The sequence below is a fragment of the Bos javanicus genome, chromosome 3 (assembly GCF_032452875.1).
Source record: "Bos javanicus breed banteng chromosome 3, ARS-OSU_banteng_1.0, whole genome shotgun sequence".
NCBI classification, from domain to species: Eukaryota; Metazoa; Chordata; class Mammalia; order Artiodactyla; family Bovidae; genus Bos; species Bos javanicus.
This window is the reverse complement of record NC_083870.1, coordinates 117651444-117783403: the sequence shown is the minus strand read 5'-3', so window position 1 is coordinate 117783403 and position 131960 is coordinate 117651444. Positions and strand designations below refer to the sequence as shown.

At 56.3% G+C, this 131960-nt stretch overlaps 5 protein-coding genes across 14 annotated transcripts; 1 reads left to right on the top strand and 4 right to left on the bottom strand.

The window, feature by feature from the left end:
• The first annotated feature begins 13161 nt into the window (after positions 1-13161).
• Positions 13162-37494, top strand: ILKAP (ILK associated serine/threonine phosphatase). Of its 2 annotated transcripts, XM_061412805.1 has the most exons (12): positions 13173-13307; positions 20344-20409; positions 20873-20929; positions 23812-23931; positions 25190-25316; positions 26364-26470; positions 26811-26904; positions 27190-27277; positions 28592-28713; positions 35100-35219; positions 36678-36759; positions 37237-37494. In XM_061412805.1, the coding sequence occupies exons 1-12, from the start codon at positions 13253-13255 to the stop codon at positions 37375-37377; spliced, it is 1179 nt and encodes a 392-aa protein (XP_061268789.1). In that variant the 5' UTR covers positions 13173-13252; the 3' UTR covers positions 37378-37494. The 2 variants fall into 2 exon arrangements, with proteins under 2 accessions (XP_061268790.1, XP_061268789.1); XM_061412806.1 differs by lacking the exon at positions 20344-20409 and having other exon boundaries at positions 13162-13307.
• A 1269-nt stretch (positions 37495-38763) lies between these two features.
• On the bottom strand, positions 38764-48736 carry ERFE (erythroferrone). Its single transcript, XM_061412807.1, has 8 exons — positions 48461-48736; positions 45975-46100; positions 44850-44952; positions 43074-43321; positions 42887-42995; positions 42699-42789; positions 41623-41701; positions 38764-40453 (listed from the first exon to the last, which is right to left on the bottom strand). Exons 1-8 carry the CDS (start codon positions 48629-48631, stop codon positions 40355-40357), a joined length of 1026 nt encoding a protein of 341 aa, XP_061268791.1. The 5' UTR covers positions 48632-48736; the 3' UTR covers positions 38764-40354.
• A 4714-nt stretch (positions 48737-53450) lies between these two features.
• Positions 53451-66510, bottom strand: KLHL30 (kelch like family member 30). Its single transcript, XM_061412804.1, has 8 exons — positions 66387-66510; positions 63772-64588; positions 62316-62451; positions 60400-60486; positions 59697-59852; positions 57934-58122; positions 56828-56973; positions 53451-55533 (listed from the first exon to the last, which is right to left on the bottom strand). Exons 2-8 carry the CDS (start codon positions 64543-64545, stop codon positions 55282-55284), a joined length of 1740 nt encoding a protein of 579 aa, XP_061268788.1. The 5' UTR covers positions 64546-64588; positions 66387-66510; the 3' UTR covers positions 53451-55281.
• A 6720-nt stretch (positions 66511-73230) lies between these two features.
• Positions 73231-97196, bottom strand: ESPNL (espin like). Of its 7 annotated transcripts, XR_009735561.1 has the most exons (11): positions 95992-97196; positions 94663-94853; positions 93008-93194; positions 90526-90708; positions 86520-86651; positions 85875-85946; positions 80177-80291; positions 79110-79222; positions 78235-78432; positions 73763-75800; positions 73231-73627 (listed from the first exon to the last, which is right to left on the bottom strand). XR_009735561.1 is itself a non-coding variant. In XM_061412790.1 (10 exons), the coding sequence occupies exons 1-10, from the start codon at positions 96283-96285 to the stop codon at positions 74211-74213; spliced, it is 3075 nt and encodes a 1024-aa protein (XP_061268774.1). In that variant the 5' UTR covers positions 96286-97196; the 3' UTR covers positions 73231-74210. The 7 variants fall into 7 exon arrangements, 6 of the variants coding, with proteins under 6 accessions (XP_061268774.1, XP_061268775.1, XP_061268776.1 ...); XM_061412790.1 differs by having other exon boundaries at positions 73231-75800; XM_061412791.1 differs by having other exon boundaries at positions 73231-75800; positions 79110-79219.
• A 679-nt stretch (positions 97197-97875) lies between these two features.
• Positions 97876-128068, bottom strand: SCLY (selenocysteine lyase). 3 transcript variants are annotated; one of them, XM_061412798.1, is made up of 12 exons: positions 127729-127891; positions 124548-124663; positions 119900-120000; positions 115014-115194; positions 111466-111593; positions 111121-111285; positions 109934-110040; positions 103525-103561; positions 100822-100905; positions 100218-100317; positions 98904-98979; positions 97876-98221 (listed from the first exon to the last, which is right to left on the bottom strand). In XM_061412798.1, exons 1-12 carry the CDS (start codon positions 127791-127793, stop codon positions 98068-98070), a joined length of 1314 nt encoding a protein of 437 aa, XP_061268782.1. In that variant the 5' UTR covers positions 127794-127891; the 3' UTR covers positions 97876-98067. The 3 variants fall into 3 exon arrangements, with proteins under 3 accessions (XP_061268782.1, XP_061268783.1, XP_061268781.1); XM_061412799.1 differs by having other exon boundaries at positions 124548-124660; positions 127729-127878; XM_061412797.1 differs by lacking the exon at positions 124548-124663 and having other exon boundaries at positions 127729-128068.
• Between the last annotated feature and the right edge of the window lie 3892 nt (positions 128069-131960).

The window sequence follows — 131960 nt, the reverse complement described above, 5'->3', positions numbered from 1 at the left end:
TACTCAAACTCATGTCCATCACGTCTGTGATGCTATCCAATCATCTCATCCTCTGTTTTCCCCTTCTCCTCCTGCCTTCAATCTTTCCCAGCATCAGGGTCTTTTCAAAAATGAGTCAGTTCTTCCCATCATGTGGCCAAAGTATTGGAGTTTCAGCTTTAGCATCCGTCCTTCCAATGAATATTCAGAACTGATTTCCTTTTGGATGGACTGGTTGGATCTCCTTGCAGCCCAAGGGACTCTCAAGAGTCTTTTCCAACACCACAGTCCAAAAGCATCAATTCTTGGTGCTCAGTTTTCTTTATAGTCCAACTCTCACATCCATACACGACTACTGGAAAAACCACAGCTTTGACTAGACAGACCTTTGTTGGCAAAGTAATGTCTCTGCTTTTTAATATGCTGTCTAGGTTGGTCATAACTTTTCTTCCAAGGAGCAAGCACTTTTTATTTCATGGCTGCAGTCACCATCTGTAGTGATTATGGAGCCCCTAAATATAGTCTCTCACTGTTTCCACTGTTTTCCCATCTATTTGCCATGAAGTGATGGGACCAAATGCCATGATCTTAGTTTTCTGAATGTTGTTTTAAGCCAACGTCTTCACTTTCCTCTTTCATTTTCATCAGGAGGCTCTTTAGTTCTTTTTCACTTTCTGCCATAAGGGTGGTGTCATCTGCATATCTGAGGTTATTGATATTTCTCCCAGCAATCTTGATTCCAGCTTGTGTTTCATCCAGCCCAACATTTTGCATTATGTACTCTGCATATAAGTTAAATAAGTAGGGTGACAATATACAACCTTCATGTACTCCTTTCCTGATCTGGAGCCAATCTGTTGTTCCAGGTCCAGTGCTAACTGTTGCTTCTTGATCTGTATACAGATTTCTTAGGAGGCAGGTCAGGTGGTCTGGTATTCCCATCTCTTTAAGAATTTTCCACCACAGTTTGTTGTGATCTACACAGTCAAGGCTATGGTTTTTCCAGTGGTCATGTATCAGTGTGAGAGATGGACTATAAAGAAAGCTTGAGTGCCAAAGAATTGATGCTTTTGAACTGTGGTGTTGGAGACGACTCTTGAGAGTCCCTTGGACTGCAAAGAGATGCAACCAGTTCATCCTAAAGGAGATCAGTTGTGGGTGTTCATTGGAGGGACTGTTGTTGAAGCTGAAACTCCAATACTTTGGCCACCTGATGTGAAGAGCTGACTCATTTGAAAAGACCCTGATGCTGGGAAAGATTGAAGGCAGGAGGAGAAGAGGACGACAGAGGATGGGATGGCTGGATGGCATTACCGACTTGATGAATGTGGGTCTGGGTGAACTCCGGGGGTTGGTGATGGACAGGGGGGCCTGGCATGCTGTGGATCATGGGGTCGCAAAGAGTCGGACGCAACTGAGCAACTGAACTGAACTGACACAGTCAAGGGCTTTGGCGTAGTCAATAAAGCAGAAGTAGATGGTTTTCTGGAGCTCTCTTTTTTGATGATCCAACGGAAGTTGGCAATTTGACCTCTGGTTCCTCTGCCTTTTCTAAATCCAGTTTGAACATCTGGTAGTTCTCAGTTCACGTACTGTTGAAGCCTGGCTTGGAGAATTTTGAGCATTACTTTGCTAGCATGTGAGATGAGTGCAATTGTGCAGTAGTCTGAACATTCTTTGGCATTGCCTTTCTTTGGGAATACACAAAACACAATAGAGAAAAGGTGGAAACAATGCATGTCCCTCAGTAGATGAATGTTAAAATGTGGTATGTTTATACAATAGGATACTATTTAGTAAAAAAAAAAAATGAAATTCTAATACATTCTACAACAAGGATGAATCTTAGAAACATTTTGCTAGGTGAAATAAGCCAAACATGAAAGAACTAATGATCTATGATTCCATTTATGTGAGCACCTAGAGTAGGCAGATCCACAGAAACAGCAGAACTGGGTTACCAGGGCTCGGGGGAGGGAGGGATAAGGAGCAGTCATTTAACGGGCACAGGGTTTCTGTTTGGGATGAAAAAGTTCTGGAAATATATGGCGATGGTGGCACAGTATTGTGAGTGTGCTAAACGCCACTGACTTGTGCACTTAAAAATGGTGAAACCATGCTTCCCTGGCAGCCAGTGGTTAGGACCACGCACTCCCACTGCAGGGGTCCCGAGTTCAGTCCCACATGCCACATGATGTGGCAAAAAAGAAAGAAAGAAAATGGCTGAAATGGTAAATCTTCTATTATGTATGGTGGTGGTTGGTGGTTTAGTTGCTCAGTCGTGTCCAAGTCTTGAAATCCCATGGACTGTAGCCCACCAGGCTCCTCTGTCCATGGGATTCTCCAGGCGAGAATACTGGAGTGATTTGCCATTTCCTTCTCCTGGGGATCTTCCTGACTTGGGATCAAACCCAGGTCTCCTGCATTACAGGCAGATTCTTTACTGACTGAGCTACAAAGGAAGCTCCTTAAGCTCTGTTATGTATCAGTTCAGTTCAGTAGCTCAGTCGTGTCCGACTCTTTGAGACCCATGGACTGCAGCACGCCAGGCCTCCCCGTCCATCACCAACTTCTGGAGTTTACCCAAACTCATGTCCATTGAGTCAGTGATGCCATCCAACCATCTCATCCTCTGTCGTCCCCTTCTCCTCCCACGTTCAATCTTTTCCAGCATCAGGGTCTTTTCAAATGAGTCAGTTCTTTGCATCAGGAGGCCAACATATTGGAGTTTCAGCTTCGGCATCGGTTTTTCCAATGCATATTCAGGACAGGCTTCCTTTGGGATGGACCGGTTGGATCTCCTTGCAGTCCAAGGGACTGTCAACAGTCTTCCTCAACACCACAGTTCAGAAGCATCAGTTCTTTGGCGTAATGACCTACATGGGAAAAGAATCTTAAAAAGGGGATGTATGTACATGTATGACTGATGCACTTTGCTATACAACAGAAACTAATACAGTAAATCAATTATACTCCAATGATTGTTTTTCAAAAACCCACAGAAATTAATTACTCAAAATAGCATAAAATTATGTACCCAATGGAGATAAAGTAGTAAAGACTTTTTTATATAAGAAGTAAATAATGATGAGCTTTTTTTTTTTAGCTATTTCTCATAGTATTAAGTGAATAGAGGATGAAAGTTTCATGGTAAATCTATTTTTCTAGTTAAAAAATTTCAGAAAATGTTTGACCAAGTCTCATTTATGGAAAGTCAAATTATATTCACAAATATAAAATTGCTATTGTTCACCTAAATGCCCACGATGAGGGTCTTGCAATTGGAAGACTTAGAGCCAGGAGAGCAATGGACTGAGTCATGTTTTCAAAGATTTCTCTCCTTTTCTGGGAAATCAGGAGGGCAAGGAGTCTAAGAGAAGACAATCTCATTCATCCAGGGAAGAAATAGCAGGGCTTGGTGTGTGCCATCACGGTGGCAGAAATGGGATGTCCAAGCTTCCCAAGGACAGGCAAGACCTCCCACTGCACTGGACACGGGTGTGAAAGAAGGTGGGAATGGAGGACGACACCTGGGTTTCCACAGGATCCTCTGGGTGGGTGGTGAGATGCAAAGATTGGAGAGGACACGTTTTGGGAAAAGAGCAGGAGTTGTATTTGGAACGTGTTTAATCCGAGATGTCTGTTAGCCGTCCAGGCGGGGATGGTGAGCAGATGGCTGGGGGTGTATGTTGTATGCATGTATGCAGAGTTCCAAGAAGAGGTCAGGACAAGAGTCCTGCGTGGACAGGTCATCAGAATATTGGGGTCTTTAAAGCCACAGAACGAATGAAGATGACTTCTGAAGACAGGAAACTGAAGCGAAGAGAGGGCCAGGCCCTTGGGCACCCCAACATTCAGATCAAGAGAAGACAATAAGTTGAATCTGAAAAAAGGGGGTCTCAGAGTGGGCCACATTTCCTGTCTAATGCAGAGTGGTGGGATTACAAGGCCTCCGGGGCTCTTTCTGGCCTAATAGGGTTTTGTAGTTCTGAATGGCTACAGATTGAAGATGGCGCAGGGGTCGGGGAAAGCAGGTAGGTAAAGGCAGGAGAGGCTGCACACACCCATCACCTTGTGGGAGGCTGAGGTTTTGCTAATGGTAAAAATGTCTAGGATTCCATAGAGCTTCACTCACCCTCTTGGCATTGAGGACCCTTATGAAGTGATCCCAAGTTAACTGTCCCACCTGCCAACCCAAGTCCTCTCTACCCCTTGTGGAGGCCTAGCTGCCCTACACCCATGCCTTCCAGCTCTGCCCTTTGCCCACAGGGAATTTATTTTGGCATCTCAACATCACAGCCGGTTTTCAAAGAAGACTTTCCACTCTGACTAGTGGATACAGGAACTACTTCTGGCCCTGTGTGAACTGCAAGAATTCAGCAATAATAATTGCACAACTGTTATTCAGGCTTGTTTTGTGCACTGTGAGAAAGGACTGGAAAAGCAAACAAAACAAGACAAATAACTGTTCTGTCTTCTGTGGCAATGCGGAAAGGTAACAGCAGCTTTTCCTTCCTGGTTGTTCCTTCTTCAGCCTTAGGTCAATTTTTCACACACCTGCTATTTGGCTCTCACCTGAAGACTCGAGGGACACCTTGTGCGCCCTGTCCATTGCCAATATGACTTTGCTCACAAAGCTGTTGAGAGGCCAGTGCCTGGTCCCAGATAGGCACGTGGTGTTCTCAGTTCTCTGCCCCCCTCCCACTTTGCTTTGGCTGTATTGTGTGCCAGGCACGTGGGACCTTAGTTCCTTGACCAGGAACGGAACCCACATCCGCTTTTTAATTAATGAATTAATTTGGTTGCATCGGGTCTTAAGTCTCAGTGTACAGGATCTTCACCACACCATCTTTCATTGGGGCACACGGCCACTCTAGTTGCAGTGTGTGGGCTTAGTTACCCAACCAGGGATTGCAAGGTGGAGTCTTATTAGGCACTGGATGACCAGGGAGGTCCTTCTCCCCCTTTCTTAAAGGACACGTTTCACAATAAAAATAGCACTGCCAATTAAATTTGCACAGTGTGAGAGATTTTCTGACACTTACTCAAATTTCCCCAAACCAGAGTCGCTATAAAATTCCTTTCCCCATTGCCACAGAAAACAGGAGTTATTTGTCATTTTCTTCCTTTTCCAGTCCTTGCTCACAGTGCACAAAACAAGGCTGAATAACCAGGTTGTTCAGCTATCGGTGTGGCCTCCTGTGGGCCCCAAACCGGCAGTTTATGACGACCTCTTCATTTGTGCTTGGCCTGGTCCTGCTTGCTTCAGACCTGTCACTCAGGCGCAGCTGGAACTTCCAGTATTTTTCCTGGAAATCTTCTATGCCAGAACCATGAAGTTCACTGGGCACAGTTTCCTATTTCCTACACTATTGCAGGCAACAGTTTGCTAAGCTTTCCATCAGTGTCTAGTGGTAATTGTCCTCCATCTTCCAGCGGCATTTTCTCACTCTGAGCATCATCCACAGCCTGCGGCCCATCAGGGCTCCGCCAAGAGTCTTCTCAGCTCCTTCCAGGTGCCTGCTGCCCAGTCCCAGGACGGTACTGTACATTTTGAGTTTTTGGTGTATGAAGACCCCACTCTGGGTACAGAATTGCTCTTCATGCTACTACTGTTATGTAACAAGTCACCTCCAAACTTAGCAGCTTAAAAAACTTATTTTGCTGGAGAGGGTGTGGAGAAAAGGAACCTTCCTACACTGTTGTTGGAGGTGTAAATTGGTGCAGCCACTATGGAAAACAGAATGGAAGTTCCTTTAAAAACTAAAGACAGAACTACCATATGATCCAGCATTCCCACTCCTGGGCATATATCTGGAAAATATGAAAACTCTAATTAAAAAAGATACTAACCACCATGAGGTACCATTTCACGCCAATCGGAATGGCTGTGATCCAAAAGTCTACAAGCAATAAATGCTGGAGAGGGTGTGGAGAAAAGGGAACCCTCTTACACTGTTGGTGGGAATGCAAACTAGTACAGCCACTATGGAGAACAGTGTGGAGATTCCTTAAAAAACTGGAAACAGAACTGCCTTATGATCCAGCAATTGGATCTGCCTTTGGCAGATTGCCATAAGCAATCTGCCTTATGATCCAGCAATTCCACTGCTGGGCATACACACTGAGAAAACCAGAATTGAAAGAGACACGTGTACCCCAGTGTTCATTACAGCACTGTTTATAATAGCCAGGACATGGAAGCAACCTAGATGTCCATCAGCAGATGAATGGATAAGAAAGCTGTGGTACATATACACAATGGAGTATTACTCAGCCATTAAAAAGAATGCATTTGAATCAGTTCTAATGAGGTGGATGAAACTGGAGCCTATTATACAGAGTGAAGTAAGCCAGAAAGAAAAACACTAACACATATATATGGAATTTAGAAAGGTGGTAACAATAACCCTGTATACGAGACAGCAAAAGAGACACTGATGTATAGAACAGTCTTTTGGACTCTGTGGGAGAGGGAGAGGGTGGGATGATTTGGGAGAATGGCATTGAAATATGTATAATATCATATATGAAACGAATCACCATTCCAGGTTCGATGCACGATACTGGATGCTTGGGGCTGGTGCACTGGGACAACCCAGAGGAATGGTATGGGGAGGGATGAGGGAGGAGGCTTCAGGATGGGGAACACATGTATACCTGTGGCAGATTCATTTTGATATATGGCAAAACCAATACAATATTGTAAAGTTAAATAAAATAAAATTTAAAAAAGAAAAAAAATGTAAAAAAAAAAAGAATAAAATAGAAATCTATTAAACACAAAATAAACACACACACACACACACACAAAAGTAAAGAAAAAAAAAGGAATCATTTGCAAGGTGTTTTATTCATCCAGTTAAAAAGAGGGTGAAGATTTGGCTTCAGAGAATAAGAGACAGGTTCCAGCATTATTCAGGAGGAAGCATGGATGGGAATATTAACTCCATTAGAAGGTGAGCTCAATAAAATCTCTGTAGATTTTGAAAAAAAAAAGATACATGCATCCCAGCATTCACAACAGCACTATTTATAATAGCTGAGATATGGAAACAACCCAAGTGCTCATCAGTAGACGATCTGCTTAAAAAGATGTGGTATATATACATGGTGGAATATTACTCAGCCGTATAAAGAATGACATATTGCCATTTGCAGACGGACTCAGAGAGTATTCTACTCGGTGCGTGCGTGTGTGCTGAGTCGCTTCAGTCCTGTCTGACTGTGACCCCATGGACTGTAGCCCACCAGGCTCCTCTGTCCATGGGATTCTCCAGGCAAGAACACTGGAGTGGCTGGTCATGCCCTCCTCCAGGGGATCTTCCCAGCCCAGGGATGGGGCTCGCATCTCCTGTGTCTCCTGCACTGGCAGGCGGGTTCTCTACCACTAGCGACACTTGACCCATTACACTCAGTGAATTAACTCAAATGACTTACTTTCTTAGTGAAGAAAGACAAATGTTAAATGATATCACTTATATGTAGAGCCTAAAAAATAATCCATGTGAATCTATATACAAAACAGACTCACAGATGTGGAAAACAAACATGGTCACCAAAGGGGAGAGGAAGGGGGAGGGATAAATTAGTAGTATGGGATTGGTTTGTATCTACAAACTACTATACATAAGATAGATAAGCAACATGGATTTACTGCATAACAGGGAGTTAACTGAGTGTCTTGTAATAAACTATAATGGAAATTAATCTGAAAACTCTCTCTATATATGTTCAAACTACCACACAACTGCATTCATTTCACATGCTAGCAAGGTAATGCTCAAAATTCTTGAAGCTAGGCTTCAACAATACGTGAACTGCAAACTTCCCGATGTACAAGCTGAATTTAGAAAAGGCAGAGGAACCAGAGATCAAATTGCCAACAGCTACTGGATCATAGAAAGAGCAAAGGAATTCCAGAAAAACATCTACTTCTGCATTGACTACACTAAAGCCTTTGGCTGTGTGGATCACAACAAACTGGAAAATTCTTCAAGAGATGGGAATACCAGACCACTTTACCTGCCTCCTGAGAAACCTGTATGCAGATGAAGAAGCAACAGTTAGAACACGACATGGAAAAATGGATGGGTTCCAAACTGGGAAAGGAGTACATCAGGGCTGTATATTGTCACCCTGATTATTTAACTTATTTGCAAAGTATATCACGTGAAATGCCGGGCTGGATGAAGCTCAAGATGGAATCAACACTGCCAGGAGAAATGTCAATAACCTCAGATATGCAGATGACACCACCCTTATGGGAGAAAGCTAAGAGGAACTAAAGAGCCTCTTGATGAAGGTGAAAGAGGAGAGTGAAAAAGCTGGCTTAAAACTCAACATTCAAAAAACGAAGATCGTGGCATAAGGTCCCATCCCTTCATGGCAAATAGTTGGGGAAAAAATGGAAACAGTAACAGATTTTATTTTCTTGGGCTACAAAATCACTGCAGATGGTGACTGCAGCCGTGAAATTAAAAGATGCTTGCTCCTTGGAAGAAAAGCTATGACAAACCTAGACAGCATATTAAAAAATAGAGACATCACTTGGCCAACAAAATTCTGTAGTCAAAGCTATGGTTTTTCCAGTAGTTATGTACAGATGTGAGAGTTGGACCATAAAGAAAGCTGAGTGTCAAAGGATTGATGCTTTCGAACTGTGGCGCTGGAAAAGACTCTTGAGAGTCCCTTGGACAGCAAGGAGATCCAACCAGACAATCCTAAAAGAAATCAATCCTGAATACTCATTGGAAGGACTGATGCTGAAGCTGGAGCTCCAGTACTTTGGCCACCTGATGCGAAGAGCTGAATCATTTGAAAAGACCCTGATGCTGGGAAAGATGGAGGGCAGGAGGAGAAGGGGGCAACAGAGGATGAGATGGTTGGATGGCATCATGGACTCCAATGGACATGAGTTTGAGCAAACTCTGGGAGATACTGAAGGACAGGGAAGCCTGGCGTGCTGCAGTCCATGGGGTCGCAAAGAGACACAGCTGAGTCACCACCAACACGTCTATGTATGTACATATATATATATATGAAACTCAATCACTCAGCAAAGTGAGACTGATGCGTTATGGTCGAATCAACTATACTTCACTTTTAAAAAAGAAACCTTATTTAGCTTGTGATTTTGTGGGTCAGAATTCATGAAGGGCTTAGCCAGGCAGTCCTTGCTCAGGGTCTCTCATAAGGTTATAGTCAGATGTTGGCTGGGGCTCAGAATCCTAGTGTGAGGGTCCCCTGGAATGGATGTCCAAGATGACTCACTGAACTGGGCTGGCACTCACTGATGGCTGTTGGCCATGCCAGCTCATCAGGGGCGTCGTTGAATGCAGTGCTTATGTGTGTGGCTTTTCCAGCCAAGCAGCCTCAGAGTAGCTGGACTTCTTACTTGGTGACTGACTTCCCCAAGAGCAAGCATTTCAGAGAAGCAGGCAGAAGTTGTGTGGTCTTTTATGACCTAAACTTGGAAAACATGTCATGTGCATCGTCCACTCTCTCTGTTGGTCAAAGTAGGCACAGCTCACCCAGCTTGGAGGGGAGGAGGCTCAGAGCCTGCCTCTTGATGGCAGCAGTGGCAGAATCCTATTTAGAGGAGCACAGGGAACAGGAACAAACTCTGGAAAATAGCATCTGCTGCTCAGGCAGCTGAACATGTCCAGGACATCAGGCACCTTTCTTATTGCTAGACAGTTTAAGGTCTCAAAATCAGAAATTAACCATCTTTTTCCAAGAGCAAAACTGAACTTAGTTTGGGTCGTCCTGAGTGAGGCACAGGAGGCAGCACTTTTGGCTCCAAAATTCCCAACGTTCTGGAGGTAGGAAGGCTTGTATCCTAAACCCCGAGCATCAAAAACGGACATACTGGACTTCCCTAGTCGGCCACTGGCTAAGACTCTGTGATCCCATTGCAGGGGACCTGGTTTGCATCCCTGGTCAGGGAACTAGATTCCACGTGCTGCAACTAAAGACACTTCGTGCTGCAAAGGAAGATCGAAGATCCCGGGTGCCACAACTAAGACCCACGGCAGTCAAATAAATAAAATGTTCCTTAAAAAATAAATAAATAAATTACACTCCTTTAAAAAATAGACACGCTTATCCATCCATTCATTTGTCCATTTGATCATTCATTCATCTAGCCAGTGTATCTACTGTTTGCCAGGTGCTGGGGGTACAGTAATGTGCAAAACTAAGCATAGTTCCTGACCCCTACAGCTTACATTCTGATGGAAGATGCAGTCACTAAGGACAAAAGGACATAAATAACTGTAAAACTGCAACCATGACAAAACCCACTGAGGAGAGGTGTCAAGTGGGCGTTGTACTTAGGACACTCAAGAAAGGTTTTCCTGAGTAACTGATGACCAAAGTTTGAGGAATACATCAGATTTCCCAGAAGCAGCGGGGACAGAAGAAGATTCCAAGCCAAAGGACCCACATGAGAAAATGTGCTGGGACAAGACAGAGAAAGATGAGTTCAGGAAAGGCCTGAAGCGGAAGCCAAAAAGGAGGCTGTCATTTGGTGACACAGACTTGCTGGGCATGGGGGTCAGGGGATAAAGCTGGTAGGACTTGGTGATGGAGGGTGTATTTGTTATCCACTGCTGTGTAACAGTGGAGGAGGCAATGGCACCCCACTCCAGTACTCTTGCCTGGAAAATCCCTTGGACAGAGGAGCCTGGAAGGCTGCAGTCCATGGGGTCGCTGAGGGTCGGACACGACTGAGCGACTTCACTTTCACTTTTCACTTTCATGCATTGGAGAAGGAAATGGCAACCCACTCCAGTGTTCTTGCCTGGAGAATCCCAGGGACAGTGGAGCCCGGTGGGCTGCCATCTATGGGGTTGCACAGAGTTGGACACAACTGAAGTGACTTAGCAGCAGCAGCAGCAGCAGCTGTGTAACAAATTACCACAAATTTAGTAGCTTAAAACCACATCCACTTGTTATTGCAGTTTTCATGGGTCAGGAGTCCTCTGCAAGGCTGCAACTGAGGTGTTGGCCTGGACTGGAGTCTCATCTGAGGCTTGACTGGAAGGACCCATTTCCACGCTTATGTAGCTGTTCGCAGCACTCATTTCTTCACGTGCTCTTGGATTGAAGGCCTCCCTCCATTCCTTGCTGTGGCCCTCTTCATACTGCAGTTCACAATTTCAACTGAGACATGTGGAGCATGAGTGACTTTTGAGACATCCCTGAGATATCATGTGAATGATACATGAACATGTGGATCTAGAGCTGGTAGGAAACACAAATGAACAAACCACCTTTAGATAAATGGAAATTCAAGCCACGTGTGGATGAGATTTGCTGAAGGAGGGAGTGTGGGGTGAGGAGGACCCAGGATCAAGTATTAAAGAATTCCCTCAATGAATAACCAGGCAGAAGAAGTGGGCCTGCAAAGCAGACAGGGAACGCTTTCAGAGTGACGTGTCCCACAAACCAAATGGAAAGAGAGGCTGACGTGTCAATACTGCTGGGATTCATGTACGCTGAGGGCTAAAAAACCCAGTTCCCTTTAGCATCACAGTGGGAATTCACTGATGAGCTGAGCAGGAGAAGTGACAAAGAGAAGCAAGGTTGGGGTGGGCCGAAAGTGGAAGAGAGGTGAAGAAATGGGGCTTTGTTATTCCTTTAGAGCGCGCCTGCAGGGAGGAGGCAGTTCATCTGCCAAAGGGAGAGGAAAGAGCCTGAGGGTTTCAGACAGTAGTGTAGATGTGCAGCATGAAGGCTTGCTGGGCCAACAATGTCCTTAGCCAGAGATCACCAGAAATCAGTAATCTGTAGTCCACGGAGCTGAGTTTGTGCTTCATCCCAGCGAGGGAGACCATCACCACGGGAAACCGCAGTAAAGGGATGTAGATATATCTCTGGACCGTAAAGGCAAAATGCCAAAGAATTGATGCCTTTGAACTGTGGTGCTGGATAAGACTCCTGAAAAACCCCTGGACAGCAAGATCAAAACAGTCAATCTTAAGGGAGGTCAACCCTGAATATTCACTGGAAGGACTGCTGCTGAAGCTCCAGTATTTTGGTCATCTGATGTGAAAAGCCAACTCATTGGAAAAGACCCTGATGCTGGCAAAGATTGAGGGCAGGAGGAGAAGAGGGCGTCACAGGATGTGATGGCTGGAGGGCATCACCAATGCAAGGAACGTGAACTTGGGCAGACCCCAGGATATGGTGAGGGACAGGGAGGCTGGTGTGCTGCAGTCCATGGGGTCGCAGTGGGACACAACTGGGCGACTGCAGAGCAACTACTGATATTTACAACATTTCAGTTGTGTTAGTTGATGTGGGGGAAACGTTTAAGGAAGCCAGTCCACTCTGGATGGGATGTCAGGAAAAGGAAGCAATTCCTTGACCAGATGTCTTCACAGATTGCATCACAAAGACAAGACTAGAGAAAAGTTAAACCTGTAACTGGTAAAGAATGAGCAGTCACTCTGATTGGCCGAGACAGAAGGAAGTTTGGTCATTTTCGTGGCTTGAACAATGTTCTTCTGTCTGTGTTCAGACAAGTATGGAGGGGCCTCGTTTTTGCCGTGGATCTAAAACATCAGAGCCTGATGTCTAACGTTTCATGGAACTCTGCATATTCAGTAGAACACCGAGGCCAGCTGTGAGTGCCAGGCCAGCTCCCCGATGTCACCGCCATGGACGCTCGTTTTACCCTCTTCCCCACGTGTCCGGATGGGAGCAGACAAGTCCAGAGATGCCTCCTCTCCACCCTGCATCTCAAGGGCTCGCTCCAGCAGGATTCTGCTTCTCAACCTCAAATTGGCCAGGGATGGCAGGACGGAACGGACGTGAAAACCCCATAAAGTCTTCTGGGTCACCAGGGCTCACTACAGCTGCCCTTGAGCGCAGACTTGTCTCTCTGGAAGGGGCCTTCTCGGAATCCAACGCGTATGCCCAGAGAAAACTGGAGGAGGCCAGGACAGGCGTGCGCGGGGAACATGGCGCTATCAGCCTCACGTCAGCAAGCCAACCGGGTTACCAGCTCCCTCTCGCGGCGGAAGCTAGACCCAGTGCGCTTGCGCGCCGTCGCCCCGCCCCCGCACAGCCCCGCCCGCGCGCAGGTCTCTGGGGCGGCAGGGCCACGCCGTGCGCCGATTGGTGGCGTTCCGGGCCCGCCCTCGGGTGATTGACGGCTCCCGGGCCGCCGCCGCTGCCGCCGCCGCTGCCCCCGCCGCCGCAGGGTGTGGAGCCCGCCGCCGGTCGCGGGCTGCGCGTGTGCCGCAGCCGCCGCCCAGCCTCCGTCATGGACCTGTTCGGGGACCTGCCGGAGCCCGAGCGCTCGCCGCGGCCGGCTGCTGGTAAGCGGGCGGCCGCCGGGCTGGTGAGGGCCAAGGAGGGCGGGCGGGCGCGCGGGAGGGCGAGCGCGGCCTGCACCGGCGCGGGGAGCCGGGCCTCCGCCATGTTCGCTGCGCAGGAGGAAAGGCCGCGCGCGGCCCGGCGCCCTTTGTGCGCGGCCGCTTTCCCTCACGGGAGCCCCGCGCCGCCGGCCTGCGTCCGGACCGGCCGCCTGGGGAGCTGGTAGTCCCGGGCGCGCTCCCGGTTCAGCGTTTTCCTCGCTTTGTGTTCCGTGTGTACCCCGGCGACTGAGATGGTCCCCGGCTCGGTTGCTCGTGATTCTGAGGCCCAGAAGAGAGGATTCGTTCTCTCTGCAGCCTCCGATCTTGTGTCATGACTCGGAGTAGTTTTTTGTTGTTGTTGTTCCCTCTGGGCCCCGGGAAGTCCCCTCTCCCCAAAGGGAAGACCATTCGCCCGGTCCGCTCCCCACCCCGGCTGCCCCCTGACCTCGGCCGCCGTGCGCGTCCCGGAGGCCGGGGATCGGAGCTCCACGGGGTAGCCGTGCGGGGACCACCACGCCTGGTCCTCTGTCCGGCGGGTTACAGCGGCGCCCAGGCTGAATTTGGCAAGACTTATTCACGTTTTCAGGTGCAAGACATTCAGCTGGATGCTGTGCTTTAGGACTCCCCCCCCCACCCCCGCCCCAGTCTAACTCGGTGGCAGAAAACGTGAAAAACTTCAGAACACTTTTCAGATTCCAGGCCCAGCTCAGCCCCACTCAGCTTGCAAGCCCGGAAGGTGGGGCCCGGCCTCTGTGTTACGAAATCCGCAGCGGATTTTGTTGGACAGCCCGGGAGGGGGTCTGGAGACCCTGGTTCGGCAACTGCTGTTGTCCTAGGGGCATACGAAGGTGACTGACACCCAGCGTTTGCTTGCTTTCAGAGAAGCCGAATTCTGAATGCGAGTGGTTGACATCGAAAAGGGACAAAGTTAATGACTGGGAAATGCTGAATGTCCCGGAAAAGGGATGTTTGTGGTCCGTGAACGGAGAAGTTGGGTGGGAGGTGGTGCTGGACTCGGGCCTCCAAAGATGGATAGACGTGTAATTTGCAGAGATTCTAGGCGAGGGAACAGTGTGCTTGCTCTTTGGGGAACGTTTGGCTCTCGGGTTTGCCTGCGCATCCAACGTGGAGGAGTTGCGACTTGAGACTCGGATCCATGAAGAAGGCTCCCAAGAAGGGGTGGTTCTGCCCCGTAGGGCCTGGGTTCTGGCATGTGACGTGTGGACGCCAGGCCAGTCTTAGGAGGCCGTCAGTCACAAGAACGGCGCTGCTAGTTTTCTCGGCAGAACATCTCATTTTGTAGATTGTTCCCTAGATTTCTTTTCTAGATTGTTCTCGTTGTGGGTGAAAACGCTGGCTTGTGTATGCAGTCTTTTTGACTCTGTTGGTGAAGGATAGCTTCTGTCTGAATATATTCGGGGCAGAGTTTGCGTTTGCAGATGCGCCTGTAAGCCTGTCATTTTCTTTAATCGCCATCACTTTCTACCCGAAATTAATTTGGGTCCACTCAGGCGGAACGGACCCCTGAATGATACAAAACTTGACGAGTCTTTAAGTTGGTCCCTGGAAGGACATATCCAACCCTGGCTGAGACGACAGGGTGGCAGAGGTGCTGTGTGCTATTTAAACCCGGGTTCCCTCAAGAGTGGATCACGACCTGCCTCCTGCCTGTGAGGAGGGTGCTGGCACTGCCGCAGGTTCTCCTTGACCGAGTGTGTTTTCTGTAATAGCTTTAAAAGCAAAGAAGGCATGCTTTCTGAATTTGTTGATGACAGAACACTGACAGGGATAAGTACTAAAGTGAGTACAAAATCAGAACCCAAAGTTATCTTGACAGGCATTTCGTGAAAACCAGTAAGATTAAACTTAACAGGTTAAAAAAAAAAACTCATTTGAACAAGAACAGAAACTTATTTCACGGTTTTGTAAAAGTACTTTGATTTTTGAGAATTTAACTCAAATGTCATACTTTTTGTTTCTGAAAAATTGTTGATAACATTGAATCTAGAGTGAATGAGAGGAAAATTAAGTTGGCTTCTTAAAGTAGATGGAGCGAGGAGGCTGGATTGCCACCGTCATAGCCCTCAAAGGATGTGCAGGTGTCACAGATTTCTGAGCTAACGCAGGAACGATAAAAGACCTAGTCATTTTCACAGACCCTAGAAGAGTTGTTTGGGGCATGTACTCAGACTGGTTTCAAATCCGAATTCTGCTCTTACTGTCTTCTGTGGCTGTTCCTGCATCTGAAAAATTAGTGTTGCCTCCTACTGTTACCCACGGGTTAGAGAGAGTACTGTGTGTAGGGGGAGCAGAGGCTCTGTGCCCAGTACTGATAGGTGCTGGTGCTTTGTAGATGTTACTCTGTGAGCTAACTTTCACAGCTGTTCCAAAGAGGGGGAAATGCACTCTTAAATGGATTCTGTGAAAATGCCAAGTGTCCAAAGGGAAGAAGTGTCCACTCCTCTGATCATGTCCAGTGTGTTTTATTTAGTGTTTTGATTTTTGCTTTGAACATCACATCTCATGTTCCTATACCAAGCCTCTTACTTTTTGTGATCTGAAGAAAAATATGAAAAGAATACAGTAAATGTTTTCACATTTTGTGCTGAATTAAGGGTTTTCATCCCAACCCTTAACAGATTTTGCTTGCTGAGTACAATCAAGTTTCTAATGTATAGTATACATACTTATTTAAAGACGACGTGTATTTATTCATATCAGATGGAAATGGAATTTCTTTGCTTGTTGTTCAGTCTCTAAGTCATGTCACACTCTGCAGTATCATAGTCATTAAAGTGCTGATTGATGTCTTTGAAGATTGACAGCTTATATTTGGTAGTCTGAACAAGTTAAAGGTGTCTTGGTTTAACGTCATCTGTGTAGTAATCTGGTTTCAGTTTTATAGGGTGGCTCTTTCACTACACCAGTACGCTTTAAAACTGATGGCCTGCTGTTGATGACTAAATAAATACTTGCTTTGCAAGGCATCCTCAAAATATTTCTTTTTTTTTTTTTAATATTTCTTTTTATGAATTTGTTGAGCTAAATATAAAATAAAGGCTAAGGTATTAGAAAAAACTTGAACTAATGGTAAGACCTCAGGGTTAGTAAGAAAAAACTCAAGTCATAAAAAATTAAAATGGATTTAGCTATGTAAAAATAAAAAAGTTTTTGGAGCCAAAGTAGCACAAAGGCAAAAGCCAAATTGAGAGAAAATAGTTGCGGTACCGTTACTAAAGGTTACTACCCCCCTCGTAAGGGAAAAGCTCAGACAAAGTAACAGGAAAAAGAGGTGACCCATTAGAAAAATGGTCAAAGGATGTATCCTGACAGTTTACAGGAGAAACGCAGGCGACCCATCGCTGGGAACTGGTGCGCAGCTTCCTCAGTCACTGGGAAGGACAGCAGGTCACTGGTGTACTGTGGTTCTCACTCGTCAGATTTAGAAATTGGGGTGATGATAATGAGATTTAGAGAAATGGACATTTTCATAAAGTATGTTGAGAGTGAAAGTTACCACAACTTTTTTGGGAACACATTTCGGCATTTGTCAAATTTCTTTGTTTTCTTTCTGACCAGCAGTCTGGCAGATAAAATGAGGTTATAAGTCTTGGGTTGTCATTATGGCATTATTTGTCATGTAATAAACCAGAATCACCCCACATGCCCATCAGTAAAGGACCTGGACAAGCGAGTGGCAGTGCTTCCTGTATATTGTAGGATAGTGGGCGACTGCTGGAAAGAATCCTGAGACCCAGTGTGCATGAACAATGATATATGTAGAGTATCGTATATAGTGGTGGCAGTGGCTCATGGTAAAGAATCTGCCTGCAGTGCAGGAGCCGCAGGAAACACAGGTTCGATCCCTGGGTTGACATGATCCCCTGGAGCAGAAAATGGCAACCCACTCCAATATTCTTGCCTGGAGAATCCCATGGACAGAGGAGCCTGGCGGGCTACAGTCCATGGGGTCGCAAAGAGTTGGACACCACTAAAGTGACCTAGCAGCAGCATCATTGTATATAGTGTACTTCTACCTTTTAAAAATGAACATCTACAATTCAATACATGAGCATAAAGGGAAATGGAAGGTATACACTAAGGTGTTATTCTGGTGGGGATAGGCGGGGAAGTGGGCCTTTTTCTAATACATCCGTGGTATTTGGAAAACATACACAGTTGTCCGTCACTCTCTGCAGGGTATCGAGTCTGAAGCCCTCTTCAGATCCCAAGATCTGAGGATGCTTAAGTCACTTATATAAAATGGTGTGGTACAGCTGGCCCTTTGTATCCACGGGTGGCCCTTTGTATCCACAGGTCAACTGTATCGCATTTATAGTTAAAAAGGAAATTCAGGTACAAAAAGCAATTTAGGCAAAATATTTAAGCTTTCTGTTGCTATAAGTAGCAACTTTTTGCTAACCTGAATATGATCAGCCTGAATATTTTTGTCAGCATGATATGTAACTTTCAGTAGACTTAGCTTCAGAATGTAAATAACTTAAAAAAAAAATCTAGATGAGATTAACTGTCATGGAAAACCTGTTTTCTGTCTTGTTTCTTTCTTTATGAGAGTTCTTGTATTTAGAACTCAGGGACTACTTCTGAAGTTAAGGTCAAGGTCACACATGGTCCAATGATTGCAGCCCCAGATACTTTGAATTACTATTTATCCAACACAGAATGTAAGGTTCTGGCTAGCCAGAAGTTCCCTTTATAGCATCTGTGATGTACAGATTGTTTTTAAAGATACAAACTATTCTAACTTTGATCCTTATGATGATGCAAAAAGGTACTCCAGAGATCTTATAGAGCCTTAGGATTATCTTTGGGGGGTTGTATAAAGGTTAAATGATCCTTGTGAAGTTCCAGTAACAGCGAGGAGGCAGTATGTAACACCTCCCCAAGAGCATGTGCTGGGAAAGCAGGCTGCCTGCATTTCAACCTCCGCTTCTCACTGGCTCGTCTCTTGGACAGTTACTTAAGCAGGTGCATCAGTTTCCTCATCAGTAAGTAACCATAATAATAGTACCCACTTCATAAGGTTATTGTAAGAATTCAATCCATGAAAATATGTAGAGCACTAGAGTAGTTCCTGACAGGCAGTGAATGCTTATTATCATTTGCATAAGCCATTCTCAGTTGTGGCCAACAAAACTCTGAGCTGATCTCACTGTGTTTAATTGCAGTACCACTCAGAATATTCTAGAGTGACAGAGAGCAGTTGAGGTTCACTCTGTTCAGCAGGGAAAGAGAGGCTGTTCTTTGGGGCTGGTAGTAGGTTTGAGGCACTCTCTTAACTAATTCAACAAAGGAGAGCGGCCGGGCTAGTGCTGAGCTGGAAACTCTCTTATGAGGAATGCTTGCCAGGACCAAAAATGTATTACCTGGGTAAAAGAGGACTCCCCGCCCCGCCGCGCGCCCCATTGGACACTGGATTTGGAAAGACCTGATATAGAGAGGTAGTTTAATTCAGAAATTAAAATGTGGCCCCGCATAAGTGGAAGGGTTGGTTGCTCTTCAGGTCGGCTCCTCCCTGCAATGTCCCTCTGTCCCAAGATGCCTGGTGCTCTGACCCCACTGAATATAGTCCTACTGTTCTGGGTCATCCTGTTCAGTTTGGAGTCTGTTAGAATATGATAGATATGTTGATGCTTAGACTAGTACGGTTTGAGTTCCTCTTGGAAGTGGCCTGCTGAAATATTAGTGATTCTTGTAGGAGGAATAGTACAGTGAGTAAGTGGTTGTTCTAAATGCCCTTTAATGTTCTAATGCTGTTTTTGGAATCTTCCCATAGAGTATGTCACTTGTGAGAAAAGTGAAACTACTTGTAATTACTTAATGTCTTTATGATAATCCTAAGGGAGAAAATGGTAATTTAATGAAATAGCCATTTCCTATTTGTGTTACAGGTATAAAGCAAAAGAGTTACTTTTTGTTAAATTAGGAATTTATCAGGCATTTAATGTACTTCTGACCTAAAGACTCCTGAAGAAATTTCTTTCCTTGGAGTTTAAATTTTACTTAAAATTTTTAGTTTTTAAAAAAGTAGAGTTGATACCCAGCTCGTTTCTAGGCAGAAAGACAATATGGATGAAACTTTCGGGGCACACATGTTGAGTTGGTTTTTAAATGGGTGCATTTCCGCACTTGAGCTCTGAGGAGCAAGATCAGTGTGTTCAGTCTCAGAGGACGTGGACATCCACGCCTTCGTCTTTAGCCCGTTGTTTCCCCCACATTCCTGTGGGCTGGTTCGTATATTTCATAACTTAAGTAGAAATTTTGAAGAAAGCTGGAGAAGGAATAATGATTAAATTTTATGTGGAAAGGGATAATTGAGTATAAAACATTAAGACAAGTACTTTTGTTAGGTAAATCTTTAGGTTTTTAAATAGAAAGATTTCTTAGCTTTTTCCTGAGTTTATCTTGGAGTATCTAAAATTCCTCATTTTCTTCATAGATATTTATTGAATTGGGCTCTGTGCTGGAGATACCAGGTTAAGACAGATTCGGGCCTCTCACCATCTCCCTGCTTATGTGTTTAAAATTCTACTTGGTAATTAGTTCAGAATGTTATTGAAATAGGATTTTTTAAGATCGGTAGATCTTTGAAGAGTCCCTTTATCGAGGTACCCAGATAGAATTATTGTTTTGCTCTAGAATCAGTTTTTTCTTCTCAGGATTCACTCTTAAAGAAAGGTTTTTTAAAATGTGTTCCTTTCAGTACTGAAATTAGCAAGAAAAATACTTGTTTTCCTCAAAACACTCAGTAGCCCTTAAAATTCCTGTTGGATTGTCCTTCATTGCTTGTATATTGACTGTAACTGTTGGAAAAAATGTCCATATTAAATGACTGTTGAGAAAGTATTTTGGGAAACAGTTACTCTGTCCAGTAGAGAGGAGAAGATTTGAATTTACTAGCTGACTTATCTCAGAAGATTCGAGCCCCACCTGGCCAGTGTCCACGTGCTTTCTAAGCAGGTGTTCCGTGTTCTAGGGAAAGAAGCTCAGAAAGCATCTCTGCCCTTTGACCGTCTCCCTCCGGCCAGCAGTACTGACTCAGGTACAGTCTCCAGGCTCTCCCAGGTGTGTGTCAACATGTCATCCTGGGATTGTAGTTGTCTCAATCTTTTTCCCTTTCCCCCATTTTCAACACACAGATGTTTTAGGTGTTGGACTGTCTTAAGTTTTGAATCCATGGCATCAGGTAAGGCAGAAAAATCCACTAGTTGCTAGCCCTGAGGAGCTGCGTGAAGATGTTGAGCGGTGTTCTTTGGTTCATCTGAGTGTCTGTTTTACTAGTGAAATAAGACTGGACTCTGAGGCAGGTCTTCCGTCTCCTTTGAGATGATGAGACTCAACAGTAGGCTCGGGACGCTGTGTGCACGGCATGCGTTGCCACTGGATGGACACGAGGGCTCTGAGTCTATGTCAGTGGCCTGTGTAGGCATCCTGGTGGGATGGGTTCTGAAACGTGAGCCCCATTCTGGCTTTGGGGGCTCACTCAGTGTTTTGCTGTGTTTCAGGCTCTGGGGGACCTTTGCTTTTTGACGATCTCCCGCCAGCCAGCAGTGGCGATTCAGGTAAGTGGTAGGGAAACTAGTCCAATGTGCCGATGGAAATAATATATGATGTTCTACTCTTACATAAAGTGTGCTTATTTATAGCTGTAAAAAGCCTTAGGATGACGAATCGTAATACTACGTAAGGTTTATTAAAACTAACAGATACCGGGAATGCCCTGGCGGCCCAGTGGTTAGGACTCATTGCCTTCATTGCTGGGGTCCAGGTTTGATCCCTGGCTGGCGAACGAGGTTCCTGCCAAAACGAATAAACAATCAAACTAAACTCAGTAGATACCCTCAGTTGGGAAGCAAAAATATACATAAATACTACATCACTTTTTGGTGATTATTTTCTACTCCTTAGAATTATAAGAATTCAGTCATTTACTTTGACCTTTGTTATTAATGTTCTTTTAAAAAAAAACACCTGAGTCTGTCGTTGTAGTTTTGCCTTGTTATGTCCCTGACAGATCCAGATGTATCCAGCAGAAAAGTATCTGAATATGTGAAGTACTTTTCGCTTTTCACACTGAAAAAATATTTTCAGTGTCCCTGATAAATTAGTCTTCTGTTTTATGCCACTTACAAAATAAAAAGAATGCTGATCCTTAACTGCAGTTGGAGTGGCACTGCTTTACCGACTGGTGCAGGCGGCGTGCAGGAGTTTGAATTCTTGAAGTTTAAGACCTTAGTCAGTCAGTTTCCAGTCAGAGCTTTTATGTGTGTTCTCAGCATTCTTTTTGTTGATTCCATTTTTGTCAAGCCTATTAACCGGGGCTTTGCTTGTTTCTCTAGATGTTTACCTTTTCCTTTTACGTCCCAGTGGGACAGAAGGGGGAAACAGAGCAGACTCCTGTAGGTTGTCATACATGATGAGTCTGTTATTCCACTGAGGACTTCTCACATGGAGCTCCCCCAGAGGGGATGGGGCAGGGCGCGGGGGGGCAGGGCGGATGCAGGCTGTCCTTTCATATGTGAGTATCTTCCAGTGTGAAAAGACCTTCCTTACATTGTCAGATAGAACACGCTGCTTTTTCAAGTATATTTTTCTGTATTATTAATTAATTACTGCTAAGTCATTGGAATTAGTCTAACCAAGTATGGATTAAATTCATATTGTTCCTATATTTGGACTTCCCAGGTGGCACTAGTGGTAAAGAACCCACCTGCCAATGCAGGAGATGTAAGAGATGTAGGTTCGATCCCTGGGTCGGGAAGATCCCCTGGAGGGGAGCATAGCAACCCACTCCAGTATTCTTGCCTGGAGAATCCCATGGACAGAGGAGCCTGGCGGGCTACCGTCCCTAGAATTGCAGAGTCAGACACGACTGAAGTGACTTAGCGCACACACATTTCTGTATTTAGAAAAAGTATCACAGTCATCTTTCACAAGAATTCTCAGATTTTCAGGCTATGTGTCCATACGAAAAAATCACAACATTCTCATCCAATTTACCCTTAAACCTTCCTAATAAAGACAGTACTCTCAGTTATAGTGAAAGTTAAACGTGTGTAGCTGGGGCTCCTAACAGATTTAAAGGCGGGGTCAGGGTAGTTATGTCTTAGTTATCCTCAGGGCAGAAGGTGATAAACTAATAGTAACTTAGAGGACTTCCAACAGCATTATTAACAGGGTTTGTGTTTTTTTTTGGATGTAAAATCCAATCTTGTATCCAATATTTAGGGTTTCCTGAGAAGACATACTCTTCTCAAGCAGGCAGGAGCCGTTTACAAAAGCGGACTGCGCTCTAGGCCATGAAGCCCTAGCACAGAGTCAGTACCATATGTAGACCGCTTTCTCCGATTACAGTGTGATTGACTTGGAAGGCAATAACAGTTTAAACAGTTTCTGTTTTCCAACTTAAAGGAAGATTTTTTTTCATACACATTTGGAAAACTGGAACACAAACAGTAAGTGGCAGGAGGCTAATGGAGAGACCATTGAGAGATCCATGAGTTGTCCCAGTTAACTTTCCTTACCATGTGGGGTAGGATGTGTGTGTTACACTGTTGCAGAAATCTGTCCTTTGCAAGTAACTGATTATTCTTGAGGGCAAGAATGTTTCCTTTTCCCCCTCAGTACTCAGAAAGGTCTGTCAAAGAGTAGTTGAATGAATAGTAAATGGTTGTATGCTTTTATGCCTACATGCAGAGAATACGTAGGGCCATTCATTGGACACTTGATGGACCAGGGACTGTGATGAAAGCTTTACATACGTTTTCCCCATCAGTTTTAAACAGCCTTCTGAGAGGACAGTTTTCTCCCTGTCCTGGATGAAGAAGCTGAGGCCTGCAGGTTAAGTAACTTGCCTTAAGGGCACGCCCCTTGTAAATGGCAGAACTGAGACTTAAAACTAGACTTGTTCCACAGTGCATACTCACTGCAGGTGCCCCTAGCTCTTAACTTTGAATAGACATCCATCCCTTTGCAAGTGGGAGTGGCTTTAGCAGTCCTGTTCTGCCTTTCAGGATACAGACGGTTCTTATAGCCTGATATTGGTCTCAGTTTAAGCCTTTGTTAGTGTTTTGGGGCTGGTTCAGGATGTTTTACTTTGCAGGTTTTGGAAAATGTATACGTAAGGGCTTGTGGATATAAAATACCATGTGTGTGACATAGCCCCAAAGTATGAATATGTGTTTTTACCACTGAGAAGCCTCTCACATAACCTCTCGAGGCCATCTGAGCAGGGCCTGGATTTTAATTTGTGGTCTCCCACTGTGGGCACCCAGGGTACTGCACCACCCCTCAGAGTCATGGCTATGACCACTGAGCATCCCTCTCTGCCAGGCCTCTCTCGAATGTCCTTTCATCTCCGAGGGCTGGGAGGGAGCCAGGTCTGCTCGGGACTTTTAACAGTCTATAGCTGTGTTTCTGTCTGGTTTTTACTTTATATTTCCAGGTTCTCTTGACACTTCGTTATCCGAGGAGGTAAAGAATGAAGGGAAAGGAGCAAAGAGAAAAGCCTCTGATGAAGAGAAGAATGGGAGTGAAGAGCTTGTGGAAAAGAAAGTTTGTAAAGGTTTTCAGACAGTTTGAAAACAAATGTATTAGACTTCATATTGTAAGACAACCCAGAGCAAAAACCAGCTTAGCTTTCCAATGATAACACTTCCTTTCTGAGTCTGTGTTTAAGAAGTGGATAGGGTTCCCTGTTTGTACACGGATTTCCGAGTTCACGCTGCTTCCTCACCCTTTGCTCTCCATGTGCTCCATCTCTTACTCACCTTCGGTCAGGTAGGAAGCCTGCCTTGGTCCTTCAGGGGTTAGAGACAGGTTTACTCGGCCTTGGTTAGCGTGTGGGCCCCCGTCTCTCTCTGACTACATGTCCTTGGCCTCCGCCTGTCTATTAGCACTTGGAATTCTGTGACGAGCTCGCAGGCAGCGCTCCAAGAGACGACCTGAGGCTGGAAAGAGCGATTGAAATTCGTCGTCAGCTTTGTAACGTGTCACAGTGCATGAGGAATGAGTGAGGAGTGTCAGCTGGAGAGAAAGCTGTGGGTTTTACTGACTGTGCCCGCCAGGCTGCTTTGTCGCGTGCCGTCAGTGACCTCCGGCGGAGGCTGGAGGCCCCGAGGAGGACGTGAAGATGCAGGCTTCAGCGTGGCTTGTCACTGCCTGGAGCCTGCAGAGCGCTGTGCCTGCCAGCGGGTGCCCTTCAGGAAGGGCATCTGTCACTGACGTGGCTCTCCGTGTCAGAAAATGAGCTCAAACCAGCCCTTAAAGAGAAATTTCTACACCTCCAGTGGACTCCTTTTTCCTTTTCCTTCTTCAGTTAAAGTAAAAGCAGCTGATCTTTCCATTTGTTCAGTCTTCCAGCCTCAAGCGTGGAAACATGTTTTCCAGTGTATCTAACAGGGCCCTTGGGGTAAACTGCTTACTTGCATTTCTCTAAACTAGAGATTTTTCTGTCCTCATGAAGTTACTGACAGACAAGATTTGCAAGGAGCTCCTTGCCGCGGTCCCAGCCTCACTTCTGTGGGGCGGCAGCGCGCTCCTTACTCTGGTGCTTTGAGCAAGTGCTCTCTTTGGAGGAGCCTCTCTGCACCGACTTGCCGTCGCCTGCTGTCTCCTCTCTGCTGCTCAGCCTTGCAGAGGCCGCCCCGTTCAGCAGTGCTCTGCTTTCTGTAGCAGACTTGCCACCTGGGAGATGCCTGGCAGGGCAGCTCTCAGACACTGCTGGGTAGAACAGCTGCAGGTCCCTCTCGCTTGCTCTGGGACTAGGGCGTCTGGAGAGAAGGGCGCAGTTTTGTATTGGCTTTTTGTTCTCTTTCCCGTAGCCTCTTCGGTGATCTTCAGCCTGAAAGGCTACGTGGCTGAGCGGAAGGGCGAGCGGGAAGAGATGCAGGATGCCCACGTCATCCTGAACGACATCACCGCGGAGTGCCAGCCCCCGTCCGCTCTCGTGTGAGTGTCCTGCCCCGGCAGCCCGCGTGGCGTGGGAGTCTGTTCTGATGCTGGTGTGGTAGTGAGGGCCCAGAGGAACCCAAAACAGCAGAAGGCAGACTGTGGAATTTTTCCTGCAGTTGCATAAAATGAAAGTGAAGGGAAAGGTATGGAGGAAAAGCCCTTGTCACCAAGAGCAGGAGTGTGCTTAGAGTTGCTTTTAGAGCCAGGAAAGGGGCTTTGGAGAAGCCCCAGCAGGCACATTTTTTGGGAACAGATTTAATTGGGGGACACCAAGCCATACCTAGTAGCTGCCACACTGTAAGATTCTGAGTTATAAACCACGTGTGAGAGGTATATATACACATATATCACATTATGTATGATGTTATATATTGAAATATATGTACACATAGAATATCAAGCAGCCATTAAAAAACAAAATTTGCCATTTGCACCAACATGGATGGGCCTCAAGAGCATGCTCAGCAAAATAAGTTTATTGTTTCATGGCTCATGATGTCCCACATTGAGAAGGGATTCTAGAAATGTTTGAGGACAAGAGCAGCTCTGCAGAGTAAATGTCATTTCTCACAAGCATATTTGTTCTTTGCTTCTTGAAACAGTTTTTAATGCTGTTTATCTGTGTGTGTGAGTTTCCGGCAACCCTGAAAGGGGACTAGGAACGGGGGTGGGGCGGGCTTTAAGGGTTTGGTGTCAGTCAGGGTTTGAGCAGCAGCTCCGAAACTCCCTGTTCTCTCACAGATGTTTTTGACGGTCGGTACTTTGTCTGTGTTTATCTGTGTATTAGTGTTTAAAACTAAATCTGCTGTAAGTAGAAAACTGAATCTGCTCTAAATAGAAAAGCGTTCTGAATATTAGTGAAAAATCAGAGTTAACAGGTCTTGATTTTTGAAGCAAGGGTGAGTTTTTAATTTTAAAATGTCATGGATGTTACTTCAGCATTGTCTTAGGTACTGTTACTGCTTGCTGTTCGGGTTAAAAGCTTTAATGGAGAGGAGTAATCTTTGCCTGAGGATCTTGCTGACTCTCAATTCATTATTCCAGCACCCGGGTTTCATACTTTGCTGTTTTTGATGGACATGGAGGAATTCGAGCCTCAAAATTCGCCGCACAGAATTTGCATCAGAACTTAATCAGGAAATTTCCTAAAGGTGAGGCTCAGAGCTCAATCGGTTCATGTTCACCTTGGGGTTGGCTCTTTGTGCTGATAAGTGAGACGTCACTGGCTTTAGTGAAGAATCCTTGATGACCGTAAGAGCCTGGTTTAGAGGAGGCCGTGCGGAGGGGAGCAGGGGCTGTGCGGCGGGCCCACCGTGGAGCTTGTTGTGTCTCTGGGTGATGGCGCCTCTTGTCTCTGCACTTGGGAGGATACTCAGGCCCCCACTTACAGTGGAGGAAGCACAGCTGGTTCTCGGCCGTAACAGAGCAGCGGTGGCCGGAGGGCCGTCTCCCTCCTTAAGACTTCGCTTTCTTTCCTGGCTGCTGCAACAGGAGATGGAATCAGCGTAGAGAAAACGGTGAAAAGGTGCCTTCTGGACACCTTCAAGCATACTGATGAAGAGTTCCTTAAGCAAGCCTCAAGCCAGTAAGTGTGACCACGTGAAGACCTGTGAGCGGAGGGTGTGTGTGGTTTTCCTAAATGCATTTCAGGCCTTCCAATACTGTGTAATGCGAACGCTTGTTATCTGAAAAACTCCTAGCACCAAGTAAGCGCTTACAGCTTAATGAAATCTGAATTAAAAAAAAAAACACATGTATCAAAGAAACCATCCATTCTAAAAGTATGACACTTCCCTTTCAGCTCTGGAAATTCAGTCTCAGAGCTGGCATGTTGGTGGTGACTGTGTCTCTGATGTGTCTCCCCTGTCAGGAAACCTGCCTGGAAAGATGGGTCCACTGCCACGTGTGTCCTGGCCGTAGACAATACTCTTTACATCGCCAACCTGGGGGACAGTCGGGTATGTGGCTGTGGTGCCGCCCACTGAGACCGCAGCGCATCCGAGGGGGCCAACTGTAGGCAGCACTGTCGAATAAGGTTACGGCCACGATGGTGGGGTTGCAGCCTTCATTCTTGGCGGGTGCTGCAAGGGGCTCTGTTGCAGTTAGAAGCTCTGGTTCAAGGAGTGGCTGCTAAACTGGAGGCTGTTCTGGGAAGACTTACACCCTGTCTGTACACAGGTACAGAGCTGCGAGTTGGAATTTAATTGGCCCTCAAGTAAAACTACTTATATTTAAACAAATATTTGTCTTCATTTCTTTGACCTCAGATAGTAATGAATGAAAAGTATTAACCCCTGCCTCTCCAAATTATGTAATTCCAAAATAATTCAAAAGCTGTGACTAGAAGAGTGCTCGGTGATGGGATGAATGTCCGCTGAGCCCAGGACTCAGAGCTGAGGGAGAAAACCCAGCTGCTTCCCACTGATGACGGCCTGTGTCGCGTCCCAGCTGTGGGGGCTGACTTGGACCTGGGGGGAGGGCTCCTTAGGGCCTCTGCAGTCCCTGCTGTCTCCCCCCTGCCGCCCACTCGCCAGCCAGCCTCCGTGCTTGTGCGGCAGTCACTGGACAGAGTGGCCTTCCCACCCTGTTGCTTTTAGGGTGACTTGGGATACGGGGCACTGGGAGCTGTGAGCGCCCCAGATGAAAGCCCTGCCCCAGTGGGGTCTGTGTTGGAGTGACCCTCCAGTGGGTCTCTCTGGTGGGACTGCCTCTTGTACATGGGCGTTCAGACCAGAGGACTTCAAGAACATGTGTACGAATTAGCCAAAAAGAGAGACTTTGGAGTCAGACCCAGTTTCAGTCCTGGCCCTGTTCTGTGACTCCAGGCGTGATGCTTGTCCTCTGGGCCTCAGGCTTCCCCCTCTGTAGAGCAAGAGGTTTGTCCGGAAGTGACCACTCAGTAATCACGGTAACGGGAACATTCGGACGTGTACTTGATCAGCCCACCGAGTGGGCCAGTGTAGACTCGGGGAACAGTGGCGCCTGAAGGGGCCTCGGTACTTTAAGGGACCTGCCTTCACGTCACAGGTGGGAAGACAGTGGCCTGGTGAGAGGAGCAGGGGGCTGTGGTCGCCTGGTGCTTCTCCCCCTTAGTGTTTGCGTGTGTGTGACTCCACTTTGCCACTTGAGGCTTTTGACACTGGATCCTCTGAACTCAAGTTTGTCAGCAGGAGGCTGAATCTGAAAGTCAGTTGTTGACCTTGCTCTTCCCCTGTTAGCATTAGGCACTGGGCTTGTTCGGTTTCACACCTGTTGTACTCTCATCTTCCCAGGCAATCCTTTGTCGTTACAATGAGGAGAGTCAAAAACACGCGGCCTTAAGCCTCAGCAAGGAGCATAATCCAACCCAGTATGAAGAACGAATGAGAATACAGAAGGCCGGAGGGAATGTCAGGTAACCAGAGGGTGGCAGGGGCTCTGGGAAGGGTGCCACTGTGGAGCGAGCCGAGAGGCCTCCACGGGTGGGGCCTTCTGCCTGTGCAGTCTTCAGCATGAGGAGACTGTCTGAGGTCTAACTTGGTGAACACGTGTCGTGGGGTTTCACGTGTGTCCAAGTGGGAGTAAACCATGTGTGTGCAGGAAACGTGCTTCCCTCCATCTGCAAAAGGAGGATTCCTGTCTCAAATTCAAGCTTACCATTTCCAGCATTTTCTATGGTCCTAGGAACTTTCCTAAAATTTATTATTTGTCACAACTGGATAAACTACACTTTGGGCAGTTTCTCCAGAGAGAACACCTAGAGTGGTTAAGCATGAGCTCTGGGCTTCTGGGGAGCAGCTTCTCAGGCCCAGGGGCCGTGCTAGCCTGGCTTGGCTTGCCGCGGTCGTTTCATCTCTCTTCACGTCTTTGGAGACGGTGCCAGCTCTAGTTTGTCATCTGCCACCTCTCAGGTAGTTAAGCAGGGCTAAGGACGCGGCATTAGGAACATCACCAGAGGTGTTTTCTGGTTCATCTTAGGTTTGAGCTGTTTAAGATTCCGTTGCCTGTTGGAAGAAGTGAGATGCCAGTGTGAGGCGGTGGTTGCTCATCCTTGGAGGTGTCGCTTCTCTTGTGTTGTTGACTTGGCCAGTTTCTGTTGTCGCTCCAGGCCGTTTCTGGCCAGTGGTGCAGGGAGGTCTCTGGAGAGGAGTCAGAATTCTTAGGGTTGGTTAAAAAACTCCAGGGTTAGTAAAAGGTGATTTTGGTCTGGGTTGTGGCTGTCTGCGTGAGCAAAGATGGAATTATAGCCTGGGTTCTGACCTTGGCCAGTGCCGTGACTGACTGAGCCTCCGTGACTGCTTGTGGGAGTTGATGCCCAAGAATGTGACCCCAGCGTTGGTGTTAGTAGCATCATCTTTTCTGTCCTTTCTTATAACTTTAAAATTCTGCTGTTGTCTGATCTCCTTGAAAAGATTTTGACATTAACATTCCTATGGCTGCAAGTAAGGCCAGCTGTATTGCCTTTACTTCCCGTTTCCCAGTCCCCATTTATTAAGAACTGTGTGGACTTACAGTGCACCCCTCAACTTGAAGAAGAGAGTGGGGGTGCTCAGAGACAGGAGGGGTGACTTGCTCCCGAGCCAGGGGCTGGGCCGTGGCCCATCTCCTGCGTGAGGCTGGGGCTGGCGTGCTTTTTCTTTTCGTCCATGCCCTCTCACTTTCATTAAGATTTTCAAACATGCAGAAAAAATTTTAAAATAGTAAGCATTTAAATATCTACTACCTAGATTCAGTAGTTAACGTTTTGCCATATTTGCTTTGTCTGTTTATGTGTGTGTGTGTGGCTGAACTATTTAAAAGTTAGTTGCAGACATAATATCTAAGAAAATAATCGTTCCTTAGTCTGTATTAGGTTACTTAACATTCCGTGTGTGGCCTCATCTCCCCAGTTGTCCCCAGAGTGTCTGTGTTGGAAACCAGGGTCTGGCCAGCACTGGACTTGCGTGTTTCCGTGAAGAGTCATCCCTGCTCTGGCTTGGATCGCGGCCCCGGTCAGCCCTTGTACAGGGTCACCAGCACCGTTTACAGTGCCTGTATGTTACGTCTTATAAAGCAGAATTTAGGTCTATGGGCTGCTTTAGATTCAGGTTACACGTCTTCAGTAAACGTGAAAACGTGTACTGACGGGATGCCAGGCACCTCTGACTGCCCCCGCGTCAGTAGCCGAGCGCGATCACCGCTGGAGATGCGGGCTCTGAGCTGGCCACCGTTGGCCGCAGACGGCTCCAGGGTGGAGGCGTGCTTCCGTGTGTGGCCTGCCGGCAGTCTGGGGAGGCCTACTTGGGCACCTTGGGACTGTTGCCGTCAGCCTCTCAGCTGACGATTTTAGTGGCCCTCGGCGACCTTGCATGAGTCAGCTTCTTCACGGGGCCAGCAAAGAGGACCATTGACTGGCTTCTTCTGCTCGTGGTAGCAGGCATCCTGTTAGGAAAGGCTTTCCTTCATCAACGGGGCGAACCAGTTTTTCCCTGAAAGCAAGGTATGTGTTGAATTCTTCCATCACCATTTGCAGAGTGGGAGCACCCACAGCTATGGAAACTCGTGGTTTTTCTTTCCCTTCTCTGCTGCTTCCGTCTCCCTTCCTTGCTCCAGGAGTCACTGCAGATGGGTTTCTGTATCCAGGGCGCTGACTGTAGCCATAGAGGCAGGGTGTTCTTGCTGCTCACGTGCCCTCTGTGGCCAGCGGGAGGGAGCACCTTCCACACGTCTGCTTGTCTTAAAACAGCTCCATGTGCTGGGGCTGCTGGGGTCAACTGCAGTGTCATCAGTTCACACCTGTTCCAGGACAGAACCAGGAAACACACACACACGTGTGCTCTCTGTAGCCTGTGAGTTTAGACTGCCGCTTCTCATGCAGATGGAGCATCTACAGGGTTTTCTCTTAACTTCTTGGACTCAGTAGTTGTAGTGTCTTCTTTTATCCTGAAGATCTTGGTTCCTAATAACATTGCATGTTTATTTGCCAGAATAGCTTTTTCACACTTGTAACATCAGCAGCATCGCTGTTACTGGGCGTGAGTTCCTGGTGGTTCTCTTCAGTCTGTGTCTCACTGAGGATGTGCCGAGTGTTGTATGTAAACATGGAGTAGTTATTTTCACTGTGGTTTTGTTACACTCTGGTTATCATGATCATTAGTTTCATTTTGTTTTCAATTTCAGGGCTCTTTTACCCTCTATTATGAAGCATTTACACGGTGAGATAGGAGCCCTGGTGCACTGTTGGCGGGAATGTGAAATGGCACCGCCATTGTGGAACACGGCATGGCAGTTCCTTACAAATTAAAAATAGATCTCCCACCACAACATTGTAAATCAGTACTTTAATAAAGAATAAAGATAAAAGTACATAGACCTGCCGTGTGAGCCAGCAGGCCCAGTCCTGGGTCTGTGTGCCCCAGAATTCAAAGCAGTGGATTTGAACCGATACGCACGTGCCCACGTGCACAGCATCATTTTCCACGGTGGCCACAGGTGGGAGCAACCCAAGCGTCCATCGTTAGATGAAGAGACAGACAAAACATGGCCCTCCGTAAAATGGAAGCACTGTGCAGCCTTGATAGGAAACCCTGTCACATGGACGAACCTTGAGGACAGTTTGCTAAGTGGAGTAAGCCAGACACAGAAGAGCAAACACTGCGTGATTCCATTTATATGAGTCCCCGAGTGGCCAGCGTCCTCCTCGGGACAGAAGGCAGGACGGGGTGGTGGGGCGGGGTGGGGAGGTTAGTGGTTGCAGAGTCCCGGTGGGGGATGGGAAGGCTTGGAGGTGAAGGTTGCACAACAGTGTGAGTGTCCCTGACGCCACTCAGCCGTTGGCTTCAACGTAAAAGTGAAGATGACAAACATGTTATAATTCTTACCATGATTTTAAAAGTGAGTAAGACCCACGTTTGCCTGGTTAGCTGTCTAAAATACAAAGCAGAGGCTTGCTTTCACGTCTTGCTCTCTTCACCCTCATGGCCTGAATCTTTCCAGCGTGTCTTCCGTGTGTTCATTTCCCTCCTTGTTACACTGAAGGCAGTGGAGTGTGCGCGCGTTACACTGCTTCAGGAGAACTCCCGGAGAAGGTGAGGACGGTGTGGTGTTTATTTTACGAGGAAGGGAAGCTTACACCTGTAGCATCTGCCTTCGGGTCTAGAGCGCTGTGTGTCTGGTGCGGTCTCTGATGACAGGGAGACAGTTCTGGAATCATAGGTGCAGTCCTGCCCTGTCGCACCCATCCTGCTGAAACTCCGGACCTTGGCATCTGCCATCCTGGGATGGTCAGAGGAAGATGGAGCTTCCACCTCCCAGCCTCAGCTTTGCGAGCCCGTCAAGACCACTGTGTCCCTGGGCCAGAGCAGCTGCAGTCAGAGCAGGGTTCAGCTTGTCCTGGCAGCCAGGGTGTTGGTCTCTGTGCCCCTCCCCCGCTGTGAAGGGGAAACCGGAACAAAACACCAGCAGAAGGCGCTGCGGTCAGGACACTGGTGACAGACTTGGCACTAGCGGGACAGCCGCTGTCTGACTGATGGGTGGACGGAAGGCAGGCAGGAAGGATGCTGCGTGGAGCACAAGCCACAAATGCTGGAGGGCAGGAGGCCAGGCCTGTGAGCGGCAGGTCCCCGGGGAAGGCAGGTTGGCTCAGGGGCTGGGACTTCAAAACCCAGTCCCTGCCCAGCACAGTGGGGGAAGAGTGGATTCTCGCGGATTGCCGGGGCGAGGCCGGCGCAGAGCGCCCAGAGTTCTGTGCTGCGTGGGGGAAGCTGGCTGTGTGTGGAGGGGCTGCCGAGGAGGCTTGGGGCCGGCGCAGTCCATGACCCAGGTGGCTGGTTCCGGGCAGCCCTTGCCGGGAGCAGTCCTGCTGGGCTTGCTGGGCACAGAGGGCAGGTGGTGTGGCTGTGCTCCTGTGACGCACAGCCTGCGTGGGCCCGGGCCTCTGCAGCTGGCTGGCGCCCGCACCACACATCCCATGCAGCCTGTTGCGCTGAGTGCAGGCAGAGCAGCAGCCCGCTGGGTTGGCTTCCGAAGCGTGAGTGGACTCTGTTGTCCTGGTGGTACCTGGGTCTTCGGCCCCGCCTCTGTGCACAGTCTTGTTGAAACAAGCTGGGTCTGTGACGGGAGGAGGCCGCGCGGGTACCCTGGCCCTCGGTCCCAAAGACGCACTCTGGACCGCGGGCTCCGAGCTGCCGCCTCTGGCACGCTGAGGGCTGAGGGTCCCCCATGCACTTCTTCACCCTCAGCTCAGCGCTGGCGCCCTTTGCTCCCTCTTGCCTTTTGTTCTGCTGTTCGTACCTGAGAAGATTGCTCAGCTGCTCACAGATACCAGCACAAGTCTTAGCTGCTGGTGGTTTGTCTGTGACCACCAGGAGGGTGACCCTGAGGGCCAGCGAAGGGCCGGGAGCCAGGCGGGATCCTGACTCCGAGAGCGGCCCCGGCCCAGGTGGGTGGTTCCGGCCCCTGCGCTGGTGGCTCAGCTTCCAGGGCGCGTCCCCGTTGGGAGCCCGTGGTGATGCGGCACCTCCGCGCACAGCTCTGCGGTTGGCTGAGCTCTCTGGCGCCCCTTGTCAAGTGTGTCGTCTCCTCTGGTCTCACTCCTGAGAGCCTGGGTGTTCGGGCGTTGTAGCTGCCCGAGTGGCAGAGCAAGTGGCCACCAGGATTGTCCTTGGGAGCGGCAGGCATGGGGCTGCTCTCCCTGCTGACAGGACCAGCTGTCCTAGGCCCTGCAGTCACCTTTCCCTCTCCTGGAAGCAGAATGAGCAAAGGTGTAATTCTGTCCAGAGTTCTCCTGTTTGTATTTAAGTCATTAAAGCATGTTCATACCCAAGGTAAAGAACACTTGCTTCTGAATCAGAGGATAGTCACTTTCAGGTATTTTCCAAATCTAATTAGAGTGAAATGCAAAATATCCCTCTATCCCAGCTGTTTGTAACCCTGGTGGCTTGAAAGTGAAAGAAAGTGAAAGTCGCTCAGTTGTGTCCAACTCCTTGCAACCCCATGGACTATACAGTCCACGGAATTCTCCAGGCCAGAATACTGGAGTGGGTAGCCTTTCCCTTCTCCAGGGGATCTTTCCAACCCAAGGATCGAACCCAGGTCTCCCACATTGCAGGCGGATTTTTTACCAGCTGAGCCACCAGGGAAGCCCAGGAATACTGGAGTGGGTAGCCTTTCCCTTCTCCAGGAGATCTTCCCAACCCAGGGATCGAACCCAGGTCTCCCACATTGCAGGCGGATTTTTTTTACCAGCTGAGCCAGCAGGGAAGCCCAGGAATACTGGAGTGGGTAGCCTTTCCCTTCTCCAGGAGATCTTTCCAACCCAGGGATCGAACCCAGGTCTCCCACATTGCAGGCGGATTCTTTACCAGCTGAGCCAGCAGGGAAGCCCAGGAATACTGGAGTGGGTAGCTATCCCTTCTCAAATCAAACCGGGGTCTCCTGCATTGCAGGCGGATTCTTTACCAACTGAGCTATCAGGGAAGCCCATGGTGGCTTTAAGGTAAAAACAAAACAGAGACAAAGCCAGGTCCACTCCCAGTCAGGCTTGACTCTGGGCTTTGGGCAGACCAGTGGGGCTAGGCCTGGCACAGCCACGAGCCAGGTTGAGGGGCGCTGGTGCCACCCGTGTGCGGGGCAGCAGGCCGGTAATGACCCGGGAGAGGGAGGCTCCGCCCAGTGGTGCGGTGCTGTGTGTCACTGGCAGCTGAGGGACGTGGATGCCACAAGTCGCGTCTCACCCTGTCCCACTCCTCTGCTTTTGAGGCCAGAGTCTGGGCCCTGGGAGCCTGGCCTCAGGTAGAGTCTGATGTGCCCCCCCCGCTGCAGGGACGGGCGTGTCCTGGGTGTGCTGGAGGTGTCCCGCTCCATCGGGGACGGGCAGTACAAGCGCTGCGGGGTCACTTCGGTGCCGGACATCAGACGCTGCCAGCTGACCCCCAACGACAGGTAGGCTTGGCGCGGGGCACGGGGTGGCCGCCTCCCTTGTTTCTCTGCTGACTTCTTCCAGTTCGCGTACTGAACCTGGGGTGGCGAGTGGGCGGCCGGCCATGTCTTAGGCATCATGCTGGGCCCTCCAGGTGCAGGGATAAATAAAATCCCATTCTGCTCTCGTGGGTCCAGTCTGACCACACGTGAACAGGCGTGTCCAGTCCCGTGTGTCTTAGGGGTGCCGGTGCTCCGGGAACCTTTGGCCTTGGCGGAAGGGAGACATGCATGTTGGAGAAAGCAGGGCTTTCCCGCAGGGAACAGACCCCAGGGTGGTGAAGTGGGATGGGGTGAAGGTGTGGCCAGCCGATGCCACAGGACGGCGCGGCGGGGTGTCAGGAAACGGTGGCAGGCACTCGAGGGCAGGTTGCAGAGGTCTGGGTTCTCTGCTGAGCAGTCTGGGTTTTAGCTCATAATGGGAGAATCGTGGGAGATTTTTAAGTGGAGCTGAAGTAGTTTGAAGAGAGATACCTCTTGTCCACCTGTTTCTGAGCTACTTGAGAATAAGGCCCTGTGCCTGGCGGGGAAGGACGGGGCCCATGGGGTCCAGGGGCGTGCGTCGAGGGTGTGGGCACTGAGGGGGCAGCGAGGGCCCGGGAGGCCAGTGCTGCTGGGGGCGCCTTTCCACACCCTCCGCGCCTGCCTCAGAGCACATTTCCACCCGCTCCTCCAGCTCCCCAGCTGACGCCTCAGGAGAGTCTTGTTGCCACATGAGAGCAGGCCCCGTGTTGTCCCTGCTGTGCAGCAGAGCAGAGCCCCCCTCCGGGGTCTTTCACCTCCGCGGAAGGGGCTGGCGGGCCCTCACGGGCCCCAGGCACAAACCACGTACCTGCAAATGCTCGCTGAGTGAGTGCCCAGTCAGAGGAGGAAAACCAGGATGCGGGTGTTAAAACGGGGAAAGAGACGAGCAGGAGAACTGGAACTGTCCCACCCTCTCCATCCCTGTCAGAGAGACTCCCCTTGGGAAGTCTGGGGGGACTTTGAAAGGGACGGAGGCCTCTTCTCCAGCAGTGAAAGTGGGTGGCTGTCCTCCCTTCACGTAGGCAGTGAGCACTTGACGTTCCTGAAGTCCAAGCATCCGTCCAGTTTGGGGAACGGATTGAGGCCTGCGGTGCCTGACGCTTACCGTGTATTTATCGTACCACCTGATAGATCTCCTCGGTGATCTTCCTGGAGTTTGTCTGAGAAGCTGGGATTGGGTTCATCCGTAGCTTAGGTGAACAGTGCAGTCTCAGCTCTGATGTGTACCGTCTCACTCAAGATATTTTTAAGTAGCTTTAACCTTGATCTTGTAGACGTTAAATTGGTTTTAAAATGTTTAGGTTTTGACTAGTTGGATAAATATATTTTACCTCCATTGCCAGGCTATTTTGTAAAGTTTGCTGCTAAAACCCATTTATGTTTTTCTCCATGTTGTAGGTTTATTTTGCTGGCCTGTGATGGCCTCTTCAAGGTCTTTACCCCAGAAGAAGCCGTGAACTTCATCTTGTCCTGCCTGGAGGTGAGCACTCTCAGAAGGAGTGGGTGCCTGTTGTTCCGGCTGCCCTTGGGCTTCAGAGAAGTCCTGGGCCCCCTTCCCGCCTTGTCCCTGTGCAGCCCCGGGCCCCTTCCCCCCGTGTCCCCGTGCAGCCCCGGGCCCCTTCGCCCCGTGTCCCCGTGCAGCCCCGGGCCCCTTCGCCCCGTGTCCCCGTGCAGCCCCGGGCCCCTTCGCCCCGTGTCCCCGTGCAGCCCCGGGCCCCTTCGCCCCGTGTCCCCGTGCAGCCCCAGGCCCCTTCCCACCGTGTCCCCGTGCAGTTCCAGGCCCCCTACCTCCCATGTCCCCAGAGGGGAGTGGGACCTCCATCCAGGGCACTCACCGCTCAGTTTCTCCCATGCCCCCGCCACGGGGACTGGGAGCAGTCATCCCTCGTGGGGGGGCATCTCAGGAGTGGTGGGGCGCGGGGTCCCTGTTCACCAGCACCCCTTTCCCACCCTGTAGGACGAGAAGATCCAAAGGCGGGAAGGGAAGCCCACTGTGGATGCCCGCTACGAAGCCGCCTGCAACAGGCTGGCCAACAAGGCGGTGCAGCGGGGCTCGGCGGACAACGTCACCGTGATGGTGGTGCGGATAGGGCTCTGAGGCGGGCGCGGCGGCGCGGCCTTGACTCCGAGGTTCGTTTTTTGTGTTGTGCACATTATGTGTTTCGTGTACTCCTGTGGGATGCTCATGGCTGTAAATAAAGGTGTTTTTTCTAGACTTCTAGTTATTACATTTGAGCCACACCTTGGCCTTCCGGGGTGGTATGTGCTCTTGAACGTGTTTCGGGTCTTTCTTGTGAAAAGCATTGCGGGCCTCTTGGACTGGCCAGTAGCCGTGGCCGTCAGCTGCTCACCGCGCGGGACTTTGTAGTTTAGGGCACCTTTCCCGTGCTGCCGCCCCCAATAACTGGCTGGGGAAGTGGCGTTTCACAGAAGGGAGTGTGAGGCGGTGACTGGCTTCGACAGGCCAGCGCCAGAACCCAGGGCTGCTGGAGGAGCTGGCTGCTTCCAGCTCTGCAGACGAAAATAAGGTGACAAAGTGTTAAGGCGGCGTGAGCCCAGGCTCAGCCAGGAGGTCAGGCTGATAGCTGAGCAGTGCCCCACTGGGCCCTCCAAAACACCCGAGTGCCGCTCATTTCCGGTCCTGTGATGCCAGACTGCTGCTGGATGCCCAGGTGTGGAACGCGCACGTCTCCAGGGCTGGGCAGTCCCACTGCGGCCCCGTGTGGCCTGAGGCCCGGCCTCCTGGCTCAGGGGCGCGCATACTGGGCTCTGGGCTGGGCTTAAGTCAGGCTTCACAGCAATACTTCTGTCCAAGATGCTAAAATCGTGTGATGAGCCTCCCCAGGAAAACAAACTCGAAAATTCTTTTCACGCCCTTCTTCACACAGAGAGCAGGACACTGGTATTGCTGGTAAAGCTCCGTAGTAAGACGGCTTTCAGGTCTTTCTGTGTGAGTGCTGGCCTCGGGATGATGTAAGACTCTGAAGACGGGCTTCTGAAGCTGCTCTGGCATCTCTGTGGGCCTCGCCCAGCCTGCACACAGGCCTTATCACTTTGTCAGCTCCGTTAGAGGGACTGGCCTCCCTGCTGCAAGTACCTCGGGAACGCTTCCAGCATACCCCTTCCCAGCGCGGACAGCCAGGCTCCCTCTTGGCGGAGGCAGTGTGCCATCACAGGAGGAGAGAGCCTCGGCGTCTCAGACATGGGAAACCGAGCAAGTTACTCAGCCAAACGTTTTCTTACAGCCGACAAGGCACCAGTCTGTGAGCACGTGTCCCTAATTCCCAGAGTGCCGCTTCCTGGAGCGGGGAGAGGCTTGGCGTGGGGCTTCCCTGGCCAAACCCACGCTCCCCCTCCAACCCCTGGAGAACGCCCCTTGTCCTCAGGAGCCCGGCCTAAAGGACTCCGATTCTGTATTTTTAAGGTCGGCCCTTTGCTTCTGTAACTTTGTATAACCACATAAAAAAAATACTCAAACAGGCAGTTTTTATACATAAATATATTCCACCTGACAACGTTACACAATAAATACTTCAATTAATTGCTGCATAACACACTTATATTGAGAAAAAGGACCGTGCGTCTCCCCAGGGTGAAAGCTTTTCTAAAGTATCTGTGCCTGCTGGGTACAGAGAAATGCAGGAGAGGGCGTGGCCGTGCCACCCTTATCTAGGAGCGGGGGTGGGCAGGCAGGACACCAGCCAGCTGGCGCTTCCTGGTAGGGTGGGGGCGAGTCCTACTGAGAACTGTGCCCAGCCCCCCAAAGGGCACCCAGCGGTCGGTCTGTGCACATGGTGCCTGGGGCTCCCGTTAGTCAGACTGTGGGGTGGAAGCTGAGGGCTCCTGGGGACCAGTCACCTGCTCACCCCAGGCCAGCTAGAAAGTCAAGGAGCAGGGTGACTGCAGTCGTCGCCCCTGCCTCTCCCAGGCCTGGAGGCACCCTTGCCAGACCATCTTGGCCCCCAGGAGCTCCTGTGGTACCGGTGTTCCTATGGCCTGTTTTCCATGCAGGAATGGGGGTGGGGTAACTTCTTCAGCAGGCCAAAGGGGCCCTGCATCAAGAAATGGCAGGAACTCTCAGACACCGTCTGTCCACGGGAACAGCCGCCATCCCCCCACCCCGAATCCCATCACCGCTGCAGCAGGCACTTGTTCCCCAGCCTGCCCACAACGCCCATCTGAACTTGGGGCCACAGTGCCACCCGAGTGGGGAAGACACTCTGAAGAGCCCAGAGCTGGATGGACCCAGCGGGGCTGGACCGTGGTGACTGGGCACCCAGAGCTGTCAGCCTGCGGGGCCACAGCTTCACCCATCCAGATGAGGGCAGAGGGCCTGGCCGCCCCTAATCTGCAGGGACATTCCAGCTCTCTCATCTGGCAGGTGGGCCCAAGCAGCGTGCCAGGGCCTCAAGGGGACAGGCAAGACTACCTCGTCTGGGAGGGGGTTTGCAACGGAGGGGATGGTGGGAAGGCCAGGTGAGCTCATGAGTGTGGACTCGCACACACACGTGAGAACAGCTCTGGACTCACTGTCCCCATCAGCCCCTATCCCATGTCCCTGGTGCCCAAGGCTGCTGTGCCCAGAGGCCACAAGGACAGGCTCGGGCCCTGTGGTCCCTGCAGGCCAAGCAGTGCCCTGAGGTCCATGGCAGCCAAAGGCGCAGCTGGGAGAGGGGCAGGTGGGCACCAGGCAGGCTGGGCGGCCTCTCCCCTCGGCATGCCCATGGGCAGCCCACGAGAGCCCTAGGGAAGATGGGAAAGGTGCGGCCGGACCTCAGCCACGGAGCAAGCTGCCCAGGAGGAGTCCAGGTCTACAGCAGAGGGGGAGGGAGGGGCACGGACAAAAACGCCCGCACCTGGGCATGCTGAAACCCCTCCCTGGAAAAGACGGCGTCCCGAGATCACCCGGAGTTCCGGGACCGCCAGTGTGCGTGTGGCCTCCGCTGGCTGCCTGTCGTGGCGTCTCTGGCTTCAGCTGCGGTGGCCAGGGTGGGCAGTCTGGTGGGCTCCCTCCTGCCCACGGCCTCTGCCACTCCGACAGTGCCCCCGGGGTTGTTCACACTCAGGCATGGCGCTCACACACCGAGGAGGACGGCGCTGAAGTGGGAGCCGCTGCGCACCGTGAGGGCGGAGCCACTGGCATTGTCCAAGAAGACAGAGGTGTACTGCCCGGCCTGCAGGGAGGCTCCGCGGTCAGCCCGGACGCTGCGGCCCACAGGCACGCCGACTGCTCACCCTGCCCCGCCAGCCCAGACACCTCACCATCAAACCCAGCACCTCCGACCCCTGTTCTCATGCCTTCTCCCCAGCTCCATCAGCCTCTTGGCTGGCGGGCTCCCTTAGCTCGTGCATGTGGGGGCGAGCCTCCAGTCGGGGCCAGAGTCAAGCTTTCTTTGCAAAACTCAGGCGAGAGAGCGCCCCTTCCACCACGGGCCTGGCCACTGAGCCCTCTGGTAGAGCCATCATGAGGCCAGTAGTAGGGCCTGGCTACTCCAGATGTAGTCCAGGCACCCCAGGGGCACGTCACCAGATATGAAGCGGGAGCTCCCAGAAACGCAGAAGCCGGGCACTCCATCTCAGGACCCCAGGCCCACCATGCCGCCTGAGGTCATCATGCAGGGACCAGACCTTTCAGCAAACAGCCACAGCGCCTGCAGCCACAGCCTGGCCCCCAGTTCTGGCGTTGCTGGCTGAGCCTGGGCGAGCTACTTAACCCTTCCGTGCCACAGTTCCCTGACCCGCTTCACATCACGGTGGGTTAATGAGTAATTTATGTGAAGCGCTCAGAACAGGCCTGGCCTACTTAGGACCGTTTGCATGTAAGCTGTTATTCAATACATCTGCAACTAGACTTTTGTTTCCAGGAAATCCTTTTCATCCATTTCTCGACCACCTGCCCTAAATCCCCACAGTCTAGAAAGAGACTGCTGCTCGGGGTTTTGTGTGGAAATAACCTCGTCTGCTTCCCGCAGTCTCAGTGGGCCAGCGGGCCGTGATGTCCTCCCTGGGACAGCTGACCTCTGTCACTGTCCTCCACCGCTCCCCTGCCCAACTGAGTTCTCTCTGAAGGGCCGGTTCAGGCCAGCCCTCAACATGGGAGGCCTGGGAGGTCAGAAAACAGACGGAGGAGCAGAGCAGAGGACATGTGTCGGGGGCAGGCCAGATGCGGGGAAGGGAGACCCAGTAACAGCTTGCTTCTGCCAGGACCAGCGAGAGTGCTCCGTGCTGCCCTGACCCTCATCAGGGCTTGGAGGCGGGGGGCACTGCACCCACAGCTCCCGAGCCCACCAGCACGTCTCCCTGCCAGCGGTGGTCCCCCCACGGTGGATCCTGCCCCACATACCTGCAGATAGAGAACGCCGTTGACCGAGATGGTAAAGAGCTCGCTGCTGCCCTCCAGCCCCACGACGGCCTCCAGGGAGCTGTGGCCAAAGGAGACAGAGGGGGCGCCTGAGACCCCGGCCCCAGACCCCGCACACCACCTGCAATGTGTCCCCCATCACCCAGCACCCGGCCAGGCACCACGGAAACGGCAGCCTTGGCCAGGCTTTTGGGGGGGGGGGGGTTGGGGATCTGGGCTGGGTCCCCAACAGGAGTGAGTACAGGACTGAAGCGCACAGGACGGAGTGTGTGCCACCAGGGCCGCAAGTCCAGGCTCTGACGGGGCAGCTGGAGGTGCGAGGCGAGCCGCTGGGAGTCTGGGTTCAGGCCAAGCCCTGCGCAGCTTCCCAAACTGGAGTGAGATGTGAACTTCACTCCTGCACGCCTTCTGCCACTACTGTGGCACACCTGCTCTCTGCCCGGGCTGTCTGGGCGCAGGGGTACAGAAAGGGCAGCCCAGCCCTTCTGAACCGACATCAACCGGAGGATGGATGGGTCGGCAGAGTGCCTGGGGAGGGGCCCTGCACAGACCGGGCAGGGGAGGCCTCTGAGGACGCGACGCTGGCATCTCGATCGCGGGATGGGCTGCTGCTGCTGAGCTCCTTCAGTTGTGTCCGACTCTGTGCGACCCCATAGACGGCAGCCCACCAGGCTCCCCCGTCCCTGGGATTCTCCAGGCAAGAACGCTGGAGTGGGTTGCCATTTCCTTCTCCAATGCATGAAAGTGAAAAGTGAAAGTGAAGTCGCTCAGTCCTGTCCGACCCTCAGCGACCCCATGGACTGCAGCCCACCAGGCTCCTCCGTCCATGGGATTTTCCAGGCAAGAGTACTGGAGTGGGGTGCCATTTCCTTCTCCTCAAGGGATGGTATAGTCAGCCCCTTTTGGGTTCAGGTGGGATGGAGGAGGTGGGGAGACCGGGGTGGCGGGTGCGGGCTGCGGAGGGTCGGTTTGAGGCAGCGGGCGGGCGCCAGGAGGCTGGAGGAACCTTGCCAGCAGGCGGGGGAAAGCCCCGAGGGAAGAGGCAGGCGCCCACTCACGCATGGTGCTGGCACCGGGACTCCAGGCAGATGAGCAGACGCAGGCGGTCCCGGGGGCGCAGAGGCCCCCGCCTCGGCGCCTCGGCCAGCGCTGCGGGGGAGGCGCGGGGGCAGTGATCACCGGGTGGCGGGGCGCGAGGGCGGCGGGGCGACCCCCACCCCTCCCCAAGCCCGGGTCCGGGCCTCACCCACGTGCAGCGTGGCGGCGAGCGCGTAGAAGCCGGCGACGGGCGCCGTGTATTGGCCGCTGGTCAGGTTCAGGCCTGGGCCGCGGCGGAAGGCGCCCTCGGCGTCGGGCTGCAGGCGCACAGACGGTCACCCCGGGCCCGCCGCGCCGCGCCCGCCCGGCCCCGGCCCGGCCCGGCCCGGACTCACCACGTAGTAGAGGCCGAGCTCGTGCAGCGCGCGCCGCTCCACCGACGCGTCCCGGCGCAGGCGGCAGTGGAAGGCGGCCTCGACGCGCTGCGCCCGCGGGCCGGGGGCCAGGGGCGCGGCCAGCAGCGCCAGCACGCCCGCGCCCCCCGCCGCCGCCTCCTCGTCGTCCTCCGGGCGCGCGGCCGGCACCGCGGCGGGAACGCGCGGGCCGGGCTCGGGCTCCGCGCACTCCCGCGTGCGCACCGCGCCTGGCACAGAGCGGGCGGTGGTCGCGCCGGGACCCCTACCCCCTCGCGGCCCGCCCCGCCGCGTCCCTCCCGGATACCTGCCCCAAAACTGGGCGCCGCTGAGATCGCGGGCACCATTACCGATGACCCCCGGAACCGCGAGCCGGGCGCCCGCGCTCGGGAATCCACGGGAGACCTGCTCTGGGCTGCATGGTCTTAGGAACCGGCTTCCCGATCCCGCGGCTGCTCGCGTTTCCTTTCACGCTTTGGCTACCGGGAAGCTCAGGGCTGGTGCACCCAGGACCCCGTTCTCCTGCTTCACCTGTTTATCCTACCGCTTCTCATCCCGGGGCTGCTGCTGCTTTTTCTCTGTTTACATTATTATTGAATCAGGAAATACAGTAGGATAAGCCAGACCCGTCATTTGGGGAAAGAAGCTGAGTGTAAAGAAATTATTGCAGAGAACGTGGAGGTTCTTCAGCCGCTGAAGCTGGTCTAGTTAAATGAAAGGTAGTTGTTAGTCACTCAAGTCGTCTCCGACTCTTGGCGACCCCGTGGACTGTAGCCCACCAGGCTCCTCTGTCCATGGGATTCTCCAGGCGAGAACACTGGAGTGGGTTGCCAAGCCCTCCTCCAGGGGATCTTCATGACCCAGGAATCGAACCTGGGTCTCCTGCATCGCAGACAGATTCTTTACCATCTGAGCCACCAAGGAAGCCCCAGTACATTAAATAGAAGTGCGAAAAGACTCAAGAGCTCTTCACAGTGAAATGAACTCTAGTCGGTACTCAGAGCCCACGCCTGGCAGCTGGCCGCAATGCAGGGATACCGCCCTGGGTGCTAGAGCCCCCTCAGCTCTGCTCTCACCCTCTGCGGCCTCCAGCCCCAGCCTGCTCCTCTCTGTGCTCCCGGGACTGTCCTCCCTGCCCCATGAGGGCAGCTTCCTCGGGCCTGCCCGTTGGGCTCTGCAGCCAGCAGCAGAGATATGTCAGGGGAAGAGGCGGGGTACAGGTGAGGGGAAGAAAGAGGCCTGAGATCTCCCTGGTGTCCCTGCAGGGCTCATTGGAACACTGTGCAAGCTTAAGGAGCTCTGACTTCTCCCTAACAGTCCCCACTTGGGGAACGCGGGCTTGGATCTCTCAGCTTTTGCAAGCTCAGAGGCCTCCCAGGTGGGGCATGGAGGCTGGTCCCCAGGCACCTACTGAACACAGAGGCCAAGTCCATCCTCCTCTGTGAAGCTGCCTCCTCACCCACTCCTCCCCGACCTCCACCTGGCCCCGACCCACACACAGCCCTGACCCTGGCCAGCACCAGAGCCATGGCCTCCCGGATACAGGTCGACAAGACCAAGGTCCAGCCGATCTTGGCTCCCCTGCCCCCGTTCTCCCCAGTGGGGTGTGTATCCCCACCCCGCCCTCCCCAGTGGGGTGTATACCCCCACCACGTTGTCCCCAGTGGGGTGTGTATCTCCGCCATGCCCTCCCCCATGGGGTGTGTATTCCCACCCCTCCCCAGTGGGGTGTGTATCTGTGTGGTACCCACCCCCTACCTTTCAGCAGCAGCTGGAACTCCTTCAGTAGGACCTCAGGTGGGGTGATGGGGCCTGGGGGACCCTGGGGGCCAGGAGGCCCCGGGGGTCCTGGTAGACCAAGCTGAAAGAGAAGGCTGACAGTGAGGACTTCTGAACAGGCAGGACGGGGCGGGGGGGGGGGCACCGTGGGCACCCCCTCGATGAGCTCTTGCCAGAAAGGCTGGTAACAGGGGAGCGGGGAGACTCCTGCTTTGACCCCTGAGGGAGGTCAGCCTCCAGTTCCCCTGAAGAGGCAGTGAAAGCTGCAGGCATAGGGCTGGGGTTGGCGGGCCGCTGGGGGCCAGGCTGGGAAGAAGGAGGCCACAGCCCAGCCCTGGGGCTGAGGGAGGCAGAGGAGGGCAGGGGGCACTCCAGGCCGCCTGTGAGTCTCAGGTATGTCACCACCCCAGTCGGCAAGTCCCCCTGTGCCTGGCCACCCCGAGGGGGGCGGTCCTCAAGGAGCCCTCACTGGACTGGGCTGGGACTCTGCTGGGAGGAGCCTGGGGAGCCCCCAGCTCAGCTTGGGGGTGATGGGTCAGGTCCCGGTGGCAGCCCAGCCAGTGGGCTGCCCCAGGCTCAGAGCCCAGCACACCATCGCTGGGGCGGCCCTGGGGAGCAGGGAGGCCAGGGCTCAGCAGGGCCGCACAGCGCTGCCTGGCGTGCCCCACCACAGGGGAATCGGCCCTCACTGGGGCCCAGGTCAGGGTCAGCCGTCAGAAGCAGGGCCCAGGCCCCGCCCAGGCTGAAGGACGGTGGGCACCAGTGGCTGCCCAGGCCCCCGCTGGCCCCTGGACTGTGTCACTCCGGCGCACCCGCAGGCCCCTCCTGCTCAGTCCCTGACTGCCCTGCAGCCCAGCACAGGCCTCCCAGGATACAGAGAGGGAAGAGAAAGCAGCGAGCCTGGCATTCTAGGGGTGCAGGTAAATGGCCGGAACAGGCACCCCGACCTCAGGGTCATACAGGCCCCGACTTGACACTTCTGTGCTCTCCGGCCTGAGGCGGAGGGTCTGTGCTCGTTGGGAGTGCTCAGGGTGGGGCCGGGGAAAGGCTCGTGGGCGGAGGCGCGCACACGCGTGCACACACCGCCTGGGCCCCAGTGCTCACCTTCGGCTTCTTGGCCTTGACCCTGCCGCCCCTCTTGCTGTTGATGCCCTTGTCACTCTGCCTGACGAAGAGCATCCAGGCGTCCCGGGGGTCGCTGAGGCCGTGCGCCCGCTCCACAGGGGGCTCCTGGAACACAGCCGCCAGTGGGTTGTTTTGCCTCCCAGACAGGGCTGCCGGCCAAGCAGACCGAATGCTTGGCAAGAGGTCGCTGCACAGGGCTGGCCTCCAGCCCCCTGGGCCCCCGTCACTGTCAACAGTGCTGGCCCCCAAGCCAGCACAGCCCCAGCCCCCGGCCCTTCCTCCCGGCCACGGAGGGCAATCCCTGGGGAACAGCCTCTCCTCAGCCTGGATCCTGCAGGGGAAGACCCTGGGCATGGGCGGAGGAAGGCGGGGTGCCGAGCTTCAGGGCAAGAGGAAGCTGGCACTGCCGGGCCCCTCCCGCCTCCCTCCAGGGGAGCTGCAGTGCGTGCGCCTCCCTGAGGATCGGACCACCGGCCTCCCTGGGGGCTCAGGCAGGGCCGCCAACGGCCAGCAGGCACCCCAACCAACCCCTGGGGAGTTCTCGGGAGGCCTATTTCCACCCTCAGTGCTGCGAGGCCTCCCTTCCCGGGCTGCTTCGGGCACCGCGGGTGGGGTGTCCCGCACTGAGATATGGTGACGCAACCCCTCCCTGTCCTTAGGGCTTGAGTCACATGCCCCGAGCTGGGACAGTGACAGGCCCAGAAACGCCCCCCCGCCCCCAGCAGGCTGCGTGCTGACCAGTCCTGATGTGGTGGAGCTCCAGGAGGCAACTTCCAGGGAGAGGCCTCCGGCCCTGTGGGCGGCAGGCCCCGGGCTCCGGGCAAGGCTGCCAGCTGGGAAGGAAACTGGCTCAAGAGGGCTTGGATGAGGTCATGGGCACTGACTCGGGCAGCTGATGGAAGGACCCTGGGATCTTGGAGCCGGCCAGGCTCACGGGTCTCGCGGCCACTCTGCAGGGACCCAGGGCCTTCTTTCAGGAGCCGGTGTGGTGTGATGGGGATGGGGCTTCTGTGATGGAGGGACGTGGGTCGGAGGGAGAGGCCTCAGAGTGCCCAGGGCATCCCCACACCTCCCTGGGTGCTGGGCCCTGCGAGGCCTCCCCCAGTGGTTCCTCTCCACGAGGACCGGTGACCCCAGTTCACCGTCCCACGCCGCCTTCGTGGGAACACCCGGCAGGAGGACTCTGTCCAGGGTGGACTGTGCTGGGCCAGGCCTCCCACTGGCCCAGGAGTCTGTGGAGGGACTCAGACCCCAGTTTGGCTTGAAACAGAAACAGGTGGAACCACGTTGATCTGGGGGCCTGGGAGATGGGCTGCGGCAGTGTGGGTGGGCGTCGGGCCACTGCCCTGGCTGATGGAGGTCTCCAGCCTCCAGCAGCTCTCAAAAAGAGCCCTGCCTCCAAGGCCAGAACCCATCCCTGGAAGTGCCTGAAGCCCCTCTGTTTCCTGACCATCACAGCCCAGCCTCTGGAAACCCTGCCCCCTGGCGTCCCCCCGGGGGCTGAGGTAATAGGCTTTGCCTTCAGCCCACGGGAAATGGCAGGGGGCGACGGGAACAAGGGCTCTGGGGAGGCCCCTCCTGGGGAGTGATCGGGGCTGGCTGCCACTGTGACTTGTCTTCAGTGGGGGCATCCCCAAGCGGGGCGTCGTAGTTCCCAAAGTGATGCTGAGAGCAGAGGTGCAGGCCTGAGCCTCCAGGCACCGCCCACAGGCATCTTCAGAGAAAAGAAACTCCAAGCACCCTCCCCAGAGCCCTCCCCTCCCTGCCTGGAGGCCCCACCCACACTGAGGGCAGCTCTGAAGGCCCCAACCCCCTGGTAACCCCCAACTGGACCACCCGCTTCTGCAGCCAGAAAGGAAGGAGCAGGGCAGAGCTAAGTGTCGGCCAGAAATCACACATCGGAGCCTGGCACCCCATCCAGACACTTTCTCCCTCCCCTCCCCAGTTGGCAGAAAGGCAGTTGTTTATTTCCAGAGAACAGGCACCAAGAAGATAGGGGGCAGGGGTGGGGTTGTAGGGGTGGGGGTCAGGGACTTGCTCAAACTTTTACAGATACCCTCTTCCCAACTTCAGGAGGATGGAGTTATTTACACTTTACGAGTTTCCCAACCTGGAAGTCTCCAGAAAACAGGCATCTCCCCCCAATCCAGTAGAACTTTGCTTTTCATGACAACCCCAAAAGCCAAGGTTAGGGCTGGCCCTTAAGGCGCCGGGCTGTACAGGGGGCCAGCGCCCAGACCTCCGGCGCCAAGCCCGCAAGCTAAGCGCTTTCCCGTCCCCTGTAGAGAGGGGGACACCCGGGGTCAGCCCCGGTCCCCGCGGGCTCGCGACGCCCCACTCCCCGCCGCCGCGGAAGCGAGCGCGCTGCGCCCGAGAGGCGCCCGGGGACCCAGGGGCGCGCGCTGCTGGCGGGGCGGCTGAGGCCCGAGGTCTCCAGGGCCCGGGCGGGCCGGGCGGTCTCTTACCGGCGGGCGGGCGGCCGGTCCCGCGGGCAGTTCGTTCCCGGGCGGCGTCTCCTCGCGGGCGCGGCTCTCCGAGGGCGCACCGGGCTCCGGGGAGCCCAGGCCCACGGCGGCGGCCAGCAGGCTGGCGTAGGCGAGCAACAGGGCCCGCGCCGGGCAGCGGGAGGGGGCCATGCGGGCGGCGGGTGCCTCTGGCCTGCGATCGCAGCTTCTGGACTCCTCGGCCCCGGGCTCCGCGCCTTATAACGCGCTTGAATCCCCCGCCTAGCCCGGGGCGCGCCTCCCCGCCGGGCGCCGCCTCCCGGCTCCTGCGTGCGCTGCAGTCGTCGGGGGTTGGCGGGGGGCGGTGCGGGGAGGCGGCCCGCCCCACCGGGAGGGTGCAGGGAGGGGCGTGTACGCTGCCGGGGGGAGGTGCGGGCGGGCCGCGAGTGGGGACCGGGGGCGCGGGGTCAGCAGGGGCTGCGAGGAGGGCCGCGCAGGGGAGGCAGGGGCTTGGGGAGCCGCGGCTGGCGGGGGCCGGAGCGCCCCCTCCTGTTGGGCGCGTTTCCTCTCCGCTCCGGTCCGTCCTGCGCGCTGTCCAGCGTCTGCTTCGCGGACACCCGGACGCCCTTCTCCAGGCCACGGGGTATCCCGTCTCTCCTCTCTGTTCCGCGCACCTCCTGCGGGGATCCCGAGACGCCTCTCCGTGACCGCGCGCTGGGTCTTACTAGATGGATCACATCTGAGCCCGAAGACTGTCAGAGCCCCTCTTTGGCGCCCCTTTCCCAGGCGGCGACCCCTCCCTGCTTCCCACGGCCGCGGACCCCCCTGAGCTCAGAGACTCGCTATTCTTCCCCGCCAGGCCCACCTGCAGGAGCCTCGGGGGGCACGGGGCGAGGGGCACGGAGGAGATCTACCGCCTGGGAGCGGGCTCCCTGAAGTCCAGATTGGGAGGACAGAGCCCTGCCTCGAACTCGCTGGGGGTCGGGGGCAGATCCGACCGGGGACCGGGGACCAGATACCCGCAGCACCCCCAGATCAGGGCAGCCCACTGGTGGACCCAAGTGGCCGGCCTGAGCTCCAGGCTCCTCCCTGAAGAGAGCCAGCCGCTTACTGCTCCCTGAGCTGTTTGTTCTGTGACCTGCGCGTGGCCTCTCTACCTGACCCCCAACTCTCCCCCGACGCCCCCGACTCCCACTCCCGCCCCCCGCCCCCAGGCTGGCACTCCAGGCTCAGGCTCTCCTGTGCCTCCCTGAGGCGCCTGCACCTGGTGGGGAAACTGCATCTTATCTAGGGGGTTAGGGGGAAGGGCACTTCTGAGGAGCGCACCTTACCAGGGCCTGCCGCCCTCACCAGGGATGCCTTCCACCTCTTCTGAGAAGAGGGGAGACACCCCCCCACCCCGTCCTGTTTCAGGGAGTGGCAGCCAGGGCCTGGGGGAGGAGCCGAGGGTCACCCTCAACCCCACCGCACCACCTGCGGTCCCCACCATCCTTGGACTGTTTCCAGGGGACGGGAAACTCTGCACTTCAGGAAAAGCCTTAAATATGATGTTAATGCTCCCTCTGGTTCTGCCTTTTTCCCTGTAGGATGGTAGGGGTGATGGTGGTTTTAGATTTCTTAAAGGAAAAAAATGCCCTTCCCACCCTGAGAATTTGTTCCCCCCCACCCAGGAATCTGTGTCCCATAGACTCACTCTATGAGACTTAGAGTCTGCAAATTAGAACTGCACAGGAATTCCGTCTTTGTACATGTTTGGGAGTGGGCAAAGGTATCAATGGAATAAAAAAATAGAAATTCCTATAGAAATTGCAGCTTTGCTGTGGTACATATACACAGTGGAATATTACTCAGCTATTTAAAGGAATGCATTTGAATCAGTTCTAATCAGGTGGATGAAACTGGAGCCTATTATACAGAGTGAAGTAAGTCAGAAAGAAAAACACCAATACAGTATAATAATGCATATATGTGGAATTTAGAAAGATGATGACCTTATATGCGAGACAGCAAAAGAGACACAGATGTAAAGAACAGACTTTTGGACTCTGTGGGAGAAGGCGAGGGTGGGATGATTCGAGAGAATAACATTGAAACATGTATATTACCATATGTGAAATAGATTGCCAGTCCAGGTTCAATGCATGAGACAGGGTGCTCAGGGCCGGTGCACTGGGATGACCCTGAGGGATGGGATGGGGAGGGAGGTGGGAGGGGGGTTCAGGATGGGGAACACATGTACACCCATTGCTGATTCATGTCAATGTATGGCAAAAACCACCACAGTATTGTAATTAACCTCCAATTAAAATAAATTAATTTACAAAAAGAAAAAGAAATTGCAGCTTTGCAAGAAGACATGTGAGAAATACTGGTATATATTATATGCATTCAATAAAGTATATGAACTTATTCCATTGACAACCATTCAGTAGTTTTGTTACAAACAAAGGCATTTGCTCCAATATTTGTAGATGGTGTTGCTGGAAGGCCTTCAGAGAATTCAGGATTTCTTGGGTGGCTTCTCACTTCTGGCCCCCCAGGCACATCTATTAGAAAGCCAGGCACTGAAACTTTGTACTGACATGCGAGTGTGCTGGGTGTGTGCTTCAGCATTAAATATTAACAGTTTTGTTCTGTTTCATTTTGGGGGGCAGACTTTGAGACCGTGAGATGCCGAGTGTGGGGTGTTTTCATTGATGAAACCCGCAGTCTGGGGGCAGAGAGGGGCATCTGTCCTCAGCCTGTGCAGCTCTGTGAGTGGTACCTTCATGATTCTGAAGAGGCTTGTCCTTACCCAGCATCGCATTCACTTCCCATGGTCCAGCTGGTCAGCCTGTGCGGCTGGGCGCTCACCAGGCACTCACAGCCTGGGCTTAGGGCCGGGCTGGACCCCTTTCCCCCTGGGCACGGTGCCATCTTCACAGCCACACGTTTTGCATCGAGGTCCTTCCTGTTTCTGATGATTAGCTGGAAGGGTACTGAGCTATGGCTCTGTCTTTTCTCTGAGATGGGCTCCCCTTAGGCATTTCCTGCGGGGGTCTGGCTGTGAGCGAAGCCCGGGGCAATGCGCGCAGCTGCCGCTCTTGAACCAGGAGCTCATCACAGAGCTCTCCCTTCCCTGGATGGCGGCAGGGGCCCGAAGGCGGCTGGGCTGTCCAGGAGCTTCTGGGAGCCTCAGCCTCCTTGGCTGAGAGCTGGGGTGAATGCACGAGTGTCCTCAGGGCCTGCTGTGAGTGAGGTGCAGCCCCAGAGGGTGCTACATGGAGCTGTGAGCGAGGCCGGCTGGCCTGCCTTCCGGGTCATCATGTCGTCGGGGGGAGGGGGCCCTCAGACCTGCCTGAAGACAGAGGCCCTGGGCTGTGGAGGCCATGACCGAGCACAGTCAGAGCCCCGGCCAGACCCAGCCGCAGGTCTGCTCGGCAAAGATGGTCCTCACACAGCCCGCTGTGGCTCTGGAGGAGGCCCATCTCGGGGCCTTTAGACACGCATCCCTCAGAGCCTCAGTTTGCTGCTCTGTACAATGGGCACAATGACAGCTGCCAGCCCCGAACCCTCGTCTGGGATCCCACTTGTTAGGGGTTCGGTGGCGGGTAAGGGCCACCCCAGAGGGAGGCCTGCTGCCTGGGGCCTCCACTTCTGGGTTGCTGGCCTGTGCCCTGCTCAGGTGAGGCCGGCTGCTCCCAGGACCACATCTGCTGTTAGTCCCATCCTGCGCCCTGGGAAGGTGAGCCTCAGGCTCTGTCGCCTTAGGCGATACGGGGACAGCGGGGACAGAGGGACCAGGTTTGGGTCACACAATCCTTCGGATAGTCTCGTGATACGGTTCCAGCTCACAGTAGGGAGCCTTGGCCCTTGTGCGGTCAGCAGTGAGGACCAGAGCCTTTGCCATGTGAAAAACAGTTATTTTCCCAAGCAGTGAGCAATCCTCATGATGTCACGGACCCGCCAGAGGACCCAAATCGGATCTGTTCCGCTGCCGAGTGGCCTCTGTACGCTCTCTGGAGGTGACGACTCGGCCCAGCCCCAGGGCGGGAGCGTGCAGAGAGCTGGGGCCTCCATGTGGGGCTCCCTGTGTGCTTCTGGGGGGTTCACAGCTCCACAAGAGCCCCAAAGGAGGGGAGGGGAGCTTAGCAAAGCGTTACACAGGCCAAGGACCCCCCCACATAGGGCTCTGGGGGCCCTGTGTGCCCCTCCCTGGCAGCAGTGTCCTGTGGGTACAGAAAGGGGGGCGGCGTCTGTGGGCAAGGTAACGGATCCCAGGGCTGAGGCACTGGGGTGGCCGCAGGCGGGGGCCGGGCGGTGTGTGGGGTGGCCCCCAACCCACCCTGTGCCTTCAGGCCTGGTGGAAATCCAAGCCTCATTCCTGGGCCCTCAGGTCACGGCCTTGGCCCTGGCTTCCCGGCGGTCTGATGCAGCCAAGCTGTTCCCACTCGCTTCTCTTCCTGCAGAGGAAGGACCTCTGCCGATGAAGTCATGGGAAGCCCAGCTCCCTCTGCCCCCAGAACCGCGGGAGCCTCAGCAGCCTGTGGAGCGGCCTCCGGGGGGGGTGGGGGGTGGCGGGCAGCCTGCCTTTGCCATATGCCCAACATCACCCGGCTCTCAAATCATGTAGTTGCCCCCACTGTGCAGATGAGGAAACAGACTAAGCCTTGGGGTTGGCCTGAGGTCATGGAGCCCCCAGGTGCCCTCTCCCTCCCCAGCTCCCTCTCTGGGCTCTGCCTCTGCTCTGCTTGGTCCTGGAGGCAGAGGGGTGCTAACTCCCCCCTGTTGGTCCTGGGAGCCCCTTGAGCCCCCCGTTCAGTCACCTCAGCAAGCCCACACCTCAGATGCAGCCCCCCGTCAAGTTCTTCCATCATTGAATTTGAGGGGCCAGATCCAGGCACCCTGAGGCAGCTCAGGCAGTCCGGCCCCCCAAAGTGGAGCCCCAGGCCCTGCAGGGGGGTGTGCTCCCCCAACCCAGGTACTGAGCCCCGTGCAGGCGGGCGGAGCAGAGAGCAGGCGTTCACCTGGGACATTTTCAACTACGTGTATTTGATCAGAAAAAAACTCCAGTGTGACATGCTGAGTCTTTGAAATAGCACCTTTGATCAGCATCTAAAAAATATTCCAGGTGATTTTCTTACAGAAAGCGGGGAGGATCCCAGAGACCTCCGTCTTCAGTTTCACCCGCCCCATCCACCATCTGACTGACCAAGTGTCCTGAGGGCTGCGGCTCGTATTCCTCTGGGACCAGACCCTCAGCACGCCCCACTCTGTCTGGATCCTGGGACCCACTCAGGTCTCTCAGAAGAGATGGGCAGGAGTCAGTCTGGGAGCAAAGTGGCCCTGGGTCTATGGGAGCCAGAGGGACCCGGAACCCGATGCTCAGGATCAGCAATGTCGGGGGCCCTGCAGTCCCCGAGGGACTCTTGGAGGAGCCCACGGGCTGGCCCTGGAGAGGAAACCCAGGTTTGGAGGGTGTCGGGAGCTGCCCGAGGGCTCAGCAGGTCGGCGCCGGGGATACAGCCAGGCTGGGCACCCCCACCGAGCCTGTGTCGAGGCGGGAGGGCCCGGTGAGGGGCCTCCATCATCTCAGTGGCCACAGACGCGGTGCCTCATTCAGGATGGGTGAGGAGGGGCAGGGGCCTGAACCTGCCCTGCGAGGGGCCCCAGTGCTTCCTGAGGGACTCTGGGCAGTCCACGTGCTGGGCCTCCTTGCCCAGCAGGCCGCCTGAGGGCAAGTCACTGGAGCACCCAGGAGCTATCCCCAGAACACCAGGACACCAGCCCCAGGACACCAGCCCCGCCAGCTCCCCTCTGGGGACCTTCCTCCTGACGAAGCGCCTTCATTTAGGTCCTGGTGATAAAGAACCTGCCTGCCAACGCAGAAGATGTAAGAGACAAGGGTTCGATCCCTGGGTTGGGAAGATCCCCCAGAGGAGGAGATGGCCACCCACTCCAATATTCTCGCCTGGAGGAGCCTATGGACGGAGGAACCTGGCAGGCTAGTCCAGGGGGTGGCAAACAGTCGGACATGACTTAAGCAACTTAGCACACACCCCAAGAAAGGGGGGAGCCCAGGCCCTTCTTGACCCCCTCTCTGGGCAGCCTTGCCGCCCTCTCTGCCCCCAGCGCCCCAGCAAGTGGAAGGCCTGTCTCTCCCAGCCCCCACACCTCGCCTCCTTCCTTCTTTGTTTCTGCGGGCATTGGCCTCCTGGGGGGCTGACCCGGAACAAGCTGGGCCTTCTATTTCCCCAGAAGCAGCCTTTGGAAACCAGGTGCCAGTGTGAGCCTGGGGGCCGGGAGACCCCTCCCAAGCCAACCCTGTGTGCCTGAGACCGGGGCGGGGGGGCGGCCGGACGGGTCACACAGCTGTGAGATAGCAGCAGGCCCCCCACGGCGGGCGCTGACCCCACCTCAGGGCCCTCTGCTTGGTGCCACCTGCCCTCGGCAGCCCCCCAGCTTCCAGGGCCCCCGCTGGCCCCCTCATCTGTGTGGCTCCCTCCGACCGCCACCCGAGGGACACACGGAGCGGCCGGTCCTCAGACAGATCACGAGTTCTCACGCTGCTCCCCGGGGCCCGGCTCCCTGCTCTGAGGTCTCGGACGCCCCACGGCAGGAGCACAGCTTCTCCCCATCCTTCCAGGCCTGCAGAGGCCCAGCCCCTGTCGCTGGTCAGCTCTGAGTTTGGAGTGGTGGCTGCGGAGACGAAGACTCTGCCCCTGTCGTCCCCGGTGGCCCCAGCCCAGCCTGGACCCAGAGGGGCCGGTGACGCTGAGCCGTCAGACAAACCAGACTGGAAGGGGGCCGTGCCCCTGGGGTGGGGGCACCACCAGCCCGCTCCAGGGGCGCCGCGGGGTGGCTCAGGGCTCGGGGGCAGGCCCGAAGGGCTGGGTCCACTTGGAGACGTCCAGGAAGACGGCGGACGCGCCGTGGTAGAGCCAGAGGCGGGGCATGGCGCCGAGGCGGACCCAGGCGTCCCGGCCGCGGTCGTAGGCCTCCATCTCCACGCGGTAGTCCCCGGCCATGCCCTGCCAGCGGCCGCCCGTGGCGTAGAGCGCGTCCCCCAGCGGCACCAGCGCCCCGTTCTCGTGCAGGCTGTGCAGGGGCTGCACCTGCAGACGGTCTGCTCTCAGCGCCCGGGCCTCAGGGTGGGGGCACCTCACCCCACCCCCCATCCAGGTGCCCCACCTTCCTCCTCTCAGTGCCCGGGCCTCAGGGTGGGGGCACCTCGCCCCACCCCCCATCCAGGTGCCCCACCTGCCTCCTGGGGCCTCAGCCCTGACCCCGGCTGCCCCTGGGGTACCCCTGAGATTCTTCCTTCACAGGGAGACCCCGCTCCTCCGGGGATAACATTCCCAGCCGCCCCTTGCTCTCCGGGTTTGCCCACATCTGAGCCTAGGGCATCGAGGGGGGCCCGGGCCTCGCTCCCAAGATGCAGGCTGGGCCTCTGACTCTCTGTCTGTCTCGAGGACACAGTGTGGCCTCTGCCCTGACGGATGCCCCGGGGGACTCATCGCTCTGCCCTCAACTCAGCCCGGGTCCTCAGGGGTGCCCTGGCCGGGGGCTAGCAGGCTGAGGGCTCATAGCTTTCCCCAGGCCAGGGGGAGAGAGGTGTGCGCCCGTCCCGAAGAGCCTGGGAGGGCAGGAAGGGGAGGCCCCCCCCCAGGTGGAGACGGGAACAGGCGGCAGACCTCCAGGCCTGCAGAGGACAACATCCAGCCCTGCGGCCGGGAGTCCGGGCCAGCCCCAGGCGGCGGGCCCCAGGGACAGAGCCTGGCAGGGCTGGCCCTGCACCTGCTGTGCTGCTGTCATGGGGACCTCCGGTCAGCTGAGCACTGACGCCAGGGGACAGCTGCGGTCAGCGGATCACAGAGGCCCCCTGTTGCCCGGCTGGCCCAGCTAGCAGAGGCCGCTGTGGGCTCTGGGCACTGTCCCTCCTCCTCGGGAAGAAACGCGGAGAGAGGCCAGGGCTTTGGTGCCCCCACAAGCCCCCGGCCCCTGCCCTAGAATGGTGGAGGAGGGGACAGTAGAAGGAATGGGGGTGCGTTTGGGGGGCCAAGGGCTGGCTCCTTGCCCCTGAAACAGCTCAAGAACCCCCTCCCTGGCTTGATCATCCCAGGGGTAGGGGACTCAGTCCTCGTGGGCCTGGTCTGCAGCAGGGAGGAGGAGCTCTCTCTGAGCTCACCGGCCCTGGAGCGCCCCTGGCTGAGCCTGGTTCTGCTCCCTTGAGGAGGAGGACAGGTTTCTCTGTGTGTTGGGGACAGAGCATCTGCAGTGACCAGCGGCCCCAGGTCCTCGGGAGGGGGGTGCTCTGGGCCCTTGCGTCTGCAGGCCCCGTCCCCTGCCCCCTGCCCCAGGGGGGCCCACAGCCCAGGCCTGCTCTTTCCGGGGTGGGGGGTGGCTCACCTTCTGCCACAGGTTGGCCCCGGGGTCATACACGTAGACCTTCTTGGTGTTGTCCCCCACCAGGTAGAGTGCCCCGTGCAGGGCAGCGCAGCGTGGAGACGACAGGTACTTGGGGAGGAAGGGCGAGGCGATCACGCTCCAGGCGTCTGCGGACACACGCCCGCCCACGTCACTGGGGAGGCCCTCTGAGCCTCCTGCCCTGCCGTGCGGGTGGGGGCGCCCCACTGAGCCCCACTCCTGCTCGGGGGGAGGGCAGGGTCCCCAGGAGCCTCATTCTCGGGTCCTCAGGAGGGGCTACGAGGCATCCAGAGGCCTTGGCCTGAGTGGGCGCCCCGGGCCTCTGCCTCCATCCTGCTGGCCCCTCGGTCCGGTACCCGGGGCCCCCACCCGACCCTGGGCCTGGTCCGTCTCATGGGATCCTCAGCCTCACTGTCCAGAGGATGGACCGGAGGGGCTGCCCCAAGGGAGAGACAGAGAGTTGGCTCCTTCCCCCTGAAACAGCTCAAGAACCCCCATCCCCGGCTTGATCACCCCCAGAGGCCAGGGACTCACTCCCTCTCGACTCACTCCCTCTCAGGCCTGGCCCACGCCAGGAAGGAGGTGCTTTGTGCGAGCCCTGTATCCTCAGATCGGGGCCCAAGCTCTGACCCTGACCCTAGAGCCCGAGCTGGTGTCCGCCAGGCCTTGGGGGTCCAGGCCCGCTGCCCCTCCCCACAAGGCTGGCTCCAGGCAGAGCCAGCAGCCAGACAGGTTTAGGACCTGGGGCAGGGCTTCCTGGTCCCCCCACCTGCCACTGTGCCCCCAGCCCCCACACCTCTAGACTGTGGGGGGCTGTGGCTCTGTGCCGGTGAACCCTGTGGGCCCCTGCCTTCCTCCACCGCCCCATCCATCACTGGGGTAAGGGGGGCCGTGACCCTTTGTAAGAGGCCTGCGGCTGCCCCGCTCCCTGACCCTGTTGGCCACACCTATCCCCGGGGCCCCCAACCCACCCAGCGGCTGAGACGGGGTCACAGCCTTGCAGAGGGGCCCTGAGGCCACCTGTGCCCACCCTCTTGGCCCCACGGGCCGCCCCCAGCCCCAGCCACACCCCCTGTCCCCCTCCACACCTGTGACCGGGTTGTAGCATTGCAGAGCCAGGGCATTGTACTTGCAAGCACTGGAGCCCACCAGGTAGAGCCGGCCCCCGCAGCCGGCCGCAGAGAAGTTGCTGACGTACTTGAGGGCTGGGCGGATGGGCGTCCAGGTGTCCGTGAAGGGGTCATAGCTCTCCACCTCCACCACATCCAGAGTGGTGCCTGCGGGGCCAAGGGTAGCGTTAGGGCTGCAGGGGCCTAGAACGAAGGAAGGTTCCTGAAAACACAGGGTCTGAGGCTCTGCAGAGGCTGCAGGGGCTGCCCTGGGTGCCCAGGGGGACAAGGGCAGGGGGAGGTGGGCACAGCTCGGAGAGGCAGGTACATGCGGGCATGCGTGTGTGGTCCGTGGCTTCAGTTGTGCCCGACTCTTTGAGACCCCACGGACTGCAGCACACCAGGCTTCCCTGTTTATGCGGTTTTCCAGGCAAGAATACTCAAGCGAGTTGTCATGCCCTCCTCCAGGGGATCTTTCTGACCCAGGGTTCAAACCAGCATCTCCTGCCTTGCAGGCAGATGCTCTGCCCACCGAGCCACCTGGGAAGCCTGAGAGGCAGGGATGTGCCCCATTTTACAGAGAGGGCAGCAGAGCTCAGAGAAGGGAGAGTGTCTGTCCAAGGCCACTCGCCAAGAAGTGGCATGGGAGTGGGCTCCTGGACCAGGGATGCCTGACTTCGGAGTGGGTGATGGGGCCTCCCGGTGAGGCCCAGCTGCTCTGAGCCCTTCAGAGCCCAGGGTGACTGGAGAGGTGCCTGTGGGGGTCCCGGGAGGCTGCCATCTCCAGGCCCTTCACACGGCGGAGGCCCTTCCTGGGATGGAGAAAGTCATTCTCGGGGGGACTTTTAGGCAGCCCCTCACCCAGCCCCTCCCATATGGTGCTAGTGGAAAAGAACCCGCCTGCCAATGCAAAGAGACGTGGGCTCCATCCCTGGGTTGGGAAGATCCCCTGGAGGAGGGCATGGCAACCCACTCCAGCATTCTTGCTTGGAGAGTTCCACGAACAGAGGAACCTGGCGGGCTGCAGTCCTTGGGGTCGCAGAGTCGGACACGACCGAGCGACTTAGCACGCACGCAGTGTCCCAGCCCTGGACCGCCTGGGTGTGATGGTGACGCACACCAGCGTGGGTGGGCGCCCACCTGGAACCCACCTCGGGCTCTGAGAGCCTGGGCCCCAAGCTGCCTTGTACCCTGTGCAAGCCCTCTGTCCTCGGGTGGGGGACACGGAAGCCACTGAGGGAAAGGGGGTCCCCGGGACAGGTGGGGCTCCGGGGATGGCGCTAGGGCCAGCTGTCACCTCCGGAGGCCGTGGGACACTTGCTCAGCCGCCTGCTGCGTCGTTCACTATTCATCTGTCAGCATCCCCAGGGCGACTCCTCGCAGCGCCTCTGGGGTGCAGGGGGGACACGGTGGGCCCTGAGCTCAGGCCGGGGGTGTCTGGAGGCCAGGTGACAGCGAAAGCGTGCCCCGTGGGTCCCCTCGCCCCAGGGACGTCACCGAGGAGGTGACCCCGAGCTGAGGGCCGAGCCCTGGTCCTGGGGTGAGCGTGGCCATCCCCATCGGCAGCTGAGACCCTGGCTCTTCACAGGGTTGGGGGACTGACTCCTTGTCCTGTTCTCTGCGTCCCAGAAAACATGGAAGCAGCCTGGAGCTGGGCCCTGAGACTCCTGCCTGAGCCGCACCCCAGGATGCCCGGGGGCGGGGCGCGGCGGCAGGGGGCGGGGCGCGGGGAGGGGCCTTACCGCCGACCGCGTAGATCTCCCCGTTGAGCGCGGCGCTGGCGTGGTTGGTGCGGGCCTTCAGCATGGGCGCCACCGGCCTCCAGGCGGCCTCCTTCAGGGGGAAGCACCAGGCCTGCGTGGTGGACCACGCGTCCGTCCTGGAACCTCGAGAGCCCCCTACGAGAGAGGCTCTGTCTACGCGGGCGCCCACTGGCCTGGGACCTCCGGGCGGGCGGGGACTGAGCACCAGGGCTCCTGCCCCTTCCTCGGTGCCAGGCCTCCGTCCTGCGGGACCCTGGGTAGGGGGGTGGTGACCGCGGTGGCACAGTCTAGCCCTGTGACCTGCAGAGACCCCTCCACACCACATAAACAAGCGGGACAGCCTCTCAGACCTCCATCAGTGAAAGCTTTTTTCTCAACCAATCCTCCTGAGGACTGCACCCCCCCCCCAACTTCCAAGATATAAGAGCAGAGGGACACCCCCCTCCTTCACATGCTTCCTCCTGGGGAGACCCTGGCTGCAGGACAGAGCCCGTGATGCTCCCCTGTGCCCGCGTGTGGACCCGTGGACTTGACATGACATTTCCTTGTTTCTGTAGGATGGAAAGGTCTGGGAGAGTCTTGACCAAACGGCCAGTGATCCGAGCATGGCATTCAGGGCTCAGCCTCGGGGCTCAGGACACGGCCCCCGCCCCCCACACCCCCCCCCCCCCCCCCCGCCCACCTGTCACGTAGACGTCGTTGTTGAGCGCCGCCAGCGAGAAGCCCCACTTGTGGTGGTCGGGGAAGTCTGGGAGGGCCATCCACCTCTCTGGCAGAAGACAGGGGAGTGTCAGGGTGGCGGGGCTTACTGTGGGGGCCCCCTTCCTGCTCTGCGCCTTTCCGCTTGAGGGGGGCAGAAATGTCCCCTCACCGGTGGGGGGCAGAGGCTGGACTCAGCTGGGTGCAGAGGTGGGGAAGGATACCCAGTGGTGTGGGTTCAAAGTGGCCCCGGCTGCCCCCGCTGCCCCGGGCTTGGCTCCAGGGGGTCCCTGGCTCCCCATGCCACCCTTGGGGCCTGGCACCCTGGGTGTGCAGAGAAGGGGTCCAGGCTCCAGGGGCTGGCTCTCACCCTGACCCTGCAGCTGATCCTACCAACCCCGATGGACTTTTTGGCCCCTAGTCAGCTCCCACCCCAATCAGGTGGAGGAGGGGTTAAGGGGCCTGATCACTAAGCCACAGGTGGGTTATAACACAAGCATCTTTCATTCACTCGATTCTTGTCTTTTCGCTCACCCCGAGCACCTTCTGGGCCCACGGGCAGCAGGGAGGGGACCAGACGCGGCCATGCAGCTGGCAGAGTGGGTCCCAACCCCCGTGCCCCTGCTCCAGTGCCGTGGCCTCAGACAAAGCCCAGCCTCAGTTTCCTCATCTGTAGAATGGGGCTAATCTCTCTCCTGGTGGGTGGGGACTGTGGGAGATGCGGCCGTCACACGGCAGCTGCCCAGCTGACGGTGGCTGTGAGAATTAATGCCCCTGAGGTGAGACAGAGCAATGCCCACACCACTGCATGAGGCAGCAATGGATCTGCCTTCACGAAGCTACAAGAGCAAGAGATTGACTTTGAAAAAAACCAAAATGAGCAATAAAAATGGGAATGTTTAGTCCTCTCTATGGACACATTTTGGGTGTTTGTGGAAGGCTGTGGGAGAGACCGGCCTCTGGGATGTCCCCAGGAGGATTCCTGTTTACTGTTTACAACTGTACAGTGGTTTTCAGGACATGCGGAACCCCCGCTAGTCAGGGACTGTGTGTCCCCCTGACTCACGTCTGTGTCACCCCAGGGTGGGGACACCAGGCCTTTGCCTGCCAGCCTCCCTGCCGCCGCCCTCCCCCCCCCGGGGTCTCAGGGACAGCTGCTCCCAATTCATCTGCTGACGTCAGCCCACAAATCCCCCCCGTCAGCCCTGGCTTCCTGGAGCCCGCCAGCCGCTGACGCCACGGGGTGGTGGCCCCCTGCCCAGCAGCCCCAGGACGGCGGCCAGCGAACCAGTGCTTTCCGAAGAATTTCCCGGGGCTGGCGTGGCGCCCCTCCCCCCAGAGCCCTGCTGCCCTCTCACCCCTCCTTTCCGGTGGGGGGGGGACCTGTGAAGGGGCTCCTGGGCAGGAGAGGCAGGCCTGGCCCCCTTTCTTCACACTGACTCCTCATTACAAAGGCCATTTCACAGATGAGGAAACTGAGGCTCAAGGAGGCAAAGTGACCTGCTCAAAGGCGGGAATCGGGACCCCACTGGGCCCACCCTGATCCTGAGCTGTTGCACCCCAGGCTGTCCGCACCCCCAGCTCCCTGTGCTCCTCAGGACTGAGGCCCCGGTAGGCAGACAGAGGAAAAGCGCCAAGGGGAAGCAGCTGCCAGCTGGCTCTCCCGCCCAGGCCAGTGGCCACTTTGCCACACCAGGCAGTCTGGGCAGGGGACGCTTTCCCCAGGCCCCAGCGCGTGGAACCCCAGAGTTAGGGCTGCGGCTGGAGGCAGAGGGGTTCGCAGGGCCCCCCCGCAGTCCACCTCCCTCCCCTGCTGGGGCCTGGGCTCCTCTGCAACCCCCCCACCTCAAGGACGGAGGGCGCCCTGCGTCGGGGCTGTGGGGCCCTCAGGGTACTCACTGGCCTTAGTGTGGTAGAAGGCGAAGTTCCCGGCCAGGGGGGCGAGCTCCTCAGCTCCCTCCTCCTCCTCCTCCAGCGCCCGCCCGCCCACCACCACCAGGACCTCCTCCAGCTTCTGCGGGAGAGCCAGCAGTGCCTGTGGGGCCAGGGGGCTGGGGTTAGGGGCAGGCCCTATCCTTGGTCAGAGGGGCCCGGGTGCGGAGGCTGGCCGTGGCCTGGGCATTTGGGAGCTGCTGTGGGTCCACAGTGTGGCCCTGCGTCAGTGCACATGCGTGGGGTGGGGCGAGCTGCAGCGTGTGCGTGTCTGTGTGGGCTTGTGCATGAGTGTGTGTGCATACACGTCCACATGCAATGGCTGCCATGGGCTGGTGATGGCAAGCGCTCTGAACCTGGACAGGTGGCAGCCGGGTCCTCATGGGCCTGAGCGCGAGGCCTGCTCCCTCCCAGCCACTCTCCAGCCCCTGCCCCGCCGAACAGAGTTGTTTCTGCACCACCTTTGGAACCAACCCCCAGACCCTGTCCCCAGACCCCCAGGTAGGCTCCCCACCCCCTGGGAGCCCAGCTCCCCTGTGCCAGCCGGGGTGGCCACATAGGATGGCCCTGGATGGCAGGAAATGCTGGAATGTTTCTTGCTGGGTGAGAGCTCCCTGGATCCCAGAGTCCCACTGCCTCTCTGACCCACCCTCAAGTGTCCTGACGTCCCACCTCCAGCACCTACAGGGTGACCACCTCGTGTGCGGGTGGCCAGCGGCTGCACCCTGTACCCGGCAGGCCGGTGGTGTGGATGCAGAGTGGCCAGTATTTTCCACCACACCCCCCACCGCTGGCCTGAGCCACATCTTTGTCCCCAGAGTTGGCTCCTAACAGGTTCTTCTGAGCAAAGCCCTGAGCCAGCTGCCTGGGAGCAGACAGACTTCAGCTCCTTGCCTCAGTCACACCCTGGCCTGTCAATTAAGAACTTGCCCTCTCACCAGGCCCACCGCCAGCCCAGATAGGAAATTGCATCCCATAAACGCTTGAGCAGCTTCCGAAGGTCAGGTGGTGGCCAGCTGCCACGCCTGTCCGTGCTCCTCGCCTCTGTACAAGCTGTGCGCTCTTCCTGGCTTACTTAACCCTGCCGGGCTCCTATCTTTCCTCTAAAGCCCAGCTCAGATGCTGCCTCCTCCAGGCAGCTTTCCCTGACTGCCTGCCCCTGTGAGGACACCCAAAGTCCAGCATGGCCTTTCTCATGTGCCTTGGGTGTGTTTCCAGGGGGTTTTCCCGCCAAGCTGTGGGCTAGGGATGACCACTTCTGGGTCCCCTGTCCTCGCGGGCAGGAAGTGGCACACACAGGGGCGCAGTCTGTACTTGGGAAGTGAACCGACCCCAGGGAGGCGGGGTTGCACACTCCATCCCGTCTGTCCCCGTGCGGGTGGGGTTTCGGGGCTCCTCTCCCTGCTCCCCACCTGTCACTCACCCCCTCGTGGCCCTGGGCCAAGGCCTCCCGACAGGCCTCTGACTCCCGGATCAGCGGCTCCGAGGCCAGCAGCTGCTGCACGTGGGGCCTGGGCACGGCGTCCAGGTGCACCAGGCCGAGCAGCTCAGGCAGGTGGGCGGCCCGGACCTGGGGATTATGGCGTACCCAGCGCAGCAGCGCCTCCAGCCGGCTCTGCTCCGGCTGCACCTGCAGCAGGTCGCTGGCCAGGCAGGTGGCCAGCCGCTCCTGGGACAGCTGCAGGAACTCGTCCTCCCGGGCCACGGCCTCGAAGTTCTCCCGCAGGAAGGCCCAGGCCTTGGCGGCCACGCCCAGCAGCCCCTGCTGTTCCCCAAACTCGCAGATGCCCAGACAGTTGGAGGCGTCGAGCTGCTGCTGCAGGTAGCGGCCGCAGACCTTCTGCACCGCGGGGAAGTGCAGGCGTGCGGCCGTGCGGGTCAGCGCCTCCACGTTGCCCTGGGTGACGGTCAGCCGGCCCGTGTACACGAAGTCCACCAGCTGCGCCACCACAGCGGGCTCCACGTCCCGCAGCTCCACGCGCGCCGAGAAGCTCTCCGCGAAGTCTCCCGCGAACATGGCGTGGAAGTAGGGGCTGCTCAGGGCCAGGAGCCCGCGGTGGCAGGGCAGCTCCCGGCCGCCCACCAGCAGCGTGAGGTCCACCAGCTTGGGCTGGGAGCGCAGCCGCTGCAGACCGTCCAGCACGTCCTGGGCATGCGAGGGCAGGTGGAAGTCCAGGTCGTCCACGTTCCGCACCATGACAGTGAGGTTCACCTACTCACGGGCGTCCGCGCGCGGGCTCCTGGGGAGAGGAGCCAGCACGGTCAGCCAGGGGGACTGTCTCGTCGGCCCGAGTCACCTGCCAGGCTGACCGGTCTGAGCATCAACCACACGTGAAGTGCTTCGCCCAGCCTCTCACCTAAACCAGCCCCGAGGCCCTGGGAGCCGGAGGCGTTGTCTTTCCCAGGTGAGGCGGTTGAGGCTCAGAGAGCCTAGGCAATCAGGGCAGGATGGGCCAGCAAGAGAACCAAGCCTCAGCCCCTCTCTGCACCTCTGGACTGTGTGAAACAGAGCCACCCCCAACCCTCCTAGTGGCCTCCTCTACTCCCAGATCCCCCCTTGCTGGGAAGGGCATCCGCATCTGAATAGTTTCAGCCCCACGGGTCCTTACTGGCCTGCGGTTACAGGGAACCTCAGCTGCCATGACCTTTCTGGGTGACCTTGAGTGAGCCACGCCCCTCTCTGGTCCCAGCCTCGTCATCTGCAGACTGAGAGGCTGGAGGTGAAAGGGCTGGGGGATCAGTCATCTGCAGACTGAGAGGCTGGAGGTGAAAGGGCTGGGGGATCAGCCGTGCCCTCACGGTGCCCCCCTCAGACCAGGCCATCCTGGATTTTGCACAAACACTCGTCATTCAGCCCTCATGGGAACCCTGCCAGCCGTCGGTCGCTGTTCCCGCCCCTTTAAAGGTGGGGAAACAGAGGCAAAAAGAGGCTCAAGGCCCTCCTCCAAGACTACACAGCTCGGGGGTCCCGGGCCCCCGGACCCCCCAGGTTATGACACTGGATGTAGGTTGGCGAAGACAAGCAACCACAAGAGAGCAATCTCAGTTCGAATCGCCTGATCCAGCGAACGCACTTCTGGGCTAATTTAATTATGCACGTATTTCCTTACGATCTTCTGATATTTTTGCCCTAAGAAAACCGCCCCAGAAAAAAGAAAGTTCTGCACAGCTTGTCTTCCCCTGAGTGACCACAGAGCAAGAAGCTGCACCCTGAGACGCTGTGGGTCCACCAGGGGGCGCCTTAGCAGCCAACAAAGCAAAGGCCAGTGCAAAATGCCGGGTCCACCCAGTGCCATCGAAACGACAAAGCCCCAAAGCTCCCATAAGGAGAACTTGCCCTGTGGACGCCCCAGGTCCCGTGCCGGTGGCGGGAACTTGAGCAGGGAGGCACACAGAGAACCCACCCGGAGGCCCAAGAACCTGCCTGGGCTCCGCTGGGTCAGGATGGGTCCAGGGCCCTGGTGGGGGTCCAGCCTGCCTCACCCCCTCCCTGCAAGGCCCTCTGGCTCGGGGGAAGGCAGCGCGTCCCTCTCAGGGGAGCGCAGGAGATTAGCCAGGCGGCCACTGCCCCAGGCAGCCGGAGGCCAGTGGGCGGGAGCGCCTGGCACCTTCCTGGGGAGCCTCAGGTCATCTGCTGACACCTGCCGCCCTGCAGTCCTCACCAGGGGCCGAGGCTTCCAGGGGGCTCAGAGCCCCCTGCCCAGTGCCTGCCAGGCCAGGAGTGAGGAGGGCAGAGCGGGCAGGACAACAAAGGGCCTCAGTCCAGCCCTGGCTGGGGCTGGACGCCGAAGCCCTGGCTGCAGGCGGAGGTGTGGTCCAGCCTGCCCCCCGCTTCTCCAGAAAGACCTGAAGGGAAGCAGCCCCGCTGAGCCCCCACCCCAGCCCCCCGGGGCTGGGTCTAGGCTGTGTGCGGGTCTCTTCGCAAAGCACTCAGGGCTGGGATCTCCAGGCCCACTGGGCTGTCCACTGTAACTCCCCTTCCCCTGCTGGTCCCAGCCCCGGTCCTCACCTCCCCCTTCCGGCTGCCCCCAATCCTACCTCTCAGTGGGTCTTTGAGACCTTGTCTCAGAACTCAGGCTGGAGAACACGACTGCCCAGCCGGCCAAGGGGCATGGAGGATCTGCTGGGATATGACGGGGCCAGGCTGGGCTGGGCTGGGCTGGGCTGGCAGCCACGTGGGGACAGAAGGGTATTTTTAGTCTCTGTCAGCATCTGGTGGGAGGGGGGTGGCCAGTAAGGGAAGGAGAGGAGTGACAGCTCCTCTCTGCTTGTCCTCTCTGAATGACCATGCTGGCCGGGAGCCTCCTGTGACCCCTGGGCCAGGACAGACGGCAGCAAGCACCTGGGGAGTGGCACGTCTGGGCTTACCCCTTACTCCCAGTGAGGAGTGTTGGGTCTCTCACTTCTGTGTTTTCTCATTGGCAAGAGGGGCACAATGAAGCCCGAGCTGGGGACTCAGGGGCCACACGGAGCCCTCAGCTCAGGGCCAGGGTGTCATAAGGGCCCGGCACATAGCAGCTTTCCTGTGGTTATTGACAGGGGTGCACGTGGCCTCTTATTTTCCATCACGTGGGAAAAAGTGACCATGGTGAGGAAATGGGGGTTGCTCAGCAAAGACTTTCAAGACCTGGGGTCCCTGGTGCTGGGAAGTCTTGGTGGTAAAGGAGGGGCTCAGAGAGGCGCCTCCCAGGCTGGTGACGGGGGTGCGCGGTCCCGAGGCTCTGTGTTTGTATCGTGGCCTTGGCCTTGGGCCTGCCCTGATGTCTTCGTTAGTAGTGATGCCCAGGAAGGCTAAGAAATGGGATGGTCTAAAAATACAGCTGCAGAGGCTCGTGGCCTCCTGGGAGGCCTGGTTCACGGCAGTCACAGGGGAACTCCTGACACCTGGATCTCTGCAGGTTCTGGAGTCACAGGCCCCGACTGAGTCTGGGGTGAGTGGAGGGCATGCAAGGCATCTCCGCCAGGGGGCAGAGAGGGCATCTCTCATGCCAGGGGCAGAGGGGGGCATCTCTCATGCCAGGGGGCAGAGGGATGTTTCCAGCCCCAGGCCTACAGGCACCAGGGAGGCCCGCTGGGGGGCTCTGCCTGTCAGCCCCTCCGTCTTGTACCCGCTTGGGCCTCACCAGTACAACCAGTTTCAAGGTGTGCTGGGACGTGGAGGAGTCAGGTGGCCAAGGCTGACCGGCCTCCCAAAGCCCACTGGGGACTGGCTGGTGCTCTTACAGGACAGAGGGGCCTGGGGGCACCAGGGTGACGGGCCCCACTCCTGGCAAGGTAAGGGAATTTCCCCAGGGTGTCTGGGTGTCAGGACAGCGCGGGTTTGGGACAGCTGTCTCCTCCCGGGGACGTGGCAGCTGGCCCAGCTTCCTGCTGAGGCGCTGGTTGTGAGCCGGCCCCAGTCTCTGCTCTAATGTGGGAGTGTGGTCATCACACAGACACTGCAGGGATCACCTGTCCGACCACACGCTCTCGGGGCCTCCCACACGCTGCTCACTCACAGGTGTCCTGAGTCCGAGCTTCCCTCCCCAGCCCAGTCCAGCCAGATCAGTCATATCCTAGCCCAGCTCAGCCCAGTCATAGCCCAGCTCAGCCCAGTCCAGTCATATTCCAGTTTAGCCCAGTCCAGGCCAGCCCAGCCATATCCCAGTTCAGTCCAGCCCAGCTCAGCCCAGTCCAACCCAGTCATAACCCACTTCAGTCCAGCCCAGTCACATCACAGTTCAGTCCAGCCCAGTCATATCCCAATTCAGTCTAGCCCAGTTCAGCCCAGCCCAGCCCAGTCCAGACCAGTCATATCCTAGTTCAGTCCAGCCCAGCTCAGCCCAGTCCAGTCATATCCCAATTTAGCCCAGCCCAGGCCAGCCCAGTCATAGCCCAACCCAGCTCAGCCCAGTCCAGCCCAGTCATATCCCAGTTCAGCCTCGCCCAGTCATAGCCCAGTCCAGCCCAAGGTCCTGCCCCTTCCCCAGAGCCCCAGGACTTCCCCCTAGGCTTCCTCAGCATCAGCCTTCCTAGGCTTCCTCAGCATCAGCCTTCCTCCCGGGGGCTTCATGGATGTCTCCAGCTCTTGCTGTGTCCAGGGCCCTCCCGGAGAAGGCGCTGGAGGGGAAACAGAGGCATTGGTTTTGCCTCCCGACCCCAGCCCCCACTTTGTTTGCAGGCAGAGCACGAAGGGTTAATGCACCCCTGACTTGGGCCGCAGGAGACAGGACAGGCGATGCTGATGACAGGCCAGGGTCACGGGCAGCTGCCCGCCCCCCGTCTTGTGTACAGCACAGGGCGCCAAGAATGGACGCCCTACGGGGACCCAGCGCCTCAGATGACAGGTCAGTTTGGGAAACTCGAAACCAGGGGCTCAACAGATCCTCATCGTCGGATTGCTCCCCAGTGGGGCAATTTTTAAAAATACACTGCCTGTTTCTTTTTAGGATGATAAAAATAACACATGTTCATGGTGGGAGATTTGGAAAACACAGAAAGACACGAAGCAGAAAACTGGCAACAGACAATCCCCACGAGCACACGGGTGTCAGGACCGTGGCGAGGCCTGTGTTCTGTTTCATCACAGTACTCTGTGGCAAGCATTTCTGATGTGATGAGGCATTTCTGATGTGATGAGTCTTTGGACCATGTGATTTTTAATTCCACCATAATGGGGACACATCATGCTTTAAGAAGATGGAAGTGACACCCGATCACTTCTAGTAATGGACGTGCAGGTTGGGAGCCATGCGGACTGTGGTGACACAGGCGTCACCTCTGTGCCTTGCCCCGGAACAGATGGGGAGTGTGAGATGACCGCGGTAAAGCACACAATCATCTTTACAGCCTGATGCGTGGACAGAGGGTCGTCCAGCTCGGGTGACCGAGGCACTTACCTGCAGGAGGTAAGACTGCCCCCTACGCTCAGCCTGGCCCCATCATGCTGTGGGGTCCTGCACAACCAGACCCGCCCACCCCCTCAGCGGGTGTTTCACGGATTTACTTGCTCAAAGCATCTCTTATTCCGTCTGGGATTTTTCTGGGGCATAGGGTGCCGTAAGGTCATACATATTCTTCCCCAAATAGTTTCCAACACTCTCACTATTATTAACAATCCCTTCTTTCCCCCACAGATTTGCTGCAGCATCTCTATTGCAAAAGGGCAATGTTTTCTGTGTGAAGTGTCTCTTCTGCTGATTTGAATGACCATATTCTAGGGTCAGAACAACCCTAGTTCCATCAATGGACTCAGTTCAGTTCAGTCGCTCACTCGTGTCCGACTCTTTGTGACCCCATGAACCGCAGCACGCCAGGCCTCCCTGTCCATCACCAACTCCCGGAGTCCACCCAAACCCACGTCCATTGAGTCAGTGATGCCATCCAACCATCTCATCTTCTGTCGTCCCCTTCTCCTCCTACCCTCAATCTTTCCCAGCATCAGGGTCTTTTCAAATGAGTCAGCTTTCCACATCAGGTGGCCAAAGTATTGGAGTTTCAGCTTCAGCATCAGTCTTACCAGTGGACACCCAGGACTGATCTTTAGGATGGACTGGTTGGATCCCCTTGCAGTCCAAGGGACTCTCAAGAGTCTTCTCCAACACCACAGTTCAAAAGCATCAATTCTTCGGCGCTCAACTTTCTTTATAGTCCAACTCTCACATCCACACATGACCACTGGAAAAACCATAACCTTGACTAGATGGACTTTTGTTGACAAAATAATGTCTCTGCTTTTTAATATGCTGTCTAGGTTGGTCATAACTTTCCTTCCAAGGAGTAAGTGTCTTTTAATTTCATGGCTGCAATCACCATCTGTGGTGATCTTGGAGCCCAGAAAAATAGTCAGCCACTGTTTCCCCATCTATTTCCCATGAAGTGATGGGACAGGAAGCCATGATCTTAGTTTTCTGAATGTTGAGCTTAAGCTAACTTTTTCACTCTCCTCTTTCACTTTCATCAAGAGGCTCTTTAGTTCTTCTTCACTTTCTGCCATAAGGGTGGTGTCATCTGCATATCTGAGGTTATTGATATTTCTCCCAGCAATCTTGATTCCAGCTTGTGCTTCATCCAGCCCAGTGTTACTCATGATGTACTCTGCATATAAGTTAATAAGCAGGGTGACAATATACAGCCTTGATGTACTCCTTTTCCTATTTGGAACCAGTCTGTTGTTCCATGTCCAGTTCTAACTATTGCTTCCTGACCTGCATATAGGTTTCTCAAGAGGCAGGTCAGGTGGTCTGGTATTCCTATCTCTTTCAGAATTTTCCACAGTTTATTGTGATCCACACAGTCAAAGGCTTTGGCATAGTCAATAAAGCAGAAATAGATGTTTTTCTGGAACTCTCTTGCTTTTTCAATGATCCAGCAGATGTGGGCAATTTGATCTCTGGTTCCTCTGCTTTTTCTAAAACCAGCTTGAGCATTCGGAAGTTCACGGTTCACATATTGCTGAAGCCTGGCTTGGAGAATTTTGAGCATCTCTTTACTAGCGTGTGAGATGAGTGCAATTGTGCGATAGTTTGAGCATTCTTCGGCATTTCCTTTCTTTGGGATTGGAATGAAAACTGACCTTTTCCAGTCCTGTGGCCACTGCTGAGTTTTCCAGATTTGCTGGCATATTGAGTGTAGCACTTTCACAGCATCATCTTTCAGGATTTGAAATTGCTCCACTGGAATTACATCACCTCCACTAGCTTTGTTCATAGTGATGCTTCCTAAGGCCCACTTGACTTTGCATTCCAGGATGTCTGGCTCTAGCTGAGTGATCATACTATTGTGATTATCTGGGTCGTGAAGATCTTTTTTGTACAGTTCTTCTGTGTATTCTCACCACCTCTTCTTAGTATCTTCTGCTTCTGTTAGGTCCATACCATCTCTGTCCTTTATCGAGTCCATGTTTGCACGAAATGTTCCCTTGGTATCTCTAATTTTCTTGAAGAGATCCCTAGTCCATCAATGGACTGTTACTCTATACTTATGATCTCTTCATACCTGCAATGTAAGCCTCTTCATCACTCTTCTATATAAAATCTTCTAGTCTGTTGTATTAGCTAGCTCCTGCTGCGTAACAAATGACCCCAAGTCCAGTGTTGTAAAACAGTGAACATTTATTACCTCACACAGTTTCATGGCTCTGGAAATGCTTTAGTGGGTGGTTCTGCCTCAGGATTTGTCCACAGCTGGTGCCAAGCGGACCACGGGACTGCAGTCACGGGACGGAGGCTGGCCTGGAGCAGAGGTCCACCCCGACCTCTCCACAGCACCACTCCTAACACGGCGGCTGGCTCCCCCAGAAACAAGACAGCCACGAAGATGGGAGTCTTTCACAGCCTACTTGGAGGTGCAGTCTGTGGCTTCTGCCATATTCCAAGGTACAGTGAGGGAGGGCCCCACCAGCCGTGGCAGCAGCAGGCAGGCTCTCGGGAGGCCTTCCTGTAGACCGTCCTCACGGCTGGCTTGGTCCCTGCAGGCTCTTTACCACTAGCGCCACCTGGGAAACCAGCTTTGATCATGGTTTCTTTCAAAAGAACTTTAGAGGCATTAAAAAAAAAAGTTTGACTCTTCTAAGTCCAAGCATTGGTATTCAAAGAGCTTACACTGTTCCAATATTTATTCTCCTCATGATAAAAAGGTGACATTCTCACCACCTTGGGTGCAGTGTTATCTTTGTATTTGTCCTGCGTGCACTTACAAGGGGCCAGGGAGAGAGACCGGGCTCCCCTCCTCCAGTGTCTTCCCGACTCTGCTGGAAGCCCCTGGGTCTGCACCTTGTGTCTGGTCACCTCACTGAAGTCTGCACCCTCTGGATCCCTAGGTAGGGGCTCTGGGGTCCTCAGTGGAGTTTTGACAACTGAATGCCAAGATTAAAGGGCCCTACAGCTGAGTGCGGCCTTGTGGGGCCAGCACCCCCCATCCGTGGCAGTGGACACCTGCTTCCCACAGGTGAGTTGCTTAGTGGGGTTCCGAGGTCACTGAGCATCAGAATCACTTGGAACATCTTTTAAATAACAAACCAGCTTTCTCTGGCCCAGCCCAAGGGACTCAGGGTCCCTGGGGTACTCTCAGGATACGGTGTATTTATAAGGAGGCCCCCAGGAAGCAGAGTGCCTGCAGAAGGGCATTTGGGGAGTCACCCGTGAGTGCCCAGCAGAGAGGTCCTTTCCCTGCGCCAGGCCTCACGCTGGGGTCTGAGCACCCCCTGCCTAACCCTGGAGTCCCGGTCTTCCTGGAGTCCTGGATGCTCACGGGAACATGAGACTCAGGGCCGTGGAGGGCCTTGTGCAAGGCCACAGTGAGTTGGGGGAGGGGAGCCCCCACTTGGGTGTGCGGGCCTTCTGCTCACTGTCTCCTGAGCAGCCCTGGCCAGCAGGCCACCTCTGGGACTGGGCTCTGCATATGCCGGCCACCCTGCTCCCGCAGGGTCCTGTGGGTGGCCCAGGGGAGGGAGGCCTCTGAGCACCTAGCACCTTCTAACCCCCCCACCTCCAGGCTCACCCACCAGCCTGGGCAGCAGCAGTGTCCTGCAGACCAGTCCTTGTCTGGCTCCAACGGTCGAGCTTCAGGGCCAAGAGCCAGGGCCTCAACACCGTATGGGATGCTTGCGGCTGCCTGGGGCCAGGACTGTGATCCTTAGCATGTGCTCCTTAAAACACTGATGCGGCTGGAAAGTGTCACTGCCATCCCAGGACAGAGACCCCCATGGGGGGCCTCAGTCCATCCTGCCAGGACCCTGGGTATGGGCGGGTCAACACCACGCCCCCATTTTACAGATGAGAATGTGGACGCTCTGTGGGATAAGGATGCTGCTCTGGGGCTTTGGCTGAGCTGAGCACTGAGGTCTCAGTGTCCCCCCAGCAGGGCCCTCTCTGGGCTCAGGGGCAACAAGCACGCATGGGAAGGCGGGCAGGAACGGGTCTTTATTTAGCAAACTCACATCCGGTGTCTACTCTGCAGGAGGCTTTGGAGCCAGAACCCAGGCCAGCACCGCCCCCTTGACTGGTCTGGGGAAGCCCCGACAGCCTGACACCCCCCATTTTATTTCTTCCCGAGCATCCCTCTCTGAGACATTGAGCCAGCTGGATGGGAGGACTCCCTGGTCCCCCACAGCTGGCCTGAATCCTCCAAGCTCTGCAGGTGGGGAGGAACAGGCAAGACAGCTGTCCCAGGGGGTTTCTGCAGGGGTGGGGTGAAGGCTGTGGGAGGTTCCTGAAACCTCTTCCCCACTCCTGCCTGTGGGGCCATCGCAGAGCTGCAGAATACCTCTCCCTGAAGCCCTCTGGACTCCGCACCCTGACCTGGAAAATTCGGGAAGGAAGTCCAGTCTGACAGGAAGGCCTCCTGCCCATCTGATCCTGTTGTCCTAGCTCCTCCCTCACTTCACAGGTTGGGGAGGGGGGCCGCAGAGGGGGAGGGGCACGGCCCAAGATTACCAGAAGGAGTGGAGGCAGCACTGGCAGAGGGCAGATGGAGGCTCAGGATGTGGCCAGAGCCACGGGCACGGGAGGAACTGGGAGATGGGACATCCTGGTGACTCAGCAGGGACTGGAGGGTGGTCAGTGGGGAACAGGCTGGCATCACAGGCGCCCAAGGGACGTACAGGTGGAGGGCATGGGCGGAGCTGGCGAGTCATCCCAAGGCAGGGCGACTGGGGTCCTGAGAGGGCTTCTCGGGTGCGGCGTGACAAGGGGGGCTCTGGGTGCAGTCTTGCAGCCTAGGAGGAAGCCGTCGGGGGGCAGACACGGTGGGCGGCAACTAGCACGCTGAGTCCCTGCCGGCCTGGCCTCAAGGCTCACCTGGCCACCAGGCGGGCAAAAAGGAAAAGAGAACAGAAAAACCAAAACCACCCCAAACCCGCTCCGGGAGGAAGGCAGGCCCACGTCACTCCCCAAAGCCGAACATCTCGGCTTCCTTCTCCTTCCAGAAGGCGAAGCTCCGGTCGATGTAGCCACAGATGTCCTCGCTGTTGAAGCTGCCCCGCTGGGGGCCAGACCCCAGCCTCTGTGCTGCGGGCTCGGGGCCGCCGGGACCAGCGTGGGGCAGGGGCCTGAGCGGGGTCAGGCCAGACTTGCGGCCGGGCTCCGCGTCCCGGGCGCGACCACGGCTGGAGCCAAAGAAGCGGGCTTTGATGTCCTCAAAGCCATCGGTCCAGGCACGGCGGCCGGCGGCCACCTCGTCGGTCACAGCCTTGTGGAAGGCGCGCGCCGCCTCCCAGCCGTGGGCGCCCAGGTGCTCGAAGACCTCGAAACACAGCAGGTGGCGCATCTTGCGCTCCTCGGCCGGCAGGTCGCACTCCAGGAGCTGGAAGTAGCCCAACATGAAGAGGTCCAGCGTGAGGCTGCTGTAGGGCACGGGCGCCCCATCCACGTGGGGCAGGAACTGTTCGGGGGACAGGGGCCCGCGGGGCCGCCGGCTCAGCCGCCGCAGCTGCCGGGCGGGCACATGGGCCAGGACGGCCTTCCAGTGGCCCAGCAGCTGGGCGATGATGCTGCGCTGCTGCCAGAGGCGGCCGGGCCGTGGGCTCCCGCTGGGCAGCGGGGAGGGCATCGGAGGGCCCCTGGCTGCCTCCTGCCCCCGCAGCCCCGAGCGCCGGGCCTCCAGGGTCCTGCAGGCTGCCGTCTTAAGTGCCGGCATGTAAGCCGACTTCTTCCAGTGGCTGAGGAAGAGGGTGACAATGCGCTCCTTGCGGAGGCTGGCCAGGTCCGAGCCTGGCACAGCACCCACCTCCAACAGGGCCTCCTCACAGCTGATGCCCGAGTCGCTGGCTTCCTCCGTGTCGCCCAGCCTGGGGTTCCCTCCGATCGGGCCGCTACAGGGCGGGGCCGGGGCAGGCCAGCAGCCCCTCGGGCATGACCCCGGCTGGGTCCCCGGCTCGCAGGGGCCAGGGCTTGGGGTGCAGGGCCGGCCGGGGGCTGACTCAAAGTTGCCGCGGAGTGTCCGCACAGACACCCCACACTCTTGGATCTCACGCTGGGCCTCGCTCCTAGGGGGGCTGGCCGGGGCTGGCCTGTGGGCCTCCCTCTGGGCCTCCAGGGGGCCCCTCTCCTCGCCCTGCACCAGCCCGTTCACGCCCTTCAGGAGCAGGGACAGGCTACGCACCAGCCGGGCGACGTGGCTGCACCAGAAGGGCAGGGGCTGCCCGCCGGGTGTGGCCTGCGAGGCCCCGTCCTCGGAGCCCCGGGGCTCGGTATCCTCGGCCTCCAGCCCGGGCCCCGGGGACAGGAAGCGGCTGTTGACAGTGATGCTGACCAGGGGCGCGGGCAGCAGGGCCTGCAGCTCAGCCGCCAGCCGGCCCAGCTCGTTCTCGTACTCCTGGCAGCGGCGCCGGAGCTGCAGGTCGGCGATCTGCTTCTCCAGGTACACCAGGTCGTCCTCGGTCAGCAGCTCCCCGAAGGGGCCCAGGATGGCCTGGTGGGTCTGCGAGTACCGCCAGGCTGCCTGCTCCATGGCATCTGTGTGCCTGCCATCGTCCTGGACACAGGAAGGGGAGGTCAGCGGGGACGCAGCCCACATGGCATGCTCCTGCCAGACACAAGCTCCCCTGGGTGGCCTGGCCCCAGGGAGCCCTGGGGACCCTGGCTGGCCCCTGCCTGGGCTCAGAGGGTACAGGAGGTGGCAGGCCAGCCCCAGGCCACAGCCCGAGGCTCAGGGCAGTTCTCACCCCAGGAAGAGCCAGCCTTGCCCTCAGAAGAGGCAGGGGTGCCTCTGTTCTGCCACCCCCGAGTCCTCCTCCTCTCCTCCGTGGTGAAGTCAAAGACTGTCCCCAGAACCCTCTGGATCCCTGCACAGGATGTCCTGCGGGTGGGCAGTGTCCCCTACTAAGGGCAGCCTCTGAGTTCTCATGGCGTGTGGCCAACCTCACCCCAGAACATCACCCCTTGGGGCTTCCCTGATGCCAGGATACAGCCCAACTCCCGTGCTTGCAGTCTGTGAGAGACGCACACAGAGCCTCCCAGCTGGGGTCCCTCTGGGTGGCTCCGTGCCCACCCGCTCAGTCCCCCGAGACCCCTGAGGGAGGCCCTGTGTCTGCCCCGTCTCACAGGTGAGGGGCCTGAGCTCCTGCCTGGTTGCCAAGAAGCCAGGTGGGCACTCGGCACAATAAGCCCCTACGAGGCCCGGGGCAGAGAGGGGAGACTGGGGAGTGTTCGGACCACAAGCGTCAGGCTGGGAACTCGCAGCCAATGGCCAGGCTGTGCCCAAGCCCATCCCCTGCCCCTTCGGCCTGTTTTCTGAGTTTCCCTGAGTTCTTCACACACCCTTGGCTCTGCCCTAAGGTCAGATTCTAAAAGGCCTCCGGGTTGTGGCAGGACCCCCCACCCACTCTTGCCTTGCTCCACCCCCAACCCCAGGGGCATCCTGACAGCAAGAAAAGGCTGGGCCATTAGACCAGAGCCGCCCAACACTTCTGAGATGAGGGGAAGGCATGCCGAAACCCCTGCAGGAGCCATTCATCAGAAAGTGCAGCTAACTCAGGCGCAGGGGGTTTTATTTCATTTGAAATTGCAGCTTTAAATAGCTGCAGCTGCTGGGACAGATTGAAGGCAGGAGGAGAAGGGGATGACAGAGGATGAGATGGTTGGGTGACATCACCGACTCGATGGATATGAGTTTGAGCAAGCTCCGGGAGTTGGTGATGGACAGGGAAGCCTGGTGTGCTGCAGTCCATGGGGTATCAAAGAGTTGGACAAGTTTGAATGACTGAACTGAAGTGAATTGAAATAGCCACAAATGGCTGGCCTTATGGTACTGGCAGGGCAGCTCTAGACCAAGGGTTGCAGAATACATCATTCAAGACAAAGCCGCACCCCGTCAGGGTACGACTCTAGAACAGCTGTCCACAGGGCGGCCAGAGGGAGCCAGTTAAAATCCAAGTCAGACCACAGCCCTTCCCTGCTCAGATTCTCAACAGCTCCCGGAAGGTCCTGTAATGCCTGCCTGTCGCCTCTCCCTCACCTCCGCGTGGCCTCCTCCTGCTCCTCACTTGGGCCAGCCCACCCTGCCTCCAGAGCGCTCACTGTTGCCTCACTCACAATCGCTTGTCCCTCATCCCCGGAGGGCTTGCCCCTCACTTCCGCCTGACTCCTGCTCAAGGACACTCTCCAGAGAGGCTGCCCCTGAGCACCCGGACAAAGCAGCCCCCTCCCCTTTCCACTGCCTTCTCTCCATAGCAGTTGGACCCTCCCTCCCCGCACTCCCCACCCCACCCCGCCGACATCCCCAGCACAGTTGCCCAGGCACCCCGCCTTTCCGATGGAATGGAAGCATTAACGGGCAGGGCTGGTCCCCTTCACTGCCAAGAACAGAGCCTGATATGCGGTGGGCACGACATATAAATCGTGAGATCAAAGTAACACTTGGGCAACACATCCCCAAGGCAGGTGAAGGGGCACTGCTCGCAGCCCTCTGATCTGGCTCAACCTCATCGTCTGGCAGAAGAGGAAGCTGAGGCCACAGAGGGACATGCAGTAGGGTACCCGGGTCTCAGGACTCGAGGTGTGGGCTCAGGAACCCACCTTCCACGTCTACCTGCCGGTACTAAACCTCCTGCCCCGCCTCTGCCCTCTACACCCTGGTTCCACCCTGGCCCCGCCCACCTCCAGCGGCGCCACGCCCCTCCCCGGCCCCGCCCAGGCATGGCCTCGCCCCATGTCTGGCTCCACCCGACCTGGCCCCGCCCCACGACTGATCCCACCCCACGCCTGGCCCTGCCTCGCGTCTGGCCTCGCCTCCACATTGCCCCCGCCCCCACTTGGCCCCGCCCCATGCCTGGCCTCGCCCCCACATTGCCCCCGCCCCATGTCTGATCCCACCCCAAGCCTGGCTCCGCCTCGTGTCTGGCCTCGCCCCCACACTGCCCCCGCCCCATGTCTGGCCCCGCCCCCACCCTGGCCCCACCTTGACGGACCTGGGCCTCTGGCGCTTCTAGAGCTGTGCCCAGGCGCGCCTGCAGCTTCCGCACCATCACCTGCCGCTTCCACTCAGGGATGGGTCGGCCGCGCTCATCCCGCGTGGGTACCAGCCCGTCGAGGTCGCCCAAGGGCATCCCGTCCAGCTGCAGCGCGACCAGGCTGTCCGGGGCGCCCCCCGCCGCCGTCTCTGCCCCCTGTGTGCAGGCAGGCAGGTCATTGGAGGAGGCCCGTAGGAGCCTGCAGTCCGGGAGCGAGCGGAGGGGAGGGCTGGCCCGGAGGAGCACAGCTGCGCGAGGAGGGGCGTGGGGGCTGACCAGGGAGGACAGAGGAGCTGACCACTACCGCACTCCCAGCCTGTTCAAGTGTGAGGCTTCGAGCGCAAGGGCCCCCTGTCCCTGTAGGACCCCGGTATGTGTGGGGAGGCTCGCAGGCTGAGAGATTCCCTCCTTCCTTGGTACATGACGGAGAAGAGGTTGCTTAGAGCATGCCATGTGGATGGGGAAACTCCTTTGGGGAACAGCTGCATGGACAGTCTGGTGGTCAGTCATGGACTGCAGGACTCGTCAGAACCTTTAATGTGCTGTGTGCTGTGACTGCACTTGCCAGACTTGCACAGAACATCTCAGGGTGTGGGAGCTCCCAGCCTCCGGTCAGTGAAAGGGTAGGCTGGATGTGTAAGGGACTGGTGCCCAGAGAGGAGGAGGGGGAGGTGTGGCCAGTGGGAGTCTCCAGGGGGTGGTGGGGGGCAGACAGCAGTGGGCTGGCTGCCCCCAGAGTGACCTGGCCAGGGCCAGCGTAGGAGACATGCTGAGAGGCCAGCTGGGTTTGGGCTGGGGGCCCTGGAAGACAGCGGCACGGCGAGGGCACTCACCGTGGGGACGGCCATGGCACTGGCGGTGACCCTCGGGGTGGCCGTGTGGGCTGTGTGCTCCCTCAGAGGAGGCTGGTCTGGCTGGCTGGGCCAGGCCGGGCTGAGAGATACTGCTGCCGGGAGGAAGCGGGAGCTCGTGTCGGAGAGGCCAGGGGTGGGGGGCAGAAGACCCCAGACCTGGGCACAGCCAGCCTTCCTGAAGGACCACTGGACTGGGAGCCAAAGGCCTAGCCAGTCCCCTGACCAAGTGCCCTGGGCAAACTCACTCATTGCTGCGATCCCATGGGTGTCCATGGGGCCAGCTCCAAGCCCGGCCAGCTGGGAAGCCTGCATTTTACCACCTCATCCCAGCGACGGCCTGTCCTCCCTCCCCAGCTGTCCTACGGCCTGCAAGGAGCTAGAACGGGTGTAGGGTCTGGTAGTCCGGGGACCAAAGGCAGCCCCATCAGACAGCAAACCTGTCCTTTTATGACTCCTTCCTCCACTGCACACACACACAAGCACACACACCCCTACGTGTGATTATATAACCACCACCCATTCCATGAAGCACACTTACCTCACTACACACGGGGCCTGCTGACATTTTTCACGCTATCCCATTCTACTTCATTTTGATAAATGCTGGTCACAGCCCCCCTAGTGGGTGGTGACCTGCGGTTTGAGGACCGCGCCCCACCCCCGCCCCCTGCTGGAGTCTCAGGAACAGCAGTGGGCAGAGCCGACCTCCGCAGTCCCTCCGGATGAGCTGAGGCCCAGAGCAGGGACGGGCTGCCCGGGACCCCAGCGGCAGGAGCTGGGCTGCAGGGGCTCGGAGCTCACAGAGACGCTGGGGGACGGGGCAGGAGGCAGTTTAACTGTGGTCATGGAGCGCTCTGTGCTCACTTTAGCAAGGTGGCAGGACGTACGGAATCCGGGGAGAGCTGGGGGCTGGCCGCAGCCCGGGCCTTGTGCCCTCTGCGCCCAGCTGTCCAGGCCCCCTTGGAGGACCTCAGAGGGGAGGCCAGCAGGGCCCAGTCCCTGACCCCTGACCTGGGCCAACACCCCCCGAGGACGCATTTACTCACGGGTGGGGCTCCCGAGGCCTGCGCCCCCACTTCTGCCATCCTCCGGGGGATGTCTGGCGGCCGACAGTGGAGGAGGGGGGAACGGCGGGGGCGGGGGGGTCATCAGGAGCGGCACCTGGGGGCAGACAGGCCTGGTCAGTGGGAGGCGGGGGGGCGGGCCTTGACTTGGGCTGCCAGGCGGGGGTGGGGGGCACCCAGCCCTGGTCTGGTCTCCCTGGGGTGGGGCTAGGAAAGGGAAGTGTGCAGGGGTGAGGGGAGGTACCCCTGGAGGTTATGCCCCCCGTGTCTCTCCACCCTGGTGGGCACACATACCTACCCCCACTGGGTGAGCCCCAATCTCGAGGCCCAGCTCGTGAGCTCCCTCTGGAGGCACCTTAACTCTGGGCTCTGGGTCAGGGGCTGGCGTCCCCCTCGTGCTCAGCACTCCTTGGCCTTACAAGGGACATGTGTACACACGCACACCTGCGGGCACACGTGCCCATTCACGTGCATGCACACACACACACCCCCTTGCCAACTGTCCCCTGACGGTGCCGAGACAGACTGCCCGGACCTGCGCCTGCGCTCAGCCCTGGGCACAGAGGGAAGCCCAGCGAACCTGGACGTGCTCTCAGCACCGCACCTCAGAGCCGTGGTGCAGGGCCCAGGCCCACCCCGCAGTCCTGGGGAGCCGGGGCCAGGGAGTCCACGTCTGGGTGCAGGGGCCCCCACACTGCAACCCCACATCTGCCCCAGGTCTGCGGCACCCCCACCATCCCCCCTCCCCCCAACACTGACTGGTGGGCAACCGGGAAGAATCCTAGACCTGGAGGCATCCGAACCCCGTCCCCTGTCCCCAGCGCAGCCGTGTGAGGCCTCCGCTCTGGCCTCTGACCAGCAGGCACCAAGACGGCTGGCCGGGCCTGGCCAAGCAGAGACTGGGGCACACAGGCCGCCTTGTGTGGAACTGCCCTCGCTGTCTGCCTTCCCAAGCCCCCTCAGGTGGCAGAGAAGTTTTCCACAAGGATGTGAGCCATCCTCCAAGGACTCTAGAGCCAGGCTTGCTGCCTTTGGGTTTAAAGCTGAGCGTCGCAGGCGGGCCGACTCCGTCTTGCAGGTGGCTTGTCTCCCAGCTGCCCCCCTGGTCGCCCTGATGTCTGAAAACACACGCCCGCCCCAGCTCGGGGCTCCAGCAGAGAGGGCCACCACTCACCCTTGACCGTCAGACCGAAGTGCCTCAGCCTGCTCCCTCCCGTGGGCAGCGATGGTGGGTGAGGGCCTTGGGGCCCCCAGGCTGGCGCTGGAGAGAGCCCCGGGCCGGGCAGAGGAGCTGGATCAAACCTGCCCCACAGGGACGTGTGGTTTGGGCCCAGTGCTGGCCCCAGCGTCGAGTGGGTGGCTCAAGCCACGGCTCCATTCAATATCCTCTCCTCTCCCTGTCCTGAAATCCTTGATCGGTTTCTAACAAGAAGCCCATGTGTCTGTTTTGCGCGGAGCCCTGCCCGTGACAACGTAGCTGGCACTGCTGGGGTTAAGTCCCTCGTCCGACTGAGTGTCCCCAGCTCCCCTGCAAGTGGGCCGGGTCCCTAACCCCCCGAACAAGGAGGCGCAGGTGTTGGGTGGCCGCCCTGGCCTGGAGAAACCCCTCAGAACCCCTGTGGCTACAGCCACTGCCGCAGGGCCCTCTGTCTCATCCCAGGACCCTCTGCACTCCGGGGCCACCAGGAGGGGAGCCTAGGGCCCAAGCGCTTATCTGCCCGTCGCCGGCGCCTCCTACCTCTCTCTGAAGAAACTGGTGCCCGGAGCCCAGGAGCCCGGCCTTGGCAGAGCGTCCACCAGCCCCCAGGCCTGGGAGGACCCTTGGAGGCAGGCACTGGGCCCTGAGTGAGCACAGGGAGCTGAGCCGTCTGGAGCCGTCGGGGTGGGGTGGGGGGTGTCACAGCGCCCACCCCCGGGAGCAGGAGGCGTCGCATTAATATTTGAAAGCTGAGGTGTCAGGTGGCCTGGCGGGCTTTGGGCTGGTGTGGGATCCCTTACCACCAGGCCTTAACCTTCGCCCAAACAGGGGCCGGGGGAGCAGACCCTCCGGAGAGGGAGGGGAGACCAGAGCTCCTTGGTCGCACAAAAGAGACAGCACAGAGGGGTCAACCAGGACAGCCCTCAGGCACAGCTGGGGAAACAGATTCAGGGAGGCAGGGCGCTTTCTCAGGGGTCCACGGTGGGGATGGGACAGGGCTGGGACCGGAATCCTACTTGAGACCACCCCCTCCTTGCTCCTGCCAGGACTGAGCCCCTAGAGTCACTGCTCCTTCGGTCCAGGGCCACCAGCCATGGAGGGAGAGGCAGGCGGGTGGGCCTCTGGGGGATGCCCAGCACCAGTGGGGTCCCTGGTACCCCCGCCAAGGATGCCAAGCCCTGGCTGCTGCTCGCCCGCCTGCCTTGGCACAGGGGACCCAGAAGGAAGACCAGGCTGCTCACACTGGCTACAAATCAGGGGGCGCCCGGCTCGGGGCTCTGGACTGTGACACAGATCTGCATGCAACAGCCATCCGTACCGGGATCGGTCACCCCGGGACTTCGGGGGGCGGGGTTCTGACAAAACACGACACCTGCTCCCTGCCGTGTGCCACAGACCTGGGACTCTCCGGTCTTCCAGTGTCCACAACGCAGGCATGAGGTGGCTTAGGAGCCTGAAGGAGGGTTGAGTTAGACCCCAGACCCGACGGCTGGGGAACCTGGTGTTGATGGTCTGACGGACAGAGCAGGGCTGAGCCCCAGGCGCTGAGCCTGACAGAGCCTCCCTGGCCGCCCCCGCCTGGGAGCCCTCGGGGGTCACCATATCCCTGCACCCCCAGTTGAATCTGCTCTCTTGGGTGAGGGGAAAGGGCCTCCCATTCCTGGCAGAGTGCAGGGCTCAGCTGGGGTGGAAGGAATAACGGAAAAGGCAGGACATTGGTCCAGGGCCCAGGGGAACAGACCTTGGCCCCAGACTATCGCACCAGCAGCCTGGGAGGCTGCATGCCACGGGTCCCTGAGGCCAAATTCTGCTGCAACTCTCCCCAAGGAGAAGCCCCGGGGAGTCGCTCAGCGTCCCACAGGCCTGAGTTTCTCTGCCTTTGCTGGGACTTACCGGGAGCCCCTGGCAGGGCCCGGCGCACCGCAGCACACAGACCTCCTTGCTGCCGTTAGCATGGTGTCAGGAGGATCTCTGAATTTTAACCAGGATGGGGGTCCGCTATGGCGGCCCCTGGTAACGGAGTATCCAGGCCCTGGGCGCTAACCGACTCTACGGGACCTGGGGGAGTGCTGCCAAGCTCTGGGGTCCTGACAGCTAGGCGCGTCCAAGGTTGGTGGTCAGCCGGCCTTGGGTTGGTGACCTGCCGTGGTCCGGTGTCTCTTTTTCTGTGTTTCTGATGAGATTTGAGCAGCGCCACGCCTGCCATGCATTATACATGGAAGACCGCTGTGGCGAGCCGGGTTACAGGCCTGTAACGCCACCCGGGCTGAGAAAATCATGACCCACAGATGGGTGCTGGACACCCAGGCACCACGGCTGAGATTGGGTTACGGGCTGCCCTTCCCCCGGGGAGGAGCAGTCTGCCTCAGGGAGCCCCTGGCCCTCTCTGGGCCTCAGTTTCCCCATCTGGACAGTGAAGGGGTCTGAGTGCCCCTCTAGACCCGGGGGGGTCAATTAGCCACTAAACTGGGCGCTCATGGTGCACCTCCAACCCCCGGCGAGGCTCCTTGGTTACGTCACACAGATGAGAAAACCGGGGCTCACGGGCGCTCAGGACTCGTGAGTGTCGCTGGGCCGAGAAGGGCCATGCCAACTCTGGTAGGCGTGAGTACAGGGCTGGGGGCTGCGAGCTGAGAGGCTGGGCTTGCCCCTGCGCGGAGGGCTGTGCTCACCTTCCCGGATGGCTGCTCCTAGCTGCGGCGGCTCGGCCGGTCTGTCCCTTTCACCCAGCCCACGCCCTGGAGGTTTGGGGTGCAGGGGGCCCCCTCTAGCCACTGCCCAAGACCTCCTCACTGTGCAGAGGTGACCCCAGGCCTGGGAAGTGGAAAGACGTGGCCAGGATCGAAGTGGGGCGGCGCAGGCAGCGGGGGGAGCATGTGTCCAGCCTCACCCCCCAGGCTGCCTCTCCTGGGACCCACGACGCCCGGGGGGCAGAGGCAGGTGGCGAGGTTGAGAGGAAAAGACAGGCTTTCGCCACCTCCTCCGAGCCCAACACAGGAAGAGGCCGCGCGGGCGACCTCTGGATATCGTGTTTCCATCAATATTGCATCGGCCCCAGACTCCCCCAGCGTGGTGGCCCCAGCTGATAGCCTGCCCTCCTGCGGGGCCGAGACTGAATGTGAGGGGTCGAGGGTGACTCCAGACAGCCCCAGGTGCAGCGGCTCACAGGGACGAGCTCATAGCCTGATGAGCCTGCCCCTCTGCCACACAGGTGGGGCAGGTGGACGGGCTGGATGCTGCGGGCCTGCAGGCCGGGTAGGGAGGCTACACGGACCACCCAGGCCGGCGTGGGGAATCCCAAGCGGATCGCTGCCTCATATCCTGTGGTGACACCAGGGGAGACCGCCAGCGCCAGAAGGAACCCCAGGAAACCCGACATGGGCTGGTCCCCACAACCCCCAGTGGAGGGGTCAGCAGGGCACCCAGAGTCCCCACCCCTAAGAGAGCCGGGCAGAGCGGCCAGGAGGGGTGGGCTGGTGTGCCAGGGCCTGGGGAGAGGGGCTGGGCACAGAGATCCTGCTCGGACAGAAGGCCTGGCTGTGGGCACTGCTGCGTGGGCTGGGGGCAAGCCGGGGACCCCCAGACAGGGGCCAGGAGGCACCTCCCTGTTAGCAGAGGGGTCGCCCAGCCCACCTCCAGGCTGGCCCCAGGGCCCACACAGAGGCCGGGGACACGGGTGCCAGGCCGTCCCCAACCTGCGGACCACGGAGCTCCGTCTACCACACCAGGAACCCAAAGAGTTCCCCCAACTTCTGGAACCCAAGCCAGAAAGACAACTCTTGTCAAGCAATAGCCAATAGAAAGAAAGTATGAAAGTGAAAGTCGCTCAGTTGTGTCCAACTCTTTGTGACCCCATGGACTATACGGTCCATGGAATTCTCCAGGCCAGAATACTGGAGTGGGTAGCCTTTCCCTTCTCCAGGGGTTCTTCCCAACCCAGGGATTACAGCCAGGTCTCCCGTATTGCAGACGGATTCTTTATCAGCTGAGCCACCAGGAAAGCCCAAGAATACTGCAGTGGGTAGACTATCCCTTCTCCAGGGGATCTTCCCGACCCAGGAATCCAACCGGGGTCTCCTGCATTGCAGCTGGATTCTTTACCAGCTGAGCCATCAGGGAAGCCCATAGCCAATTGAAGGGTCAGTAAACAGTAAACAGATTGCTTCAAGCAGTGACTGCAGTTCCTGTGTCTGAAACTAGGCTACCGAGACAAACCAGGACTCCAACACATGTGCCCTGAAGCACCTCCAGCCCCCAACCTCTGGCCACTCTGGTGCAGGTGTTGGGCAGTGGAGACTGGCTCTCTTGGTGGTGGCCGGGTGAGGACCATCCCACTGGCCCAGGGCCGGGGAGGAAGGCAGCTCTGCCTCCATTGTCCTGGACACTCCGGGGGAGACACCCCGAGGGAAAGGGAGGCGCGGCAGCCCGGGGTGGGACCCGGCGTGGGGGGCACGGCGCCCCTGTGGGCCTCAGTGTTCTCACCTGAGTGGGGGGCCAGCCGGTCCCAGGGACAGCTTCTGAAGGGGTGGCCAATACAGAAGGCTGCGGCAAAATCTGTGCAGGTTGGGACGCGTCGTCAGTCACCGCCCGGGGCCTTGCTGGGGGGCTCTGGGGGGAGCTGGCTCCCCACGCTGACGGAGCTGCTGGGCTCCCCCCTGCACACCTGCATGCCCACTGCTCCATTGATTCAGCAAACATGCATGGCCCATCGTGGGCTGGGGGGCCCGGCACATGGGGTCCCTGCCCTTGCAGAGGTGAGGCTGAGCGAGGTCATGTGCCCAGATGGGAGCCCGCCTGAAACTGTCCCCTTCTGGGCTGCACAGAGCTGGCCCGCCTCCTGAGGTCACACCGCCCGAGGACCCGAGACCCCACTCCCACCCCCTGGGGTATCCTCAGTGCGACCCAGCCGTCTGGCCTGAGTGTGAGCATGGGCTCTGTGGCCTGGGTGGCGGGCAGATCTCAGCGGAGCTCCAACCACGGCCCAGCCCTGGTCCCCCTTGTAGCCCCGGTCCCCTCATAGCCCGGGGCCAGGCTCTCCCCTGCTCCCTCCCAACCACGCGGTGTCCAGGTGAGCTCCCCGGCCATCAGCGCAGGGGGGCCTGGGAGGGAAGGGGCCGCAAGGCTCACCAGCCGGGTGCTGTCCCGCAGGTACTGGGCACAGTCGCGGTGGCCGTGGTACTCCGCCAGCTCCGCGGCAGTGTAGCCGTCATCATCCCGCAGGGCGGGGTCCACGCGGTGGGACAGCAGGGTCTGGCAGCACTGCAGGAGGGGGGCAGACACGTGACCACTGCCAACTCCCTGCACCCCCCAAGCTGAGACACCGAGGCCTGAGCCCCCACCCTGACCTGGGACGCCCTTTCCTGGCGGCACGGGGTCCCACAGGCACCAACACCCTGAATCCGGAGTGGGAGCCCCAGGCGCCCTCGCTCGGAGGCTTGCTGAGGGCCCAGATGGTCAGCAGGGGGCACAGCGGGACTCCAGCCAGGCCGCCTGACCCTGACTTCGCCCCTGCAGCCCAGGCCTTGGGTTTAAATACGGAGCCAGTTTCCATCTTTACAGCAACTCCTGGAGCGGTGTCCGTTCTCACACTAAGAAACTGGGGTGCAGAGGCTAAGAGAGATGGCTCCGCCCCCAGCTCTCCAGGCCGTGCCCTTGCCCACCTCGCCCACCTCGCCCACCTTGCCCTGCCTGCTCCCTGGCCTTCCGCTCAGGCCTGGTGCTCTACAAGCCCCTCCTCTTGGCTCCAGGCCCAGGGTGAGCTCCGGGGATCCTCACTCCATCCCCGATGTCTCCATCTCTGAGCATTTGGCTCCTGTGCTGGTCTCACATGCCCCCTCCCCGGGTCAGGCTGGCGCTGGGCCCCCAGTTTCCCTCCTGGCTGGGCCCCCAGGACCAGGAGGAAAGGAGGGTGGGAGGCTCAGCAGCGAGGAGCAGAGGAGAGGATGGAGCGTGGAAAGCGAGAGGAGACTGGGCTTGTGAAGGCCCTTTGTGAAGGAGGCTGTGGTGGGGGTGTGTGGACCGCAGGAGTGGGCTGTCTATCTAGAGCCTGGGGGGCAGGGGTCACAAGAGAAGCCGAGTGGAGCGCGAGGCACTGTGGTGTGGGGCCTGAGCCTAGATGGGTCTGGGGCAGCGGCGCTGGGGACAGGGAGACGACTTCACCGCAGTGACGGCCACCACAGCGGGCACCTGTGAGCAGGGGCGGGAAAGCGGATGTGGACTTGAGCAGAGCGGTCTGTGCCAGCGCCTCCATTTTCCTACAAATCTGAAACAACTCTAAACTCTTCTAAAATAAGGATTTATCTTAAAATACAGCGTGGTTATTATCAGAGAAATGCAAATCAAAGCCACCATGAGGTACCATCTCACGCCAGTCAGGATGACTGCTATCAACAAGTCTACAAACAATAAATGCTGGAGAGGCTGTGGAGAAAAGGGAACCCTCTTACACTGTTGGTGGGAATGCAAACTAGTACAGCCACTATGGAGAACAGTGTGGAGATTCCTTAAAAACCTGGAAATAGAACCGCCATATGACCCAGCAATCCCACTGCTGGGCATACACACCACGGAAACCAGAATCGAAAGAGACACGTGCACCCCAATGTTCATCGCAGCACTGTTTATAATAGGCAGGACATGGAAGCAACCTAGATGTCCATCGGCGGATGAATGGATAAGAAAGCCGTGGCACATATACACAATGGAGTATTACTCAGCTATTAAAAAGAATGCATTTGAAGCAGTTCTGATGAGGTGGATGAAACTGGAGCCTATTATACAGAGTGAAGTAAGTCAGAAAGAAAAACACCAATACAGTATATTAACACATATATATGGAATTTCGAAAGATGGTAATGATGACCCTATATGTGAGATGGCAAAAGAGACACAGATGTAAAGAACAGACTTTTGGACTCTGAGAGAGAAGGCGAGGGTGGGATGATTTGAGAGAATAGCACCGAAACATGTATTATTACCATATTTGAAACAGATCGCCAGTCCAGGTTTGATGCATGAGACAGGGCACTCAGGGCCGGTGCACTGGGATGACCCAGAGGGATGGGATTGGGGAGGAGGTGGGAGGGGGGTTCAGGATGGGGAACACATGTCCACCCATGGCTGATTCATGTCAATATATGGCAAAACCCACAATATTGTAAAGTAATTAACCTCCAATTAAAAGAATTTACAAAAAAATAAAATTAAATAAAATACGGAGTGGCATGGGGTGATCATATTTCCGGGATGATCATAATTTTCCAGAACTGTTAACAAATTTAAGACCCAACAGGCGATAAATAATGCATGGACTCTGCTTCCATCCTGGTTATAGCACAACCAGAGACATGGATATGAGAGGGACATTAGACAGGCTGGATAGTAGATGGCATGGAGACGTTATCGTGGGACTTCCCTGGTGGTCCAGTGGTTACGACCCCACCTGCCAAGGCAGGGGGACATGGGTCCGGTCCCGGGTCCGGGAAGACCCTTCATGTCTCAGGGCAACTAAGCCTGTGAGCCACAAGTACTGAGCCCGAGTGCCGCCAGCACTGAGGCCTGCGAGCGCTGGAGCCGGGCCCGCAGCAGAGGTGCCACCGCGACGATGAGAAGGCCCTGCACCCCAGCGAGGACCCGCTCCCACTCGCCACAAGCGGAGGAAGCCGGAGGGCTGGGGGCAGCAGGGAAGCCCCAGCACAGCCCAGGCACGAGGAATTTCCACAACACAGAGACGGAGGAGGGCGGCTCTCAGCTCTGAGGCTTGGGTTCCTTTCCTCTCCCACCGAGCGAGCAGGGTGAGGGCCTCATGAACCCTTGGCTTACCTGCTAACACTTCATTTGAAAAAAGATGATGCTGCTTAAAAATAAAGTTGGCAGGGTGCTGCTCTGGCCACCCTCAGGATTGTGGAGGCCGTGGCTAGTGGGGGCAGGATGCTGTCTGAGCTACATCACGCTGGCTCAGGGCCCTTCTGGCCACCCGCGGCCTCCCACCCCAGGCCCCTCTGGACGCCACCCCTATCGTCTGCTTGGATACAGGACATGAGGGACCACCCCAGGCCCCTCTGGACACCACCCCCACCGTCTGCTTGGTGAGCCCATGGGGCTGAATGCTGGCCTGCAGGGTGAAAGGAGGGGGTGTGGCTGGGGGGTGGGGGGAGCAGGAGGGGGCCCTCAGGGCTCCTGAGAGTCAGGAAGAAGTGTTCAGCCTTGCTGTTTAGCATGGGAGCATCACGCCTCTCTCTGATTTATCAGAAGGACTGCATGCCTTCCTGGGACTCTCTGTGCTGTTCGTGGGCCACCTGGGCCCAGGAATACTTGAGGTTCCAGCGGGAAACAGCTGTCCAGAACCGAAGTCCAAAATGGGATACCGGGCTGCACCTCGATAAAACACCCGCCCCCTGCCCTCGACTAGCTTCTCTGGGCCCATGTGGGCGGCGACTGGGGGCCACGGGAACGCTGCAGGAAGACCCAGGAGACATTGCAGATGCACTGACCCACTTTGGAGCCCTGCCGGGTGGTTCTGGGGGGAGCGGGCAGAGGAGTCATCCCATGTGTTCGCCTCAGACGCACTCCACTCAGACATGGCCTTGCCTTCGCAGGAGGTCCTTGGGCAGGTCGCGCCAGTGCAGGGCCAGCGGCTCACGGCCGGGTCCACTCCCAGGGCTGGACCTCAAGTATCGGAACACCGACCCTGCCTACTCCAGGTTTCCGGATGCTGTTTCCTGGGCCACGTGTGCCCCTAGGTTTATCTGGAGCACAGCGAAGGGGCTGACCTCACACCCCCACGGGGCCCTGCTCCCAGGCTGCTCAGAGCAGGGGGCCAGCAGACCCCCTCCTGGGAGGGCCAGCGGGAAGACCGACCCCTGAGCCGGCACCCGGGGAGTCTCTGAGCGAAGGGAGGCGTCCCGTGCTGAGGGCAGAGCACGGGCTTTATTCCCAGAGAGATCTGAGTCTGAGTCTGCATCCTGGGCAACGGCTGCCCCTCTGGGGCTCGGTTTACCCGTCTGTAAAAGGGGCTAATAATGTGTACCCCACAGGGCTGTGTTGAGGGCTCGGTGACTCATTCGCAGGAAGTGTCCAGGACTGCCAGCTCTCGGAGGCTCCTCTGCCCACCCCCCATCCCCCAGCGCCTTACCTCCATCTGCCCATTCTCCGCTGCATCGTGGAGGGGGGTCCCCCCCCAGGAGTCTCTCATGATGGGGGCACCCATCAACAGGAGCCGGTCCAGAATGGGCGTGTGGCCGCCCCGAGCAGCGAAGTGCAGGACGGTGGCCCCCTCGTCATCCCGAGCTGTCAGGCCGACGTCCGTGAAGGTGACCTGTGGACGGAGGAAGGGGGACGGGCCAGATGAGGCCGGACGGGGGCAGCCACTCCCCCCTCGGGGCAGGGGGCCCTGGGGACAGGGCTGGCTCCTCTTGTGCGCCTCGGGCAGCCTGGGTGGGGGGGCAGCGAGCTCAGTGGTTTTACTGCGAGATTCCACAGCCCCCAAACCTGCCCCAGCCCAGATCTTAAGCTGAACACCCCCAGGGGCGTTCCCACTTCAAATAAAGAACGCCTTTGGGCAGCACCCCAGGGCCAGTAAACAGGTGTTTGCTGATGAAGGGAGGACCTCCTGGCACCAGGCCTGTTTGCGTCCTGACTGTTACAGCTCCAGTGCCAGGATGCAGGGTGCTGGGGGGCGCGCCCCGTCCCACCAGCAGCCTTCAGGCCAGCCCTCCTCATAGCCCTTGTCGGCCCTGCTGTGAGGGCACCCGTGGGCTCTGGCCCGGGCCCCCAGCCTGGACCGCCTGCCCCCAGGGCAGCCACGTGACCCCTGCCAACGTGAGGCCGAAGGGGCTCTTCTCCCGCCTTCCCACCAGAAGGGCCAGTGCACGTGGCGTCACCCCCTTTTTCTCCCTTTTCCTGCTTTGAACACGGCCAACCTTCTCCAAGAAGGCGAGGCCAGGAGAACAGCAAGGATGTGACCGGGCGTGAACGCCCTACAGTGTTTCCCACGTGGAAGGGACAGCCTTTCGGGGGTTTAATTCCCGGGGCACTGCAGCCAAACGCTGGCTTATCCGACATTCAAACGTGTCTGTTAGAAAAAGGACAGCGAGCTGGGAGGAGAGCACCTCCCAGGGGAGCGGGGCCCCAGCCCTGAGTGGGTCAGCCAGGCTGGATGCTGCGCCCTCTGCCTGTGGTCCATCCTGCAGGAGGCGGGGTGGGGAGGCCCATCTGGAAGAGCCTTTCTGGCCCTGGGACCCTCGGCCACAGCTGCTTCTTCCTGGGATGAGCCCCTGTCAGGCTGCCCGGTGGTGGGGGGTGCTGTGTGGACCTGCCTGCCAACACCACCCCCACCCCCGCCGCCCCCGGCTCCTGGGCACCCCCGCCGCTCTGAGACACCGCGCGCCCCGCTGACTCACTCCCGCCATGTGTGCTGAGCACGTGCCGCCTTTGTGCCCGCGGCCAGGCCCGGCCAGGACTCAGGCTGCCTCAGCGCTGGGAGTCCAGGTCTGGGGACAGGCACCTTTCTGAAGTTCACCATCTGAACTACAGGCGAGACGATGGAAGCACAGCTCCATCCGAGGGCCAGGGCAGGGCCAATGCCTGGAGCTTTCTCCTGCGAGTGGGGCTGGCCCGTAGGAGCAGCTGCAGAAGGGCGGCTTGGCTGGGGGGGGGGGGAGGGCGGGCACAGCTGGTGCAAAGGTGGGTGCTGGCGGGTGCTCCAGGGGCAAAGGGCCAGCCTGGGAGAGGCAGTGGTGAAGGGAGGCCAGAGCCAACCGCTAGGGGCTTCTGAAGCCAAGGTGAGTGGTGGGAGGCCAGAGGAAATCACTCCTTCTTCCTTCCTTCCTTCCCTCACGCAGCATCCCCACAGCTCTTATGCCAGGCACAAGGAGCGGAGCAGCTGGACTGAGTCCCTCCCCAGCCACCTCTTGCCCTTCTGCCCCTCCCGGGAGAGACCTCCCCACTTTGACCCTTGACCGGGTAATGGAGACCCTCTCCATAATGGAGACCCTCAGAGCGCCCAGACACCCCACAGGCCTGGTTTTCCAGGGCGGAGGCGGAAGTCCCCAGCCCTGGAAAAAGTCTTGGAAGAAGGCATCCTCCCCCATCTAGGTCACTCTGTGTTCTTTCTGGAAAGAGGCCCAGATGGTGCCTCCATGGGTCCAGAGGGGAGAAGAGTGGGGCTTGTGGGGCTCCCCCCAGGGTCTGGGAGCACCCCCCAGGGTCTGGGTGGCCAGGCATGGACAAGTGGCCAAACAGCAGGGCCAGGCACTGCCTGTGCCACCCACCCTGAGAACCTGGACTCCCACCAGGACTCCTCAGGGAGGGGTTGGGAGAGCCCGCAGGGGGTGCTGCACACCCCCAGGGTCCTGCAGGGGCGGGTCCAGTCCACGGCCACCCCCAGTTGAAGCTCCCCGCTGTGCCCTAGACTGGGTCTGGCACGTGGATGCTCTAAGGCGCTGCAGGCACATCTGATCCGCCCACCACCCCGTGGTCCCCGAACTTCCTGTGGGAGATCGGAGACCCAGGGCATGGCGCCTCCGCCCCAGCCGCCCCGCTTGCTAGGCGGGAGCAGGTGCCAGCCTCCGCGGACGCCCCCCACGCCCTGCGCGCGCACCCCAGCACCCCCTTACCAGCCAGACGACGAGCGAGTAGTGGCCGCGGGCGGCGGCGGCGTGCAGCGCGCTCATGCCGTCGAGGGCGCGCAGGTGCACGTCGGCGCCACAGTCCTTCACCAGGAACTGCGCCAGGTGCAGGTGGCCCTCCTGGCAGGCCAGGTAGAGCGGGGAGGCGCCGCTGCGCGTCCGCCGGTTCACGCCGCTGCGGGGGAGGCCGGGCTTCAGAGCGCGCTCGGCCGGGGGTCGCGGGGAGCCGCTCCGGCCTAGGGCCCAGATCGGGGCGGGGTGGCCCGGCACCTGGCTCTTTGCGGCCACCCCCTTACCCGCCCAGCTTGTGCGCACCCCAAGGAATCCAGCTCCCTCAACTTGCCATCAAGCTGTGCGCGCTGCCGGGGGTTGGCCGGCAGGGGTCTCCTCTTAGGGTGAATGGCCCAGAGGGCTGTAGTGGGCGGCTCAGGGAACCTCCGAACCCGGGGCCTGCTCCGTGCAAGGGGCCATTGTGAGCAGGATACTAGCCCTTCCCAGCGCTCGGCCAGCATCCGTATTCCAGGCTTCCCCCGTGTGGACAGACCGGGGCAGGGTCGTCAGGTTTCCGCATCCAGCCTTGCCTCCATACGGTCACGGGGTCAGGCGAGTTCTCGGTCCCCCTCTGAACCCCTGCAGGGAGCAGGAGCCCCCTCCCCCAAACTGGACCCCACCCCTGTTGACAAAGACTTCCGCTTGGGCTCCTGCCGTCTCTGCCTCTGCCGGTGGGCATGTGGGCCCTGGGGCAGCGTCCCTGTGCATGTGTGTGTTTTAAAGTGAAATCACCCAGTTTTCAAATGACAGAAAGTACTTCTAATACTGCCAGTCTGAGAGACACCCTGCGGCCGGCCAGGCCCGGGGCAGCCAGTGTGGACTGTTCGGGGAAGACACGCAGAAGCGAGTCTCAAAGGCCTTGGAAGGGAGGTCGGGACGGGAAGGCGCAGGAACAGCAGCACTGTCGCGGGGGGCGGCCAGGAAGGCCGGCCAGCTAGCCAGAGCCCCGCAGGAGAAGACGTGTCAGGGGCTCGGGGGAGAAAGGCCAGCTCAGGTGAGGGGTGGACAGAGTCCCTCTCCCAGCCAGGACAGCCATCCTGCGGACAGATGGCCGCGGCAGGCCACAGACGCCGCACCCGCAGACGGTCAGTTACACGCCCGGGTGTCTTCCGTGGGTCCAGGACCGCAGCCGGGCCCACGACGGGGGAAGGGTTGGTGGCCTGATGCCCCCTGCCCCCTCCTTAGCTGGGCCGGTCCCCTCCCTGTCTGTTGGCCTCGCCCAGCCGCCCACTTGGGGCAGTGGGACCGGGCGTGTGGACGGAGAATCCAGGCCCCCACCTGGGGGGCTCACTGCCCCCAAGACCAGTGTTCACTCTGCTCCCTTCCAGACGCGTGAGCGGCGTGAGGGCTCGTCCTCCCCTCCCCCCTTCCCCCTCCCCCTCCGCCTCGCCGGCCCCCTCCCCCAGCCCTCCCCTGAGGCCCACCCCTCCCCTCCCCCTCCGCCCACCTCTTCCCCCTCCCTCTCCCAAGGTCCGCTCCCTTCCCCTCCCCTCCCCCTCCCGGGCCCTGCTCCCTCCCCTTCCCTCATGAGGCCCCCTCCCCGCCGCCCGCGCCCATGGGACACCCCGCCAGGCGGCGCCGCAGCCCCTCACCTGCGGTGGGCGGCGGTCAGGAGCTTCAGGCAGGTCAGGTCCCCGCTGACCGCGGCGTGGTGCAGCGGCAAGGCCCCCTCCAGGGTCTCCAGTGTGGCCGCGTGGCCCTCGTGGAGCAGCCAGTCCACCAGCACCGGGTGTCCGAAGCGGGCGGCCAGGTGCAGCGGGGAGACGCCCGACGCGTCCTGGTCCTATGGAGGCGCAGGCAGCCGGTAAGTGGGCGGTGGGCTGGACCAGGCCTGCCGGGCAGCCGCCTGAGACCGCACCGCGCGGACCCGCGGGAGAGCTCCCACCCCTCCACCTGGCTCCAGCGCGGGGGTGCAGAGGGGTCTCCTGGACTGAGCCAGGCCACCTGCTCGCGGTCAGCAGCAGGGCCGGGACCAGTCAGGGCTTTTGGGTCCAAACCCCCGGTCCTGCACATGCGAGCCCCCTCCAAGCTGCAGTCCCGCCCTTCTCGCTCTCTGCTTGCCGTCGGGGAGGCTCCACTAGCCCAGCTTGCTGGCCCAGGGCTGGCAGCCTGTCCAGGGGTGGTCCAGGGGCCTCTGCCCCGCCCTCACTCAGCGCCCACCCTGGTACCCGGGCCCTCTTGCTGGGGCGCTTCTGCACCGCGGGCACCCGCACACCTGGGTGTTCTCCTGGGCTCTGGACTGGCCCTGCTCCCACCCTTGGGGCTGTGGGAAGAGCTGCTGAAGGCTGTGTGACCCATGGGTCTTCCCTCTCCTGGGACCCAGTGCTTTTCTGGGCTCTGGGAGGACTTCCTCTCTCCATCAGAGCTCGCTTGCCCACACCCACTGGGCCAGCAGGGAGAGGGAGAGGCGGGCAGGAGAAATTTCCGCGGGGAGACCATCACTGAGCCCCAGAGCCCCCACCGTGGTCCCCCAGCATCCGGGGTGGGCCAGCACCTCCTGAGCCCCAGTGCCTGCTGGGCTTCTGTTTGCCTGGACCCTTTTCTAGACCTTTGGAAGCAGGCCCCACGGATCAGGCTTGATAAGAAAGAGACCCCAGGAGACCCCCGACTGGCAAGGCCGAGTGCTCTTGGGTGGGGGCGTTGGGTGAAAGGACGAGAGGGGCCGCTCTGTGCTGGACGTTGGGGAATACCAGGTGGTTCAGGGGGCGTCTGTGGCTTCTGAGAGCTTTGTCTGGGGCTGGGGAGGGGCGTGGGGTGGAGACACGCCACTGTGTGTGCTGTGGGAGTCCGGTGGCCATTCCCCCCAGAGCAGCAGCCCAGGGCCCTGGGGAAGCCCGGGCTCCAGACCTGGCTCTCAGCTCGCGCCTCCCCATGGACGCGGGCCCTGCACCCTGCAGCCGCCGTTGCTGCGCCCCGCTCACCTGCAGACCGCAGCCGCCGTGGCGCACCAGCCAGCACAGCTCGGCCAGGCTGCCAGTGGCTGCGGCGTCGTGCGCGGGGGTGGCCCCGTTGTGGGCCCGCTGGTTGCCGGGCAGCTTGGCTCGCTGCACCAGGAACCTGACGCAGGCCAGGTGGCCGGCCCGGGCGGCGTGGTGCACCAGGCCAGCCCCCAGGGCGTCAGTGACATGTGGGCCCAGGGTGCCCGCCTCCAGCAGCTGCTCCAGGGTGGCCAGATCCCCGTCCTTGGCGGCCGCGAGCGCCCGCTGCTCCTCCATCCTCCGCCCTGGCCGCCCGGCCGGCTCTCCGAGGCTCACACAGGCCCGGGCTTCCTGTTTCAGGATGGGACAAAGCTCGCGGCTCCGGTTACCGATAAGCGCGCACAGGGCAGATGGGAGGCGGTGGGGGTGGGGGGGGGACAGGCCTTGGGGACCGGGCCTTGCAGCCCTGCCCCAGCCACTCCCGGGGCACCCAGAGCAGGGGAAGGGCCCGCATCAGGTTTGGGTAGGAGGTGGGCACTGCCCTGTGGCTGGACCGTGCCTCCCCCTCACGTGGATCGAGGGCTGGGACGGACTTCCCACGTTGAATGGGTATTCACAGTTAGTGTCCTTTCCAGGAAGCAGTCAGCTCCTGAGAGTCTGCTTCCTCCGGGCAGGGGACAGCCTCCGAACGCTGTGGTGGGCCGTGCAGAGGCCGCCTAGGAGACCCTCCTCCCGGGAGGGCAGACCCATCCAAGCGAAGCCCTTTCTAAGCGTTTGGGCCGTGTCAGCCATGGGCACCCGGGCCCGCTGCCCCCTGGGAACGCTCTCCTGGAGCCTGGCCTCGGCTGGCACTGGGGGCTCCACGCACTGCTGGGCAGCAGTGGCTCTGCAGACCAGTGACGGGCACAGGGCCTGGCACTGGACAGGAAGGCCTCTGAGAGGAGGGTGAGAGTCTCAGGTCCCCTCCCCTACCCACCCTCAGCCACAGGGACTGGAGTTCATGGTCCCAAGCTCATTTTCCAGAGCTGCCCAGCGTCTTTTCCCAGGCTGTTATCTGCAGTGGGGCTGGACACCCACAGTGCTTGCTGGTGAACTCGGGGCGCCCCAGCCTCTGCCTGGAGCCCGCTGGGTGCTCACTCATGTCAGGGAGCTGCCTTGTGGGGCTCCTGCAGACACGGTCTCAAGCTGAAGCCCTGGAGATCACGTGGGATTATTCCGTGGCCTGCTGGCTGACCCCAGCCCCACAGCAGGCACGGACACCCGGTGCCCCCACCAAAGCGGAGACTAGAAAAGCCACAAGGTGTCCAGAACAGATCGCGCCTCTTATTAGCTCATCTCGTTTCTGACAGTCGTTTCCTCAGTGTCATCGTGAAGTTCTCTGCCCTTTTCAATCACACATTAAATGTGTTGTTCAATTAAAAAAATCACTCCTATGTAAATGTCTCCACAGACAGCATTTGACGTGATTCAGACACCCCAGGGCATCTGTGGGGATCCCAGAAGCCTCCCGAATACACCTGGGAGGGAAGGGGTGTGAGGGATGGAGGCTCACCCACCCCGGGGATGACCCGACCACAGGGCGCCTGCGGCTGACTGAGGAGCCAAGACCCTGAGCGAGAGATCAGAGGGAAGGGGCGGCAGGGACCCGGGGGTGACGGGGAGGCGCCCAGCAGCCAACGGCCGAGGGACCGGCAGGTGACCAGGGGGATGGGCAGGGCGGGAAGTGCGGGGTGCCTCGCGGGAAGGGGGCCTGATCGCAGCAGCCCCCGCCTCTGGAAAGGCCTTGAGGAGGGTCCGGGGTGAGGCGACACTGCCCTCTCTGCAGACAAGTGCGGGGAGGCCAGGACGGCCCCTGAAAATCACGCTTCCTATGTTCATGGTAGCAGCTGGTGATAAATGCTAGGATTTTATCTTTTGGATAAAAATGCCACCTTCCAGGAAGGGGGTGCCCGTGACAAGCTCGCCCGTCTTCCCAGAGGGGAGCAGGGAGGCGGCCACGGCGTTTCCCCTTCCTCGGGTGCTGCGGGGCGGCGGTGCCAGCGCCGGGCCCTCAGCACAGGGAAGGGGCTCCCGCAGGCACTAGGCCTGGCCCTCCAGCCGGGCCACCGCCTGCTTCAGGTCCTGCACGACGAGGTCCACCTCAGCCCGGGTGCTGCTGCGGCCCACGCTCAGCCGGATGGCGTTCCTGGCCACGTCGACAGGGACGCCGCAGCTCAGCAGCACTGGGGACGGCCTGCGGGCGGGAGCCGGTCAGCCCATGGGACTCAGCTCTCCATGCTTCCAGGGCGGCAGGGTGTGGTGTCCCCCTGGAGGCAGCCACAGGCCCCTCCCCGGGAGAGGCCTCCCATCCCCTCGGAGTTTAACGGGCTTGGTTCTCAGAGGGGCTGCGCAGCCACTGCTGCGGCTGGGGGCTGGCCTGCTGCGCCAAGGAGGCTGCGGCCCCTGGTCAGTGGTGTGTGGTCTCCCACAGCCCCGGCCTCCCTCGAGTGAGGGCCCCTGCTCATCAGGACCCAGCCCTGCTCTCTCCAGAGCACAGGCTGCCTCATCCGGCTCCCCTCCCACCTGCAGGCCCCCCCACCCCCGCAAGAAAGCAGACCCCCTTCCCTTCCTCCCACCAGGCTGCTCCCAGGGCCTGAGCCCCCACAGCGGCCCCTCCTGCTTCTGTCTGCTCCTGGCAGGGGGATCGATCGGAACTCAAATCTGTTCCCGATTATCTTGAGGCCCTGGCCCTCCAGCCCGGCCCCCGCCCCACGCTGAGACGCTGCCCCATCTCCAGGGCCAGCCCAGCTCCCCCAGCCCTCCAGAGTGCCTGTGATGCTCCCTCACCCCCAGTCCCTGCCAGGCCGCAGAGCTCCCTGCCGCCTGGTGCAGGGACGCGCCCCAGATGCCACGGCCACGCTGTGTGGAGCACTCACCGGTCCCCGAGGTCCGAGTGGCAGGCGGCCCCCACGCTGGCCAGCAGAGTCCGGCACTGAGCCAGCACCGCGCGGCCTGAGGAGACAGAGCACAGGCCACTGAGGGCAGGCTGAGCGGCGGCCGCCTCTCTTCCCTGCTGCCACCTGGCGAATCCCAGGGCACAGGCCTCTCTGGCTGCGGGGTGGGGAGCCACTGCAGGACCCGGGGGAGTGCCTCCTCCTGCCGCCGCCTCCTCCTGAAACCAGCCTCGAGGATGCGGCACCCTGACCAGGCTGGCATCCTGACCAGCCGCCTGCTGAGTGCTGTGTTGGCCTGGTAAGAATGTCCATCCTGACGTCTCCGTGTGTTAACAGTGGAGACACCGGGAGCTGCCTTTGTTAAGGCTTTGTTAAGCCTTCTTCCCTCACAAGCATGGAGATTGAAAAAAAACAAAAACACACTGATGGAATTTCCCAGCGGTCCAGTGGCTAGGACCCCACGCCTTCCCTGCCAGGGCCTGAGTTCGATCCCTGGTTGGGGAACTAAGCTCACACAAGCCCCATGGTGTGGCCAAAAAAAACACATCAGTGAGGGCTGATTTAATCAGAACAAGGAACCTGTCTCGTTTAAATTAACACAGGCCCTCAGAGAATATAAAGTCTGCCCCAGAAAAGGGGGGAAGGTACTTGAGGAACTCCCCTCCCACAGCCTCCTTCCCAGAGAGGACTCATTCAGTCCAGTGACGGCCGCCCTGGGGCTCCTGCATGGTCCGAACACGCTGCCCGTTCCCTGGAGTGACCCAGGAGACCCTCAAGGCGACGACCTCGGCTAAGAAGTGAAAACTGAGCTGCAGTTCGGTGTTCTCCGGGCCCCCGGACCCCCTCCCAGACAGACGGGATGCTCTGCGCCCTGGACTCCAGCCTCAGGGACTCGGGCGTCTGGGGGACGAGTCATCCGAACCCGAACCTGAGCCCCAGGGTTTCCGCTCGGGAAGCGGAGGCGGTGATGGCGGAGCCGAGGAGGAGGCGCACACCTGCGTCAGCCTCACCCCAAGCCGGGCTTTAGTAGCTTGCCTCTCCTTCCCCACCGCTCACAGTGTTCTGTAAAAACTGCGGCAGAGTTGGGCCCAGCGGCCTGACCTTTTGCTCATCTGACCTTCCCTTCCATCTTTGGCGTGGGCCCCTGGGGGTGCTGAGCGCCTCTGCCTCCGTGGTCTCAGTGCCCCAAGCCGGTCAGCAGCTGTGATCAGAGCCCCTCGGACAGCGCCCGGTGGGCCGATCCTGCCCTCAGCCCCCGACCAGCCCCTCGACGGCCCGAGCCGGCCCTCTCCTCACCTTGGAGCTGGGGTCCCCGGATGGAGAAGTTACAGGTGTTGGGGAGCCGCTCGGCGCCTGGAAACTGGCTGTTCAGATGGATTCTCTCACCAAATTCAGCCTGAAAAACGCACAAAATGTGTCATGTCTTCGAAGCCCCCCTCCTCACAACTGTTTGAACTTCAGACTTTCTGGAAAACAAAGCCTCGCCCTCAACACACAGAGTGATTGTTCTTTCTTGTTGTTTAGTAGCTCAGTCCTCTCCGACTCTGTGGGACCCCATGGACTGTAGCCCGCCAGGCTCCTCTCTCCCTGGGATTCTCCAGGCAAGGATACTGGAATGGGTTGCCATTTCCTTCTCCAGGGGGTCCTCCCGACCCGGGGATGGAACCCCATCCCCTGTACTGGCAGGCGGGTTCTTTTACCATGGAGCCCCAGGGAAGCCCCACAGAATTATTATTTTATCTGTAAGCATCTCCTTATAATACTCAGGGAGACTGAGTGTGAAAGGCAAGGTAAATTGGAAGAGAAAGATTCTGAGAGCACTTGGGTCTTCCAGGAGCATCAGCTGTCTTGTCCCTGGTGTTTCAGTCCCGCGTCCGCCCCCCAGGCTCCGGGCACTTACCGCCAGCCTCTCCTCCAGGTAGTCGCGCACGCCCCGCATGTGGGCCTCGTAGGCCTCGCCGTTCTCCGCCACCAGCTCGGCCGCCTGCGGACACAGGAGGGTGTGGGTGATGATGGGCAGGGGTGGGGGGCAGACAGCAGCGGAGGTGCTGCTTCCTGAGGGCAGAGGCGATGTCGCCTCCAACTGCTCCTCCCCGGGCCTCACGGACACGCGCCGCGTGCCAACTGCCTGCCCTTCACTTGTCGACTGGCATCTGACAGCTGTCAGGCGTCCTGACGCCCGGGGCCCTGCGGAGTCCCCAGTCAGTGATCGGAGGCTCTCCCTGACCACTCTAGAGACAGACGGACAGGACGGAGGAAGAGGCGGCCGTGTCTGCCCTCAGGTGGGCGCCCTGAAGAGAGTGTAGAGCCCGGGGAAGGGCGTTCTGGGCGGAGGCCGAGGAGGGAAGGGCGAGCGCTCCTGGAACAGTGTGAGCGGGAGGACGGTGCCCGGAGGCCTCGTGATGGCAGGTTCTGAGCCGAAACCTGGATGCTGAAGCCGGGTCGGAGCCGCCTGACCTGTGTGTTCACAGCTGGGTGCTCTGTGGAACATGCACGAGGCGTCCACACAAAAGGCGGGGGAGACCTGGCCTAGGCTCGGTGGAGATGGACAAGGGGCAGGTCTTCATCTGTGGCGGAGGCTGGATGGACGGGACCAGCTGCCGTGTCAGGTGCAGGGGGCGAGGATGGGGAGGACCAAGGCCACCTCCTGGGTTTCTCAGCAAGAGCCCGGGTGGCAGGGGGCACCCTGGGGAGAGATAGCAGCACACGTTGAGGGCCGAGAAAGCAGGTGGGGACCTGGGGCTCCCCGGAGGTCAAGGTCTGCCTTGCGATGGCAGATGGAAGACCAGAACCCAGGCTGGCGTCAGAGCCCCGGGGTGGGGGGGATGAGCACCAGGCCGGGAGAGGGGGCTGACAGAGAGGAAGCAGAGAAGGCACTTGGCCGGGGCGGGGTCGAGAACTGGCCCCACGTCTTCTGGAAGTCACAGAGCAAATGGGGGCCTTCTCTGAGGCTTCAGGGGAGCAGAGCAAGCAGCAGGCCAGGCCTCAGGAGGAGGGGGGTGCGTGCAGGCCACTCCATGGGCCGAGGACACAGGAAGGGGAGTGTGAGGATGCGGGGGTGGGAAGGGGACGACAGCAGGAGGGGCCTGCCTTCAGCCCCACGGGAAAGGGGCGGAGAGTGCCAGGAGACCTGGACTTGGCCTTGGTGGGCGAGGACACAGACGCCTCCCGGGGACGGTGAGCAGAGTGTAGGGGGGGTCCTAGCCTCAGTGCACCGAGGGGCTCCAGGCTGAGCAACGGGGCGACGATGGTGGGCCCCCGCCCCGAGTGAGGGCAGGGTCAGAGAGGCTGTGTGCGGCCAGGGAGGGGCCGCAGCTGCTGCTGGGCCGCTGGCTGGTCCTGGGAAGGAGCCTCCTTAAGAGGCTGCACTGTGCCCCTGTCTTCGGGGGAGGGGCAGCCAGGCTCAGGCGGGGGCGGGGGGAGCAAGGTGTGTGGGGGAGGGGCGGCGGGGGGGGGGCGCGGCGGGGGCGGAGGGGGGGGGTGCAGTGCAGGGGGCGGGCAGCAGGACCGGGGACTAGCAAGCCTGCGGGAATGATGTCGCTGTTTCTTATGTTAGACGACTCGAAAAGAGAGCCTGTTCCTTTCAAATGCTAGGCACCTGAAACCCACTCCACGGATCCTAAAAAGCATGTCTCCAGGTTGATAAATAAAATTCGAGGTTTCTCTTATTAATACATTGGTCCGTTTATTGGGGTCATGAACATGACCTTCTCTGAAGCCAGGGCCGCCCATTGGAGTGGCTGGGAAACTGCTGTGAGCCCACAGAACATGCCCAGGGGTCTGCCCTGGCCCTGCACAGACGAGACCCGGGACTTCCCCGAGTCACTGTGGCATGAGAGGGCTGTGTTATTCTAATTTCGGCCTTGGACTCTGGTTCCGATGTCGAGCTCCCAAGTCCCTTGGAATTTCCTGGATGACAGGAGTGCTTCCTGCTCTAATGAGGTGATTCTGGGTGGGCTTCTAGGTGGGGGCCGGTCACGGAACTGGGATTAGAAGCGTGGGGTTTTCAGTGCCCCGGGCCCCACATCCAGAGAGCGGAGAGGGGCTGGAAAAGGAGTTAATGATTGAGCGAATCCTCCAGTAAACCCCGGGAGGAGGGCTTCAGAGAGCTTCCAGGTTGCTGAGCACAGAGGTGCTGGGAGGGGGGGTGCTGGCGAGGGCATGGACGCCCTTCTCACATCCTGCCCTTCTGGGTGTCCACCTGCATCCTTTATCACACCCTTTCATGATAAACTGTTTATTGGGGTCAGTGGTCTAGTTCCTCTGAGTTCTGTGAGCTGTTCTAGCAGACCCACTGAACTCGAGGAGCGGGTCATGGTAACCTCTGATTCACAGCCAGTTGGTCACAAGCACAGGTGGCAATTGGCATCTGAAGTTTTCGGGGGTGGGGGTCTTGTGGGACCGAGCCCTCACCCTGAGGGTGGGCAGTGTCAGGATGGAGCTGAATTGCAGGACGCCCGGCTGGTGCCACAGGTCCTCTCGGTGGGGACCCCGCCCCGCACATGGGGTGAGAGTGAGGAAGAGACACGGGAGGAAGACTGAGGTTCCCCTGCACGCTGATGGACAAAGCGAGCTGCATCCGTCCGAGGCCCCCAGGGCTTACCTTCCCAAGGCCGGCAATCATCGGGGTGTTCTCTGTCCTATAAGAGACAAGAGATTCAGTGCCGTTTCCACGCAGAGTAATTAACCAACACCCCTGGAAGATATCCCAGCCATATGAAAGTCAGGTGTTCGAGTAAAGACAGTCACACCAACATCTTTCCTAAACGAGGGCAGCTGCCAGCCCCCAAGCCCTCTGTGTTCGTGGCCCGGGGAGAGCAGGTGCAGTGCACTATGGGCAGTCTGCCCTAGCTGTCACTGGCCGGCCAAGCGACAGTTCTTTCTGGACCCTTCCCCTCCCTGCGAGAAACCCCCTCCGGCCGCAGGCCCCAGAGCCCGTCTCTTCGGTCCCCCTGCCAAACCCAGCCAAGGTCCAGGGACTCAGTCCCCACCCCACTCCCTGCAGCCTCCCAGCTGTAATATGGGGTGGATCTTTGGTGACTAGGGATTTGGGGTGTTGTGTGTGTGTGTGTGCATGCGTGCACGTGCATGGCTGTGCAGAAGGGGACAGAACCCTGACCAGTGGTTCCCACGTGTTAATCTAACAAACTAAAACGACAACGCTTCACTCCATTTCAGGAAAAACCAAAACAGTAACTTAACTTTCCGCTTTCGCTAAATACAGTTCTCTTAAACCTCTGGAGCTGTTTCCTGCTCGTTTACTAACAGAGAGCAAGATAAATGGACTCGGATGAACAGCACAGACAGTACAGGAAACAAGGGCCCACTGAGCTTGCCTGGACAAGTTTACTGGTCAAGTCTGTCCCTGCGATGGGCTCTGACGTCTGGAGGGGGTGGGGCGGGGTGGACAGGGAAGAGCCAGGAGCTCTGGGCTCCATCCAGGGCTTTGAGACCTCTAATGTCATCCTCCTCTGTAGGATGATGCGGTCGGAGCTAACGCACCGCTCAAGGTCTGTGACCTGGGCTGAGCCCAGCCCTGCCCCTGCCCCGCCGCAGCCCTCCACCCCCACCCAGAGTCATGAGAACCTGCTCCCACACCTGTCCGCCCACGAAGCTGCCCTAAGACTCTGGCACAGCTGCCGTTCCGCCTCTTCTCCCTCCCCACCTTGTTCCTGCTGCTGCTGCCGCTGCTAAATCGCTTCAGTTGTGTCCGACTCTGTGCGACCCCCATAGACAGCAGCCCACCAGGCTCCCCCGTCCTTGGGATTCTCCAGGCAAGAACACCGGAGTGGGTTGCCATTTCCTTCTCCAATGCATGAAAGTGAAAAGGGAAAGTGAAGTCGCTCAGTCGTGTCCGACTCTTAGTGACCCCATGGACTGCAGCCTACCAGGGGACTGCAGCCTACCAGGCTCCTCCATCCATGGCATTTTCCAGGCAAGAGTACTGGAGTGGGGTGCCATCGCCTTCTCCGCACCTTGTTCCTAGTATGTATTTATTTGGCTGCGTCAGATCTCTCTCGCAGCACGTGGGATCTTTGTCAGGGCGCACACTCTCGAGTTGTGGTGTGCAGGCTTAGCTGCCCTGTGGCATGTGAGATCTCAGTGACCGACCAGGGATAGAACCCACGTCCCCGGCATTGCGAGGCGGAGTCTTAACCACTGGACCACCAGGGATGTCCTTCTTCTTCCTTTTTTTTTTTTTTTTTTGTTTCCCCTCTCTTCCTGCTTTCTCTTTTAATTAATCTTTTTATTTTGAGAGAACATAGATTCACATGTCTATGTTTTCCAATATTCAAATGTATTGGAAAAAACAGCACAGAGGCACTCTGTGTATCCTGAACTCAGTTGCTAGCACTGCAGGACACTGACCAGACAGAGACACGGCCACCACCACAAAGACCCTCCTGCAGCCCTTCTGTAACCTCGCCCACTCGTCATCACCCACACCCTCAGCCCCATTCCCTCCTTAACCCTGGAGGACATTTCGAATTTTGTCATGTAAGTGACATCACAGAGTTCATAACGTGGAGGGCTTGGCTGTTTGCATTCACCAAAATCCTCTGGAGGTTCCTCCGGGTTGTCGTGTGTGTCCGGGTTCCTTCTTCCTCAGCCCTGAGGGGAGTTCCAGAGCACGCACGTGCCCCTGCTTGTTTAACTGCCTGCTTGTTAAAGGACATCTGGGTGGCTTGCAGTTCGTGGCTGTGATGGATAAAGCTGCTAATCACTTTTGGGCACGGGTTTTGCTTGTGAACACGTCTTCACTTCTCTGGGATAAATGTCCAGGAATGAGACTCCTGGGTTGTATGGTAGTTGTGTATTTAGTTTTTCGTTTACGTAGTCCAGGTACCAGCCCTTTGGCGGATCTGTCATTTGAAAACATTTTTTCCTAATGTGCAGCTTGTCTTTTCATCCTCTAAACAAAGCCTTCTTCAGGGAAAAGTTTAGATGAAGTTCATCAACTTCTCCTTTTATGGATGCCTGTGGTGTCGAGTCTAACAACTCTTTGCTTAGCTCTAGGTTCTGAAGGTTTTCTCCTAAAATTTTTACAGTTTTATGTTTTACATTTCAGTTCATGATCTATTTTCAGTTACATTCTATAAGGCGTGAGACTTGGGCTGATGTCTGTCTTTACCTATGGATGTCTAAGCGTTCCAGCACCAAACGTTGAAAGGCTACCTCATATTAGGGGAATTACGGTAGCTTATATTTTTTGATGAAGTAGTCCACTCTTCATATCAAATACATGTATGTGAGGTTCTTTGTAGCATTCCGTTATTCTTTTTGATAATAAAAAGAATTTTATTCTGTGGGCTCTTCTAGGGCCCACAGTGATATCTTGTTTCATTCTCGATAATGGCAATTTGTTTCTTCTCTCTTTTTTTGGTCAGTCTTGCTAAAGGTTTGTCAATTTTATCCATGTTTTCAAAGAGCCAGATCTTCAATTCATTGATTTTTAAAAGTGATTTTTGTTCATAATCTCAGTGATTTCTGTTCACATCTTTACCATTTAATGCTTTCTGTTTGCTTTGGCTTTATTTTGGTCTACTCTTTCTAGGTGCTTCAGATGGGGGCTCAGTGATCTGAGATTCGTCCCTTTATCTAACATGTGCATTTAGTGCTCTAAGTTTCCTCTCAGCCAGCCTTTAACTGTGTCTCACAGATTTTGACAAGTGTATTTTCATTCATTTCAGTAATTTGCCCCATGGATTACTCATAAGTGTGTTGTTTCTAAGTATTTGGAGATTTTCTTATTATCTTTCTGTTATTGATTTCTAGTTTGATTCCACTGTGGTTAAGGAAAACACTCTGTGTAATTTCAGTTCTTTAAATGTGCTGAGGTTTGTTTGATGGTACAGAATATGACTTATCTCAGTGTATATTCCGTGGCACTTGAAAAGAATGGGTATCTTACTGTTGCTGGGTGGAAAGTTCCAAACATGTTGATTAGATCCTGTTGATAGGTGTTTGAGTTCTTCTATATCCTGGCCAATTTTCGTCTAGTTGTTCTATCCATAGCTGAGGGACGGGTGTTGGAGTGTCCATCCATAACTGTGGACTTGTCTTCTTTTCCTTTCAGTCCAGGCTTTGTTTTCTCATGTGTGTTGACGCTGTACTGTTCAGCACATCCACATGACGATGCCGTGTCTTCTCAGTGAGCTGACTCTATTCCTTTCACCCTATGGTCATTGTCTTTGCTCTGGAGTCTCCTTTAGCTCATGTTATGTAGACAGGTCTGCTTTCCTTAGATTAAGATATACATGATACACTTTTCCCCAACTTGCTATATTTGAAGTGAGTTTCTTAGAGACAGCATATGGTTAGATCAGTTTTCAAAAACTTATTCTGCCAACCTCTGCCTTTTGATACATTTATTCCATTTATATTTAATGTAATAGTTGGTATTCAGTCTTAAGTCTGCCATTTTATTTTTTCAGTTTGTTCTATTTTTTCTCTGTTTTCTTTTTCCTACTTTTCTATGAGTAACTTAAACAGTTTTCAGAAGTTCAAGAATAGAAAATGTACCTCTTTATACATCTGTTATTCTTCCCCATTCATAAAATAATCATCATAAATATTTTTTCCACTTACATTAAAAAAAAATTATTTGTTTGTTTTTGGCTGCGCCAGGTCTCTGTTGCTGCAAGGGGCTCTTCTCCAGCTGTAGCGAGCAGGGGCTGCGCTCCGCCACAGCCCTTGGGCTTCTCCCTGGGATGCTTTCTCTTGCTGTGGAGAGGGCTCTAGGGTGTGCGGGTTTCAGTAGCTGCAACATGCAGGCTCAGGAGTTGTGGTGCATGGGGTTAGCTGCCCCACAGCATGGGGGATCTCGCTGGACCAGGGATCAAACCCATGTCCCCTGCATTGGCAGGTGGACTGTTAACCACTGGACCAGTAGCGAAGCCCCCTGCAATACATTTTGACCCACATCAGACAGTGCTGTGATTTTTGCTTAGGCCATCAAATGTAATTTAGAAAACTCAAGAGGAGAAGGAAAGTCTATTTTATTTACCTATATTCTTGCTTTTCTCTTTTCTCTCTGCTGTTCCAAGTTTCCTTCTTTTACTGTTTCCTTTCTGTGTAAAGAACTTCTTTAGTCATTTTTAGCATTTAGGTTTTCTGGTGACAAATTCTGTTAGTTTTCTCTTTCATCTGAAAACATCTTGATTCCTTCTTTGTTCCTGAAGGATATTTCTCCCGGATGACATGACTCTGGATTGACAGGCCTTTTCTTTGAGCACTTGGAAAATTCTGCCTCACTTCCTTGGGCCTCTGTGGTTTCTGATGAGTAATCCACTATCATTTGAATTATTTTTCCCTAGAGATAAGGAGTTGTTTATTTTTTCCTCTGGTTGTATTGAGGATTTTTCCTTTGTCTTTCACTTACGGAAGTTTATTTTCTGTATCTTAGATTTCTTTTGGTTTACCCTGGTTGGGTTTTGTTCAGCTTCTTGAATCTCTGAACTTGTCTCTTTCCAAATTTGTCTCTTTGCCAAGTTCTTTTTCATCCCATCCTCCTTCTCCTTGCCCCCTCGGACCTCAGAGAAATGCACGTTAGACCTTCTATTGGTCCCACAGGTCTCTCCGGCTCTGATCAATTTTTTCCAGTCTTTTTTTTAAATATTGGTTAATTCTGTTCTTTCAGTTCACCGAGTCTCTTCTTCTGTTGCCCCATGCTGCTGGTGAGCCTGTCCGTGGCCTTTTTACTTTGGTTGTTGAAATCGTTTGTTCTAACATTTCAGTCTAGCTCTTCTTCTTTGCTGACACTTTCTATTTCTTCTGTTTCAGGTGTGTTCATAATAGGTCATTAAAGCATTTTATTGTTTTTGCCTTAAAACCTCCTGTGAGTCAATTCTAATATCTTTGTCATTTCAGTGTTGGCATCTATTGATAGTCTCTTGTACGATGAGCAATTTTTAACTGAAACCTGAACGTCTGTATGTTATTTTATGATTCTCAATGTTTGTTAACCCTTCTGTAGTAGCTGGCATTTTCTGACCCTGCTCATCACTGCCAGGCAGGGGCAGACGTCTGGGGTCCCGGCTCAGTCCAGGTCAATACCCAAGAGGAGGGGGCACCTTGCTGGTGACGGATGTGGGCCGAGGCCCAGGGTCCCCACGGGTCCCGCTGACACCAGGTGGGGGCGCACCGCTGTGGCGGGGCAGACGTCCTGGCTCCTCCCTGGGCCCTGCCTGGGTCCCCACGGGCCCCGCTGACACCGGGGTTGGGGGGCGGTGCGCACCGCTGTGGCGGGGCAGGCGTTCTGGCTCCTCCCTGGGCCCTGCCTGGCACTGGAGGGTGTGGCTTCCTGGCACAGTGTGTGTGGGCGGAAGTCTGGGCCCCCTGGCACCTCCGTGGTGCAGGTGCGGGTGGAGGCAGGTGCCCATGGTGAGGGCTGGAGGACAGCTGGTGTTGTCTAGAAGCCCTCCGTCTTCTAGGATGTCCTTTCCCTGCCCCCAGCTGGAGAGCAGGCTCGTTGGGCTCTCTTCATCAGCCCTTACTGGTGTTTCTGAGTCGCTGGCTTCTTCCGCTCTAGCTCTGGAATAAAGAAGGCAAAAGAAACCCCAGGGACCCAGCGCATGTCTGGTCTCCCTCTTGTTATCACGTTTCTGACAACATGTGTGGTGCTTGTCCCGCTTCCACTGCCCGAGGACACAGGAGCTTGTGGAGAGGAAGCCAGATGCTCCCACGTGGCCCTGTGCACCCCCAGTCAGGGGGGACAGCACATCTCAGCCGGCACTGGGGTGGGGTGCAGTGGCCCCTCTACGTCGGCCGGGCCCAGATAACAGAAGGAACTTGACACACTGAAGCAGCCACAAGACAGACTCCTTCATCTGCTTTGAACCCTCTCCGGCAAGATGGCGTGCACGTGGGTCCCAAGTGCAGAGTCAGCCAGTGGAGCCATGTCAGACACAGCGGAGGGTCTATCACACTGCTTCCAAGAGGCAGAAGGGCCGCTGCCCTACACACGCACAGCGCAGCCACTGGTCAGACAGCTCGTCCACCTCCTGCCTTACCCTGGCCTGAAGTTCCGCTCTTGTCCGCCTCCAAACAGCATCGGGTAGAGAGGGGTGTGCTCACCAAGCCCTCGGACGTAGAGCGCTCCGATCCTGGGGCCGTAGAACTGAAAGGAAAAGCCAGTCACTCATCCAACAAGAACCTTCGGGGACCTTCTCCTGCACGTGCTGAGACGGACACGGAGATGCTCTCTAACGTGATGGCCCTGCTTTCTGCGGCCTCCTGGCCGGGACCTGTCCAGACATGGGTGCAGGGCAGGTGCTGGACGCTGGGCTCCAGCTCAGGGGCAGAGGGCACCTGCTTGCCACAGGAGAGACTGACGGATGGGCTGGAGCCAGAGGTGGCCGAGGGCTGTCCTGTGGGCAGCTCCTGCTCTCACAGCCTCATTAGGGAGAAGTTTTACATGCCGGCGTGTCAGGTGGGCACACTCACTCCCTTGGGAACCAGCTGGGAAGAAAGTACTAAAAATACTCCCAGTTCTCTTGGCTGCTGGAGAGAGACACACGAGCTTCAGAAGGGTCTTTACTGCTAACTATTAGTATTTCCCCAGCACAGCCTAGAGCTGAGGGTCGCTAAAAGCACACCTTCACTGTCTGAGCTGCCCTGTGAATCAGGTTAGACAAGCCCTCACTGTTGAGCCCTGCTGGGTGGGGCTGGGGGTGGGCTGGGAGTACAGAGAACACTCTGCAGCTGCTCAGTCATCCACCCATGTCCGACTCTGTGCAGCCCCATGGACTGCAGCCCGCCCGACTCCTCTGTCCATGGGATTCTCCAGGCAGGAATATGGAGTGGGCTGCCATGCCCGCCTCCAGGGGATCTTCCCAAGCCAGGGATCGAACACTCGTCTCTTATGTCTCCTGCGCTGGAGGCAGGTTCTTTACCACTTGTGCCACCTGGGAAGCTGCAGAGAACACTCACTCCCGGGCTAAGCCCACCTGAGACCACCCCCCACCCTCTCCCTCCCTACCTCCCCACCCCCTCCCTCTACCCTCTCCACAGCCTTGCCTGGCCCAGGGCCACAGTCCGCCTGGCACCTTGACCCAGGGCCTTGCTGGGCAGGCACGCCAGGCACGCCAGGCACGCCAGGTGAGGGAGGGTGAGTGGTGCCCTAGGCTCTGGTCAGGGGTGAGCCTCACGGGTGTCGAGGAGCCTCCCTGCGGGAGGGCAGGGGGGCGGGCGGACGAACCTTGTGCCCCACGATGGTCAGGAAGTCCACGCCCAGGTCCCGCACGTCCACGCGCTGCTTCCCCAGGGCCTGGGCAGCATCCGTGTGCACAAGCACCCCCGGCAGCCCCCCTGCCGCCCGCTGTTGGTTCAGGGCTCGGACTCGCCGGCTGATCTCGGGCACGGGCTGGAGAGGGGAGAGCAGACAGTGGGCGGTCACTTTGATTCCATGGAGACGGAGTCAAAGAAACGAGGAGCTGTGAGCAAGAGTGTGGCAGAAGTTCCCAGACTAAAGAATGGAGGAAAAGGGGAGTCCGGGCCAGAAGCCCGCGTCCCCGTCGGTCTCCCCAGGAGGACAGCGACTCACCATGATGACACCCGTCTCATTGTTGGCCAGCATGATGGTCACCAGGCACGTGGCCGGGCGGACGGCCACCAGGATGTCCTCAGCCTCCACCTGCCCGTTCACCTTGGACACGGGGACGAAGGTGACCTCTGAGGAGTAAGACACAAATGTGAGGTCAGCCCAACAAGGCCTCCTCTCTGGAATGGGACACAGTGAAAAAGCAATTTATTGTGAAGGTTCAGAAGACTCTGAAGGAACATGAGCCACTCTTTGTCAGCAGGCCCACAGACAGTGGCTTGCAGGCTTCACCAATGAGCCTCAGTGGTGGGGTCTCTGGGGACCCTCTGTTCTCCGCTGAGGGGCCTGTGAGCAGCTGAGACAGCTTGGCTCACAAGAGCATCTTGAGGTGCCAGCGACGTGACCTTCACTCACTCGGCACTGACCCAGCCCTCCTTAAGCCCCTCCTGTACCTGGCACTGCCCCGGCGCTTAGACCCCTGCTACTGCACGTGGCAGACAGGCAGGGTGACTAAGCCCAGGTTTCGGGTGCAAAATGCTGAAGACGACACACCCACTTTCCCCTCAAGATCCCACTGAAACGAGAGAGCGGATATATTTCTCAACGTGGGCAGCAACTTGTGGACGAGGAATTCTGAGCCATGCCCAGAATACACAGAGGTGGTGGCATCAGGTTAATGCCAACAGGGAAACCCACCCAGGTTGTGGACAAGTGAAAACTAACTCCACAAAGAGTAGGAAAGGACCCAGAGGTCAGCTGAGTCCAGGTGCACACACGGAGAGCAGGGCGGGGGGCACCGACTGTGGAGGCAGGCAGAGGACCCCACCCCACACCCACAAGTGGGCGGCAGAGGCGCTGGCCTGGCCAGGCGGGCTCCTGGCGTGGGGGTGAGAGGGGGCGGGGGGGCAGCAAGAGACGGCTGCTGCTGGTGCCTCCACTGTGGGACTCAGAGGGGAGCGAAGCAAAGGCTACTCCAGCCAGGAGTTTTGTCTCTTTACTACATACATGAACACCTGCTCCTCATCATCAGTCCTCAGGGAGATGCAGATTAAAGCCCGCCCATTAGAGCCACCTGATACCTGCTAGGATGGCTGTAATAAAAAACACTGACAGCAGACAAATGTTAGCAAGGACCCGGAGAAATCGGAAGCCCACCCGTACCCCAGGCACCAGCGGTGGGAAAGTAAAATGGGGCAACTCCTGTGGAATACAAAGGTTAGGGCTAAACAAGTAGAGCCTTTGAAAGATGAAACACAGAATTACCATGAGACCCAGCAGTTCCACTCCTGGGAACTGCTGGATAGATACTCAAGAGAGATAGATACTGATAGATACTGATAGATACTCGAGAGAAACAAAAACATACATCCAGACAAACACTTCTGCACAAATGCTCCCAATGGCATTATTCATATTAATATCAAATGTTCATCAATGATGAACAGATAAAATGTGAATACCATTCAGCCATAACAAGGGATGAAGTATTGGCACAGGCTACAATGCGGGTGAGCCTTGAAGACACGGTGCTATGTGAAAGCAGCCAATGACAAAGGCCACATATCCGATGATTCCCTCACATGACAGTCAGAATGGGCAAATCTCCAGAGACAACTCTGTGGACCAGCTTGCCCGGGGTGAGGGAAACAGTTACAGCTACAGGTAACGAGGTCCTTTGTGGGAACATGAAAGGCATCATAACTGATCGTGGTGATGGTCACACAACTCTGTGAATACACTTTAAAGAGACTGAAATGCACACTTCAAATGGGTTCAGGGTGTAGTGTGTGAGTTCCGTCTCCATAAGCGGACATTCACGAAAGCAAACCCACTTGGGCGTGTGGAGGTGAGGGGTGGGAGACAGGCAAGGTCAAGTCCCCATTCACACCAGGGAGTCGACAGACAGGTGCTTGAGTGATAAACCAAGAAATGGAGGTTATGTTTGTAAGCGCCTAAGTATTCAAGTGGAAGCAGCTAAAATGATAATACTGAGCGGGAGAAAGTATTGACGGCAAACTCGAGGGCGGCTGCCTCAGGACTAGGGCTGCTGGGGAAGAACCTTTGCTTTTCTTGAAGCCTTTCTGCAGATCTTTACATTATTTCTATCCCTGCGTGTCTATACTTTGTAAAAACTTGTGTAATTTTAAATGAGGTAACCTGTAACAGTAACTAATGACAATGCATTACATTGCCTTTCCCTGTACAGGTGCGACAGGGATGAAGAGGAACTAGTTTAAACAAGGAAGTCGGACCTGACTTGTTCGGTTAAAGTGGTCCTCTCAGGAAAGATCACAAAGAGAAAAACCTTTCCAGTAGTTGAACAGGAAAACAGTTGAATGGGAAAACCAGTAACAAGGCTCATAGTCAGACCGAGCAGTTCGGTCCCACTCCTTGTCCTTAAGATAAAAGCACTTTCCCTGCTTCCCCCCAGGTTTCCAGGAAGATCAGGTAATAAGGCGAACGCTGAACAGAAAAGCACTGTCTTATTCCAAGAAGAGTTCAACCTCAGCTGTTCTGAGAATAATGACTTTTAAAAACTGGTTTTGAAATACTAGTATTGACACCCTATGTCTCAGGATGCCACATCACAGGAAAAGTGGAGGAAGGACCGGAAGTGACCAGGGCCACTGCCACTGCTGAGCAAGCCCTACCTGCCCTCAGACCCCATGGGCAGGGGCACCTCCTGGGGGGCCCTGGACCACCCCTGCCCCTCACGGAGGCCCGAGCCTCCTCTGTGCGAGCCTCCTCTGTGCCGAGAGAAGGGCTCCCAGCAGGAGGGCACTTGTTCTTGTTTTTGCCACCAGAAGTAATGTCTACTGCGTCCTTTTCCTTTCTACCAGAGGGAGGAAGCCAAGACTTAATGATTAAAATCAAAGAATGAAAACCACGAGTTAGCGTTTATAGATGTGCTACTAAATATGCATTTACTTATCGTGCACAAAGGGCTTCCCTGCTGGCTCCGTGGTAAAGAATCTGCCTGCGATGCAGCAGATGCGAATTTGATCCCTAAGTCAGGAAAATCCCCTGGAGGAGGAAATGGCAGCCCATTCCAGTATTCTTGCCTAGAGAATTCCACAGAGGAGCCTGGTAAGGCAGTCCATGGGGTTGCAAAGAGTTGGACACCACCACCATACCATGTAAAGAACGAAGAGTTCATGGTGAGCTGGGCTCTGGATTGAGCAAAGTGGTAATTCTTTCCAGGTCTTCAAGTCTTATGAGGCACTGGACTATGGGAGAGTAAGCAACTTGGCAACCGGGAGGTGGTGTGTGTGTGATCATACACAAGACTCTACGTATCATTAGATGATAAATGACCAGTTCCACACACTGATTATAGTGGTGTGTGTTTGTGTGTGTGTGTGATCACACACAAGAGTCTATGCACCATTCAGTGATAAATGACCTGTTCCACACACTGATCAATTTGTCCCTTAGGGAAAGTCTGGAAGAAGCACAGGCGGTGTAAGCGTCGCACCGCAGCACGGCCTGGCGGGCGGGTGCCAGAGGGCAGGTGGGCCACGTGGCCCCCGGGCCGGCCAGCGGTCACTCACCGGCCACGCGCTCCTCCCTGAGGTGCTCCAGCGGCAGGCGGATGGAGTCGTGCTCCACGGTGCAGGTGATGATGTGGGGCAGGGCCCCGTCCACCGGGCTGGGATGCCCGCCCATGTCCCCGTTGGCGGCGTGGACTTTGTGGAAGTGCTTCACCACGGACTGGATTACTAAATTATTTGACTGCAGAGACAGAGTGGAAAGGTCACTTACAGTAACCACCCGAGGGGAGCCGTCGAGTGACAACCGCTCTCATTTGCAGTTTCTTTTCTGGCTAACATGGGAAAAAATGGTCTCAAAGAAATTCAGCTCCTGAGCTGCGCCTTCTGAAAGACCCAAATACAAAGATCTGGGGCTTTTCAATTTTCAGAAATGTCAGAATTCACTTCTGGTGAATTCTGATTTTTGTTATTGTTGTTAAGCAACGTTATACATTAAAATTTTTCTAAACCTGTTAAAAAAGCATATTTTGCCCAGGCACCCACCGCTGGTGGGAGTGTGAACTGGCGCAACCCCTGTTAAGGGCCGCCTGGTGCATCCATCAAATAAGCCCTCTGACTCAGGAGGTCTACTTCCCGTACTTGATCCTACAGCTCCGCTTGCCCAGAAGCAAAGCGATGGACATGAAGTTGATCAAGTACAAAGATGAAGCAGCAAAATCTTAGAAGCCCCTCAATGTCTGTCAATACGGGGACTTGGTAAATAGCTACACATTGTCTAGTGGACGCCAAGCAGCTGTAGCATTGACGGACCGCTCACAGGCGGGTGCACAGGCCTCAAAGGCACGCGTTAAGTGCAGGAAGGCAGCAGGCGCTGGGCGCAGCACCCTGCAGTCTGTATAAAAAGGGCAAGACACACACTCACACCCCGCTCCCCACCACATCCTTCCTCGAAGAGGTAGAAAAAGAAGGAGAGAAGATAAAATCAGCTACACCCTTAGCTGCTTTTAAGGCAGAGACTGTCTCTGCAGGACTCGACAGAAACAGTGCTGGTCTCCTGTAGGGACAGGAAGTGGATAACTCAGGAGATGGGGTGGGAGATTTTTAAATCTTTTTCTCTTATTATTATTATTATAACAGTATTATTATGATTGTTCTTATCATTATTATTATATATGGGCTTCCCTGGTAGCTTAGCTGGTAAAGAATCTGCCTGCAATGCAGGAGACCTGGTTCGACTCCTGGCTTGGGAAGATCCTCCGGCCTGGAGAATTCCATGGACTGTATAGTCCATGGGGTTGCAAAGAGTTGGACACGACTGAGCGACTTTCACTTCACTCTTGTTATTAAATATAGCATACATACAGAAGAGCATAGGAATGTAAGTTTAATGAGAAAGTATGACAGTGAACATCTGAGTAACAGTGACCTGGATCAAGAGGAAAAACAGCCCCCACTTAGCCCCCCGCAATCACCACCTCCCCCACCCCAGCTGACCGCCACCCTGATTTGTATGGTACTCATTTTCCTGCTTGTCTTTACACGTTTCCTTCCTGTGTAAGCATTGCTAACTGATTTTGCTTATTTTGCCTCCTTCTGACCTTCTTTTTCTCAACTGAACATTGAACCTATTCAGGCTCCCGAAGGCACGGCCTGCAGGAAGGCAGGGGCTCTGAGGAGCCCACACACTGTCACCCACCGGGACTGAAAGGCTCTGAGTGTAAACAGGGGGCCCTGGGGGAGAATGAGGCAGGCAGTGCAGGGACCCCAAGGCCCGAGACGCATCAACCTGGGTGGCTGGGGGGAGCGGGTCAGGATGGACGGCTTGGATGTGCTTCTCTGAGTGGCGGGTGGTTCTTTATAAAGTCCCAGGTCACCCCCTTCTGAGAACACTGCTGCCCGCACAGCGATTCCTGGTCCAGAAAGGGGGGCCCTCGGGGGCCGCACACCTTGGGTCAGAGCTGATCGACCCACCGTGAACTGACAAAGGTGCCAGGCCGCCTCCACCCGCAGGTACCGAGGGGCACAGGACGCCATGCCGAGTGCCCCGGAGCTGCTGGAAACACGGCAGCCCCTGTGCAAACCAGCCGGTCACAACCGAAAACGCGCCTCGTGCCTTCAGGTCAACAGGCGGCTTGGCACCTGGCCCCAGACGAGATCAAGATGGCCCACAGGGCAGCTGGAGCGGTTGCTTACGGGCCATCAGGAGTCTGGACCTGGTGTGTGGGGGTGCTCACTGCCCAGGGGCCTGTAAGCAGCCCCCTGCCCCTAACCCGGCCCCTCCGGCGGGGGTCAGCTTAGTCTTGGGCTGGCACCCTCTGATCCACACCTGGGAGTGCTCTGGCTGCCGCAGGGCACCAGCTGGTACCCTCCACCTGGGACTGCCCCAGAGACATGAGCACGCATCCGTGCTGTTTGGAGGGACGTGTGGGCCACCCCTGGTCTCCGCTGTCACGAAGGTGGCATGAATGGCCCCACGTGCCCCTGGTGTCCACGTGGCCCGTTCTTCTCGGGGATGTCCCCAAGCGGAGCAGCTGGCTGACAGGGCGACACAGCCTCAGCTTCGCTGGGCGGTGCCTGCCCACCTTGAGCATGGTTTCCAGCCTGGGCCCCTGCCTGCCCTGTGCTCGATACCTCCTGCCATCGGACGTCTTACTTCTTCCATCCTGACGGGTGGGCAGAGGCGCCATGTTGCTGTTTACCTTGGATTCTGAACAGTTATGAGGCTGAGAACCGTTTCCCACGTAGAAACCACAAGGGCGTCTCCTTAGTGCGCGGTTTAATGCGTTTCTCGCCCGTTTCCTACCGGGTTGTCTGCAGGCATGTTCTGGATGTGAGTCTTCTGTCCGTTATTTGCGGCAAACATCTTTTCCCAACACCTGGCTGGGCTTCTGATTTCCCTCAGGGTTCACTGAGGAACTACAGTTTGCTTTGTGGTGGTGGGAGAATTTTTCAGTCTTTTATGGTTAAAGGTTTCTGTATTTTATTTAGGAAATCTTTCCCTCCTCAGCATCACAAGGGCCAGGGCTCGTCACGTGACAGGGCCCATTCAGGTACGGCCCTGTTTCTGGCCCGGTGCTTCTCATCGCCCTAAGACCATCTATCTTAATTCATAGAGCAATTCACTGCATTCTTAATCTTTAAGAAGTCTTGGCTATTCTTGGCATTTTGTATTTCCATATGGTGAGGCACCATGAAAAAAGGAGTCAGAATTCTGACCGACGTTGCACTGAATCCACAGATCTAAACAGCTGACACACTTACATTGAGTCTTCCCATCTGTGAACATGATACACGCTCCAGTTATTCGGAACTTCTTTGAAGGCTCTCGGTAATAAATTCTATTCCTTTCCCAACGTGTGTGTGTATTGGAGCGGGGAGTGGTTTACAAAATCTTTTTTACTCGATTTATTTCCTAAGTATTTGACATTTTTTGGTACTCTGATAAATATGCATTGTGGCTGATACATAAAAATACACTTGATTTTCTTAATCTAATAACTTTGTTAAATTTACTTACTAATAATCTAGCTGCAGATTCTTTTTTTTTTAATGTGGACAGTCACATCACCTGTGAAAGACCTTCCTTTCCAATAAGGAAATGAGGTGGTGAGAATGACTGAGTAGAGGGCTTGATGCCATCACACTATCATTGAGAATCTTCTATCTGTTTAAAAAGAAATCCCTTTCAAATGGGTCAAACCTCACACTCCTTTTTTTCCAAAATCGGAGTATGGTTGATTTACAGTGTTGTGTTAGATTCAGGTGTACAGCAGAGGGATTGAGTTATACATACATACATTCTTTTTCAGATTTTTTTCCAATACAAGTTATTACCAGATATTGAATATAGCCCCCTGTGCTGTGCAATAGGTCTTTGTTGCTTATCTGTTTTATATATAGTAGTGTGTATATATTAATCCCAAACTCCTAACTTATCTCTCCTTGCCCCCGCTTCCCCTTTGGTAACCATAGCTTCTTTTCTAAGTCTGTGAGTCTACTTCTGTTTTATAAATCAGTTCATTTGGATCATTTTTTTTAAGATTCTATGTATAAGAGATATCATACAATACTTGTCTTTCTCTGAGTCACCTCACTCAGCATGCATTAATTTATACACCAAGTCTTCTTTATTCCCTCGTCTGTTGATGGACACTTAGGTCACTTCCACGTCTTGGCTATTGTAAACAGTGCTGCTGTGAACACTGAGGTGCACGTATCTTTTTGAATTAGGGTTTTCAGCTTTTCTGGGTATATGCCCAGGAGTGGGATTGCTGAATCATAGGGTAACTCTATTTTTAATTTTTAAGGCACCTCCATAGGGCTTCCCTGGTGGCTCAGATGGTAAAGAATCCGCCTGCAATGTGAGAGACCTGGGTTTAATACCTGGGTCAGGAAGATCTGGAGAGAGGAATGGCTACCCACTCCAGCGTTCTTGCCTGGAGAATTCTATGGATAGAGGAGCCTGGCGGGCTACAGTCCATGGGGTCCCAAAGAGTTGGACATGACTGAGTGACTAAGCAAACACACATACTGTTCTCCATAGTGCTGCATCAATTTACATTCCCACCAACAGTGTAGGAGGGTTCCCTTTTCTCCATAACCTCTCCAGCATTTGTTGTTTATAGATGTTTTGATGATGGCCATTCTGACTGCAAACCTCTTAATAAGTAAACTTAGGATATAAAGGAATGATTCCAGGGCAAAATGACGGAGAAACTCTCTTTATTGAGACAGCAATGCAAAGCCCGTTAATTCATATGTTAGGTAACAAATATCCTATCAGCCCCCTGGAATTCACTTATAGGATGAATGCTGCCTAATAACATCAGGCTAATTTGCAAAATACCAGGACAAAGCATTACTCTTTCTTTAAAAGACAATAATACCAAGAGGGCACCACCTCATATTTTTTTTTAATAAAGAACACGAGACTGTGGACTGTTTACCTCGGTGCCCCCCGAAGTGAAGATCACGTCCTGAGGCTGCCCACCTATCATCTTGGCGAGGTTCTCCCGGGCCGTGTTGATAATCTCCTTGGCCTTCCTACCTGGAGGAACCAAAGTGGAAATTCAGTAACTTTGCTGCACCAAATCCAATCAACACACATTTAAAGGAACGACCAGCCATGAGGGAGCAGGAGGGCCGAGTGGGTGGTTCTAGGACAACACGTGTTCACTACCGTGAGTGACAGCCTAGATGTCACGTGGCCAAGGGACAGCGGGAGGAGGCCAGCAAATCAGGGGAAGCTACTGAGACTCAAGGGACTTGGGAGGAGCTAGAAACAGCTGGGGGAGGAGGCCGGAGCCCTAAAACTCTGAGATGTGGCTTTCTTCTTACCCGATGCTACGAGAGAGGATCTGTGGCCATCTGCCCTGCTTCCCATTTGGGAAGATGGGAGAAGGAAAGGGTGGAGTAATAGACCACGCTGCAAAACAACAAAAGTAAGCAGAAACAGAACCCACGACTGCTCGACACAAAGCCCAGTGCCATATGTCACAGTGCAGGTCCCCTCGGTCACTAGAGAGGTCACCGCCCCAGGGACACATTTGCTTTCAAACCTGGGCTCAGAGCCCAGTTCACGGGAGAGCAGGCAGCAGGAACTGAGCTTCACGTGGTAGAGAAAGAAGGGCTCAGGGCACGAATTGTGGAGATGTCCATGACCATTCATACTTCGACTACAGACCAGTAGCCTCCAGACCTTTTGACCTCAGTCCTATTTATAAAAATACTTTTTTGAGCAGGTACCACTATAATAAATATGTAAATAAGAAAACACACATAAAGATAGAAATGTAAAAAGATGCGGTAAAAATATATATACAAAGTCATCCACACACTCCCTAAGACTACTGCGTTTTCATTACAAGTTAGGAAGGCCTGCGGTGTTTAGGAGACCCAGTCAGTTCAGTTAGTGATACTTGAGAGACTGTGATTAGCGTCAGTCAACATGGGCAGGAGCACCGCGGAGCTCCTCGGGCTTGCCGCTCGGGCCCGTCCACCTGCTCCCCCCACATCCAGCCCCAGGATTCTGTGGAGAAGCCCCTCAGAGGAGCCTCTGGGCTGATCCTCGGCCCACCCCGCCTTCCCTCCCCACCCACGTAGTGTGCGGCAGCCTGCAGCCTTTCCCGAGGCACTGACAGACGCACTGACAGACCTTCCTCTAAGCCTTTCTTTTCTTTTTCCTTTTCAGAAGTGGGTTTCATAATTTACATACTGGTTTGCAAAAACTCCCCCTTCCACTCATCGACAAAGTCTTGGAGACCCTTCTTCATAAGGATTCGTGGGGCTACCTCTCTACCGTCATGTGCCTATTAGAGCAGCTAAGATGAAAAGACCGGCCAGTCCAAGTGGTCAGGACGTTATGGAGGAAATGCAACTCTCATCCCGCCGGTGGGAACACAGAATGGTACAAGTGCTCTGGAGAGAGGGCAGAGGTTTCTTAAGAAATCAATCTCCACTTCCCATCTGATCCCACCATTCTGCTCCTAGGTATTTATGGTAAACATTGTTTACCCAAGAAAAAAGAGGCGATGACCATGACTCATCCATCGACGACGTTCACAGCAGTGTCATTTGCAATTGCCAAGAACCCGACCAGCTCACACACCCACCAGCAGGTGAGAGCATGAACGCGGCATAACAGAACACCACTTGGCAGGGAAGACAAACCAGCTGTGACAGTCACACAGGTCAACCTCAAGGTAACTACGCTGACGGAAAGAAGCCAGATGAAAACTGCTAAGATCCCATCTTCATACCGACACAAACAATGCCCACCGCTCACAGGGCAGGACGAGAGCCTCTTCCTGAGGGTTATTCCTAAACTTCTTCATGACAAATGCTTTTTATTAGCATTCAATTCTTTTCCACATTCTCCAGTTTATGCATGAGAAAGTTCAGTTTCTCTAGATGAAAAATTAGCTACAAGGCAAAGTCCAAAAGATTAATCAGAATACAAGTATAAAATAAACCAACAATGAAGTTAATGAATGACTAGTATCTGATTTTGAAAAGGCTTTTAGTTACCAAGTTTACTAAGCAAATGGACATGAAAACCCACAAAAGCCTGTAAATCTGTACACAAGTATTGCTAAGTCAGAGGCTTCCCTGGTGGCTCAGCAGTAAAGAACTTGTCTGCCAATGCAGGAGACCCAGGTTCCATCCTTGGGTCAGGAAGATCTCCTGGAAAAGGAAATGGCAACCCACTCCAGTACTCTTGCCTGAAAAATTTCATGGACTGAGGAGCCTGGCCGGCTACAGTCCATGGAGTTGCAAAGAGTCCGACATGACTTAGTGACTAAAACAACACTGCTAAGTCAATTCTAAAGGAAACCAACCCTGAATATTCATTGGAGGGACTGATGCTGAAGCTGAAGCTCCAATACTTTGGCCACCTGATGCGAAGAACCAACTCAACAGAAAAGACCCTGATGCTGGGAAAGATTGAAGGCAAAAGGAGAAGGTGACAGCAGAGGATGAGACGGTTGGATGGCATCACCGACTCAATGGACATGAATTTGAGCGAACTCCGGAACAGGGGCTTCCCTGATAGCTCAGCTGGTAAAGACTCTGCCTGCAATGCAGGAGATCCTGGTTTGATTCCTGGGTTGGGAAGATCTGCTGAAGAAGGGATAGGCTATACACTCCAGTATTCTTGGGCTTCCCTTGTGGCTCAGCTGGTAAAGAATCCACCTGGAATGCGGGAGACCTGGGTTCAATCCCTGGGTTGGGAACATCCCCTGGAGAAGGGAAAGGCTACCCACTCCAGTATTCTGACCTGGAGAAATCCACGGACTGCACAGTGTACAGTCCATCAGTCCATGGGGTCGCAAAGAGTTGGACACGCCTGAGCAACTTATCATGCATGCAGCATGCATCCCTGATAAAACTGTAAATAAGAAGGCACAGCTTCAGCTCACCATCTGCAAAACACAATGTGACTCAGCCAAGTAACTACTGATCTAAAGCAAATTATTTTGCAGAACCTCCAACTTAAAGCTCTACATGGAAACAACAATAAATGAGAAACATATTTCCAACAGACTGTGGAAAATTCTTTAAGGGGTAGGAATACCAGACCACCTGATCTGCCTCCTGAGAAATCTGTATGCAGGTCAAGAAGCAACAGTTAGAACTGGACATGGAATAACAAACTGGTTCCAAATCGGGAAAGGAGTACATTAATGCTGTATATTGTCACCTTGCTTATTTAACTTATATGCAGAGTACATCATGAGAAATGCTGGGCTGGAAGAAGCATAAGCTGGAATCAAAATTGCCGGGAGAAATATCAATAACCTCAGATATGCAAATGACACCACCCTTATGGCAGAAAGTGAAGAACTAAAGAGCCTCTCGATGAAGGTGAAAGAGGAGAGTGAAAAAGTTGGCTTAAAACTCAACATTCAGAAAACTAAGATCATAGTACCGTGTGCCATCACTTCACGGCAAATAGATGGAGCAACAATGGAAACAGTGGAAGACTTTGTTTTTTTGGTCTCCCAAATCACTGCAGATGGTGACTGCAGCCATGAAATTAAAAGACACTTGGTCCTTGGAAGGAAAGTTATGACCAACCTAGATAGCATATTCAAAAGCAGAGACATTACTTTGCCAACAAAGGTCAATACAATAAATGCTAAGGTTTTTCCAGTAGTCACGTATGGATGAGAGAGTTGGATTGTAAAGAAAGCTGAGTGCCAAAGAATTGATACTTTTGAACTGTGGTGTTGGAGAAGACTCTTGAGAGTCCCTCAGACTGCAAGGAGATTCAACCAGTCAATCCTGAATATTCACTGTGAGGACTGATGCTGAAGCTGAAACTCCAATACTTTGGCCACCTGGTGCGAAGAATGGACTCACTGGCAAAGACCCTAATGCTGGGAAAGATTGAAGGCATGAGGAGAAGGGGACGACAGAGGATGAGATGGTTGGATGGCATCACCAACTCAATGGACATGAGTTTGATTAAGCTCCAGGAGCTGGTGATGGACAGGGAAGCCTGGCGTGCTGCAGTCCATGGGGTTGCAAAGAGTCAGACGTGACTGAGCAACTGAACTGAACTGAAAGAACTTTAATTTTTATTTTTAAAAAAGGAGGCCAGGATTCTATGTGATCCTGATTACGTAAAAGATCTAGTTTGCAATTTTGTAAGGATCAATGGAGACAGATACATGACAGGGTCTTATAAGCACTGTTATTACAAACAACTTTTTTTTTCGATTGCGCCTTGCAGCAAACAGGGTCTTAGTTCCCTGACCAGGAATCAAACCCATGCCTGTCCCCTGCATTGGGAGCACAGAGTCTTAACCAGTGGATCATCAGAGAAGTGCCCTACAAGCAGCTCTTAATAAGACATCTTTTTCATCTGAGAAAGGGGGACAGGAGAGCATGTTAAAGATGAAAGATTATGGTATCAACAAAGCTCAAATTTGGTCTTTTCAAGAAAAAAAAAAAAAACTCTCCAGAATTACAGCTAAAGACGTGCAGTTACCAGAAAATCCACTCAAAACCGAGTCATGCCATGTGGTGTAGAGTTCCTGCAAGAGTTCCCCTGCCCTTCATCTCAGATCTGGGCACATCTTCTAGAATTACCTGCTGGGTAAGAGCTACTGGGATTTCCCCAGGCTTCCCGCATGGCCTCCGTCATGGCCTCAATGACTTCGGGCTCCAGGGGAGTGGTTGCATTATAGTCCATATACACTTTCCTGCTGGAGAGAAAACAAAGACGTGCCTCTTAAGGACAAGAAGATGGAATGTGGAAGAACAGCTGCAGTCAGTCTATGCTGTCAGCAGGAGCAAATAACGTCAAGGCCAGGGGCTCTCCTGCAATCACACTGTGCGCCTAGGGCGTCCGCATCTGTGTCACTTACGGGAAATGTGTGCGGGATTTCTCATTATCTAACATTCTTGCCTGGAGAATCCCATGGACAGAGGAGCCTGGTTGGCTACAGTTCGTAGGGCTGCAGAGAGTCAGACATGACTGAAGTAGCTTATAGGAGGAGGAGTATTTGCTAGTTTCCTTTACCACTGCTAGGAGACTGTCCACTTAGACTTCCAGAGCTTCTTTCCACCCCGTGCTGCTTCCTTCTGATGGAAAGGGGGAACCTTGCAGGCCCAGGGAGTCACACATTCCTGAGGGCTTTTCCCCTGGTGTTTGAACTTCGCCACTTCACTGGCAGTTTTCCTGTATTTCCCTGTGGTGTCTGTGATGGCCATGAGGCTCGGGTAACCTAGGCTCCCACGGTTCCTCTCACGGCCCCTCTGTGTCCCCCACACTGCAATCTCAGGGGTTCTTCTCTTTGCATTTTCCGTTTTCTTTGCCCGTAATGACGATGCCCTCCACCACTGCCTTACTTTTTAGGTCTTTGCTCAACTTGACCTCATGAGGCTAGTTTCTAAATGAAACTGCAGCCACCCCTGCCCTCCTCCCCAGGGCTGTGTGTCCCCCTGCTTCTCCACAGCACCCCATCATCTAACACACGAGACTTGCCCCTTGTTAATTCTCTGCCTTGATAGAATGTAACTGAACAGCAGCTCCACAAGCTCCCATGTTCCTCCCAGGTGTGTCACCAACATTGAGGACAACAGCTGGCACACAGTAGGGGCTTGACATATAAGGTGACAAATGTCATAAGAAAGTGCACAGTCCCTGAAAGATTCTTAGGTGAAATTTACCTGTGTGTATACACACACACACACACACATACATATATATATATATATATATATATATATATATAAAAGAGGGCTTTCCTGGTGGCTCAGAGGTTAAAGTGTTTGCCTGCAATGCTGGAGACCTGGGTTTGATCCCTGGGTTGGGAAGATCCCCTGGAGAAGGAAATGGCAACCCACTCCAGTATTCTTGCCTGGAGAATCCCATGGATGGAGGAGCCTGGTGGGCTACAGTCCATGGGGTCGCGAAAAGTTGGACAGGACTGAGCAACTTAACTAACTAACTATATATATATAGAGTTATCAGAATCAAAAACTTTCAAGCACAGGGAACTCTACTTAATACTCTGTAATGGCTTGTATGGGAAAAGAGCCTTTAAAAAAAAAAGGAGTGGACACATGTATATATATAACTGATTCACTTTGCTGTACACCTGAAACTAACACAGTATTGAAAATCAACTCCAACAAAGATTTCTTAAAAATCTCAGAAACGTTCATGAATGTATATAGCAGACAATCCTGTCAGATACTATTCATTATTTTACCTGATTTTTAAGTCAACAATAGTGTTTAAGCCAATTCACATGAAAATTCAAACACAATTACCAATGGTGGCTGCTAAATACATTTTTTTAAATCCACGGAGTGTTTGAATGCAACATCTTGTCTTTAAGATGCCCAAGTACAGGGCTTTGGGGCTTGGGAAACCTGACCAGCATTCCTTGACCACCCTGGGATTAGGAATCCCTGCTGCTGAGAATTAAATCTGCTTGTGTCCCTAACTCTGCTCTCACTTCCGGTAGGTATTTCGAAGTTCCTCATACTACTAGTGAACACACAGCTCTTCAATCTTCTGCTTGGCTGAGTTAATTCACAGCTTGAATTTCAGAGGAACGCATCACAGATTACTCTGCCCCAGTATATGCTGCTTCCTTAAAGTGTTATCAATATTGCATGGGAAAACTAAACTTTATTAGATTCATAACTGAAAAATGAAGAGGCATCGTGAATCTCTGCCTTCAGTCAGTACGTTTTCCTTCCTAGCTCCCTTTTCTCCGTCCCAGGCAAATGAAACCGAAAGAAAGAGCAGTCAGATTTAGGCCTAGACCCAAATGTTAAGGATACATACCCATTTCTCACATTCCGGTAGAGAGGATTACCCCCTCCCCCGCCAAAGTATTTAACAAATTCCTGGATTGAGGATGAAGACTCTTTCAAACACACACCCAAAGCATTTCCCGCCGCGACCCCACCCCCACCCAGGGGAAGAAGGTCCCAGCGTCGGTGGACTGAAGTATCTCCCAGTCTTGCTCCCCACTCTGCCAGCTGCTCAAGCCTGGGAGCTTCCTTCTTAACACTCCCACCCCCGACTCCTTTCCTCACCCCACCTCACCCCCAACCCCCGCTTGGAACAAGCATCAGCAAGTCGGGCAGGTTTCGTCAGGTACATTCGCTTCTCCGCCACACCTGCGCCCGCTGAGGTCCACACCACCTCTGCCTCCCAGATGATTGCAAAGGATTCCTAACGGGTTTTCCCAATTGCTGCAAACCCTGACTCCCTACCAAGCAGCCAGAAGGAGTCCTGTAAAATATACAACAGCAACCTATAATATAATTAGATTACATCACTTCCCTTATAATTAAATTACATCTGCTCAAACCTCCAGGAGCCCCATCGCAGTGAAAATACGCCCCAAGTTCCCCCCCACCCCGGGTTCTGCCAGTGGACAGCTGCCCCAGGCCCTGCGGTCCGCGGCCCCCGCCGCCCGGGACCCCGCGGGCAGAACTCCTGCTGCGGACTCCTGGGTGTCCCTGGGGTTTTCGGCCGAATCGTCACCTCCCCGGAACCCTTCCCAGGCCCCGCCGTGCGCCGCTCGTCCTCCCGGCGGTCACCGCCACATCCTGCGCGGACCCTCTTGCGCGCGAGTGACCGGCCAGCTGGCCGCTCCCCGGGAAAGCCCCGTTCCGCCGAGAGCGGCCGCCGGCCGCCCCAGCGTCCCTCGGGGAATGACCACCCGCCGGCCGCCACGCGGCGCCTGGAGGGCTTCTTGGAGGAGCGCGCCGACGGCTCTCCCTATCTTCCCCTCTAGGAGCGCACCTCTCGGGCGGGCTCTTCTCCGCTCGACTCCGCGCGTCCCTGTTCCGCGCCCCGGCCGCCTCCATCCCGACGCCACCGCGGCCCGCTTCCAGCCAGCCAGCCCCCTCAGGAGAGGCCCAGACCCGCAGAGCCTGTCACGGTTAAGAGCGCCGCCGGGACGGGGCGGGGGTGCGGGCGCCGGGGCCCGTGCGGATTGGCTGAGCCGTGCAGCTCCGGCCAATCCTCGCGCTGCAGCGGCGCTCCGCGGGGAGGCAGGGTCCCCGGTCGCGCGCGCCAAGCAGACGGGCTGGGGGCGGGGCTTCAAACGCGTCACCGGGGTGGTCATGTCGGCGGCGCGCGGGCGCGCGGGCGGGCGGCGCGCTAGGGTGAGGTGCTCCGCGGGGAGACGGGGCCCCCGGTCGCGCGCGCTGAGGAGACGGGCTAGGGGCGGGGCTTCAAGCGCGTCCCGGGGGCGTGGTCACGGCGGCGGCGCGCAAGGAGGAGGAGCCTGACCCGGGCCGGCGGGGCTTCGGTCGCGGGTCTAACTATGTCTGCTCGGCTGGAGCTGGATCCGCGGTCAGCCGAGGCCGGTAGGCCGCACCCTGCGCCTCCGCCGTGACCCGACCCTCTGCGCGGGTGACTTAGGGCTCGTCTCGCGAGGGTGGGTCTGAGGGGCTAGGAGAGACCGGAGGAACACCGCGCGGGGCGCGGGGCAGGGGATCTGGCGGGCCTAGGGAGCGGGGGCGCCGCCGGGCACGCGGGAGCGAGGGGAGGAGTAGCGCCGGTACCCGGACGGGAAGGCGCCCCGGCCGGCGGAGCACGACCTGTTGGATGGGAGTGTCTAGCGTTCGTGCATCCCGCCGACCGCCGCCGACCGTAACGCGAGTCGGTTGCGAAAGCGGCGAGAGGGCGAGGATGCAGATTCCTGAATGCTAATGAGCCGCCCACCTTCTCTTACTCTTTTGGCAAGTTAACAGTTTCTGAGTTTGAGCGCCGAGCGTGTGCCAGGCGGTGTTCCAAGCGCCTTTCGTGTATTCACTAGTTTCGTCTTGGCATCACCTTTATCCAGTAGGTACCTGGCAGCTCCACCTTACACGCGAGGACGTTCAGTTAGAGGAAAGGCCAGCATCTTGCCCACCTTCACACGGGGAAGAATGGGGCCAGTATTTGAACGCAGGGGTGCTTTGCCAAGAAATTGAATTTTAGTTGGATTTTTTGTAGACTTGCTCAGTGTTATCTCTTAGGGTCCAGAAGTTGTCTTTTGCAGCTCAGCAAGCCTCTTTCTGGATTCTTTATTTCCTTTCATTCCTGCATGCAAACCGAGCTCATGTCTTGCCAAATGCAGTCTGGAGCAAAAGACACATGAAAATTTAAGAAGCAAATAGATATACAGAAGCTCAGGGCCAGTGAAAAGAAGAGGAAACAGAATGAAGAGTGTCAAGAGCACAGGTCGTAGTTGAGAGGAAGTCTGAAGTGTCTACTGTATATAACACGCAGGAGATACTCATGGTTTTGTGAAAGGAATTTCAGGAGAGCAGTGGGGGAGGATGAGAGTGCAGTGCTGAGGAAGCAAGGAGACAGGAAAAGGTGGAGGATGTAGTCAGCTCTTAGAAGGTTGAGGAAGGAGGTAAGAAGGGGCACAGGATGACGGGGCTTCAAGAAGACAGCTAACAAGGAGGCTGAAGATGAAGAAGAGGTAAAAAGTCCTGGAGGCAGTGAGCAGTTAGGAGGTTAAGAGCAGAGGTGGGTGGGGAAGTTGACAGGTGGGAGGCAGGCTTCATTCTCTGTATGGAATGCTGTCAGGGTGGGAGCTGGATGGGCCAGGAACTACCCACAAAGGGACTGATCCAGCCCTCCTTGGACTAGTTAGGCAGCAGTTAGAGGTTTGTGGTTCTGGATGGATACATCGAAGGTAGTGGTGGAGTCTAGAGTCGAGAGTGCCCTACACTCAGGACCATGGCCTCGACTCCACTCTTCCTAAAAGCGGTAGCAGCCACATGATTCCAAGTGGGCTGGTCACACACGCAGCAGATGCCTGCAGAGGGTAATTATGAAATCAGTGTCCAGTAAAGATCAAACAGTTGAGGAAATGCCATCCCCATGGCAGTGAAATAGTAAATGCAGCAAACAGCTCACACCTAAGGGGAAAAAGTCATAAAGCAGAGTAAGTCCTCAGAGAGGAAAGGTCTACAGGGAGTCAGTTCAGTTAGTTCAATCAGTCAGTCATGTCCAACTCTTTGCGACCCTATGGACTGCAGCATGCCAAGCTTCCATGTCCATCACCAACTCCCAGAACTTACTCAAACTCATGTCCATCAAGTCGGTGATGCCATCCAACCATCTCATCCTCTGTTGTCCCCTTCAAGGAGTTAAGGAAACATCTTATTTCTTTAAAAAGGTAGTCATAAGAACAAGCAACAGTTAAAAAAAACAACTGGATGAAAGCTATAATAATTGAGATTTAGAAACTCAATAGGGGGGACTTCCTTGATGGTCCAGTGGTTAAGAATCCGCCTTGCAATGCAGGGGATGTGAGTTTGATCGCTGGTGGGGAAACTAAGATCCCACATGCAGTGGAGCCACTAAGGCCGAGCTCCGCAACTGCTGAGCCTGCGCGCCACAACAGGAGATCCTGCGTGCGGCAACACGATCTCGGACCACAACTAAGACCTGACACACTCACAGAAGTAAATAAAAATTTTAAAAAACAAAGTGTGAAAAAAAACACTCAGTAGAGTTGCCAGGGATAGGGAGTCAGACAAGCATGAACAGGCAGACCACAGAGAATGTTTAGAGCAGGAAAACCACTGTAAATGATACTATAGCAATAGATGCCTGTCATTATACGTTTGTGGAAACTCATATAATGTCAGACAGCAAGAGTGGACCCCAGTGTCATCTAGGGACTATGGATGACAATGATGTGTCCGTGTAGGTTCAGCGGTTGTTAACAAATGTCTTATATCTGTGTGACGTCAGTAGTAGAGGAGGTAGACGTGTAGGGAACAGGGTGATAGGGGAACTCTGTTCCGCTCAATTTCTCTGGGAACCTTTAAAACTGCTCTGAAAAATAAAGTCAGTTTTTGAAAAAAATCAATAAATAGGCTGAATAGAACAGGCATAAAGAGTGAATTAATGTGTTAAATGCCCAAGCAGAGGAATTCTGTCAGATCATTGGTCAAAAACAGAGATGCAAAATATGAAAGGTGATTCTCAACCAGGAGTGATTTTTTCTTTCCTGCTGCTGCTGCTGCTAAGTCGCATCAGTTGTGTCCGACTCTGTGCGACCCCATAGAAGGCAGCCCACCAGGCTCCGCCATCCCTGGGATTCTCCAAGCAAGAACCCTGGAATGGGTTGCCATTTCCCTCTCCAATGCATGAAAGTGAAAAGTGAAAGTGAAGTCGCTTCAGTCGTGTCCGACTCTGTGCAACACCATAGACGGCAGCCCATCAGGCTCCCCTGTCCCTGGGATTCTCCAGGCAAGAACCCTGGAATGGGTTGCCATTTCCCTCTCCAGTGCATGAAAGTGAAAAGTGAAAGTGAAGTCGCTCAGTCGTGTCCGACTCTTAGCAACTCCATGGACTGCAGCCTACCAGGCTCCTCTGTCCATGGGATTTTCCAGGCAGGAGTACTGGAGTGGGGTGCCATTGCCTTCTCTGTATTTTCCCTCTAGGGGACATTTAACAATGTCTAAAACGTTAGCTGTCCCCCATCACTGTGGTCGGTGCTTCTGGGACCTGTTAATAACTCATAAGGCCATATATGCATTAACCACCCTACAATGCACTGGACAGTCCACCTGGGAGCCACATCTGGCCTAAGCGTCAGCTTAGTGTTGAGGTTGAGAAACCCTGATGTGGTTCCATATTCCCACTTGATACCATGTCTGAGGACTCTGTTCAAAGTTCCTTGCAGTGTTCATCTGCTGGCATGACTTTCAGCTTCTGTATGTATGAGAAACACCTTTATTTTGCCTTCAGCTTTGATACCTTCCCCAGATACAGAATTCTTGCTTGAGATTTTTCTTTCAATAAAGTTTTTTTTTTTTTCCTCCACTGTTTCCTTGCTCACATTTTTTCCAACGGGAAACGTGTAACCACCCTTTTCTATGTTCCTTTATACAATATGTGTCTTTATTTCTTGACTGCTTTTACTATTTTGCTGTGGTACTGATTTTAAGCAATGTAGAATGTGATTTGATGTTTTCCTCATGTTCTTGTGCTTTGAAGTTGTTGACCTGGTATCCATGGGC

What these genes read in the sequence shown, in the direction of transcription:
- ESPNL (XM_061412790.1), bottom strand. Translation starts at nt 96,285, where the DNA reads ATGGAGGAGCAGCGGGCGCTCGCGGCCGCCAAGGACGGGGATCTGGCC. An exon ending in CTGACCGCCGCCCACCGCAG is followed by an intron (nt 93,195 to 94,662) that starts GTGAGGGGCTGC and finishes CCTCCCCCGCAG; the next exon opens with CGGCGTGAACCGGCGGACGC. An exon ending in ACTCGCTCGTCGTCTGGCTG is followed by an intron (nt 90,709 to 93,007) that starts GTAAGGGGGTGC and finishes CTCCGTCCACAG; the next exon opens with GTCACCTTCACGGACGTCGG.
- ILKAP (XM_061412805.1), top strand. Translation starts at nt 13,253, where the DNA reads ATGGACCTGTTCGGGGACCTGCCGGAGCCCGAGCGCTCGCCGCGGCCG. An exon ending in CTCGCCGCGGCCGGCTGCTG is followed by an intron (nt 13,308 to 20,343) that starts GTAAGCGGGCGG and finishes TCCGTGTTCTAG; the next exon opens with GGAAAGAAGCTCAGAAAGCA. An exon ending in CCAACCTGGGGGACAGTCGG is followed by an intron (nt 27,278 to 28,591) that starts GTATGTGGCTGT and finishes TCATCTTCCCAG; the next exon opens with GCAATCCTTTGTCGTTACAA.
- KLHL30 (XM_061412804.1), bottom strand. Translation starts at nt 64,545, where the DNA reads ATGGTGCGGAACGTGGACGACCTGGACTTCCACCTGCCCTCGCATGCC. An exon ending in CAACGACGTCTACGTGACAG is followed by an intron (nt 59,853 to 60,399) that starts GTGGGCGGGGGG and finishes CCTCTCTCGTAG; the next exon opens with GGGGCTCTCGAGGTTCCAGG. An exon ending in GGGCCAACCTGTGGCAGAAG is followed by an intron (nt 55,534 to 56,827) that starts GTGAGCCACCCC and finishes GACCGTCTGCAG; the next exon opens with GTGCAGCCCCTGCACAGCCT.
- SCLY (XM_061412797.1), bottom strand. Translation starts at nt 128,053, where the DNA reads ATGACCACCCCGGTGACGCGTTTGAAGCCCCGCCCCCAGCCCGTCTGC. An exon ending in CCGGGGACCCCAGCTCCAAG is followed by an intron (nt 98,980 to 100,217) that starts GTGAGGAGAGGG and finishes CTGTCTCCTCAG; the next exon opens with GCCGCGCGGTGCTGGCTCAG. An exon ending in CACTCGGACCTCGGGGACCG is followed by an intron (nt 98,222 to 98,903) that starts GTGAGTGCTCCA and finishes TCCCGCCCGCAG; the next exon opens with GCCGTCCCCAGTGCTGCTGA.
- ERFE (XM_061412807.1), bottom strand. Translation starts at nt 48,631, where the DNA reads ATGGCCCCCTCCCGCTGCCCGGCGCGGGCCCTGTTGCTCGCCTACGCC. An exon ending in GACCGGCCGCCCGCCCGCCG is followed by an intron (nt 46,101 to 48,460) that starts GTAAGAGACCGC and finishes GCTGTGTTCCAG; the next exon opens with GAGCCCCCTGTGGAGCGGGC. An exon ending in TCAAGGCCAAGAAGCCGAAG is followed by an intron (nt 44,953 to 45,974) that starts GTGAGCACTGGG and finishes CTTCTCTTTCAG; the next exon opens with CTTGGTCTACCAGGACCCCC.